At 45.5% G+C, this 144,179-nt stretch overlaps 1 protein-coding gene and 1 long non-coding RNA gene across 2 annotated transcripts; one reads left to right on the top strand and one right to left on the bottom strand.

Annotated features, from left to right (window-relative positions):
* Positions 1-71,258: 71,258 nt before the first annotated feature.
* Positions 71,259-136,034, bottom strand: LOC142365595 (microtubule-associated protein 1B-like). Its single transcript, XM_075446507.1, has 7 exons — positions 135,776-136,034; positions 130,638-130,739; positions 102,911-102,993; positions 98,027-98,167; positions 79,019-85,220; positions 76,538-76,776; positions 71,259-75,809 (listed from the first exon to the last, which is right to left on the bottom strand). Exons 1-7 carry the CDS (start codon positions 135,954-135,956, stop codon positions 75,654-75,656), a joined length of 7,104 nt encoding a protein of 2,367 aa, XP_075302622.1. The 5' UTR covers positions 135,957-136,034; the 3' UTR covers positions 71,259-75,653.
* LOC142365596 (uncharacterized) lies at positions 135,749-139,263 on the top strand. Its single transcript, XR_012766498.1, has 3 exons — positions 135,749-135,845; positions 136,437-136,551; positions 138,440-139,263. It is a non-coding gene; the product is annotated as an uncharacterized LOC142365596 (long non-coding RNA).
* The last annotated feature ends 4,916 nt before the right edge of the window (positions 139,264-144,179 follow it).

Raw genomic sequence — 144,179 nt, 5'->3', positions numbered from 1 at the left:
TCCACAGAGCTGCTCTCCAGCAGGTCAGCCCCATGCCTATACTGATGCATGGGGTTGTTCCTCCCCATGTGCAGGACCCTGCACTTGCCTTTGTTGAACCTCATCAGGTTCCTCTCTGCCCAACTCTCCAGCCTGTCCAGGTCACGCTGAATGGCAGCACAGCCTTCCAGTGTATCAGCCACTCCTCCCAGTTTGGTGTCATCAGCAAACTTGCTGAGGGTGCACTCTGTCCCTTCATCCAGGTCATTGATGAAGAAGTTGAACAAGGCTGGGCCGAGTACTGACCCCTGGGGGACACCACTAGTTACCGGCCTCCAACTAGACTCAGTGCTGCTGATGACAACCCTCTGAGCTCTGCCCTTCAGCCAATTCTCAATCCACCTCACTGACCACTCACCCAGCCCACACTTCCTCAGCTTCCCTAGGAGGATGTGATTGGAGACAGTGTCAAAAGCCTTGCTGAAGTCGAGGTAGACAACATCCACTGCTCTTCCTTCATCTACCCAACCAGTCACACCATTGTAGAAAGCTATCAGATTGGTCAGGCATGATTTCCCCTTGGTGAATCCATGCTGACTACTCCTGATAACCTTCTTTTCCTCCACTTGCTTGATGATGACATCCAGAATGAACTGCCCCACCATCTTTCCCGGGATGGAGGTGAGGCTGACCGGCGTGTATTTCCCTGGGTCCTCCTTCTTGCCCTTTTTGAAGATTGGAATGACATTGCCTTTCCTCCAGTCCACAGGCCCCTCTCCTGTCCTCCAGGACCTTTCAAAGGTGATGGAGAGTGGCTCAGCAATGACATCCGCCAGCTTCCTCAGCAGTCGTGGGTGCATTCCATCGGGGCCCATGGATTTGTGGGCATCCAGATCGCTTAAGCGATCCCTCACGCAGTCCTCCTTGACCAAGGGAAGGTCATCCTTTCTGCAGGCTTCCTCTCTTGCCTCCAGGGCCTGGGATTCCTGAGGGCCGGCCTTAGCACTAAAGACTGAAGCAAAGAAGGCATTCAGTAACTCTGCCTTCTCGGCATCCTCCGTCACCAGGACACCCACCTTATTCAGCAGTGGCCCTACATCATCCCTAGTCTTCCGTTTGCTTGAAGAAGTCCTTCTTGTTGTCTTTCACATTCCTTGCCAGATTCAATTCCAGGTGGACCTTAGCCTTCCTGGTTGCATCCCTGCATGCTCTGATAACATTCCTTTACTCTTCCCAAGTGGCCCGTCCCTCTTTCCGCGGACCTTTCTCTTCCATTTGAGTTCTGCTAGAAGCTCCTTGTTCAACCATGCAGGTCTCCTGCCTCCTTTGCTCAATTTCTTTCTCAGGGGGATGCACCGCTCCTGAGCATGGAGGAAGTGACATTTAAACAGCGACCAGCACTCTTGGACCCCCCTGCCTTCTGGACCCCTGACCCACAGGATTCCTCCAAGTAGGTTCTTGAAGAGGCCAAATTTAACTCTCTTGAAGTCCAAGGTTTTGATCCTACTTATCACCCTGCTTCCTCCACACAGGATCCTGAACTCCACCATTTCATGGTCACTGCAGCCGAGTATACCTCCAACCTTCACATCCTCAACCAGTCCCTCATTGTCGGTTAGTACGATAGGATAGGGTACGATACAGTTGGCCTTCTGCGCTGCGAGTGCACATTGATGGCTCATGTCAAGCTTTTCATCAACCAGTACCCCAAAGTCCTCGACAGGGCTGCTCTCAATCCATTCCTGCCCCAGCCTGTATTGATACCGGGGGTTGCCCCGATCCAGGTGCGGGACCCTGCACTTGGCCTTGTTGAACCTCATGAGGATCACACAGGCCCACTTCTCGAGCTTGTCCAGTTCCCTCTGGATGGCATCCCATCCTTCTGGTGTGTCAACTGCACCACTCAGCTTGGTGTCATCTGCAGACTTGCTGAGGATGCACTCATTCCTACTCTATGTTATTGATGAAGATATTAAACAGTATTGGTCCCAATACGGACCCCGGAGGGACACCACTTGTCAACGATCCCCATTTGGACACTGAGCCATTGACCACTGCCCTCTGGCTGTGACCTTCCAAACAATTCCTTAGCCACCAAACAGTCCACCCATCAAATCCATATTTCTCCAATTTAGAGAGAAGGATGTTGGGGGGGACCATGTCAAAGGCTATACAGAAGTCCAGATGGATCACATCCATAGCTCTTCCCTTGTCCACTTATCTAGTCACTCCAACATAGAAGGCTTCTAGGTGTTTCAGGCAGGACTTGCCCTTGTTGAAGCCATGCTGGCTGTCTTGAATCACCTCCCTGTCCTCCATGTGCCTTAGAATAGCTTCTAGAAAGACCTGTTCCATGATCTTCCCAGGCACAGAGGTGAGGCTGACAGGTCGGTAGTTCCCAGGGTCCTCCTTCCTACCCTTTTTAAAAATGGGCACAATGTTCCCCTTCTTCCAGTCACCAGGGACTTTGCCTGACTGCCATGACCTTTCAAATATCATGGGGAGTGGCCTGGCAATGACATCAGCCAGTTCCCTCAGGAGTCTGGGATGCATCTCATCAGGTCCCATAGACTTATGTATGTTCAGGTTCCTCAGGTGGTCGCAAACCTGATCTTCCCTTACAGTGGGAGGGACTTTGTCCCTCTGGTCCTCATCTTGCGGTCCATCGACTCTGGAGGGGTGAGGAGAGAGGTTGCCAGTGAAGACTGAGCCAAAAATGTTGTTGAGTACCTCAGCCTTCTCTTCATCTGTTGATACCAGTTTGCCAGGCTTGCTCATCAGGGCGGGGGGGGGTACACTTTCTTTGACCTTCCTTTTCTGGCTGACATAACTATAGAAGCCTTTCTTTGCATCCCTTGCCAAGTTCAGCTTTAGCTGTGCCTTGGCCCTCCTGACCTCATCCCTACACAGCCAGGCAGCATCCCTATACTCTTCCCAGGATACCTGTCCCTGCTTCCACTGCCTGTGCAGTTCCCTCTTGCCCTTTAGTTTGACCAGCAGGTCTCGACTCAGCCATGCTGGTCTCTTGCCTTCCTTGCCTGACTTCTTACACCTGGGGACTGATAGCTCTTGCACTCTATGGAAAGCATCCTTAAAGGTCTTCCAGTTCTGTTCTGCTCCCCTGAGGTCCCTGAGGACCATTTCCCAGGGGGTCCTACTGACTAACTCCTTGAAGAGCTGCAAGTTTGCTTTCCTACAATTTAGGGTCCTGACTATACTCCTTGCCTTTCCCATATCCTTCAGGACTGTGAACTTCACCAGTGCATGATCACCACAGCCCAGGCTGCCTCCAATCTTGACATCACTGATGAGCTCACTTGCATTGGTGAGCATCGGGTCCAATATTGCATCCCCTTGGGTAGTGGTGTCTGTTATCTGGCTTCAAATTTATCCTCAATGCATTCTAGGAATCTTCTGGATTGCCTACAGCTCACCATGCTACTTTTTCAGCAGATGTCGGGTTGTTTGAAGTCCCCTATTAGAACGAGAGCCTGCGAGCATGAAGCGTCCTGGAGCTGGGGGAAGAAGTCTTCATCAGTAGGCTCCCCTTGATCAGGCAGCCTGTAGTAGACACACATGACCATGATTCTATGATTATATGAAATAGTGTCATCTTTTGTGACTTTGTTTGCATGACTCTAGATACTAATGATTTTGGCCATGCTTTTATTTTTCCACAGTCAGAAACTGCATAGGCAATGACATCACAAAGTATTTTCTGGTATGATTTACAGTTTCAGTGCCTCTTCCTCCTTGGGTTGTGATTTTCTGGCAGCAGTCACAAGAAATGGGCAGAAGAAAGAGCAAGTCAAGTACTACAGTACTACTGTAGTACTACTCCTTGACATTACATAGATTCCTGGAACCCCATATAACGCCCTTGTGAGGAACAGACATAGTGTGACATTAATTTTTCATCATTTCACAATAGTGGAAAGACTGCAGGAGATATGTGCTTTTATGGAATTGCAACTCTACCATTGTTGAGAGAAATGTGTTCACTTACGGTGAACAAGAAATGCCAGAAGTGGCCTGTTGGACATCTTTGCACTCACACTAACCCCAGCTATGCAGTGGTTCCCCAGCAGCAGCTTTGGAGGGCTCACATACTCATGCTGTTATGGACTGTCATAATTCTGGGTTGATGTCTACTTGCAGCATTGTGCTACTGCAGGTCCATACAATGAAATGTAAATGTAGCAAATAAACATTAGCTTGTGCCTAATGCCTTTCTGTCCACATGACTTGCTTTTTTCCTACATTATATCTTCCACTGCTTTGTCCAGTCACCTTTAAACGTGCTAAGTACTGGAGTTTCCACCATTTCCTTCAGAAGACTATTTTACAGTTTAAAATGTCTTGCTGTCAAGGAGGTTTTCCTGACATTCATCCTAAAATTTCTTTCTCTTAATTTCATCTCATTATTCCTAATTAAACTCCCATGTAAAGAATTCCTTCCACAACTAGAGCCAAATTGTGGTTCTTCTTTCATGTATATACAAGCTGAAGAAGAAAAAGGGAACTTGAATTTACCCCTGCCCTGCGAGATAAATGCAGAACCAGTTTCAAACAACTCTAAAGAATCTTATTTCAAATTAGAAATTATGAACATATGTAATATATGCAGTTGATTTGAACTCGGATGCTGTAGAAAATGTGAATCAGAACTGAAAATAACTAAGCAGTTCAAGATAAATAGAAGATGTGGTGGATTTTTACTACCCTAAAGCTTTATTAAGAACATTTACTGCTCTTCATACTAAAGATACGGTGTCACATATATATCTTTGAATATTTCTCTGAAAATGTACTGTCACACTTAAGTATCCCTACTGTTTTGTGGAGCTTCTTTTGAAGTTCCTTGACCACTACAACTACTCTTTCTTAAGTGATTAACAATTTACTCCAAAGCCTTATAACTTAATAGTAACAGGTTGTCCCTCAAAGCAGAGATTCATGATCAGGCATGATGATAAGAGACCCTGGGTTTGTAGATTTCACTAAAACGCATTAGCACTTTGGGAAATAATAACAGATTAAGTCCTTATTGTCCAGGTTAAATTTCAATTTACCTCTCTTGTGCTCACATTTAGTTCTCCTGTAGTTTCAAATTGAGCATGTGTGCAGCCCCAGGCCGGGATGGGCAGTTGTCACAAACATCCTCAGGCCAGAGTGGGCAATTCTCAAACATCTGTCTTGAGAAACTGATAAAGATGCTTGAATTAAGCAAACTCCTAAATCGGGCATTGTGCTTTTGGAACTTCCTCATCTTGATAAGGGAGTGTGGAAGACTGAGCGAAACCCTGCGGAGGCAGGGTGTCGGCTTGTGAAACCCACCTATGTCACGCAGGCAAGGAAGTTGAGCACTTGCCTTCGGAGGGGGGTGGGGGGATGGGGAATATGAGACCACTAAGACACACCCCCCCCCCCCCCCCCCCCATGCCCACTGATTCATTTTCAAGAACTTTTGGGAAGCTATGAGACAGGCACCCAAAGGGTATAAAAGGAGAGGGGGCCAGCCCCTTGCTGAGCATGCCCACCACCAGAAGACCCCGACCACCAGCTCAGAGACCGCCGCAGGATCCAAGGGTGGTGATATCTTTTCTCTTATTTCTTCCCTTGTTTTATTCTGTTTCTCTGTCTCTGACTTCTTCAGCACATAAGGGTAATGTTGGTATAAGTTTGCCAACCTGCTACATTCTGTGGTTTTGTGAAATTAGACATTGTGTTGTTGAAACCTTTGCCAAGTCAATATCCATTTCCAACCCCACTGCGCTAAAAGTAATGTTATGAAGTTCCAAAGTTATCATCTTTTGTAATTCCACTGCCATTCCAAATAAAGCTTTGTTTTTAGTCAAGCCTCTTGGTCATTGTTATGACTCTCAGTATTGCACAGAGAATTAAAAAGATCACCTTCCCCTATTCCCACCAAGCAGGACGGGACAGTGTGCTGTTTTTAATTTCCCTTCTCAAAAATGGTTGCACAACATTGCTAATACACAGCGGCTGCTTTGATTACATCTCAGACATTGAGCCTCAACACTAAGTGGAATAACTGGTGAAATGCTTCAACCCCTAAATATTCTGCATGGAAACAAAAAGCTCTATCAATATAGAATTTTAGCAGTATTGACATTTATATTAAAATACATAGCTGCATCACAAAATTCACTCTTCAGAAACCCATGCTTTCCCTACATACATCAAGTTCATCTCTGGTTTGATTTCAGAAAAATCAGAACAGTATCAGCTGAAACCTAAAAGGTTTTTAACAATGCTCCAATTCAACTGAAATGAACTATATTTGAAATATTCTTTCTTACTTTAAGTTCTCTGGGAAAAGATCAGCTTGTCTTAAGAAATGACTTGGCTTTAGAAAACAGTATAGAAAGAACACTGCCCTGGGTTTGGCTGGGATAGGGTTAGTTTTCACAAGAAGCCAGTTGGGCTGACCCAAACTAGCCAGTCAAACAGGATATTTGATACCATGTGATGCCATGTTCAGTATTTAAGTGGAGGAGCTGCCTGGAGCAGGATGATTTGCTAGTCAGGAGCAAGCTGAGCGTTGGGCAATAAGAAAATTGCACCCTGTATATTGTTTTTAACAGTATTATTGATGTTATTTTCTTCTCCCTTTGTCATTCTGTGAAACTGTTTTTATCCCAACCCACAAGTTTTGCCTTTTCCTTCTGATTCTCCTCCCCATCCAAATGGGAGGGAGGACTGAGAGAGTGACCACGTGGTTCTTTGTTGCCAGCTGGGGCTAAACCACAGCAGTCCTTTTTGGCGCCCAACATGGGGCATGAAGCAATGGCAGTTTTGCATCGTTTGCTATAACTATAGTAGTTATTAGCCCCAACTCTCTCAGCCTTTCCCCATAGGAGAAGTGTTCCATCCCTATGATCATTTTTGTGGCCTTCCTCTGTCCAGGTGGAGTCTCACCAGAGTGGAGCAGAGGGACAGAACGGACCCGTGTGAACCTCATGAAGTTCAACAAGGCCAAGTGGAGGGTCCTGCACACGGGTCAGGGCAATCCGAAGCACAAATACAGGATGGGCAGAGAACGGATTGAGAGCAACCCTGAGGAGAAGGACTTGGGGGTGCTGGCTGACGAGAAGCTCAACATGACCCATCAATGTGTGCCCATAAGGCAAATCATATCCTGGACTGCATTGAAAGAAGAGTGGCCAGGAGGTCGAGGGAGGGGATTCTGCCCCTCTACTCTGCTCTGGTGAGACCCCCCCAGGAGTCCTGCGTCCAGCACTGGAGCCCTCAGCACAGGAAAGGCATGGACCTGTTGGAGCGGGTCCAGAGGAGGGCCACAAAAATGGTCAGAGGGCTGGAGCACCTCTCCTAAGAAAGGCTGAGAGAATTGGGATTGTTCAGCCTGGAGAAGAGAAGGCTCCAGGAAGACCTTGTAGCAGCCTGGGCTTCTCTGTGAGAAGGACTTCAGAAAGCAAGGGGTACAGTCTGAACCTGGTGACTCAATGGGAGGATCTCCCTTACCCCTTACACTTTTACTCTGTATAAATCATTTTCCACTCAAAACCTCCTTTGATTTTGTATTCCATTCATTTGATAAGTGATAGAGTGAACCTTGCCAACAAACTTTGTAAGATCACATTTTCTAAATTTTCAGTAAAATCTTTTCTTGCAAAACCATTGAGTGATCACTTAAACGACCTAAACACTCATTCGTGACACTTCCAGTACCTGAAGGGGGCCTACAAGAAAGCTGGAGAGTGACTTTTGACAAGGGCATGGAGTGATAGGACAAGGGGGGAATGGCTTTAAACTGAAAGAGGGGAGATTTAGATTAGATATAAGGAAGAAATTGTTTACTAAGAGAGTGGAGAGGCCCTGGCCCAGGTTGCCCAGAGAAGCTGTGGTTGCCCCCTCCCTGGCAGTGTTCAAGGCCAGGTTGGACAGGGCTTTGAGCACCCTTGTCTGGTGGAAGGGGTCCCTGCCTGTTGCGGCGGGATCTACGACTCGACCAATATGATCCATAACAGTCAACTTTATTAGTAAAGAATCTAGATTATATAGACAGCACTTAATTGTGATTAGTCACTATACATAAACACTCGTGCAACACTCAGTTATGATTGGTTACTATACATGAAAACATCTATCAGCAAAACAATCAGCAAAACACCCTGGTTACATAATCAATACTCAAACTATGATTGGTCAGTATTCATAGAATGACTGTTTACCTGCAGCTGGCCTGAGAACGATTGTCTTTCCCACAGCCAGCCTGGGAAAGGTTTGCTCTCCCGCAGCTGGCCGGAGAAAGGCCTGTTTTCCTGCAGCCAGCCTGGGAAAGGTTTACTTTCCCACAACCAGCCTGAGAAAAGCTTTGAGGCCTGTGCTGCTACAAACCAATCGAGTCCAAACTCAGAGTGTCTGGGTAGCTCACAATATGTCCCTGTTTCTCCAGAAACCGTACAAATCCCCCTTTTTGTTTTTGAGCAACCCAGATACTGTTAAACGTCTTCTTAACTACCTTTATGGCACAACTTATCAAACATCCAAAAATGCATAGCATGATCAGAATCGTAACCAGCGTCGCTATTCCCTGTTTGACCAAATCTGCCAACCACCCACGGATGCTCAGGTGACTGAGCCAGTCTGACAACCCCGACTCTACCGTAATAGCATTCAGATTCTGTTGTAGCTGGTGTAATTGCTTGTGGATTGATTTTGAGTGGTCCGACAGATTCATGCAACACATTCCATCTAAATCCTCACACCCATGACCATGTGCTAAAAGCAGAAAATCAATTGCCGCTCTATTTTGCAATACTGCATGTCGAACACTATCCATATCTTGAGTTAACTCTGATATCATTCTTGATGTTGCATTTATTTCCTTAGCTACTAAACACGCTAATCTCCCTATATCTGTTAAAGCTTTGAAGCAGCTCCCCAAGGTAACAACAGTGACAATGCTACCCTTCCTGCTCTGTCATAGAGTGATAATCTCTCATCACACTGTGGTGTCAATTGTTTAAGCGCTCGTTTTGCCTTTGTACGATTTTTCAGGATACTCTTAGGTGGGGCAAACATAATCAATGTTCCAAAATAACACGGTCTTCCTATTGCTCGCTTTGGAATGCCTTGCCATGCTCTATCTCCGCAGATCAAAAAATACCCTGGGGGAATGGCTTTAGCTGAATTATTTACCCATACGCTTATCCTTGGATTCTTTATCACTGTTCCTGCTGACCCATTGCAATAGTCATCCTTGTTTTTGTAATTGTAAGCTGGTTTCGGCTCATTTTTCTCACCTAATTGCACTTGTCGACTAGTGACATAGGTCCACCCTATCCAATCAAACCTACGATATTGGTTAGTTACTGTAAAAGCACCTCCATCAAAGTGGAAGCAAGATTCATTTCCAAACATGGATCCAAGGAGATCTATCTCCTGCGGATCCCACGGTAGGGAAACATTTAAGGCATTAATCACAATAGCGGCGGCATAGCCACCGCAAGGCAGCTTTTGTTGCTGAGGTCCGTGATATGTTTCTAGTCGAGAGCAGCTGGCATTCACCACTGTCTCCCGTAGAATGGTCTCATTTGAAACTCAACCCTTCTAATCGTTTGGGTCTCAATACGGTGTTCCAATTAAGCATGTTCTAAAAGGATCAGTTACCGATTGCATAGAAATACAAAATGATGTTTGATTGGTCCGATTCGCAAAGGTTAACCACATATTAGACCTAGGGTTAATCTTGTACACCGGCTCAATTTTGTGAGGCCTTGCTAACCCCAGTAAGGCACTTATCAGTCTTATTATCACTCTCGAGGCATCCTTCTGGAACTTCATCGCCTTCAGTTCTTTTCCTTCTCCCATTCTTCGGGTCACACACACCACGATCTCGGAGCAGAAAGAATGATCCCTCTGCACTGCTTACCTACAATTTGATTATTAAGAGTAAAATAACAGCGGTTATAAAGCTTAACTACCTTATAAGCATAACAATAAAAACGTTTTTTTTGTTTGTTTTTGTTTGTTTGTTTTTTTTTTACCTTCACTTAACACTATAAATTTTGCAAATAGTCACTCGTGCCCCAGTACAAATCCTTGCACTGAAGCTAAAAAACACTGCCTTGGGTGCCTAATGAGCACTGCAGGAATTATTCTGCTCACTGGAAATGAGTGAACAGATCCACCTGCAACTGGCTCCGCGGGCACGACCAATGATTAGAACCATCTCCTTTTTACATGAGCTACAGAGCAGTTTTCCCACGGCCGACATCTTACCCCACGTGTCGAGCTGTGCAACTGCTGTCCTTGCCAGATAGCTCACACATACACAGGGAATCCGGATTTGCGAATCCCCAACTACCTACCACGAATCTCTCAGGTCCGCCTCCTCTACAAAGATAAAATTAAGATGGTTCAGTGGGTGAAGTGCAGTCAGCCATGGTTTCAGTTTGCTGGTCAGCTGCTCTTGCAGATTTGGCGCTGCTTCCTCCCAAGTCATTCAACCATGGCTTAACCCACCTTGCTGGCACCCATCGAGGTCCTGCTTCTGTCAAGACACAAACATAACCTCTGCCAGTCAATTTTACTTCCACTGGTCCCTTCCATTCTCCTGAAGTTAAGTCACGATACAGGACTTTGGCAGGCGTTGACTCCTGCACTCCTGCTTGTAAGGACAACTGATGTAACACCATAGGAGGAGACCCCCTGTCTTCTGTGAGATGCAAGCAGTTCAGCACATACAGCGCTTTTGCAACACACTCCGTCGGGCTCTTCAAAGTTTTCCCTTTTTGCTTTTTCAAAAGCGATTTTAGAATTCCGTGAGCCCGCTCGACTATAGCTTGACCTGTGGACCAGTGCGGAATACCAGTAACGTGGCGAATGCCCCACATCTGACAAAACCGCGCAAATGTTCTAGATGTATAAGCTGGTCCATTGTCCGTCTTTAACTCTTGTGGAATTCCCAACACAGAAATGGCAATGTGCATATGTTTAATTGCATGTTTAGCAGTTTCCCCTGTCTGAGCTGTTGCCCACATTGCGTGTGAAAAGGTGTCAATAGATACATGAACATATTTGAGTCGACCAGATTCAGGGACATGAGTAACATTCATCTGCCATACTTGCAGTGCCTTCAAACCTCGTGGGTTGACACCCAATCCCCATTCAAAACCCACCTTCTGACAGGCTGGGCAGGACTGTACAATCCCCTTGGCGTCTCCCACCGAGATACTAAACTGTTTTGCAAGCATTTTTGCCGATTGATGGAAAAAAATCGTGAGACAAACGGGCTTGATCAAACAGGTTTACCACTCCCAGTTGCGCTACACGTACCAACTGGTCTGCGGCATTGTTGCCTATTGCCAAATCTTGATTAAATTGATGGCTGCGAATGTGGGTAATAAAATAAGGATGTTGCCGTTGGCCTAAAAGATGAGACAATTGTAATAACAAGACATACAGAGTATTGTTCTTGATCTGCCTCACCATCGCTTTTTCCAGGCGACCTGTGACACCTACAACATACAAAGAATCGGAGACAACATTAAGAGGTTCATCTTGTCAATGATGAAATGCCCATACTACTGCTTTTAATTCAAGGGTTTGTAGCGAATCACTCTCCTGACCCTGCAAGACATGATAGTACCACTGACCTGCCAAATTCCATGTGACCGCCCCCCTTTTTGATTTTCTTCCGGCATCTGTAAATACTGTTATGCCTTGCACTGGTGTCTCTGATTTATTAGGTTTTTCTTCAAATTCCTGCGCTTGAAGCAGAGGTAACCATTTTTCAGAGGGGTAATGATTAGAAACTTTTCCTGGGAAACCTGCAATCGCTATCTGTACTAGGTCGGTAGTGGTCACCAGCCATTGCCAATAACTTTGGACTATAGGCATGTATATTACCGTTGGCTCAAGACTCGACAGATCAATGATTCTTTGTCGGCCTTTAATCACCAGGTTCGCCAACAATTCCACTCGAGTGCAGACCGTCGTTTTCGGGTTAAATGATGTAAATAACCACTCCAAGATTCGAACTCCCTGCTCTTCTTGTTGAACAATGAGGCCTAACGGGTATCTGCGGCACAGTGATGAATTTATAATCATTAACTGCAAGGGACAGTCTAAGAGTCTCCTGGCGGCCATACCTTTTTGTATTTTCTGGACGATGTGTTGCAATGTTTCTTTCTGATTTTCTGTTAAATGCCTACGCCCCCCTGCTTGACATGATGTTCCCAATAACGGCATCAATGGTGCTAGGTCATCATTTGTGATTTCACAAACTGCTCTAACCCATTGAATGTCCCCTAAGAGTTTCTGCACATCTGTTAAGGTCTTTATTTTTGAGTTTAGCTCTACCTTCTGTGGCCGCACAGCCCCTCCTGTGATGATCCAACCCAGATACAACCATGGCCCCTTCTTCTGAACCTTTTCAGGCACTATCTTCAACCCCCTGAGCTTAAGCTCCCGTTGGAGTTCCCGTAATATGAGCTCTGACTCTATTTTCTCTCCTGCAATCAGTATGTCGTCCATGTAGTGATAAACTAATAGGTCCTTGTGTTTTGCTCTAAATGGTTGCAAGGCCCAAGCGACAAACATTTGGCATATGGTAGGTGAATTTTTCATGCCCTGTGGCAGGACCACCCAATGGTATCTTCTTGCTGGTCCCCCCTTATTTATCTCGGGTACGGTAAACGCAAATTTTTCAGCGTCATCTGGATGCAAGGGAATGGTAAAAAAGCAATCTTTTAGATCAATAACTAACAATTCCCAATTTTCTGGAATCATAACTGGAGATGGCAACGCCGGTTGCAGGGCTCCCATGTCTTGCATTACCTCATTGACTGCTCGCAAATCGTGCAATAGTCTCCATTTTCCTGATTTTTTCTGAATCGTAAAAATGGGAGTGTTCCATGGACTTGTGGATGGAACAGTATGGCCTTCTTTCAGTTGTTGATCAATTAAGTCATTAATAATCTGCAGCCTATCTTGCTTCAGCGGCCATTGGTCCACCCATACAGGTGTTGTAGTGGTCCAGGTGAGCTTAATGGTTGGCTGCTACGCAATGGCCGCTCCTAAAAATTCTGAGTGACAAGTTTTACTCCCATCTGTGACAATACATCTCTCCCCAACAGGGCAATTGGTATGGCCATTACATAAGGTCGAGTGGTCACACTCTTACCATCCCTAAATCCAATCATCACGGGCGTTTTACTAATAAGTGTTTGCTGAGATCCCCCTACTCCTACCACAGCTGTAGTAGCCGGGATAGTTGGCCACCTTCTAGGCCACAAACTCCTTGGCACAATGGTTACATCGGCTCCTGTGTCCACCAGCATTTTCAGCTGTATGGAATCTCCTATCGGATGGGATATACATACATACTCCTGTGATTTCCCCTTCTCTATGTCCAAGGCTAACATCAGTTCTGCCTCTCCAGTGGAACCAAAAGCTCCGACACCTCTCACTCTTGTTTCTGCTCTCGGGACACTTGCTGTAAAAGGTATTAGTTGGGCAATTTTTGAACCTTTGGGAATACTGACTGGTGGGGTCAAAGTATAAACCATTATTTGTATGATTCCCTGATAATCCGCATCTATTAACCTTGGGACTACAAAAACACCTCGTCTAGACGTTGAAGATCGTCCTAAAAGCAAAGCACTTAAACCTCGACCTAAAGGACCTTGTAAATTCGAGTCAACTGTTTTAACCTCCTGAGTAAGCAACGTGAACTCTACTGCTGTTGCCACATCCACCCCTGCGCTGCCGGCTGTGGCGGCGGCGCAGCTGTCCAAGCACCCTGCACTTGTGTCGTCGCGCGAGGGCGCCTCGCGCTCACTAATCTGTTTCCCGATTTTCTGCATTCGCTGGTATTGTGGTTGTCCCGCTTACAACTTGTGCACCACTTTCTTCCCCCTTGGCTATCCGAGGCTTTAACTCCACATTCCCTCTTAAAATGACCCTTTCTTCCACACTTAAAACAACCCCTGTCCAGTTTTTCCCTTTTCTGTTTTGCGACCAGCGGCCGCACCGCAGCCCCAACTGCAGCTGCCATCACTGTAACCTTTTCTTGTTCTAACATACGGTCAGCAGCTTCCAGTAGGGCCCCAGCGTTTGCCCTGCGAGGCAACAAACTAAGAGCCTTTTTGGTCTTATCATTGGCATTCTCAAAAGCTAGTAAGTCTAAAAACCTCGCTTTCATGTCCTCAGTCATATCCGGATGTGCCATAATAGCCCAGTGCAGACGATCGATGAACTTTGCAAACGACTCCCCAGGCCCTTGCTTCACCGTGGTGAACGCAGGCGATATTTTATCGTCATGCACTGCGGCCAATGCCTTAAATGCTAAATCCTGACTTAACTGCAAAACCTCCGTCGCAAACTGCGCTTGCCAATCCACCTTTACAAAAGGACCCACCCCCAACAACATTTGAGCCTGAACCCCGTACAGCGGGTCCCCCTGCTGTCTAGGTGTTTCAGCTGCTCTGTCACAACCTTGTTGCCAGTACTGGAAAAATTGCAACTGTTGGGACGGGGACAAGAGCATTTGCATTATCATACGAATATCATGCGGCGTTAATAACGTAGCAGAAAAGATATGTTGGAGAAGCGACTGCGTATATGGTGATTTTAACCCATACTGCGTAACCGAATTCTTCACCTCTTCGGTGAAGTGGACAGAGAACTGGCTGAATGGCAGAACTCAGAGGGTTGTCATCAGCAGCTCTGAGTCTAGTTGGAGGCTGGTAACAAGTGGTGTCCCCCAGGGGTCAGTACTGGGCCCAGTCTTGTTTAACTTCTTCATCAACGACCTGGATGAAGAGTTAGAATGTACCCTCAGCAAGTTTGCTGATGACACCAAACTGGGAGGTGTGGTAGACACACCGGAAGGCTGTGCTGCCATTCAGCGTGACCTGGATAGGCTGGAAAGCTGGGCAGAGAGGAACCTGATGAGGTTCAAGAAAGCCAAATGCAGGGTCCTGCACCTGGGGAGGAACAACCCCATGCATCAGTACAGGCTTCGGTGGACCTGCTGGAGAGCAGCTCTGTGGAGAGGGACCTGGGTGTCCTGGTGGACGACAGGTTAACCATGAGCCAGCAGTGTGCCCTGGCTGCCAAGAAAGCCAATGGAATCCTGGGGTGCATCAAGAAGAGTGTGGCCAGCAGGACGAGGGAGGTTCTCCTTCCCCTCTACACTGCCCTGGTGAGGCCTCATCTGGAGTACTGCATCCAGTTCTGGGCTCCCCAGTTCAAGAAAGATGAAGAGCTACTGGAGAGAGTCCAGCGGAGGGCTACAAGGATGATGAGGGGACTGGAACATCTCCCCTACGAGGAGAGGCCGAGGGAGCTGGGCGTGTTCAGCCTGAAGAAGAGAAGGCTGAGAGGGGACCTTATAAATGCTTATAAATATCTCAAGGGTGGGGGTCAGGAAGATGGGGCCAAGCTCTTTTCAGTAGTGCCCAGCGACAGGACAAGGGGCAATGGGCACAAACTGAAGCATAGGCAGTTCCACCTGAACATGAGGAAGAACTTCTTCCCTCTGAGGGTGACGGAGCCCTGGAACAGGCTGCCCAGGGAGGTTGTGGAGTCTCCTTCTCTGGAGATATTCAAGACCCGCCTGGACAAGGTCCTGTGCAGCCTGCTGTAGGTGACCCTGCTTCAGCAGGAGGGTTGGACTAGATGACCCACAGAGGTCCCTTCCAACCCCTACTGTTCTGTGATTCTGTGATTCTGTGATTAATATCACTGCCCTTTAGGTGACAGGAGAGTACAATGGAGCAGAAATGTTGTCACAGATCACAGAATCTCCGAGGACTGGAGAAAGGCCAATGTCACTCCAATCATCCACAGTACTCACTGTATTCACCAAACAGTGCTCTTGAGGAGCTCCACAAGGAGTTCAAGTGTCACTCCCTATCAGGAAGGACAGTTTGTTAATGTCATGGTTTAACCCCAGCCGACAACTAATCACCACACAGCCACTTGCTCACATCCCCCCCAGTGGGATGGGGGGAAGAGAATTGGAAGGGTAAATACAAGAAAACTCATTGGTTGAGATAAAGACAGTTTAAGTAAAGCAAAAGCTATGCATGCAAGCAAATCAAAACAAGGAATTTGTTCACTACTTCCCATCAGCGGGCAGGTATTCAGCCATTGCCAGGAAAGCAGGACTTCATCATGTGTAACAGTGACTTGGGAAGACAAACGCCATCACTCTGCACATCCTCCCCTTTCTTCTGCTTCCCCCAACTTTTATTCCTGAGCGTGATATCATATGGTGTGGAATATCCCTTTGGTCAGTTAGGGTCAGCTGTCCCAGCTGTGTCCCCTTCCAACTTCATGGGCAGCCCCAGACTACTATCTAGTGCAGTGGTGTAGGAAGCAAAAAAGGCCTTGACTCTGTGTAAGCATTGCTCAGCAACAGCTAAAACATCCCTGTGTTATCAACACTGTTTCCAGTACAAATCCAAAAAATAGAATCATAGAATGCTTTGGGTTGGAAGGGACTTTCAGAGGTCATCTAGCCCAACCTTCCCTGCAGTGAACAGGAATATCTTCAACTAGACCAGGTTGCTCAGAGTGCCATCCAACCTGGCCTTGAATGTTTCTAGGGATGGGGCCTCTACTACCTCTCTGGGAAACCTGTTCCAGTGTTTCACCACCCTCATCGTAAAAAATTTTATGCAAACTTGCTGAGGGTGCACTCAATTTTGCTTGTCTGTGTCATTGATGAAAATGTTAAACAGCACCGGTCCCAGTATGGACCCCTGAGGGACACCACTTGTCACTGATCTCCATTTGGACATTGAGCCTTTGACCACTACCCTCTGGCTGTGACAATCCAACCAATTCCTTAGCCACCAAACAGTCCACCCATTAAATCTATATGTCTCCAATTTAGAGAGAAGGATGTTGGGGGGACTGTGCCAAAGGCCTTACAGAAGTCCAGATATATCACATCCATAGCTCTTCCCTTGTCCACTGATCTAGTCACGCCATCATAGAAGGCCAGTAGGTTGGTCAGGCAGGACTTGCCCTTGGTGAAGCCATGCTGGCTGTCTCAAATCACCTCCCTGTCCTTCATGTGCCTTAGAATAGTTTCTAGGAGGACCTGTTCCATGATCTTCCCAGGCACAGGGGTGAGGCTGACAGGTTGGTAGTTCCCAGGGTCCTCCTTCCTACCCTTTTTAAAAATGGGCACAATGTTACCCTTCTTCCAGTCACCAGGGACTTTGCCTGACTGCCATGACCTTTCAAATATCATGGGGAGTGGCTTGGCAATGACATCAGCCAGTTCCCTCAGGACTCTGGGATGTATCTCATCAGGTCCCATAGACTTATGTATGTTCAGGTTCCTCAGGTGTTCGTGGACCTGGTCTTCCCTTACAGTGGGAGGGTCTTTACCCCCCTGGTCTGCATCTTGCGGTCCATCGACTCTGGAGGCATGAGGAGAGAGGTTGCCAGCGAAGACTGAGCCAAAAAGTCATTGAGTACCTCATCCTTCTCCTCATCTGTTGGTACAAGGTTGCTATTCTTGTTCATCGGGGGGGTACACTTTCTTTGACCTTCCTCTTCTGGCTGACATACCTGTAGAAACCCTTCCTGTGATTCTTTGCATCCCTTGCCAAGTTCAGCTCCAGCTGCGCCTTGACCCTCCTGACCTCATCCCTACACAGCCAGACAGCATCCCTATACTCTTCCCGGGTTACCTGTCCCTGCTTCCACTGCCTGTGCAGTTCCCTCTTGCCCTTTAGTTTGACCAGCAGGTCTCGACTCAACCATGCCAGTGTCTTGCCTTCCTTTCCTGATTTCTTACATCTGGAGACTGAGAGCTCTTGCACTCTATGGAAAGCATCCTTAAAGATCTGCCAGCTGTGTTCTGCTCCCCTGTCCCTGAGGACCGTTTCCCAGGGGATCTTTCTGTCTAACTCCTTGAAGAACCCCATACATAGCCCCATGAAACATAGCCCAATACAAGCTACTATGAAGATTACTGTATCCCAGCCAAAACCAGAACATTCTCCACCCCTTATTCCATACCTTTTATATCATGCTCAGGTCCCACACTATCCAATACATCCTCATTAACCACCACCTCCTTTCCCTTCCTTTGATACAATACATAGATATCATTCCCTTAGTCTATGGACCACCCCTGTGAAATGTCCATAAATGTCCACAGGTGTCTGTTGAGTTATTTTAGTCCATGACTTTGGGCTCCATCTGTTTTGGTGGTCACTCAGGACAGAAGAGGTGGTGTATTGTGTGGAGTTATTGGGCACCAAAACCAGCTCCAGTCAGGTCACTGCTGCACTTGCACTGCTTCTCGTAAGGCTTGTCCTCCATTGGTTCAGGTGGTTCCTGCTGTAGTAATTCCTATAACACGCAACTGGTCAAGACCAGAATAGTTAAAATAAAAGGCCTTTAGCCTGTCAGAGAAAATAAATATGGATGGAATAAGGGGGAAATCACAGATATGGCGGTTCTCAAAAGAAAATGAGTATATATATTAATTTGCTAGTTAGCAAAACCTTCACGATAAAAGCTACAGACAAGTCCTTCTATAAGTCCCTTTCAGTTGTCTGTTTGCAAGACATTTATGCAAAGAAAAGCTCACTGTACGTCTACAGTCCCAGAAAACCTGCAATAAAATGAAAACCTGAAATATTTGCCATCAAACATAAGAGTATTATTCATCTCAACACTTTAACAGTCAATAGTGAAAGACAGGCACCTCAAAATGGCAATTCAACATAACTGGCTCTCTCCAGTGACAGAAAGTCTGCAGCTTTTTGAACAGCTAAATATAGTTAAGATGAACCTTATCAACATGCATTTAAATACTTATAACACTCTACTTGTCATTAATAACTCCTAAAATATGGTTAGCATGTAAGCTGGACTTGGTAAAAATCAGAGAGAAGATGGCTTATATTTGGAATGGGATTAAACATTGTGGAAACTCTGTGAATTGCATGTTTCAAAATTATACGATGAATAAGATTCCAACATAAATGAGATCTAAACAGACATACTTTTTAGTAGGGCCTGTTGTGATAGGACAAGGAGTAATGGTTTTAAACTAAAAGAGGGTAGTATTAAATTGGACGTAAGGAAAAGATTTTTTACAATGAGGGTAGTGAAACACTGTGACAGGTTGCCCAGAGAGGTGCTTGATGCCCCATCCTTGAAACATTCAAGGCCAGGTTGGATGGGACTGAGCACCCTGGTCTAGTGGTAGATGTCCCTGCTCACTGCAGGGGGGTTGGACTAGATGACCTTTAAAGGTCCCTTCCAACCCAAACCATTCTATGATTCTATGATAAACATGCAGAAAAGTAGTTTAAAGAAGGAAGGATAAGGTATGTTTTTACAGTGACTTCAAAGAAAATATGGCTAAAATTTTTTAATTCAGTGAAAGGCTCTTCAGATTTAAGAGCATACAACTGAGGATGCAGAATTGGTATACAGTTTCTTACCTTCATATTTCCTCTGCTTTATAAAAAAATCCAACAAAATACTGAATATAAAATTATCTGGGAAAATTCCATACCGAATCTGAAGAGAAGGAAAGAATCAGTGTGAAAATCTGCTGTTCAGATCTTCCCAAGCGTAGTGCTGCAGGTATTAGAGAGATCAGAAGCATGGCATTGCACACTGGTGCAATGTGACAGTTATTCAAGCAACACAAGGAGCACTGCTCCTGTGATGTATGCCTTCTAACTTTTGGTGTGTTGGATTTGTTTTGATGTTTTATCTGAGCCTTTGGGACCAGGAGATGGGCTGCTTATCAGGTTTTTATGTCTTTCCTGCATCTAGCATGTTTTGGATGTCAACACTGATTAAAAACAAAAAGTTTCCTGGGAAAGAAGAGGGAATAAAACTGTAAAGAGCTTTAGCTGAAATTTAAGTCCAACTTTAATTTTTGTTTTGACAAAGAAATATCTGAACTTAAAACCACAGTCTACAGACCTGGCTGCAATAGGAATTCCAGGTAAGCCACACTTGTCTCAAAAAGCTGATCAAATATAGTCATGGCTTTTCCTTGTAAAAACTCACCTTTTTTTAAATGTGTATAAGGCTTTGTCTTGTGGACCATATTTTAAGCTCTTTCTGATCCAGCTGTGAATGGTCCAGTCTCTCAAGTACCAGCAATTTGATAAAGGGTCCAGGTGACAATAAGACTCTCTGTTATCATGAAAACAAAATCTGTAATCAATAAACTGTGAGTTTCAGAATCCATGCCTTTCATGATCCCAAATATAAATCTGACTGTATTTGACTTTGCAGTCAATCATTGCTCTCCAAAGAGCTCTAGGTTGCCCTTTCAAATAAGAGAAACAAAACTTTGATACACTTTAAGCATGCGTAAAGGGAGAATCTGACCTTTTCACAAATGCACAATATTATAAACTTCTCACTTTCCAGAAAGCTTACTGTTTTTTCTGAGAAGATGAATACCATAAAATAATAACTTGGTATATTTATGAAGGCCAGCTAAGATTGTTACAAACACTGTAGTACTTTTTAACCTTGTCTTTCTGATTGTATAACATTGTATTGTCTCCTCAAAGAGCAATATTGCTCCATGACTGACGACATCAACAAGTATCAGAATTACATCAAAATACAACTGGGTCTGAACCTTTGGAGCCTGTGTAATCTGGTGTCTCCCAACCTCTCTAACTCATGCCTCACTTCAACCACTTAAGAATTTATTGTGCCTCAGCACAGGCTGTCCCTGAAGTGCTGCATGCTTCATTGGCATTTAGAAATGCTTCGTCAGTGAGGTATGCCTCATACGCTGGGAAACTGCTGGAGAGCCCTCCCCTGCCCCCGTGCACCAGCTGTGTTGGTCCTGACACGTTTTTTTAAACTGTTTTGAGACACTGTCCTGGTTTTGGCTGTGATATAGTTAATTTTCTTCCCAGTAGCTGATGTGTTTTGGATTTAGTAGGAGAAGAATGTTGATAATACACTGATGGCTTTAGCTGTTGCTAAGAAATCAAGGACTTTTTTCAGTTTCCCATTTTCGGTTAATGAGCAGATGTACAAGAGTTGGGAGGGAGCATAGCCAGGCAGCTAACCCAAGCTAGCCAATGGAAATATTCCATACCATAGACGTCATGCTTGGTATATAAATGGGGATTGGCCGGGGGGGCAGGGATCTGCGAAATCCACAAGTTCTGTGAAATCCGTGAGTTCCGTGAGTTTTTGCAAGTTCCAGGATTACTGCTCAGGGACAGACTATGCAATCGGTTGTCAGGTGGTAAGAAAAATTGTATCGTGAATGGCTTGTTTTGCATATTCTTCATTATTATTATTATTACTATTATTATCTTTATTATTCCTTCCTTTACCTTATTAAACTGTCTTTATCTCAACCCACAAGTTTTCTTTTTGTCCATTCTCCTCCCCATCCCACTGGAGGGGGGGGGAAGAGTGAGAAGCTGTGTGGTCCTAGTTGCCAACTGCCAAGTTAAACCACAACAGACACCTCATGCCATAGCTTCAGCAGTACTCCTAGGCAACCTATTCCAGTGCTCAACTGATTTGTAAAATTAAATACTTGAAGTTCAGTCTCTTTTGTTTTATCCTTATTCAGCCATATATGCTTTGCTCTGTATTTGGAAAAGAAGTGATGAAAAACATATGGAGCTTTACCTTTGACAAAGACTGAAAAAACAATTAAGAGATTGAGTCCAGTGGTAGGAGCTGCTGCCTTGATCTTGGGCTGAATTTCATACCCCAGTATGAAGAGATGCATGTAACTTTTCTCAATTCAAATTGTATGCGTGAAAAGCGGGCTCAGTCCCCAGCACAGAAGTGAATGCCACTTCCTGTAGAAAACACTGATGACTGAGCTGGGCTCATGTACGGATATTTGTAATCGATGGCCTTGCTGGACTTGTCGAATGCAAGACGAAAGACAAACGGACTGAGGTGTCAAGAGCCGAAGAAATAACAAAGGAAGTAATTAACTGGTGCTTATCTTATCAGACAAAAGTAAGGGGGAATAGCCCATCACGGTAAACTCAGTGATCTGTGGGGGGCCCCCGAGGAGGCTGCGCAGCCAGAGATTGCTTCAGAGATTGCTTTGGACAAAGCACAGATGGCCCCTGAATACACATACCAAGATGGCCGCTCCGAAGGCGTGTCACACTGCTGAGTCCCGCTTCTGACGACACGACATTCCATGCCAAGAGACAATCGATACACAATAACTGACTTAGTCCCACCTCGCAAAAAGATTTCCAAACATATAAAAATGGGCACTTGAAAACTCTCTTTGGGAGGAGGAGCCAAGCGAGAACTTCACCTGACGGACGGGTCGACGGGCCTGAACCTCTCTTCCCCCTCCAAGAAGGGACGCCTTTTTGGTAAGAGTCGCGCCTCTGACTTTGTCAGACGTATCCCTGGGAACACATTGTTAACTAAAGTGCTAAACTATTACTTTGAGCTCAACTTTTGTAGACAGTGCATTTATCAATGGCAATTCCGAATCTGTGACAGCTGTCGCTTGAATAAATTACCTATTGCTTCAACTTTGCGAAACTGTTTCAGTGAAAGTCCTTGGAAGGGCTCTGGCAGGCTAGTTGAATATCAGACTCCCCTTACCTCCCCCATTAACGCGACAGTAACAAAATTGGTGTAGTCAGCAGGATTGCCATGGATAAACTGCTACAAAAATATAAGTGTGCACCTGCACAAGCAGGAATTGAATGGGCCCAGAAATTCTGGAAAGATGAGGATAAAGTGGTAGAATGGATAAAACAATGTTTAAGTGAGCAAAAGATCAAAAAAGCTAATGGCAAAAAATTTATTTGTGCTGTATTAGGGGCTTGCCTATCTTGCGCGCAGAAAGAAATTAAAGAGTCCCCACTACCTGAAAAAATTGCAGATGTAGAATATGCTGCACTAAAATCAGAAAATGAAGTGTTAAAAACTTCATTGACTTTTGAAAAGGAAAGTCAAAAGAAATTTGAGACAGAAATCGACACCCTAAAAGGTGAAATCGGTTACCTTAAATCGCAATTGTTTTGGGCCAATAGGCGGGAAAAACATTTAGAAGAAAAATTAAATCTCTCATTAAACCCGATACCGTCCTCGGTCTCAGCTAAACAGGTCCGCAAATTAACACAGTATGCGGATCCCAAGACGTGGGATGGAGACATCTGGGACAGTGATGATAATGATGAACTGGAGGAAAATTCTGATTATGATTTGGCCCCAGAACCTATACCTATTCGACCATTGATTAAAACAGAAACCACCGATGAGGGTGGAGAACAGGCTCATACTACTGTACGAACCATCCCATGGTCTCCTGCTGAACTGGCAAAATTGCAGTAAAAATATTCCAGGTATCTGGAGGAATCCGAGATGGAATATGTATGTCGAGTCTCCCTTACCGGGGGAGACCAAATCCTCTTAAATGAGGAAGAAGCAGGAGGCTACTGGGGTCCTGGAGTATTTCTGACTAACACTCCAGGTAATCATAATTATTCATTAACTATGTGAGCTGCTTATTGGGCTGGTGGCATAGACCCACATGACAGAGGAGAACCTTCTGTTATAAAAACCTCAGGGTTCTCTGATTTGGTGACATCTGTGCAAAAGGCTGCCTGCATACAAGCAATGCATGAGCGGGATGTGTTAATAAGATCCCCAATGTTAGCCCCTATAGATCTGGCAAGATTTACTCCACTGATCCGAGGCGTCCCAGACAGTTTAAAAACATATGTGGCCAATATACAAGATTGACTTCAAGTCGCTCGCCCCAGACAAGGCCGACGCCCACATCGAGGGCAAGATCAGGATCAGGACCAAGATCAAAATCAAGTAATCACTTGGAGTGAATTTGTACAAGATATAGTAAACTACGGGCACAGGATGGGATGGATCAGATTCTCACAGTTATCTGATCCGCCACCTCGGCGACTTTGCCAGATTCACAGCCCTAAGGCTAAGCCCGAATGCAAATTAAAATTTGATAAGGAGCGTAACCAGCTCTGGCGTAAAGCTCGAGCTATTGGGGTGCCACGGCATCTACTGATTGGTATATCCACGACTGACCTAAAACTTCTCCTACAGTCGTTAAGCCATAAGCTTAATTCAGCAAAGACAGGTCAGCCGGCAGAAAACAAAGCAACTTTTAACACTGCACCCTCTGCCCCACAGCAGGAGCTAATTGATCTGACGGATCCTCAGGCAAAAAATGCATATCCCTGGGGAGGGCTGTGAGCCTCCTTCCTCGGCGTGTACTAGCTATACAGTGGCTCTCCGATACACCTCCCGAACCTGTCATTGCCATCCCGGTGGGACCAAAGAAGGTTTTTGTAAATTTTCTCATTGATACGGGTGCTCAAATTTCGGTAATCACCAAGGAGACTGCAACATGCTTAAATGTAAAACCTGGTCGCCGTAAAGTAAAATTTACAGGCATTGATGGAGTCATAAGGAAATGCCCTACAGCAAAAATTACCCTGTGGCTCCCGGGCAAACAAAGATTAACCCGCACTGAAGTATTGGTCGGTGCTGCTAACACTAATATTTTGGGATTTGATTTGTTGTATGGCAGAGTGTGGAAACTCCCTGATGGTTCAATTTGGAGTTTTGCTGGGCGAGAAATTAAACAGAATGAGCCTAAAAAAATTAATTTATTAGAGATGTCCATATCTTTACCACCATCAAAAATTACAAACACAAAACAGTACACCTTACCAGCAGCTGTGCAATCGGGTATTGAGGGGGTGGTAAAAGACTTAGAAAACCGAGGCATCGTCACTCGTACACACTCACCCTATAATTCCCCTGTCTGGCCAGTAAAAAAACCAAACGGACAGTGGAGGCTCACGATTGATTACAGGCGATTAAACGCCAACACTGCACCTTTACCTGCAGCTGTACCGAGCATTGCAGAATTGGTAACTCAGATACAGGGAGCATCTCACACATGGATGGCAACTTTAGATGTAAAAGATATGTTTTTTATGGTTCCACTCCAGGAACATGATAAGGCCCAATTTGCTTTTACCTGGAAAGGGATACAATACACCTTTAACAGGCTGCCGCAGGGATATAAACATTCCCCCACGATTGCTCACAATGCTTTAGCTAAAACACTGACTGGAATTCCTATTCCATCAGACGTTACTATATATCAGTATATAGACGATCTTTTGATTGGAGGGGAACAATTTGACACTGTTAAACAGGCTATGGATGATGTGACATTGCAATTAACAACCTTGGGTCTGGAAATTCCCCCATCCAAGTGTCAGGGACCCGCACAGGAAGTTAAATTCCTAGGGGTCTGGTGGATCAAAGGAGCCTTATCTATCCCTCCTGACGCACTGGAGAAAATAGAACAGGGACAGGATCCCTCTAATGTTAAGGAATTGCAACAAGTTTTAGGAACTTTAGTATACTGGTGTAAACATGTCCCTGGATTTTCTATCATTGATCGACCCCTTTACAATTTACTGTGAAAAAGAAATCATGGGAGTGGACAAATCAACATTCTAATGCCCTGGAGACACTAGTCAAAGAATTGAGACTATTTCAGCAGCTAGGTCCTGTACATCTCTCTGATCCAATTCATGTGTAATGGGGATTTAGTGAACACGGTTCTCACTGTAATGTCTGGCAAAGAGGACCTGAAGGGCCTGAGCGTCCACTTGGGTTCAGTTCAAAGTCCTTTAATGATACTGAATCGCGATACTCAGATCTGGAAAAGGGACTACTGTCTTTGGTATGAGCTGTAAAGCGAGTGGAACAAATAAGAAAAGAACAGAGTGTAATCATTCGGGGACCTTTCTGCCTCCTAGACACAATTTGTAAAGGGACGGTGCGGCCTGCTGGCGTTGCCCAAAAGCCCACGGTCCGTAAGTGGTATGCCTATCTGGAAAGCATCAATGAGATTATGCCTGTTACAGAGGGCAGCACTAAAGTGTCTAAACTGCAAAAAGATATAGACAGTACTTCACTGTTCCAAACTCCTCCAAGTAAAACATCTCCAATTCGGGAGGCGCTTCCTCTAACAGAAACCAGCAACCTCGAAGGGGTATGGTTCACTGATGCGTCATCCTACAGGCGAAACAAGGAGTGGAATTATAACGCAGTGGCGCTGGAAGTAGCCACGGGAGAACGGGTCAGCGAAACAGGTCAAGGAAGTGCACAAGTGGGGGAGCTTAGGGCAGTTTTATTAGCTGCACAACACGGTGCTGACTATATTTACACTGACTCATATGCTGTTTTTAAAGGAGCTACCGAGTGGGTGAACCACGGGGCAGCCAATGACTGGCAGGTAAATAGAGTCCCAGTCTGGCAAATTGACAGCTGGAAACAATTGCTAAAAATATGAGAACAAAGGATACTGCACATTGGTTGGGTGAAAGGGCATGATCGATCAGCCTCTATTGCTGCCCAGTTCAATCAACAAGTTGATAGCCTCACACGGCTACACAAAATTGATATTGTAAGTGATGAATTAGAATGGGAACGTTTACTTGAATGGTTACATGTAAAACGAGGGCACACTGGCCGAGCTGATTTGTATTGGGAAGGCATAGCCCAAGGATGGCCTGTGTCAACAAAACTGTGTGAACAAGTGGTAACTGCCTGTTCCCAATGTCGCCTGTGACTTAACAAAGATCATCCAAGTAAGGCACCTCCCATGCACATCCAAAATAAAAAAACACTGTGGCACACCTGGCAAATTGATTACATAGGTCCATTGCGACCCTCAGGGGGTAAAAAACATATATTAGTAGGGGTGGAAGTTGTTTCAGGAATTACCATGGCAACAGCTGTCCCAGCTGCAACTGGAGAGAACACAGTTTACAGCCTGAAGGAATGGTTCAGCACACTCCCCCTTCCTGAGGAGATTCAAAGTGACAACGGATCACACTTTACAGCCACAGTGGTACAAGACTGGGCAAAAGAAGCAGCAATTCGGTGGGTATTCCGTACTCCGTACTACCCCCAAGCAAATGGTATTGTTGAGAGAACAAACGGGTTAGTTAAGCGATTTGCTAAAACCCACGAATCTGAGTGGCATCTGCGATTATCCAATGCCATTTATCAATTAAATAATAGATGGACCGGAGATGGCTGCCCCAAAATGAAAGCATTCTGTGCTTCTGCCACAACTCTGGTGCCGAAGGCAGATGTAAAACCAGAACACCCTACTGGCTTTTACACAGGCCAGCCAGTGCTGGTTAAAATGCCTCAGATTGGAACAGTGGCACTAGTACTAACAAAACCAAAAAATCTTTACACTTGGGAAGCGAAAGATAGCTCTGGAAAACTGCATAGAATCAGTACTAGATGGATAATACCTTCCTTTTAACCTATTATATGCCGGTTTCAATGGCAACCGAGCATTTTCCTTTCTTTTCTGTTTACAGGTATTTTCCAAACGCTGGGAAACTATGCCTAAAATCACGGGCTGTCACGTGTCAAAACAGACTGCCCTCAAGGACTGCTGATTTATACTTCTAGTCCTAATCCGTGGAATCATCTGTGAACCAAAGTTTCCAGAAGGTCAAAACAATTTGACAAAAAGGACAATAGTGATTTAATTTTGATGGGAATACTGATTTCTAATTTTAGTTGTATATTATGTGACCTTTTTTACCTTTTTGCTTTATTGTTTAGGTTACTGTTTTTATAATGCACAATAGTTTTATTTTGTTGTGGTTTTGATAGTTATAATTTACTATAGAATTGTCAATATGAATCTTCTATCATGCATTGGCAGTGGTAGACAAATATGTGTAAGTTTAACATGTGTTTACATATTAGGTGTAATAATTGTGCATGTGTTCCATAGAGATTATAATCAAAAAACAAAGAAGTCTTTGGGTATGACAGAGGAAAACACAGCCTTTAAGTTGTTACAGGGATTTCCTAGAATGATGAATTGGACTCAGGGCCACTTGTCTTATGTTGCCAACAACCCCTGCAGAGGGACTCCCTTTTATGGTTATTCCCCTTGACTTAAAAGGAGCACTGCTGGATTTATGGGAAATGAAAGGCAATACCATCTCCATACCATGGGGAAGTGGAATTACCTACAAACATTACACTTATCCTTCAAATCTTAACTATACCAACATATGGTCTAATTCTAACTGCACTCGAGAGCTTGACAAAAATTTCCTGAATTTAAACACCAAGATAAAATTGTCTATTGACTGTACGGAGGTACCCTGGCTTGACCAGCCTCCTCGACCATTCTGGGGTGTACCTATTACCTTTAAATATTGTATCCCAGTACAAGCTGAATGGTGTATTGAATTTCCCTCAAACTATGGATCTACGTGTAGTCCAGAATCTAATGATATACCTTGTATGTGGACTATTGCTGATCATAGATCTCGTTTTACACAATGGGGAGAAAAACCTCCAATTACCACACCTCTAGGGCCAGTCCAATTATGGAATTGTACCAACAAGATAACTTGTTCTAATATTGATGACTACCCATGGGTATGGATGGTTGCAGACCTTTACCACGATTTAAGAAGTGTATGTCTATGTCATAATTATAGTGCTCCAATCCCTAAGACAAGGTCAGAGTGTATGATAAAAGTGGATCCCAAACAGGTTAATACATTGGCATATCATATAGTTTCTAGCAACAATGCTGAGCCACAGGCCAAAAGATGCCGAGTTTCTTTCCAACGTTATCTAAATGGACATAATAGCCTCGATGAACTCGAAAATAGTACGTGTAGCACTTTAATGCTGCCTGCACCACCTGAAACTGTATGGGTGTGTTCTAATGGACAAATATCAGACTACATTCAACCCTATTGGGATGGATTAGAATGTACTCTAGGTATTCCAAGCTTGTGTCCTACTATAGCTTTTAATTTCATTCAATCCTTAAAAAAATCACGAGGACATAGAGCTAAAAGACAGTCACAAATGTGGAATTCTATGCAAGAAAATGGTAAACTTTTTGCCTGGCCGAGCTATTATACACCAGTAATGAGTATAAACTTGGGAATGAAAGCTTTTTGGGGTTATTGGACAGTAATAACCAATAATCAATTATATATAGAAAATTTGACATGGCAGGTAGAATCTCTAGCAAACTGGACAAAAACAGCAATTAATGCAGTTGACTTGCAGCTGCAAGCTACATCCAAAATGACGCTACAAAATAGGTTAGTCGTAGATATGATTTTGTTAAAAGAAAGTGGTGTTTGTGGATGGCTAAATGCCTCCTATCCTGATGAAACCTGTTGTGTTTCTATCCCAAATGTATCCGTCACTTTACATCAAGCCATGGATGAAATGCGTAAGATTGCTGAACAGTCTCGAGAACTCTGTGAAAATATGAAACAGAAGCCCTGGGAATGGACGGGGTGGATCTCGAAAGTTTTTAATGGACTTGGACTAAATATTAGTGGATGAATACAAAGTTTGATTCAATATGTACTGATGTTTATTGTACTCCTTATTGTTATTTGTGTGGGTTTATCATGTGTACAGTCTTCACTAGCTAAAACTTTTAGTGCGCATATTAGAATGCTTAAAGTTCATAACCCTGATTATGTTCCTTTAACTCTTTCTCCTATTAGGGAGGAAGATGAGCCCCTCAACCCGTCTGAACCTAAATTCATCTGATATTCCTTTTTGAGGAGATGTGACTAAAGTCAGGGGGTGGATAATGTAATCGATGGCCTTGCTGGACTTGTCGAATGCAAGACGAAAGACAAACGGACTGAGGTGTCAAGAGCCGAAGAAATAACAAAGGAAGTAATTAACTGGTGCTTATCTTATCAGACAAAAGTAAGGGGGAATAGCCCATCACGGTAAACTCAGTGATCTGTGGGGGGCCCCGAGGAGGCTGCGCAGCCAGAGATTGCTTCAGAGATTGCTTTGGACAAAGCACAGATGGCCCCTGAATACACATACCAAGATGGCCGCTCCGAAGGCGTGTCACACTGCTGAGTCCCGCTTCTGACGACACGACATTCCATGCCAAGAGACAATCGATACACAATAATTGACTTAGTCCCACCTCGCAAAAAGATTTCCAAACATATAAAAATGGGCACTTGAAAACTCTCTTTGGGAGGAGGAGCCAAGCGAGAACTTCACCTGACGGACGGGTCGACGGGCCTGAACCTCTCTTCCCCCTCCAAGAAGGGACGCCTTTTTGGTAAGAGTCGCGCCTCTGACTTTGTCAGACGTATCCCCGGGAACACATTGTTAACCAAAGCGCTAAACCATTACTTTGAGCTCAACTTTTGTAGACAGTGAATTTATCAACGGCAATTCCGAATCTGTGACATCTGTCGCTTGAATAAATTACCTATTGCTTCAACTTTGTGAAACTGTTTCAGTGAAAGTCCTTGGAAGGGCTCTGGCAGGCTAGTTGAATATCAGACTCCCCTTACCTCCCCCTTTAACGCGACAATACTTGCAGCCTCAAACCAAGTTGCAGCAGCATTTAGAGGCAGGGTTGGCTTTTCCATCTGAGTGAGTATGCTTTCCAGAACTCTTATCATATTAACATAGTCACCAACTCTTTCCCCCTTAGTGAATCTCTATGTATTGTATCCCATGGTTGAGGGCTACACAGATGACCAAGCCTGGAAAAGTACTACTGTCTATAGAGCCTTCAGAATGCAGAAGACATCAGTGCCAAAAGTGGAGCCAAACAACTACACACGACTAAATATATTTTTTCTTAATTGGCACGTGAAATGTCCCCATTGTTCAGAGGCATATTATAAAAACTCTTTCAAAAAATCTTCTCATGAGCTTTGTAGGGCTGGGACTGATTTGTGTGTGTGTGTTATGGACAATCACGGGATCTATCAGATATAATTACTGTACGTTACTGTTAAGATTCGTAGTCTCGAACCAGGTTTCCACTGTGCTTGGTACTATACAAACAAAAAGCAAACAGCTTCTCAGCCAAAGAATTTTCTGGCTAATTCTAATAATTAATTACAAAAAATTTGTGTGGGAATGAAGAGAGGGGACTGGTGCCAAAATTGCTCTGGCTCCATGTCAATGAGAATGCAATACATGTGCATGTACATGCCTCCTCAGCACTACACACTTCCATTAATCCGTGATGTGGTAGAAGAAGAATTGGAAGTGAAGGATAAACAGGCACACTGCAATCTTTAATCATTTGTGATCCACATAATGCTGGGATGAGCTCTATCTCTGTTCTGCTAGCTGAGAAGAGAAGCCAACAGAATATCTGTTTTTACAGCTAGCCTAGACAAACTAACCAAATGTTGTGGCAGACATTTTTATTTGAAAGAGAATCAGGAAAAGGAGGAGATAGTTGGTCATTTTGAAAAGCATTAACATCTTTCTCCTTCTCTTTCTCCAAAAAACAGGATATAATTAAGCAAGGCAATATATTCATATATATATATACTATATATACTATAGTATAAATGGTATGAAAAGGCTAAATGCAACCAGCATGCCACTCGAAAGGCCTGAGATGTTGTTCTCAGCCTTGTCCCTTGTACAGACCCACCCGAGACTGGCTTAAAACCCAGTCAAGCTAATCACACAAAAACAATATTAACAAAAGATGATTAATTATCTGAAACAGGTGTATTGCAGTATAGAATGAAACTTTTGTATGAGAAAATTGCTTGCTTTAAGTAAACTTTTAATAGAACATCTTGAAGTCTCTCGAAGTCTTTCTCAGAATTGTACCAAACAGAATTCACAGAAGAAGATAAAGGACAGACGACGACCCTGAGACAACCCTGAAATCAAACGGGACCTGAAACCAGTAAGGGAGAATTCCGACAAGATGGAAGAATAGAGAGAACTTAATAAATGATGTATTTAAGGAACTGGACGGTTGCTTAGAAACTTATGAAGGTTCTAGACTTGATGCAATCAGTTTAAGAAATGTGTATAAACTGGTCTAGCAAGTTGAGCTTTGCCACTCATTGAGGTGATGGCCCAACTCTGAATTGTCAGTAAAGCAAACCTAGAGGTACTCATGTCTATTTTTTTCTTTGAACATCCACTTGTAGTATCTAGTCCAGGAAAGGAAGGAACCTACCCAGTGGTAGTCGCTGCAATGAATTTCTTCTTCACAGGCCTTGGGAAAATTCCTCTGCATTTTAAATGGACCCAGAGGCATTGCTCATGTGTCAGCATCAAAGACAACAGCTCTGAAAAAAAATCTTTGTTGATTCTAATTTCCTTCTAAACAAGAAAGAAACTTTATTTTTCCATCTCTTCTTTACCTGCATCTGGGCATACATCTTTCTTTGTATGCATCCTTTTAAAAATTTCACATATAATCATATCAGTCCTATAGGAAATACCTCATGAATTAACTGACTAGACACAAGCAAAACCAGAGGGAACACTTTACTTTTGTGGTGAAATAAAAAAAGTCAACTAGCAAATGTAGTAGAAGAAATCAATTATCAGAAGTAGCAACAGGACAGGTTAAAAAAATTAAATGAGTCAACTATAACAGAGGATAGTCTAACGCTGAGGCAGAAATGTGCTCTTACACAAGAAAAGAAGCAGTTTTCAGACTCCATGAAGAAAGCCCATATTCAGTCCTTTTTCTGTTTCAATTTTTATTGACTTTGATTTGAAATTAATTTAGCTCTTGGTTGCTTTAGCTTTAAAATTAATTCTGCTGAATTAGGCTCACTCTACCTCCATATGAATGCATATTTCTTGCACAGCATCTTTTGTTCAGGAGTTGCACAGAGCTTTAACACCACTAATGAATGCGGCCTCAAAACAGACCTAAATGATCAGGTTTTAGATATGTTGAAACTATGGTACAGAAGCACAGTTAAATATCAAGGCTGAACAGGAGACGTAAAGAATGTTTTTCATATCTAGTCTTGCTTTCAGCTTTTATTTCTGTCTACCCCAATGTTACAGTTTTATTTGTTTCTTAACCCTTATGCTTGGTAAAAGACCTGGGAGAGGAGATATTTTTGGTAGAAATACATACTACATGGTCATTTAGGAAGTCTCAAGATATCACCCTGACAACCATCCTCTCCTAACAACTGAATGGACAGAATTCACCATTCAGTAGTCTCAAAGTAGCTAGCGCATTGCTCAAAACCACTCTTCTGCACAGAAAGCTCAGCTTTGCGGTCTCTTTCTAACGATGACTATCAATCACATACAGCAATCAAACATATGGCAGCTAGGATCTAGTTTATCCTTTACTGACCTGCCTACTTTTTTCGACAGTTATTATAACAAAAGACAAGCTGAATTTCTGATACAGCAAGCATTTCTGCCCATTGTTGGCAATCTCCAGCACTAAATGCTCTTACAACACAAACACAACAAATTGTTGCAACACTGGAAATTTATTGATGGGATGGCCGGGTTGTCAAAAGCCCAAGCCCTGTGTCAGGAAATTTGACCAGAAGTGACCGTCTTTGGTGATGCGTACCAAATGTGGCCACAGTTTGGTTATTTAATGATATTAAGCTGAGCTATTTATGCCAGCAATTGGAAGATTGGTTCCTGTCATAAATGGACTACTGGTATACCTGGGATAATTACTGGAGTATTGGTATACCAGGTATAAAAAAAAAAAAAAGTTCCCTCTGCAGAAGAGAATAAGTAAGGATCTCTGAATGAACAGGAAAAATAAGATTTCTTTACATTCCAGATTTTATAGATATAAGAGAGAAGTTTCCCCTTCAGATAGGAAATTGAGTAAAATCTCTGGGCAAACAGGAAAATCAGGGACGTCCCACATTCAGCTCTACCTGCCTATCCTACTGCTCTTTTATTTTCTACTTTTACTGTGGTTTCTGCTTCAGCTATTGCTACTGCTTCTGGTTTGTAAGCAATTCTCTGACAAAAAATATAGGGCCGGAACTGGAACCTAGCAAGCTTTCTTTAGGAACAGTCCATATACCATTGATACTTGCTGATTTGGTTTTGGGGCAACAACAAGTGCTCAGACTGTGGAATGATCCAGAGAAGGTGATACGAACTATATGTGACATCTTTCACATTTATAACCCTACATGGGCTGACATGCAGCAACTATTTGAGACTGTCTTTACTCCTGATAAAAAAAAAAAATATCTGGGAAACAAATCACAGATGGCCTGGGGAAGCACAGGGTAGAACCCTATGACCAGCCAATGACCCAGGTCAATCTGCCAAATTTACCAGTCGATACAGATTGTTGCAAAGAATGAGAGGGGAATTATTAAAATCCTTAAAACTGTCAGGAAGGAAGACTGTAAATTGGGCTAAGGTCCAAGAATGCCAGCAAGAAAATGCTGCACATCGTTCTGAATATTATGCCCAACTGGTTTAACAAGTGAGAATAGCTGGAGAGGTCAACCCTGAAAATGGGGAAAATTTGATTCTAATGGTATCTTTCTTTGTAGATCAGTCATTAAAAAAGGTTTTCTAAACATATGCCTGGATGGCAGGGCAAAGAACTGGATGAAATAGTCAGCATTGCTATGTTCGTGTTTAATGGAAGAGATGAAAGACAGCTGAAGAAAAAAAAACAGAAAAAAGAAAAGAACAGGAACAGCAAGCTAGCCTATTGGCAGAAACATTGAATAGCAATCCTAGATTAAGGAGATAGGGATACAGAGGTCTTCAAGGCAGAAGCAGAGGGGAAATTTTTAGGAGCAATGGGCCTTGAGGAACAGGAAGCTGTTGTGATTATCGTGGACAACAAGGTCATTGAAAATAGGAATGCCCAGTATGACCAAAGGGCTTCCCAAAAGGACCTCTCAATCTTATGGTGCAATCCTTCCCTGTTCTGTGCAATAGGGGCAGCTAGATTTCACCCAGGACTGACAATTAGCAGGGACCTATTGTGCAGTCACTACAGGAGCCTCTGAATACAAAATATTTTCCTCTGCTTCTGATGAAAATCTGGTCTTAAACCTTTTAATTAATTAAAATAATTACCCCTGTCTAATACATACAGGGACAACTTTTTCTGCCTGAAATCAGTATATCTGTTCATCTGGACTCTCAATGCCTTTTTGCATTTACTTGGGGAAAGATACAGCTAACGTAGACAAGGCTTCCTCAGGGCTTTGCTAGGTCCTCCACTAATTTTAACTATAATTTCAGTAAAAGTTTAGCAGGAAGATGTGTTTAAAAAATGGATCTGGTTTTGATACAATATGTTGGTGATTTATTAGTAGCCAAGGAATCTTGTATAGTTGACACCTGTACCTCACCATTTGCCTTAGCTGAGAAGGGCCATCGGGCTTCTCCACATAAATTACAAATTTTTTATGAGAAGTGTAAAATATCTGGGTTACACTCTCCAGCAAGAGGAGTGGTGTTTATCTGAGAACCATACTAAAGCCATTCAAAATCTTCCCAAAGGAATTACTAAAATACAAATGTGAGCCTTTTCAGGAGCTGTAGGGTTCTGTTAACCCTGGATACCTGCTTTTGAGGAAATGGCAAAACCACTGATGGAGATTACTGCTCAAGATGCTGGAGAACCCATTCACTCGACAACAGGCAAGGTAAAGACATTCAAGCTTTTGAAGAAAGCTGTACCTGCTCTGGAACTGTCAGAATATGGTAAGCCATTTGCCTTGTTAGTACGTTAAGGGAAAGGAATAGCCTCGGGGATGTTAACTCAAAGTCTTGGAGGATGACAAAGTCTAATTGCACATTATACAGCCCAGTCAGATCTGGTAGCTCAAGGATCCGTTGCCTGCATCTATGGGATAGCTGCCGCAGCACTGCTACTTGAACGGAATAAAAAAATCTAGTTCTCGGGCACCCTCCAATGGTACAATACCACATGAAGTCTAAATGTTGCTGCCACAGCACGTTATGCAGGCAATGCCACCACAGTAAATGCGTCACTATGAGCTGATTCCCTTAAAAATGGAAAACATAACAAACGATGTAACACACTGAACTCTGCTACTCTACACCCTTTAGCTGAGGAATCACAGAATCACAGAATCACAGAATCACAGAATCACAGAATCACAGAATGGTAGGGGTTGGAAGGGACCTCTGGGGGTTATCTAGTCCAACCCTCCTGCTGAAACAGGGTCAACTACAGCAGGCTGCACAGGACCTTGTCCAGGCGGGTCTTGAATATCTCCAGAGAAGGAGACTCCACAACCTCCCTGGGCAGCCTGTTCCAGGGCTCCGTCACCCTCAGAGGGAACAAGTTCTTCCTCATGTTCAGATGGAACTTCCTGTGCCTCAGTTTGTGCCCATTGCCCCTTGTCCTGTCACTGGGCACCAATGAAAAGAGCTTGGCCCCATCCTCCTGACACCTACCCTTCAGATATTTGTAAGCATTTATTAGGTCCCCTAAATAAAAAAAACTCCGTATCACAATTGTGCAGTAACAACCCATGAAGCTGAAAAAACTTGAGGAGATTTAAGAGATGTGCTGTTTCTAGATCCCGATCTAAAACTACTTGTAAATATGTCCTGGTTTTGGCTAGGATAGAGATAATTTTCACAGGAAGTTGGGAGGGGACACAGCCAGGAAGACTGACCCAAACTATCCAAAAGGGATATTCGATACCATGTGACATCATGCCCAGTATTTAAGTAGGGGAGCTAGCCAGGGGAGGCTAATCTCTGCTACAGAGCGGGCTGGGCATTGGACGGTGAGAAAATTGCACAGTGTATCCCTTGCCTTGTATATTCTTTTTATCACTATTATTGTTGTTATTGTTCTCTTCCTTCACTATTCTGTTAAACTGTCTTTATCCCAACCCACGAGTTTTGTCTTTTTTCTTCTGACTCTCCTCCACATCCCACCGGAGGGGGGAGGAGTGAGTGAGTAACCACATGGTTCTTTCTTGTCGGCTGGAGCTAAACCATGTCCGTCCTTTTTGGCGCCCAACGTGGGGTGCAAAGGATTGGGATAACAACAGATCTGACCATGCTGTAGATTTGTTCCTGGATGGAGTTTATCAGGTCCTGCAGATTCCTAGACAATGTGGATATTTACAGATAGATTAACTTGGTATTCTGTAGGAAACCATAATCAAACCAAAGATAAAAATAAAATTTTGGCTTTCAGTATGGGCCTATAGGATCCTGATTGCTGAGTCATCTAATCTGGGTCTGAACCTTACTGGTTTACATCAACAACCAAATCCGGCATATGCTAACCCTTTTACAGGAAATAATTTACATGATTCAGATATATTTGAAGATTATACTACCCTATTTACACAACCACCAGAGCAATATTGGATAGGTGGAGAAAGGGCATTCAAGTATTTACCCTCAACCTGAGCTGAAAAGTATATTCTAAGTGCAGTAATACCATCTATACAGGTTAGAACCAGTATATCTTCTGCCTCTGTAGCTCATAACTACCAGTATATATGGAAAAAAGTGTTACAACGCTCTGATAGAATGTGGCACTAAGTTCCACCTGTTTGTAAGAGCTTTTATTCCATAGATAGGGGTTTCAAAACTAGAAAGAACTGTTGCAAATGTGTCAAAACAATTAGAAAAAGCCATTAATGAAACCACAGGTAGTATTATAGCCCTGCAGGAAGAAATCAAGTTATCATGTTGGAGTGGGAGATGGACCCGGAGTAACGATGAAATCTCAATGTGAGTATGGTCGTTCTCCTTTATTAGTCAGAAAAACAAGGTTTATATAGCAAAGCAGTTACAGCCTCTGATTGGTTAGTTATCTTAACCATATATAGTCAAAATAGCTACAACTCACTGTGATTGGTGCAGAGCTGCATCTCGATGCAGAAGCGACGATAAGGCAGGAAGCAGCGACGTGGCCGGAATCGGCTAAGGCAGGAAGCAACAACATGGTAGTCCCCCTGCTCCAGCGTTCTGTGTTCACCAATCTACTTCTGTAGCAGTGTTCCGTGTTCGCTAATTTCAAGGTCTATCTCCGTTACCAAGCCTGGGTTGCTCAACAGCACCAAACTATGTCCCCTCTCGTCCAGCCAGGACTCCACATCATCACAAATGGTACTACTGAATCGCTTAACCTTTGGCTACCTATTAGCAGCATAGGACAGAGTACGAAAATTATTGAATAACTGCTGTTTTTATGTCAATTAACCAGAAAAATGAAACAAGGTGAAGACTCATTTAAAAATATTACATGAAGAAAGACAAAGGCAGCCTTGAACACCTCTAGAATCATTTGCAAAGCTCAGAGAGGAAGAATCCTTCACATAACTCGATCAATCAAAGTATCTGACAGGCTTGCCTTGAATTCCTAAAGCATTTATACTTATTACTTCATAACTAGAGTGAAAAAAGACAGATCCAGTGAAAACCAGTGTAAAGACCAGACCTCAGGCTCAAGCAACATAGTACTACTGCCCTGGTTTCGGCCAGGACAGGGTTAATTTTCACTAGAAGCCAGGAGGGGACACAGCCAGGTGGGCTGACTCAAATAGGCCAAACAGAACAGCGTATTCGATACCATGTGCCGTCATGCTGGGTTCTGGCTGGGGGGAGCTGGCCGCGCGGGAAGTGAGTCATGGCTCGAGAGCATACGGGGCATCGGGTGGTGAGAGTTGCTCTGTGCATTTCACTGTTTGGTTTGTATATTCTTCTTATCAATATTATTGTCATTATCGTTTGCTTTGTTTGCTGTTCTGTTAAACTGCCCTTATCCCGACCCATGAGTTTTTGCCTTTTTCTTTCCATTCTCCTCCCCACCCCAGAGGGGGGAGGGACGATAGAGCAACCCCATGGCCTTTTGTTGCTGGCCAGGGCCAAACTGCAACATTTAATTTGCCGCCCAACGTGGGGCAAGGATAACGTCAGGGCTGAGCAGAGTGTGTTAAAACAACTTTTTTATAATCTGTTATATTTTGTTATACACATTTATTAGTTAAAGAGTCACTGGTCAGAATGTTGCTGTCTTTGGCCACATGGTTGTGGTACATAAACCCTTACCTGCTGTATGTCTTCCCTGCAGTGTTGTTCATTACCTCTGGGAAAAGGATCAGGATTACGATTTTGCTGTACTGTATAATACCGACTTATAATATGGTAACATCACTGGGCATGAGGTTAGGCTTGTATTTGCAAGTGGCACTGCAGTCATTTCCATACCTCAGATGCTAACTCTCATAATTTATTAATAATCAAACCCACTCTGTGGGGAAAACCAGAGGGGATACTTTCCTCCACTCTTTTACCCCTCCTCTCTCCTTCAGGCTGCTCGTAATAACTTCTGAGAATTTCGAGTATCTGTGGGATCCTCAGTCCAGCAAGTACCCATTGTTCTGTCTCCTGAATGGTTTTCAGGTCTTGTTTAGTGTGGAGTCCTGTCTGGACGAGAGGGGACATAGTTTGGTGCGTTGAGCAACCCAGGTTCTGATCTGGAGGTGAGCCTTGGGAGCGACTGACACGGAACCCTGCTGGGAAGGCAGAGCGACGAGCTCGGGACACTGGAGCAGGGGGAATGTCACCGTTTCCTGCCACACTGTCACTTCCTTCCTGCCACGTTGCTGTTTCCTGCCACAGTACTGTTTTCACTTCGAGATGCAGCTCTGCACCAATCACAACGAGTTGCAGTAGTTTTGCCTATATATGGGTTGGGGTTTTAACCATTCAGATGCTGTAATAGTTTTGCTATATAAACCTTGTTTTGCTGACTAATAAAGCTGTACGATCATACTCATATTGGGGTCACATCGTTACAACGGTCCGTTACCCACGCCTACATTTGGTAGCAGAGGATGGACGGTTTCCCTGCAGGAGTCCCTCAGTCTGCGGTGAGCAGCTAGAGAGGGGGGCGTGGGAGTAACGGCTGGGAGGAACTAAGTTACCACCTGAAGAAAGCCGTGAGCAGGGGCTGGGTCCAACAGACCCTGAGCAGGAATCAGGTCTGTTTCCACCCCCCCCCCCCCCCCCCCCCCCGGCTTGCTGGAGAATGGGACAGTCACTGAGAAAAGGAGTGAAGGCTCCATTAAAGAATTTTTTTACAGTGAAGTTTGAAAGAACAAAGTCTTGCAGTTTAAAATACCTGAGGAAATCATTACTTGGAAATCAGTGCATACAGCTTTAAATGCTCTAAAACTTACAGAGACTATCTCAGAAGCAGCTGCTATACCTCTGTCCTTATCTCAAAAGCAAGGACAGAGCAGCAGTCTGCTGAAATTTAACCCTACATACGACGAAATTCCTACCGAACATGAGAAGTGCAGGAAGTAAATCTGCCAAAACCTGACGATCCTTTGAATCCAGAGAAACGGGAAGTGGGGTGTAAAAATCTGACATCCCGAAAGTGTACAACAGGGTCCCTCGACAGCAATTGGCGTACCCGACCTGAGATCAAAACGAGGTGAATTCCAACATAAAACTGCACAGTCCCTCAGACGCTATATAGCCACCGCGCCAGCAGTCACCGCATCGAATGGGTCAGCAAACCTTACACCTGGTGGGGCACATGGCTCCCCCCGGGCAACTGGGGGCACGGTTCCCCCCCCCCCCCCTTCCCCCCCCCCCCCTTCCCTCGATCCCAGCGCGCCGGCCCGGTCCAGCCAGCCCAGAAGCAGCGCGGCGAGAACCATCTTTTCTGACATTCAAGGACTTGGTTACAAAATATGTATACAATTCAATTACTGCAGTAGAATTCCTTGTGAACAAACAGCTGGACTTTATTATCTTTCCAAGGTTCAGATAGTCTACCTAGATGATGTTATTCACTCTGCTGAAAGGTGAAAATATTGACTTTACAGCTGAAGATTTGTCCCCTCTATTTACTTTGTCAAAAAGGACTCAGATTTATTATTTTCCCGAAGGTCAATGCCAAAAGCAAAAACTGTTTTACAAAAGATTTCAGATAGAATTGCAATTGCCTTTACCTTCAGAATTAATTTGTATATCATTTATGAAGGTTTTGTTTTACAGCCTTACCCTCTTTTCGATCAGTGGTGTGTTAACACGCAGAGTTGAAGACTCTGGAATGAATCTTTTTGTCTCATACGCCCATGAAAACATTGACCTCAAAGGTAGACATGATAGTGTCCTTAATAGCACAAGGTTGGAATCACTGTCAGCAAGTTGATACTGTTTGCCTGCTGCTGGCTAAAGATGACTTTGTGGCTTTAAACAGTGAATCCTTATCACTGCAAGCCGCTCTAGCTGATTATTTAAATAACATACGTTATACCCTTCCACAACATAAGCTGTTACATTCCCTCTCTCAAATTTCATTGCAGCCAGAAAACCGATGTGTTTCTGTTCCTATTAAAGGAGCATGAACAGTGTTTTGGAAACAAACAAATTCATCAGATTAGCAATCATCTATTTTAGTCGTTGAAGGATCTACACAAATTTTTAAGCTATCAGCGGCCTTGCACGTTTTTTGAATTGTTTTCGACTGAACCACTCAGTGTTGTCACAGATTCTGCATGTTGTGAATATTGTTCAACGCATTGCAGATGCAATTGCTATTGAAATTAGAAAATCGTGTAGGTGTATATTTTATAATGCATATATAGTTACATACTACTCTACTAAAACCAATAAATGAAGAAAAAGTTGTAGCAGATCAATTGACAATGGCAGCAGTACTGCCACACAGTTTCAAGCAAGCCCGATTATCTCATGACTTCTTTCATCAAAATGCTTCTTCCTTGCATAAACAATTTGCTTTGCCCCAGGGGCAAGCCACAGAAAATGTTCATGCATGCCCTGACTGTCAATGTATTACACCCATACCATTGTGTGCAGGAGGGAACCCTCATGGTTTACGAGCTGATGAGTTGTGGCAAAGTGATGTTACACATATATCAACATTTGGTCGACTGCATTGTGTACATGTTAATGTGGATACTTTCTCAGGATTTTTGGTAGCCACGGCACATATGGGAGAAAAGGAACGTTTCACGGACAATTTCTGTTTTCCTACAGGACTGGAGTATACAACATGTTACAGGTATACAACATTCTTCTACTGCACAAGCCATTGTCGAAAGTGTCCACGGGACCCTCAAAGCTATGCTAAATAAACAAAAAAGGGGGAATCCTATGGGCAGTGTTACCCCACAGGAACAGTTAATGTACTTAATTTTTAAAATCGTTCTGATGATCAATTATTTACAATAGCAGCTGACCGCCAATTCGGGATGGTCCCTCCATTTGTGGTTCGACCAAAAGTATGGTATAAAGAATTTGGGGAATCACAATGGACAAGTCCTATAGAACTAATAACGTGGGGAAGAGGGTATGCGTGTGTTCTTCTTTCAACAGGCCCTCGATGGTTACCAGCAAAATATGTGAAGCTATATCATGAGCTGAAAGAATGTAACGCAGAATCCGATGCCAGAGGTGACCACGCTCACTCTCAGGGAGCAACCTCTGACATGGAAGCAGAAGAGATCCACTCTGGATGATCCTATTACACAGGGAACACTGAAAAAACTGCAGCAAACGCAAGTACTCTGATGACTGCAGTGGGTGCATCACCCACACCAATTAATACATTCCTTGCATATTTGGCAATTATCTCCCACAACAGCTTTTGTATAACGAAGCAATCTTGGAGGACACGGTATACGTGATTTTAGAACTGCGTCTGCACAAGAGCAAAGGTCAGCTACCAGACACCGTGAGGAAAAGCATGAACCTTCACCTGAGGGCTCCTGACAACTGCCCAGAGGTGCCAATATGCATGTACAAAAGACATTTATACATATATATATAAAAAAAAAAAAAAAGGGTGGGGGAGAAATGGAGAATGAGAAGTACTTTGCAGAAATGTAATGATTATGCATGTTAATATGGCATAAATATCTAATAGGAGTGTCTTTTCGGTACACACATTTGAGTAGAACTATTCCCTGTGCGTTCAGTACTGCAGTAAAGAATGCCTGCTTTCTAGAACTCCAACATTAAGTTTTAGGAAGTTAATTATTTTGCTGCTTTCTAGTAATAGATTTTGGGTACCCAGGTAGAACGCTGCTCTTGAACTTCAATGGTCCGAGGGATTGCAGGACCTCCAGCCAGCACTGAGGGATTCTCGGGGAGAACCTCTGATCACTGGACCAAAAAGTTCTGAGCGTGAACCATTAATAAGGCAAAGGCATTCTTCCAGTATTGTTTCTTGATGCCTGCTTGTTAGTCATAGTAAAAGCTTCACAGCATTGAGATATATCCCTGACGAGAAGGGAAAGCATCCTTTCTAATCCTGAATTGAAAAGAGAGTGCTCTTCCTGAAACTGAAGCTTGGGAATTTGTCTGTCAAATGTTGAATATTATTGTAAGTCCTGTCTTTGCAATATTTGGATTTATGCTGAAAAGTTGGTGTGCCTGTGTGTGTGTGTGTGGTCGCGACCATGAACGTGTGATTTTATGTTACCGTGTTTGTATTTCTGTGTTCTGATGGATTTATTTGGTTTCTGGGATCTAACGGATTTGTCTGGACTAAGTAACTGTTTTGTGTCTCTGGTTTGGTAAGGTCTGCAGGTATTGACTATTTCTGGTTTTTGACTTTGGACTGTTGTATTTGGACTCTGATTTATCAAAACTTCGGAAGCATTTGATGCAGCAGGGAATAGATGTGGTGATGTTTGCAGCTTTATGCTTTTATGTACATTAATTTTAGCCTATATAGTTAATGAGTCATAGTTCTAGGTACATTGATCTTAACCTAGGTAATTAATATCGATAGCCAATACTAAATGTTATGGATGTTTGTATATGTGATAAGTATACCTATAACCCAAGTGCAAATTTACTGAGCTCATATTATCGATACACTGCTATTTCGATGCCTGACGTGGTGAGATGCATTCCCTCCCATTGACAATAATGATATGTTGTGGTCAAGCGGTACTTTAGTCCCACCATCCACACAGGAAGAAAATTGAATACAAGTAAATCAATCTACACCCATATGCTAGGTAACAGATTTACCACCAGTATGTATCATTCTCAAGTTAATTTAATCTTTCTTTATATCCAGCAGGTTGTGGTATGCACTTCACATCTCTATGTCTTCAACTAGCATTTGTGTTCTTATACTGTTAGTATTGTAGTTTGTGTGGGCCTCTGAAAAAGTGGTAGCAAGCTGAAGACCAAAATTAATGTGAGCTCTCATCATCATCAACAACCTCATCAACTATACCTGGCTTGCTCAAAAAATAAAAAGGGGGAATTGTGGAGTCCTGGCTGGACGAGAGGGGACATAGTTTGGTGCTGTTGAGCAACCCAGGCTTGGTAATGGAGATAGACCTTGAAAGTAGCGAACACGGAACACTGCTACAGAAGTAGATTGGTGAACACGGAACGCTGGGCAGAGAAGCAAGCCAGTGTTACCACAAAAGTCTTGCAATCCCTGCTAGAAGATCAGAGTAGTCTACGACATGCAGTATTGCAAAATAGAGCCGCAATTGATTTTTTACTGCTGGCCCAGGGACATGGTTGTGAGGATTTCGAAGGCATGTGCTGTATGAACTTGTCCGATCATAGTAAGTCCATACACAAGCAATTATAATGGCTTGAACAGCACGCCAATCAAATAAAACAAAGCCAGGGATTTTTTGATGGATTTCTCACCTCGCTCTTTGGTAATCTGCCCACTTGGCTTAACGGTTTAATTATAGAAATTTTGCGCATATGTATCGTGTTACTTGCTGTTGGAGTTATAATATGTATTTGCTTTAGTTGTCTTAAAAAGGCTCTCTCCAAGATGACGAAGCAAACCTGGCTTGCTCAAAAAACAAGAAGGGGGAATTGTGGAGTCCTGTCTGGACGAGAGGGGACATAGTTTGGTGCGTTGAGCAACCCAGGTTCTGATCTGGAGGTGAGCCTTGGGAGCGGCTGACACGGAACCCTGCTGGGAAGGCAGAGCGATGAGCTCGGGACACTGGAGCAGGGGGAACGTCACCGTTTCCTGCCACACTGTCACTTCCTTCCTGCCACGTTGCTGTTTCCTGCCACAGTACTGTTTTCACTTCGAGATGCAGCTCTGCACCAATCACAACGAGTTGCAGTAGTTTTGCCTATATATGGGTTGGGGTTTTAACCATTCAGATGCTGTAATAGTTTTGCTATATAAACCTTGTTTTGCTGACTAATAAAGCTGTACGATCATACTCATATTGGGGTCACATCGTTACAACGGTCCGTTACCCACGCCTACAGTTTAGGGTTAAACAAGTAGTTAAAAACATCATGCAGAGATCTGCCCTGAGGCTGGATAGCTATGAGTGGCAGGGTGTGTGGGATAGCATGGGCAAATGCCTAGGACAATGGGCACCCCCAGTGTTTTGGAACTTCACCCGTGAACAAGTGCAGAATCCTGATAAACTAGTACAATATTTGGAAGAAGTGTGCTGCCACCCTGGGAATTCCAGGGAGATACAAATAATCTCAATGTGCTGCGGTCTGGCCGCCACATTCAACACAATGCAGTGCTCTAAGGGGGATGGGGGGGAAAACAAAGCAACAAGCACCGTGGCTGGCCCAGCCCCCCCAACTGGCTCTGCAGCCTCTCCAGTTCCCCCAGCCGGCGCTGTTGCTGCCGCTGCCACAACTGCTGCAGCTGCCCTGGCAGGCACGTCAGCTGAGCCAGAAATCCAACCCTTACCAGTATCAGTCACCCCTATATAGAAAAAGAAATACACAAAGAAATCACTTCATCCCGTGAGAGATGACAACGAACCAGTGTCATCACAGGAGCAGGAGAAGGAGGCAGAGCCAGAGATCATCACCCGGTCCCTGTTCCTGAGTGAGCTGCGAGATATACGGAATGATTTCAGCCACCACCCAGGCGAGCACACCTGGCTGCTCCCATGCTGGGATAACGGGGCCAGTAGCTTGGAATTAGAAGGCAGGGAAGCCAAGCAGCTGGGATCCCTGGCCAGGGAAGGGGGCATTGACAAGGCCATTGGAAAAAAGGCACAAGCCCTCAGCCTCTGGAGGTGAGTTCTGTCAGGCGTGAGGGAAAGGTATCCCTTCAGTGAGGATGTTGTGTGTCATCCAAGCAAGTGGACCAATATGGAGAGGAGTATCCAGTACCTGAGGGAATTAGCCATGCGGGAGTTGGTTTGTTATGACCCAGACAATGCGCAGTTACCCACAGACCCAGATAAAGTCCAGACCACACGACCCATGTGGAGGAAGTTTGTACGGAGCACGCCATCCTCATATGCCAACTCCCTGGCAGTAGTAGACTGGAAAGGTGAAGAGGCACCAACAGTGGATGAAGTGGCTGTCCGACTCTGGAAATACGAAGAAAGCCTCTCTTCCTCCCTCATCTCAGCCGTGGAGAAAGTGTCCCGGGAGGTCCAGAAACTCAAAGAGAGTATATCCTACTCCCCACCTGTACCGGCCACCATCTCAGCTATTAGGAGTAAGTCTTGCTCTGCTCAAGAGAGAGGATATGGACACCACACACCACGGGGCACCCTGTGGTTTTACCTGCATGACCATGGAGGGGACATGAGGAAGTGGGATGAAAAACCCACCTCAACCCTAGAGGCACGAGTGCGTGAGTTGCGAGGTAAAACAACCACAAAAGGGGACTCTTCTAGGAAAAATGCCGCTCCAGTTTCCAGCAGCCAGCTCTCCAGACCAGGTAGAGAGTTTGATCTTGATTCTGATCCTCTGGAGGTGACCTCTAAGTCATTTTTACAGCAGGTGAGCAGCAAATTCTCTGACCAGGATTAGAGAGGCCATGCCTCCAGCCAGGTGGAGGAAAGGGACAACCGGGTTTATTGGACGGTGTGGATTCGGGTTTTGGAGCCGGGGATACAAAGGATCTGAGGCCCATTATACTCCCACTGAAAAAGAGATTCTGGCAGCATATGAAGGACTTCAAGCTGCTTCAGAAGTGGTCGGCAGTGAAGCACAGGTCCTCTTAGCACCCCAACTGCCAGTCCTGGGCTGGATGTTCAAAGAGTGGGTCCACTCTATGCATCATGCCACTGATGCTACACGGAGTAAGTGGGTCGCGCTGATCACCCAGCGAGCCTGAATGGGAAAACCCAGTCACCCAGGAATTCTGGAGGTAATCATGGACTGGTGTGGAATTATTAGTAAAATTAAGATTTTACATCTGAAAATTAAGGTTTATATGAAAAACGTAGCAGTGTTCACCCATTGAGGAAAAGCATGAAATCAAAAGGAGCTCTGAGGATGGGACACAGCTGCAGCAGGCATGCGAGGAATCCACTCACACAGCAACTCCCTGCAATGTACCATAGAGGATGGAGCGGAGTGGAGACTCCGTGGCCCTGCTCCGTGATGATAAAGCGGGAAGAAATGGTTCTCTAGAAGCGATAAGCAGCTCATCTGGCCCCCTGAGCCAACAGGTTTTCGAAACCTTGCCAAAGTGCTATCCTCTCGTGAACTTTGCTCATTTTAATATCATTTTAATATCATTTTAATACCAAAACACACCTCCACCCCGAAGGCTACCCGCCTCCGAGGTGCAACCACCCCTCTTTGAGTCTGCGCTCTTGATTTTTTGTAAACTCTACCTTTAAACGTGAAGCGAGAGAATTTTACACCAATCATGATAAAAGGTATGTATGACTACAGTCACTCAAACTCCACCTTAAAGATAGAAAGGATATAAAAATAGCCAGGGAAATGGGGGATTTTCGGAGAAGAAGATAACATCATAGATTTTCGGAGAAGATAACACCGTAGATTTTCAGAGAAGAAGATAACACTGTAGATTTTTGGAGAAGATCTTCGGAGGAAAAGAACATAACACCGTGAGCAAGTCAAGGGAAACTCCACCTCAGAATGCCTCCGACAACCAGGATTGGCCAACGGGCTGAGCCTTGCTTCTCCCCACCTTGGGACGCCTTGGGTGAGACTTAAACTAAGCGCTTTTCTCGGGAATAGTTACTCCCTAATGTTTATAGCCAGGCTGTATTATTTATAACCTTTTCACGCGTTTCATATTTGCACGTGCTTTCTTGCAGACAGTCACTATCACCGGCAATTCAGAAAACCTATATATCTGTTGCACAAATAACACTGCACTGTTCAAGTAGCCAGTTGTCACAGTTTCTCACTGAACGCGGCCGAATGCGGCTGTGCTAGTTCATGAGCACGACTGGACTGAAGGTGCAGACTGCTATTAGTGTATCCAGAATCATGGTAGTTTAATATACGTATTAAACGTGACTGGACTGGTAGTGGCAAATTGGACATCACTCAGAATTTAAACCTAGCCGCACCTAGCCTCTCACTTCGGTGAAGAGCGGTAGAAAGCAGGGGGTTTATTTTCTGCCAAATTAACGCGACAACTGGCCAGAAGGCAAAGATTTTTGGAATGTCGCCAGAGGAGGAGGTGACGTGTGCTGAAGAGGCCCCACTGTATAACCAGCTGCCAGAAAATGAGAAGCAGTATGCCCTGTTCACGGATGGGTCCTGTCGTATTGTGGGGAAGCATCGGAGGTGGAAGGCTGCTGTATGGAGCCCTACACGACAAGTCGTGGAAACTGCAGAGGGAGAAGGTGAGTCCAGCCAGTCTGCAGAGGTGAAAGCCATCCAGCTGGCTTTAAACATTGCTGAATGAGAAAAGTGGCCAGTGCTCTATGTTTACACTGACTCTTGGATGGTGGCCAATGCCTTGTGGGGGTGGCTGCAGCAATGGAAGAAGAACAACTGGTAGCGCAGAGGCAAACCCATCTGGGCTGCCCCATTGTGGCAAGATATTGCTGCCCGGCTAGAGCAGTTAGTTGTAAAAGTGCACCATGTGGACGCCCACGTCCCTAAGAGTCGGGCCACTGAGGAACATCAAAACAACCAGCAGGTGGATCAGGCTGCCAAGATTGAAGTGGCTCAGGTGGGTCTGGACTGGCAACAGAAGGGTGAACTGTTTATAGCTCGGTGGGCCCATGACACCTCAGGCCATCAAGGAAGAGACGCGACATACAGATGGGCTCGTGACCGAGGGGTGGTCTTGACCATGGACACCATTGCACAGGTTATCCATAAATGAGAAACATGCGCTGCAATCAAGCAAGCCAAGCGGATAAAGCCTCAGTGGTAAGGAGGACGATGGCTAAAATATAAATATGGAGAGCCTTAGGCAGATTGACTACATCACACTGCCACAAATCTGCCAAGGCAAGCGCTACGTGCTCACCAATGGCGGAGACAACCACCGGATGGCTGGAAACCTACCCTGTGCCCCATGCCACCGCCCGGAATACCATCCTGGGCCTTGAAAGGCAAGTCCTGTGGAGACATGACACCCCAGGAAGAATTGAGTCAGGCAATAGGACTCATATTCATAACAACCTCATAGACACCTGGGCCAAAGAACACGGTATTGAGTGGGTGTATCACATCCCCTACCATGCACCAGCCTCTGGAAAAATTTGAGCGGTACAATGGACTGCTAAAAACCACCTTGAGAGTAATGGGGGGTGGGACTTTCAAAAATTGGGATACTCATTTAGCAAAGGATCCACCAACCGGGCTGGTTCTGCCCAATCAAAAATTCCACACCCTGTAGAAGGGAATGAAGTCGCCGTAGTGCACATGAGGAAATGTGTGTTAGGGAAGACAGTTTGGGTTAGTCGTGCCTCAGGCAAAGGTAAACCCGTCCGCGGGATTGCTTTTGCTCAAGGACCTGGGTGTACCTGGTGGGTGATGCAGAAGGATGGGGGATTCCAATGTGTACCTCATGGGGATTTGATTTTGGGTGAGAATAGTCAATAAACAAAATATATAAAGTTAATTGCTAAATAACTGTCACTGTCTGTTATCACTACTATTGTTGTTATATGGTATATCAATAGTATCATAGTAAGAATCACCCAGACTAATGAAGGATGGACTTTGATGAAACCTAGCAGAGCACAGCAGTGATGGGACTGAACCTGGCTTCAACTGCCAGCAACTTCATGAAGATCGACATCTCCAACCTGCAGACTGCGGGCACGGGCCGCATCAGATACATCACCACACATCACCTCTCCTGCCCTGAAAGCCTGTTACGACAGATGGAGCCCAAATCCATGGATGAAATGAACTCAAAGGACACTTTGGAGGGATGATCCATAAACAAAGGGAATGATATTGCATGTATTAGACAGGAAAAGTGATGGTGATTATGTGGAAAATGGGGGACCCTGGGCATGACATAGATGGTATAGAATAAGGGGTGGATAATGTTCTGGCTTCAGCCAGGATAGGGTAAATTTTCACAGGAAGCCAGGAGGGGACACAGCCAGGCAGGCTGACCCAAAAGGGCCAAACAAAACAGGGTATTCGATACCATGTGCTGTCATGCTGGGTTCCGGTGGGGGAGCTGGCTGCGGGAAAGTTAGTCACGGCTTGGGAGTGCGTGGGGCATCAGGGGGTGAGAGTTGCTCTGTGTATTTCGCTGTTTGTTTTGTGTATTCTCCTTATCTGTATTGCTGTTGTTACTGTTCACTTTGTTTGCTGTTCTGTTAAACTGTCCTTATCCTGACCCATGAGTTTTTGCCTTTTTCTTTCCATTCTCTTCCCCACCCCAGCGATAGAGGGGCAATAGAGTGATTGCATGGTCCTTTGTTTCTGGCCAGGGCCAAACCAAGATAACTACTCATGGACCTATCCTGAGGGATATGGGAAAGGCGAGGAGTATAGTCAGGACCGTAAACTGTAGGAAAGCCAACTTCCAGCTCTTCAAGGAGTTAGTCAGTAGGACCCCCTGGGAAATGGTCCTCAGGGACAGGGGAGCAGAACAGAGCTGGCAAGACAGACAAGAGCTCTCAGTCCTCAGGTGTAAGAAGTCAGGCAAGGAAGGCAAGAGATCAGCATGACTGAGTTGATACCTGCTGGTCAAACTGAAGGGCAAGAGGGAACTGCACAGGCAGTGGAAGCAGGGACAGGTATCTTGGGAAGAGTATAGAGATGCTGCCCGTTTGTGCAGGGATGAGGTCAGGAGGGCTAAGGCGTGGCTGGAGCTGAACTTGGCAAGGAATGCTAGGAATAACAAGAAGGGCTTCTACAGGTATGTCAGCCGGAAAAGCAAGGTCAAAGAAAGGGTACCCCCCCCCAGCAAGGAACAAGAATGGTGACCTAGTATCAACGGATGAGGAGAAGGCTGAGGTACTCAATGACTTTTTGGCTGTCTTCACTGGCAGCCTCTCTCCTCACCCCTCCAGAGTCGATGGACCGCAAGATGAGGACCAGAGGGACAAAGTCCCTCCCACTGTAAGGAAAGATCAGGTTTGCGACCACCTGAGGAACCTGGACATACATAAGTCTATGGGACCTGATGAGATGCATCCCAGAGTCCTGAGGGAATTGGCTGATGTCATTGCCAAGCCACTCCCCATGATATCTGAAAGGTCATGGCAGTCAGGCAAAGTCCCTGGTGACTGGAAGAAGGGAAACATTGTGCCCATTTTTAAAAAGGGTAGGAAGGAGGACCCTGGGAACTACCAACCTGTCAGCCTCACCCCTGTGCCTGGGAAGATCATGGAACAGGTCTTTCTAGAAGCTATACTAGGGCACATGGAGGACAGGGAGGTGATTTGAAACGGCCAACATGGCTTCACCAAGGGCAAGTCCTGCCTGACCAACCTACTGGCCTTCTATGTTGGAGTGACTAGATAAGTGGACAAGGGAAGAGCTATGGATGTGATCCATCTGGACTTCTGTATAGCCTTTGACATGGTCCCCCCCAACATCCTTCTCTCTAAATTGGAGAAATATGGATTTGATGGGTGGACTGTTTGGTGGCTAAGGAATTGTTTGGAAGGTCACAGCCAGAGGGTAGTGGTTACTGGCTCAATGTCCAAATGGAGATCAGTGACAAGTGGTGTCCCTCAGCGCTCCGTACTGGGTCCTCATGAGGTTCAACGAGGCCAAGTGTAAGGTCCTGCATCTGGATCAAGGCAACCCTTGATATTAATACAGGCTGGGGGATGAAGGGATTGAGAGCAGCCCTGCTGAGAAGGACTTGGGGGTACTGGTGGATGAAAAGCTGGACATGAGCCAACAATGTGCGCTTGCAGCCCAGAAGGCCAACTGTATCCCGGACTGCATCAAAAGAACAATGGCCAGCAGGTCGAGGGAGGGGATTCTGCCCCTCTACTCTGCTCTGGGGAGATCCCCCCTGGAGTCCTGTGTCCAGCTCTGGAGGCCTCAGCACAAGAAGGACATGGACCTGTTGGAGCGGGTCCAGAGGAGAGCGACAAAAATGATCACAGGGATGAAGGAAAGCCTGAGGGATTTGGGGCTGTTCAGCCTGGAGAAGAAAAGGCTGCGGGGAGACTTTATAGCAGCCTTTCAGTACCTGAAGGGGAGCTTACAGGAAAGATGGGGACAACCTTTTTAGCAGGGCCTGTTGTGACAGGACAAGGAACAATGGCTTTAAACTAAAGGAGGGTAGATTTAAACTAGATATAAGGAAGAAACTTTTTACAATGAGGGTGGTGAAACACTGGAACAGGTTGCCCAGAGAGGTAGTGGAGGCCCCATCCCTGGAAATATTCAAGGCCAGGTTGGATGGGGCTCTGAGCAACTTGATCTAGTTGAAGATACCCCTATACCTCACTATAGGGGAGTTGGGCTAGATGAGTTCTAAAGGTCCTTCCAACCCTTACCATTCTATGATTCTATGATTCTATGAGGTACAGGAAATCTTGTTTGTATTTGGTGAAATTAACAGATTCTCAGTTTCAGGATTTTAGTATTTTTTATTCCTCTTTTGTTTAGAAGAGATAAGCATTCATTCCTGCTGTTTGCAGCCACGAGTTACTCATTACTGAGCTGAACTAAACATAACATAGGAGAATAAGGAATATATTATTATTGCAGCTGTAGAACGTGCAACTGTCATTAAAAATTCTGGTTTCAGTTGCTTAGCTAGTAACTTTCTCTAGCCTATGGTTTCCTGCTGATAAAATTAGCTGTAAAATACATGTTTCTTGAGGAAAGAAGATATTTAATACAAGTCATTGAAGTATTTTTTTATTAGCTTTAAGGTAGTAGTACAGGATTGTGATGTGAGCAAAAGTGGGGGTAGCCATTCAAATGAAAAGGTTAGGCCATTTTAACTTTATCTTCTGTCGTGGTTTAGCCCATGGTTTAACTGCTGGCCAAGGCCAAGTCAATCAGCGACAGTGGTAGTGCCTCTGTGATAATATATAAGAAAGAAAAAAAAAAAACCTGCGTAACAGCATTTTGCATCAGGAGAGAGGAGTGAGATGATGCGAGAGAAACAGCTCTGCAGACACCAAGGTCAATGAAGGAGGGAGAGGAGGTGCTCCAGGTGCCGGAGCAGAGGTTCCCCTACAGCCTGTGGTAAAGACAATGGTGAGGAGGCTGCAGACCATGGAGGTCCACGGTGGAGCAGATATCCACCCTGCAGCCTGCGGAGAACCCCACGCTGGAGCAGGTGGATGCACCTGAAGGAAGCTGTGACCCCGTGGGGAGCCCACGCTGGAGCAGGCTCCTGGCAGGGCCTGTAGACCCATGGAGACAGGAGCCCACGCTGGAGCAGGATTGCTGGCAGGACTTGTGACCCCACGGGGGACCCACACTGGAGCAGTTGATTCCTGGAGGACTGCACCCTGCGAAAAGGACCCAAGCTGGAAATGTTTGTGAAGAACTGCAGCTTGTGGGAAGGACTCACTTTGGAGACGTTTGTGGAGGACTGACTCCCGTGTGTGGGACCCCACACTGGAGCAGGGGAAGAGTGTGAGGAGGAAGGAGTGGCAGAGACAACATGTGATGAACTGACTGCAACCCCCACTCCCCGTCCCCCTGCGCTGCTCGGAGGGAGGAGGTAGAGAATACAGGAGTAAAGTTAAGCCTGAGAAGAAGGGCGGGGTGGGGGGAAGGTGGTTTTTAAGATTTGGTTTTATTTCTCATTATCTCACTTTAATTTGATTGTTAAAAAGTAAATTAATTTCCCCAAGTCAAGTCTGCTTTTCTCATGATGGTAATTGTTGAGTGATGTCTCCCTGTACTTATCTCAACCCAGGAGCCTTTTGTTATATTTTCTCTCCCCCATCCAGTTGAGGAGGGGGACTGATAACGCGGCTTGGTGGGCACCTGGCGGCCAGCCAGGGTCAACCCACCACATACAGTGATATTGTTAGCTTGGTAATATTTGCAAAAACTTATGATGCTATACACAGAAGTGTGATAAGGAAAATAATAGCTTTTACTGTTACAATGTTGATCACCGAGGGGGCTTCCTTCAGAGCACATATGTATCCCTATCAGCTTGGCAGAATTGCTGCTTCTTTTCCTGAAACTTATTAGCATATTCATTTTGAACATGTCTGTGTAACAAGATATTTTAAGACTGTGTTAATAGTTGAATAATCTTTTCACTGCTGCCTATTAAACAAAATTAATAACTGATACTTAAAATAACAAATACTGGGTAGAAGGGGGACATGCCTTTCAAAACAGCCCATGCATATTAGCTGCTATGTTGAAAAGAATTTTGTTAAAGCAGCATTTGGTTTTGTAAATTCCTTGCAATAAATGTTACATGTGTCAATGTTGTACTTTGATTTTGTTTGACAAATTTGTAATAGTCCCAAAGACTAAACATCAGTCCAAACTCATTCCTTCCACAACAGCCTGTTGATCAATAACAACTTTTAACAGATTTACTTATAATTGAGCTCATACTCTGTGTGTGACATAGTTTACTGAACTTTTCAGTGTTCTTTAGTCCGACTTTTATTGATTTGTACTGTACATTTAGTGTGATACATAATAATAATTAGAATTATGCTGAAAACAGGAAAATAGATTCCAGGAAGCAATTATGTTGCCTGGATTTAAATAGAAAATAGTTGTTTTAGTCTGTGCTAGGACTGAAAATAGGACTGTATGACTTTGAGGAAGTTTTTAATCTAATAAACTCTCTCTCATAGGTATTCGGTACATTTCCATTATTGCCAGGCGATGTATAATGCGTGCTGCTTAAAATCCTCTTCTTATAAGTCATTGCATTAGCCATGTATCTTATGTTGTGTACTTTTTCTTCTAAGTGATTGCTTGTTTTCAATACGGTAATTGAGACCTTGCTGAATTCTAACAGCACCTCATTTTCCCCTCATCTGTCTACAGTCAGAGAAAAGATGGAAGAAATCCCTGACCTTTCTGCAAAATTAGGAGATATTTATACCAAACTACAAGCATCAGGACGGATAATCACATGCATGCTCGAAGACATGCTTTTCCAGATTCCTAGTTCAAAGATGACACCTGCAAAGCTTTTAAATTAAAAGCAACTGGGCTATAGGGCTGCTAAACTGCTTCAGTCAAATCTGTTTATGGAATAGTTAGCTGCTTGGTCTAATGGTATTCTTGGACAGGAAACATGACTGAAATGGCAGGGTCTCTTTGTTCCTGGAATCCCAAGGGGCGATGGGTGCATGCTGCAACCTGCCCCTTTATCCACTCTGACACGTACTCCAAAATAGAAATGTCCTTTTAGATCACATTCAAGGTATTTTCTTCAAGGCTTTGTGTCACGTTAAAAGGGAGTAAGGGAGTCTGATAAGCGGCAAAAGGAAAGTCCTCCCGTTGAGTCATGAGGTTCAGAGCAGACCCCCTTGCGTTCTAAAATCTCTCTCAGAGAGCAGTCTAGGTGCGGCTGGATCTACTCCTAGTCCCAGACTTGGTCAATGGTTTATGTCTGAAGGGTTAAGTGTGTATCACAGAATCACACAGAATGTTAGGGGTTGGAAGGGACCTCCAGGGATCATCCAGTCCAACCCCCCTGCCGAAGCACGGTCACCTAGAGCAGGCTGCACAGGACTGCATCCAGGTGGGTCTTGAATATCTCCAGAGAAGGAGACTCCACAACCTCCCTGGGCAACCTGTTCCAGGGCTCCGTCACCCTCAGAGTGAAGAAGTTCTTCCTCATGTTGAGCTGGAACTTCCTCTGCTTCAGTTTGTGCCCGTTGTCCTGTCGCTGGGCACCACTGAAAGAGTCTGTCCCCGCTTATCAGATTCAACTTGCCTGTCAGAGCCTCTCCAAGGACTTTCACTGAAACAGTTTCTCGAAGTTGAAACAACAGGTAATTTATTCAAGCGACAGGTATCACAGATTCGGAATTGCCGTTGATAAATTCACTGTCTACAAAAGTTGAGCTCAAAGTAATGGTTTAGCGCTTTGGTTAACAATGTGTTCCCGGGGATACGTCTGACAAAGTCAGAGGCGCGACTCTTACCAAAAAGGCGTCCCTTCTTGGAGGAGGAAGAGAGGTTCAGGCCCGTCGACCCGTCCGTCAGGTGAAGTTCTCGCTTGGCTCCTCCTCCCAAAGAGAGTTTTCAAGTGCCCATTTTTATATGTTTGGAAATCTTTTTGCAAGGTGGGACTAAGTCAATTATTGTGTATGGATTGGCTCTTGGCATGGAATATCATGTCGTCAGAAGCGGGACTCAGCAGTGTGACACGCCTTCGGAGCGGCCATCTTGGTATGTGTATTCGGGGGCCGTCTGTGCTTTATCCAAAGCAATCTCTGAAGCAATCTCTGGCTGCGCAGCCTCCTCGGGGCCCCACAGATCACTGGGTTTACAGTGATGGGCTATCCCCCCTTACTTCTGTCTGATAAGATAAGCACCAGTTATTTACTTCCTTTGTTATTTGTTCAGCTCTTGACACCTCAGTGGAGAGACGCCTCAGTCCGAGTTTGTCTTTCGTCTTGCATTTGACAAGTCCAGCAAGGCCATCGATTACAACCACCTACCCCATTTCTACCCCAGACTCAAATGATGAAGAAACTGAGCATGCATACTAATTTACATGCTGGATGATAGAAAGACTTTAACTGATCATTTAATAGAATAACAATGCAAGGAAGGAAGATGAATATGGTAATGTTAAGTGTGTAAATGACTGTCAATTTGTGAAGGGGGTATTCTATCTTGGGACAGACACCCATATTTGCGCAAATATGCAATAAAATACCTCTGCTCTGTGTGTGTATTGGCATACTGTAGACCGGGTAAACGAACCCCAATTTTTGGGACAACAATGTATCACAGCAGAGCAGGGAAAATTCCAGGAGTTCAATTGTATCAGTAATGGGTTAAGAGAGAGGTCCTGATAGTTTCCAATTTGTTGCATTTCTTCTAGTTCAATTTCATACTGCTTAGGTTCAGTGCACAAATCCCCTTTTCAGCACATCCTTGGTAGTGGGTAGTAGGGAGAGTCTGAATGATGTAAACCAGTTATATTTAAAGTGAGCATCTAATCTGTGTGAGAATAGTTTTCAGGAATTGCATTCATTCCCCAGACCCCAAATGTAGTGTCTCTTTGTATTTCCCACTGATGCACTGTATACTTATTAACATCTCAAACAAAATAGAGATTAATACACCTAAATATTGCCAAGTTTGGTTTTAGTCCAGTAGCTTCAAAGTCATTCATTCTTTATCATAAAATCAAAAAAAACCCCTGCCAAATACCCAAACCTGTCAGACCTGCAAGTCTAGCATTTTAAAGAGCCTTTAACCTGCTATCTGTCCAGTTCAAACCTTCAAGGGTCTGGCAAAACACAGCAAAGCCTTTGCAGTTGTGTTGGCTAAGGCAGGAAGTGGAGAGGCCTCAGAGGGGATATCACAGTTTCCTGTGTGAGAACAAGGCAGAGCCTTGAGGCAGGAGCTGAGGGGCAGTGCCTTTGCAGATTATTGCAAGTGTGGGCTGGTGTAAGAGGAACACTGAGGGCCAGCAGCGCAGCTTCCAGTGATAACTGGGAGTGGCAGTCCATATATCTGCATGGCTCCAGAATTGCCATTTTGTTTGGAAGTGAATGATTCTCATATCTTCTTTCCATCATCCTGCAATGCAAAACAACAGGCTTTATTCAAAGGGCTCATGAAAAAAGCATGGGTGTACCTTTCTTTAGAACACCTACTTTAAACATTTCTGCAAGTGCTCGGCTCAGTAAAACATTTTATTTAAAAGAACAATCAGGAAAATATGTTACTGTCTAATGAATGAGCAAGGGTTAAAGAATCTGCCAGTGCCATGTCATCCTCCTCCAGGAAACTCCTCCCTGGTTGTCTGTGTATTTGTACTTTTAAGGCAATTAATCAGCTTGTTAGTGAGCCATCAGGCTAAAGAATACAGAAAGCCAAAAATAGTATTGTCACTGAAAATCCGGGAATAAAACCTCGTAACACCAATGTAGTGTTAAAAGGCAGGCATTCTTTATTGCAGCGCTGGATGCACGGGGGATAATTCCACCGAACGTGCATACCTCATACCTTTTCCGTGCAGTTTATATAGATCAAAAATACACATATTCATTAGGTTTCCCAATCCACCTATACATATGCATAACCTATTCCTCTTATATTAAAATCAACTCCAAGAAGTAATTTCCATATTAAAATCAGTTCCAAGAAGTCATTTCCATAGACTCCTCCCAGCTGTGCTTGCGCAGTGCCTCCTAGTGGTGGTCGTCAGGGGTCTCAAGATGAAGGCTCATTCTCTTCATCACAGTTTCTGCGCAAACTCAGTTCTCTTCTGGCTCCCATCCACACAGTAAGGTCGTCTTGACCAGTTCTAGGCTACTTGCAGCCCCTACCAAAAACTAACCCCTTTGTATGGAGATGCAAGACTCTCTGCTTCAGTTAATTTACACAATAGATAGGTACTATAAATGCACCTGCAACTATTAGGTAATGCTATTTCTATTAAAAATCCCCTTCACTACTATTGTTTAACATTAATGGTTACCTAGAGACTAGACCCTCTGTTCCCAGACCTAATGTCCAGATGGGTAGGGCTGTACAAGGGACATAGCAGCATTGTTCATGTTTATGGTTAACTGATTCTGTCTCCCTGGTTACAGTATGATTCATCTTAAGTGAATTAATATTTTTATGCTGCATGAAATCTAGATAAGTAAAGTTCAAGAAAGAAATATTGCGCAGTTTCTTACTAAAACTCTACTCTTAGTTACAGCTTAGAATATCCCTGAAAAAGTATTACTTGCTTTAGTGCTATTGTACAGTCTGTGTAAGCATAGTCAAGCCTCAGATCACAGTAATTAACTGTTGGGGAAAAAAATCATGGGAGTTACTCAGTATGCCATTAGTAAAAGAGCATTTAAAGTGATTTGCATCTGTTGAGAGGGATGCTAATGCAGGCAGTGTGGAGCAAATCATTCAATCATTTAGAGTTAAGACACAAAACCAAGGTGTTTAGATTATATTTGTTGTAGTTGACTGTTCAGCTGATCTTTGTATATACCAGATAAGTGAACTTGGAAAAAAAAAAGAGAATTTTAAAGCTTAATGAAAACGAAATTTTATTGTTTCAGTTTTATTGCTCAAAAAAATTATTCTAGAGGTTAGCATTTCAAGAAATGGTACCAGCTACCACAGTTAAAACACTTTGCTAGGATAAAATAGTTACCTGGCCTGTATAGCCGAGCTAATAGATTCAAACAGCTATGTATTGGTTGTTATAGGGAAGTATTTTGTGGCTGATTATTTTGTGACTGACTGGCTCTCTCCTTCTCACTTCCCACCAAACCTCTTTTGACGACAGGAGCTGTACTCTAAGCTGCATTCACTTGGCACGGTTGAATCTGAAATCCTGTTAACCCTGATCACCCAACTTGTCAAGGAAAAGCTACCAGCATGTGAAGTGGAAGACACTGCAAAAACATGAGCAGAAGCTAAAGGAGTGGGAGCAAGAACAAGCATTTCTCACTGAGAGAGAAAGAGAGATGAGAGAAAAGTCTAAGCAGGAACTGGAAGCTAGCTAAAGCATCTGTTTAATACTGGAATTCAAAGACTACCATAATGGTATGCATTTCTCTGTCAGTGAACTGAAGTGCTCACCATTATTAATATTTCACTTTAATTCTGCTGCAAGTGTGACTATTTACCATATTAAAATTAAACTATTTTACCTGTTTTCTAAAGGACATGTGGTTTAGAAATCATCATCCTGTACATGATATATTTTCCTCCTACCATCAGCCAGGCAGGGGGTGGAATGGAGACAACACAAAGAAACAAAGGCATAAGAAGCAGCTTGTCTGCAATGAAAGGCGTAGAAGGTGGAAGAAACAAAAGAAGAGGCAAGAATTTCAAACACAAGTTGTTTCAGTAGGAGCTTCTCACAGGAAAGAATGCCTTGGCTACTCTGAACTTCAGACACTGAGAGGATTAACATATATCGATTGCTTTTCTTTTTTCCCTCAACCCATTTGGAAAATTCAGGGTACTATACATGGAACTGGAAGGCTAGCTTTAGACTGTTTTAAAAACTACTTTTAAAGAGTTTTAGCCTAGCACATTAGCACTTGCACAGGCACTCAGATGTGCCTTCCCTGTAAGGAAGTTAGAAATTTTTGACTTCACTAGCACTAGTCTGCTCCACTTTTAAGGTCAATAGAGAAACATGCACAATCACCTTGGCAAACACCAAGGAGCCTCATACTGTAGTGCAGTTTCCTTTTATATTCTGGGCACAGTTTTGTGGGGTTTTTGACCTAATTCCCTTCTTGCCTCAGCTGCATACATGGTTCCATGCCCCATTCTTCAGGTTGGTAAAACAATGTAGCTATTCACAGAGAATACAAGGAAACGGCAAGGGAGGAAGGGATCATAGTGTATTGGTTGCGCAGTGCATCAGCATCCATCCCTGCTTACATTCCCTGTCACCACAGAATTCGATCAGATGCAGTCAGTGACTTTCTACAGCTTCTGGCAGGGCAAGTTCTTTAAAAATATGGAGACCCTAGCAACAGCTTTGCTGTATTGCAGCTTGTTATGGTAACAACAGTGTTGTCTCGTGCTTTACCACAAGGTCTGATAAGCTTTTTCAGTTTTGTCATGCACCTGTCTAGTCTTACAGCTATAAAACACATCACAAACTCGCTGTAAATCCAGTGAGAACACACTGTAAATCTGTGAAGTAAACTTGTTTTAAGCGTAGGGAAGCATCTTATCCGCATCTGCCAAATACCTCTCTTTCCCAGTGAATGCACTAAGAGCCTGATTGCTCTTTCATATTCAAGAACATGGCAGTAGGGTTCTTCACTCCATCTTGTCAGCAAGTCCCATAGTTTCTCCCATACAGCAGTAAGAGAGTGCTGTCTCCAGGTGTTCTGGTTTCGGCTGCCGCCAGCAACAAAAGCGCCACGCGGCCGCCCCTCTCCCCGCCGCGGTGCGGAGGAGAATGGAAAGAAAGAGGCAGAAACTGGTGGGTCGGGATAAGGGCAGTTTAACAGAACAGCAAACAGAGGGAACAGTAACAACAACGATACAGATCAGGGGAAAATATGACACAAACTCGCACAACAGACCCGCTCTCCCTAACAGGACCGGCGCCGCGCGCTCCCGACCCGCGAGTGAGTCCCCGCTGCACCGCCCCCCCCCCCCCCCCCCCCCCCCCAGAACCCAGCGTGACGGCACATGGTATGGAATACCTTGCTCTGTTTGGCCAGGTGGGGTCAGCCCCCACCCCCCGGCTGTGCCCCTTCCTGGAGTCTGGTGAAAATTAACCCTGTCCTGGCCAAACCCAGGACATTAGCCACCCCTTATTCCATACCATCTACGTCATGCCCAGGTCCCCCATTGGCCAGTTGATCACCACCACTTCTCCTGTCTCCAGATATCATTCCCTTAGTCTATGGATCATCACTCTAAAGTGTCCATTGAGTTCATTTAATCCATGACTTTGGGCTCCATCTGTCGTAACGGTCTTCCGTGGCAGGAGAGGTGATGTGTGCTGATGGGCGGTCACTTGCTGCATCCGGAGCTTACGGCTGATGTATCTGGTGAGGCCCGTGCCCACAGTCTGCAGGAGATGTTGATCTTGATGAAGTTGCTGGATGCCAGTTGTTGAAAACCAGGTCCAGTCCCATCATCGCTGTGCTCTGCTAGGTTTTCATCAAAAAAGTCCATCCTTCTTTAATCTGGACGATTCTTACTATACTACTACTGGTACAAAATATAACAATTATAACAGTGATAACAGACAGTGACAGGGTTATTTAACAACTAACTTTATACAATTTATTTATGGACTATTCTCTCCCAAAATTAAATCCCCATGAGGTACACATCGGACTTCCCCATCCTTCCGCATTACCCACCAGGTACACCCAGGTCCTTGAGCAAAAGCAATTCCGCGGACGGGCCTGCCTTTGCCCGAGGCAGGACTAACCCAGACTGTCTTCCCTAACATGTACCACATGTGCACTACAGGGACTTTATCCCCTTCCACGGGGCGCTGAGGTTTTGACTGGGCAGGACCAGCCCGGTTGGTGGATCCTCTGGTGTTAACCAACCAGGTGGCCTTTGCTAAATGAGTATCCCAATTTTTGAAAGTCCTACCCCCCATTGCTCTCAAAGTGGTTTTTAGCAGCCCATTGTACAGTTCGATCTTTCCAGAGGCTGGTGCATGGTAGGGGATGTGATACACCCACTTGATACCGTGTTCTTTGGCCCAGGTGTCTATGAGGCTGTTGCGAAAGTGAGTCCCGTTGTCTGACTCAATTCTTTCAGGAGTGCCATGTCGACACAGGACTTGCCTTTCAAGGCCCAGGATGGTATTCCGGGCGGTGGCATGGGGCACAGGGTAGGTTTCCAGCCATCCGGTGGTGGCCTCCACCATTGTGAGCACATAGCGCTTGCCTTGGCGGGTTTGTGGCAGTGTGATGTAGTCAATCTGCCTAAGGCTCTCCATATTCATATTTTAGCCATCGTCCTCCATACCACTGAGGCTTTACCCGCTTGGCTTGCTTGATTGCAGCGCATGTCTCACATTCATGGATAACCTGTGCGATAGTGTCCATGGTCAAGTCCACCCCTCCGTCATGAGCCCATCCGTATGTCGCGTCTCTTCCTTGGTGGCCTGAGGTGTCATGGGCCCACCGAGCTATAAACAGTTCACCCTTCTGTTGCCAGTCCAGACCCACCTGAGCCACTCCAATCTTGGCAGCCTGATCCACCTGCTGGTTGTTTTGATGTTCCTCAGTGGCCCGACTCTTAGGGACGTAGGCATCCACGTGACAGACTTTTACAGCCAACTGCTCCAGCCGGGCAGCAATATCTTGCCACAATGGGGCAGCCCAGATAGGTTTGCCTCTGCGCTGCCAGTTGTTCTTCTTCCATTGCTGCAGCCACCCCCACAAGGCATTGGCCACCATCCAGGAGTCGGTGTAAAGATAGAGCACTGGCCACTTCTCTCGACTGGCAATGTCTAAAGCCAGCTGTATGGCTTTCACCTCTGCAGACTGGCTGGACTCACCTTCTCCCTCGGCAGTTTCCGTGACTTTTCGTGCAGGGCTCCATACAGCAGCCTTCCACCTCCGATGCTTCCCCACAATGCGACAGGACCCATCCGTGAACAGGGCATACTGTTTCTTATCTTCTGGCAGCTGGTTATACAGTGGGGCCTCTTCAGCACCTGTCACCTCCTCCTCTGGCGATGCTCCAAAATCTTTGCCATCTGGCCAGTCCATGATCACTTCCAGAATTCCTGGGAGACTGGGGTTTCCCATTCAGGCCCGCTGGGTGATCAGCGCGACCCACTTACTCCACATAGCATCGGTGGCATGATGCATAGAGGGGACCCTCTCTTTGAACATCCAGCCCAGGACGGGCAATCGTGGTGCTAGGAGGAGCTGTGCTTCAGTGCCGATCACTTCTGAAGCAGCTTGAATGCCTTCATATGCTGCCAGAATCTCTTTTTCAGTGGGAGTATAGTGGGCCTCGGATCCTTTGTATCCCCGGCTCCAAAACCCCAGGGGTCGACCTCGAGTCTCCCCTGGTGCTTTCTGCCAGAGACTCCAGGTTGGGCCATTCTCCCCGGCTGCGGTGTAGAGCACGTTTTTAACATCTTGCCCTGACCGGACTGGCCCAAGGGCTACGGTATGAACAGTCTCCTGTTTAATTTGTTCAAATGCCTGTAGTTGATCAGGGCCCCATTCAAAATCATTCTTCTTCTGGGTCACGTGGTACAGAAGACTCACAATCTGGCTGTAATTTGGGATGTGCATCCTCCAAAAACCCACAACACCTAAGAAGGCTTGTGCTTCCTTTTTGCTGGTTGGTGGAGACATAGATGCTATTTTGTTGATGACATCCATTGGGATTTGACGGCGCCCATCCTGCCATTTCATTCCCCAAAACTGGATCTCTTGCACAGGTCCCTTGACTTTACTTTGCTTAATGGCGAAACCGGCTTTCAGAAGGATCTGAACTATTTTCTTCCCTTTCTCAAAAACTTCCTCCGCTGTGTCACCCCACACAATGATGTCATCGATGTACTGCAGATGTTCTGGAGCTTCACCCTTTTCCAGTGCAGTCTGGATTAGTCCATGGCAAATGGTGGGAGTGTGTTTCCACCCCTGGGGCAGTCGATTCCAGGTGTACTGGATGCCCCTCCAGGTGAAAGCAAACTGTGGCCTGCACTCTGCTGCCAAAGGGATGGAGAAGAATGCATTAGCGATGTCAGTGGTGGCATACCACTTGGCTGCCTTTGACTCCAGCTGATATTGAAGTTCTAGCATGTCTGGCAGGGCAGCACTCAGCGGTGGTGTGACTTCATTCAGGCCACGGTAGTCTATTGTCAGTCTCCACTCTCCAGTAGATTTTCTCACTGGCCATATGGGACTATTAAAGGGTGAGTGAGTTTTGCTGATCATTCCTTGACTTTCCAGCTGGCGGATCAGCTGATGAATGGGGATCAGGGAGTCTCAGTTGGTACGATACTGTCACCGATGCACTGTTGTGGTTGCGATTGGCACCTGTTGTTCTTCAACCCTCAGCAACCCCACAACGGAAGGATCCCCCGAGAGACCAGGCAAAATGGACAGCTGTTTAATTCCTTCTGTCTCCAAAGCAGCTATGCCAAAAGCCCATTGATATCCTTTTGTGTCCTTGAAATACCCTCTCCTGAGGTAGTCTATCCCAAGGATGCACGGAGGAGCCTCAGGGCCAGTTACAATGAGGTGCTTCTGCCACTCCTGCCCAGTGAGGCTCACTTCAGCCTCCAGTACACTCAGCTCTTGGGACCCCCCTGTCATTCCAGAAATGCAGATGAACTCTGACCCTTGGAAATCTGGTGGCATTCAAGTACACTGTGCACCAGTGTCCACTAGAGCTTTATACTCTTGTGGATCTGACGTGCCAGGCCACCGAATCCACACCGTCCAATAAACGCGGTTGTCCCTTTCCTCCACCTGGCTGGAGGCAGGGCCTCTCTAATCCTGGTCAGAGAATTTGCTGCTCACCTGCTGTAAAAATGACTTGGAGGTCCCCTCCAGAGGATCGGAATCAAGATCAAACTGTCTACCTGGTCTGGAGAGCTGGCTGCTGGAAACTGGAGCGGCATTTTTCCTAGAAGAGTCCCCTTTTGTGGTTGTTTTACCTCGCAACTCACGCACTCGTGCCTCTAGGGTTGAGGTGGGTTTTTCATCCCATTTCCTCATGTCCTCTCCGTGGTCACGCAGGCAGAACCACAAGGTGCCCAGTGGCGTATAGTCTCTGTATTCTCTCTCCTGAGCAGAGGAACGCTTGCCCCTAATAGCTGAGATGCTGGCCCATACAGGTGAGGAGTAGAACATATTCTCTTTGAATTGTTGGAACTCCCGGGGCACTTTCCCCACGGCTGAGATGAGGGAGGAAGAGAGGCTTTCTTCATATTGCCGGAGTCTGACAGCCACTTCGTCCACTGTTGGTGCCTCTTCACCTTTCCAGTATACTATTGCCAGTGAGTTGGCATTATGAGGATGGTGCGCTCCGTACAAACATCCTCCACATGTGTCGTGTGCACTGGACTTCATCTGGGTCTGTGGGTACCTGCTCATCGTCTGTGTCATAGTAAACCAGCTCCCGCACAGCTAATTCCCTCAGGTACTGAATACCCCTCTCCATATTGGTCCACTTGCCAGGATAGCATACAAAATCGTCACTGAAGGGGTACCTCTCCCTCACACCTGAGAGGAGTCTCCTCCAGAGGCTGAGGACTTGTTCCTTTTTCCCAATGGCCTTGTCAATGCCCCCATCCCTGGCCAGGGATCCCAGCTGCCTGGCTTCCTTGCCCTCTAACTCCAAGCTGCTGGCCCCGTTATCCCAGCACCGCAGCAGCCAGGTGACAATGTGTTCGCCAGGGCGGTGGCTGACATCTTTCCGCATGTCTCGCAGCTCGCTCAGGGACTGGGACCAGGTGATGATCTCTGTCTCCTGCGATGACCCTGGCTCGTTGTCATCCTTCCCGAAGCGATCTGATTTCTTTGCATCTTTCTTTAGTTTTACAGGGGCAACTGCTACTGGCACAGGCTGGTTTTTGGGCTCAGCCGCGGTGCCTGCTGCCAGAGCTGGAGCAGCTGCTGTGTCAGTGATTGCAGCAGCAGCAGCGGTGGTGCTGGTCGGGGGGGCTGTGACTGCCTGCTGGGCTGGAGGGGCTGCAGGACTGGCTGGGGGGGCAGCACCAGTCGCAGTGCCTGCTGCTTCGTTTCCCCCCTCCCTTCCCCTTTAGAGCACTGAATCATGTTGAATAGGGCTCGGTAGGCGTGGGCCAGGCCCCAGCACATGGCAGTGATTTGTTTCTCTCTGGAGTTCCCAGGGTGGCAGCACCCTTTTTGCAGATATTTTACTAGTTTGTCCGGATTCTGTACTTGTTCAGGGGTGAGTTTCAGAAACACCGGGGGTGCCCACTGCCCTAGATACTTGCCCATGCTGTCCCACACACCCAGCCACTCACAGCTATCCGGCCCTGGGGCAGGTCTCTGCACGATGTTGTTAACTACTTGTTTAACCCTAAACAAAACCTGAAACCCATTCAGGAGGCAGAACAATAAGAGTGTGCTGGTCTGAGCATCCCACAGGTATTCGAAATTCTCAAAAGCTGTTAGGACTAGCCTGAAGGAGAGAGGAGGGGTGAAAGAGTGGGGGAAAGTATCCCCTCCGGTTTTCCCCACAGAGTGGATTCGATTATTAATAAATTCAGAGAGATAACACCCGAGGTATGGAAATGACCACAGTGCCACATGCAAATACAATCCTAATTTCATGCACAGTGATGTTATCATGTCATAAGTCGATATCATACAGTAGAGCAAAATCATAATCCTGATCCTTTTCCCAGCGATGATGAACAGCACCACAGGGAACACATACAGCAGGTAAGGGTTTACATACCATAGCCATTTTATAAAAGACAGAAACATTTTTGCCAGAGACTATTTAACTAACAAAATAAATGCGTATAACAAAATCTAAGATAGTTGTCTTAACACACTCTGGTCAGCCCTGTCGTTATCGCCGCCCCACACTTGGGCGCCAAATTTAATGTTATAGTTTGACTGCGGCCGGCAACAAAAGGGCCACGCAGTCGCCCTGCTGCCCCTCCCCCTGCTGGGGTGCAGAGGAGAATGGAAAGAAACAGGCAAAAACTGGTGGGTCGGGATAAGAGCAGTTTAACAGAACAGCAAACGAAGCAAAATGTAACAACAATACTACCGATAATAAAAATATGAAAAACAAACAGTGAAATGCACAGAGCTACTCTCCCTACCCGATGGCCAGCGCGCTCCAGAGCTGTGATTAACTTCCCCCTCCTGCCCAGCTCCCCCAGCCGGAACCGAGCATGGTGGCACGTGATATCGAATACCCCATCTGTTTGGCTAGTTTGGGTCAGCCAACTGGCTGTATCCCCTCTTGGCTTCCTGTGAAAATTAACCCCATCCTGGCTGAACCCAGGACACTGAGGTACTCAATGACTTTTTTGCCTCAGTCTTCACTGGCAACCTCTCTTCCCACACCTCGCGAGTGGACAGACCGCAAGACAGGGACTGGGGGACCAAAGTCCCTCCCACTGTAAGGGAAGACCAGGTTCGGGATCACCTGAGGAACCTGAACATACATTACATAAGTCTATGGGACCTGATGAGATGCATCCCAGACTCCTGAGGGAATTGGCTGATGTCATTGCCAAGCCACTCCCCATGATATTTGAAAGGTCATGGCAGTCAGGGGAAGTCCCTGGAAGAAGGGAAACATTGTGCCCATTTTTAAAAAGGGTAGGAAGGAGGACCCTGGGAACTACCGACCTGTCAGCCTCACCTCTGTGCCTGGGAAGATCATGGAACAGATCCTCCTAGAAGCTATACTAGGGCACATGGAGGACAGGGAGGTGATTCGAGACAGCCAGCATGGCTTCACCAGGGGCAAGTCCTGCCTGACCAACCTAGTGGCCTTCTATGATGGAGTGACTACATCAGGGGACAAGGGAAGATAGACGGATGTTGTCTATCTGGATTTCTGTAAAGCCTTTGACACAGTCCCTTCCAACATCCTTCTTTCTTAATTGGAGAGATATGGATTTGATGGGTGGATAAGAAATTGTTTGGAAGGTCACAGCCAGAGGGTAGTGGTCAAAGGCTCAATGTCCAGATGTAGATCAGTGACAAGTGGTGGCCCTCAGGGGTCTGTACTGGGACCAGTGCTGTTTAATATTTTCATCAATGACACAGACAGAGAGATCAAGTGTACCCTCAGCAAGTTTGCAGATGACAGCAAGCTGAGTGGTGTGGTCGACATGCCTGAAGGATGGGATGTCATCCAAAGAGACCTGGACAAGCTGGAGAGGTGGGCCTGTGTGAACTTCATGAGGTTCAACAAGGCCAAGTGCAAGGTCCTGCACCTGGATCGGGGCAACCCCTGATATTAATACAGGCTGGGGGATGAAGAGATTGAGAGCAGCCCTGCCGAGAAGGACTTGGGGGTACTGGTGGATGAAAAGCTGGACACGAGCCACCAATGTGGGCTCGCAACCCAGAAGGCCAACCGTATCCTGGGCTGCATCAAGAGAAGCATGGCCAGCAGGTCGAGGGAGGGGATTCTGCCCCTCTCCTCTGGTGACATCTCACCTGGAGTCTTGTGTCCAGCTCTGGAACACATCAGGACAGTAGAGACATGGACCTGTTGGAGCAGCTCCACAGGAGGGCCACAAAAGTGATCAGAGGGATGGAACACCTCTCCTATGAAGAAAGGCTGAGAGAGTTGGGTCTGTTCAGCCTGGAGAAGAGAAGGCTCTGAGGAGACATTATTGTGGCCTTTCAATACATAAAGGGGGCTTAAAGAGAGATGGGGACAGGCATTTAGTGGGGCCTGTTGCAAGAGGAAAAGGTGTGATGGCTTTAAACAAAAAGAGGGTAGTTTTAGACTGGATATAAGGAAGAAATTTTTTACCATGAGGATGATGAAACACTGGCACAGGTTGCCCAGAGATGTGGTACATGCTCCGTCCCTGGAAACATTCATGGTCAGCTTGAACAGGGCTCTGAGCAACCTGATCTACTGGTAGATGTCCCTGCTCATTGCAGGGGGGGTTGGACTAGATGACCTTTAAAGGTCCCTTCCAACCCAAACTATTGTATGATTCTGAGATAAGTCTCCCATGATAAGAAGGGCTCGCAGTTGTGAGACTTCTCCCAGCTGCTTACAGAATATTCCGTCTGCCTCTTCATCCTGGTTGGCAGGGCTATAACAGACTCCCACCATGATATCTGTCTTGTTGGCCTTCCCCTTGATTCTGACCCATAAACAATTGACACTTTCATTGCCATTGTCAAGCTCTGTACAGTCAAAACACTCCCTAATGTACAGGGCTACCCCACTGCCTCTCCTTCCTTGCCTATCCCTTCTGAAGAGTTTGTACCCATCAATTGCCACACTCCAGTTGTGCAAGTCATGCCAGCAACTTTCTGTGATGGCAACTATATCATAGTTTTCCTGCTGCACGATGGCTTCCAGCTCCTCCTGTTTGGTGTCCACGTTGCGTGCATTGGTGTAGATGCACTTCAGTTGGGTTTTTGATCCTGCCACCTTTTTTGAGGGAGGAGCCCTAATTCCTATGTGACTGTTCTCAGGCGCTTCTGTGGTTTCTAACACATCAACAACCCTTGTGTCTTTGCTGCCACATGAATCTCCTTCCCCTACCTCCACTGAGATGGCAGATCGAAGGACCTCGCTATTACACCATCCCTCAAACATTGGCCTGCCACCCCCAGGCTTCTCTCTAGCGAGACTTGTTTTATCCCTTTCCCCCTTCAAATCTACTTCAAAGTTCTTTCAATGAGCCCTGCTAACTCCTGCGCAAAGATCCTTTTCCCCCTTTGAGACAGGCGTACCTCATCTATTGCCAGCAGGCCTGGTGTTGTGTAGACCAACCCATGATCAAAAAACCACAAAATTCTGTCGGTGACACCAGGTGATCTGCTGGCTGTTTCTTTTTCTTCCCTCATTGTTCCCTGCAACTGGAAGGATAGAGGAGAACACTACTTGTGTTCCTGATCCCTTAACCAGTCATCCCAAGCCCCTGAAGTCTCTCTTGATTGCCCTTGGACTTCTTGTTGCAACTTCATCGCTGCCTACCTGAAGAATCAATAATGGATTAGAATAGGGAATCCTCTTTGTCATGTGCCTTGTCTGCCTAATGGGCCTGTCCCAGGGAAGGTATGGTGCGATTCCAGTAGTCTCTCTCTCTCAGACTCCCTGATACTCCTCAACCTACCCACCTCCTCCTGGAGCTCTGTCACTAAGCGGGAAGAGTTGCTCTATCTGAGTGCACCTCCTACAGGTGTGCTCACTGCTGCCATACAGTACTGGCATAAGAGTAGGGCAGACCCTGCAGCCTGATGTCTGGGTGGCAGCATGTTCCCATCAGAGCTGACTGGGAAGCTGTCAGTTGCAGTGGGTGCAGAGCTTGCAGTGGCTGTGGCCTTCTGCCGCGTGGATGCCATTGCCCCCTGGTTGAGCCGGCAGAGCTACAGTGCTCTTGCTGACACACCATGCCCTTTTCGTGGTAGTCCTGGTCGCTAGTGCTCCCTAGGGGCTTCTTTTATACGTGGGGGGGGGAGGGGCTTGGCCACTGTTGCTCCTGACCCTGCCCAGGTCTCGTCAGCTGCTGTCGGTGAGCTGCCGGCTCCTGTCAGCTCTCTCGGCTCCCCCTGAGGTTCTCCTGGTTCAGGAAACACCCCTGTGCACTGCGCTAGAGCGCTCTGCTGCAGATCATGCCAGTACCAGAGCTGCTCGCCTCAGCGATGTAGCTTTATTGGATATCACCTCTGACACAGTCCCTTGAACGTATACTTACTGAAAATGAGGTGTTTTCTCATGCTGCTGAGGGATACAGAAATGAGAACAACAAAAAGAAGCTACATCATGGTACACCATGTTAATGTTTTACACAAGAGATGAAAGTAATCATCTCCAGCAATTTTTTTTTTAATTTCTAAATAAAGATTTGTTCTTATCTAGCATTTAAATAGCCATTGATCTTTTGAGAAAAAGCCCATAGAGTAGGTAATCATAATTGAAGGAAAGGGAACACCTACATATACGTACATACACAAAGACAAGAAATGTCAACACCACTTTACCACTTTTGTATTTTATTGTGGAACTGAGTTTGTTTCCTTCACATCAAATATCCTTAATGGAAGGGGGGACAATGCACACAAATATCATAAAAGCACTACATATTACTTTCACTGGAAACTAATTTTCTACATTAGATATGACTGGATAGAAGTGATGCAAGATTATAAGACATAATACCATACACAACTGCAGACTGATACAAACACCATTCAGAACAAGAGAGAGGTGTGTGAGGTGCTTCTTAACCAGCAACAAGACCGTTTCTTGCCATAGTTTGGAAGATAATAGCTGCATGCAAATGCATGAAAGAATATTTCAGATTTCCTCTTTTACAGTTGCAATTACAGCCCAGTCTTGAAGAGGTAGCTCTATCATCTGGAGCTCCTAGTTAGTCTACTGCAGAGAAGTTTTTTTTTTTAGTCTTCTTTTTTTTTCTTTCTATATTTTTACGCCATTGTTTTATTTAGTTACTTATTTTTTTATATTTTTTGTAAAGTCACAGCAAACAGACTTTTTTCTCTTTTTTATTTTAAATAGCAAACATTTTTAAATCAGGTGAATAATATAATTGCATTCTAAGAAATGCTTACCCCTAGTTTCTTTTAGTGTTTTGTTCAACGTGTTAAGTGAAAAGACGAAAGCTTACAGTTTCTTGCAAGTGTAAACATACTTTTTCCTTTTCTAATAAATACAGACCAACAAAATCACTGTTTCTCTCAAAACATCATTACTGAGCAAGAACCTCTTGCAACAGATGAACAAAGAGAAGCATATGACAGAAATGTCCAAAATGCACAGTAAGTGCTCTTTGGAGCTGACTTGCTTGTGGTGGGAGGGATTGAAAATTCAACTAACAAATTGATTAAATCTTAGTAAATGAGTACCAGAACTCTCCTAAAATGTATAAGCTATTGTAGACAATTAAAAAAAAACATTCATAAACAGTTAGCTCTGTTCACCACAGTATGTAAGATAATAATAAAAAAATCAAAAGTGAATTCTGTGACAGATGGGGTGAACAGTAAAGGTCAATGAAGTCAGGCCCACCAAAGGACTTTGAAAAGGCATGCAAGAGAGGCCCTGTCCAAGTTCAGGAGTGGGGTGTGATCTATAAAGTTAATTCTTCATTGAATTTTATGAAGCAGTATAGTGATAGCATAAAGATCATGATTGGGGATGCTGTTATGGGTAATACCATCATTTAAATGGAGTGTCCTATTGAAGCTTTATAATTAATCAGTAACAAACCATGCTCCTAGAAATCTATGCTGATCAACAGCACTCATTGTTAATGTGCACGGTACATTTTGATGACTGTTACTAAACTAATTGTGTAGTATTATGATTAGCACAGTTAGATTAGTTCCACAGGCAGGAAAGACATTAAGGGCAAGAGGAGCTAATGCAGGAGTTCATTGCTGTGTCACACCCAGGCGCGATTACCATTTAAAAGGGAATGGATAGAACAGGCATTACAATACCTCAAAACAGCCAGACTGGGTTTTTAATATTCTTGTAGCAGAAAAAAATGAATCAACATTTTAACATGGGCTGTAACTGCCTAATTATTATTATTTTTAAAGTAAAACAAATGCTTGAGCCTTCACAAATTTACTTGGAGAGATTTAAGGCTTGATTCTAGTTTCATTTACAGTAGGACTGAATGACTGTAACTTCCCTGACTGTAGTGAAATTGCTTCCTGATTCAGTGGCATAAGTGAGATTAGTCTCAGGACCACTGCTGTACTTAGATTTTCTACCACAGCAGAGGTACAAACCATTTCAGATATTGTCAGAAAATCAGAAAATCCCCACCCACTCAAAAAGTTTGAAATCTGACCTATGTAAGAAAGTAGACAAAGCAGAATTGTAGAAATAGTACAACTATTCTGTCAAACATTTTGCCTATAATTTTGAAGACTATGTATTACAAAAGCAATTTTAAGTGAATCATTATGAGCCCAGCAAACAGGCTTGTTTTCACAGTACATTTCCATCTGCCTTTTCTGCTGTAGTCATTCTGAGTTATTCTTAACGACTTAAAAGGTATAGCAATAAAAACAGCATTGCTAGAGATACCTAAAAAAAGGAAGACATTAAAAATAAATCAAAACCCTCAATATTTGACAAACAGTAATTCACAGCATTAAATAGGCTTCAGGAGCTCACATTTAAAGGGCCCTAAAGCAGTATTAAAAAAACCCACATAAAAATTAGGAGTACAGACATATACCTATTAAACAAAAATATCCTAAAAATGTGAAATTGAAATAAATTATAAGTAAAGAAAATAAAATGAGGGCATAGTTCGCTACATTGTGAAACTTAATACCAGCCATAATGGTGAATCATACAGACCAGCACATATCTTCATTTTGAAGGCCTTTACACCTTTAAATTCAGATTTACAAACCTTCTACAATGTAACAAGATTTTTTTATTGGGATAAAACATCTGAGACTAAAAAATCCACACCGTCTTAAATGACGGAGCTGTTCTACATGCTGTTCCACTGCAAGCAGTCTAGAGAAGGAAAGGAAGGGGGAAAGGAAAGGAAAGGAAAGGAAAGGAAAGGAAAGGAAAGGAAAGGAAAGGAAAGGAAAGGAAAGGAAAGGAAAGGAAAGGAAAGGAAAGGAAAGGAAAGGAAAGGAAAGGAAAGGAAAGGAAAGGAAAGGAAAGGAAAGGAAAGGAAAGGAAAGGAAAGGAAAGGAAAGGAAAGGAAAGGGGACTTATTTTAGCTTATTGCTTATTCTATCTTTTTTCAAGATGTTGTGAGGACTGAGAATGTAGGTTACACCCTGCTAAATATTAGGCAATCAACATTTCAAATCCCATTTTCTGTCAACATCAACAGGTTAATTTTAGCACCAGGGTGCCCCTACCCCCCGCCCCCAAAAAGGTATTGGCAGTTGACTGCTTTCAATAAATCTTACCTCAATATCCATTCTCACTAGAACCTTAAACAACATTATTAATTTATCTTACAAAACTACTAAAAAAATTGCCTTCACCTGTAAAATTTTTCTTTGCATTTTCCTGTAAATGAAAACTTTTGTTAAAAATCTATTAAAAGTTTATGCAGCACTAAAAAAAAAAATTCTGTACATTTGTTCCCATATTTACTCTTAAATTAAACAAATAAAATAAGACAAAGGAAGGCTAAATACTGTACAGACTCACAGGTAACCTTTTTCATCATTCTGAATGTTTCACTAAGTTTTGCAATTCTGATACTGGACACCACTTCAATCTTGCTTCCACAGTACAAAAGAAGCTTTCAAAAAAATGCTCATCTTGCCTTGTTGAGCAGTCCTGGTGCATCAATGAATTGTTCACAGAACTAACATATGTAATTCATAGTACCAAGCAGTTTGACCAGTCAGATAGGTTTCTAGTACCACACATGCATACTCACACTTCCTTACTGGTGTAACTATGATCCTACACAGATGTTTTATAAATTTGCTGTCTCAACATTAAAAAATAAGTGCATCAAGCTTCTTTGTACATTCAAGTCATTTTCTAAGGCAAATTGTCTACTGTATGTACTCCCAACTGCTTTGGTATTTTTCTTCAGTTAATTGACAGTGGACATGGGTGTTTAAGCATGTGGACTGGTCAGTTTTGAGTGAGTGAGTGGATTTTTACTGGGAGCATGCCTTAGACCAACAATTCTGCATGCATGCTGAAAGAAAGGTTTTAGAATTCTGAATGGGGTTCAGAACATGTGCATATTTGGTCTATGATTGTTACAGTATGTCAGTATTCAGAGTTCAAATTAAAGTGGAAAACTGTTAATGAGCATTTAGGTTGTATGTCCCTTCCTAGCCACATTCTGCTGCTTCTTATTTTCCAGTTAATTCTGTAAATAACATCCTTTGCGATAGCTCAGACTGATACAAATTTAAAACTTCCTTTTCATGTGTGTACATAGACAAATTGCAGTAAGCGATACAGCTATTGCCATGAGACTACTGGAGATCTAATTATTTATTACTTTCTCCTCCTACCCCTCTCTCTCTTTCTCTCTCTTTGTGTTTCTTTAGAGGGTAAATTCCTCTGCCTGGCAGAAGTCAGTTTGGGTTGCTAGTACATGGTTTCCAAATGTTCAGCGGAGATGAAACTGAATCTGTATTTTTTCAGTAATTTGAACCCTACTATGGGAATGCTATTATTTTCCTTAGCAATCAGCAAAGACTGAAAAATATTAGTGATTTGCATCACTGTGATACAGTATAGCATTTTGCAGGTATACAGTTCAGCAGTTGAAATAGATGGGTTGAATTTTTAGAAAAGTTGTTTTCAAAATGAAGAATTTCCGGAAACAAAGCTAAATCTTGTGGTGCATGGTCTTGTTCTTACAGTTCAATCTTGCATGCAGGAAAAGATTCATCTTGCATAACAACAGTGCTGCTGCTTGCCAAAACCATGATGTTGAGGTCCTGCTGTTTCTCATGGGTCTCTTGGTACCATTCCCTCATCACTTCTGAGTCATGTGTTGGGATTAAGGTCACCTGCAACACAAAACAGGAGAACTCCTGAGGAATGGACAACAGAAACAACTGATAAGAAAAATGTCTTTGTAAGAAGTCCCGGCCAACAAGTATGATTCCCTTCTGGAAAGAGTGGATCTTTATGCAATAAATACTTAAGTAAATGGATGGATAAAATGAAATAAATAAACATGTAGATAAAATAAAATGACTGTAAAGAAGCAGTTTATGAAAATAAAACCTTGGTTCTCTAAGGTGCTGAGATGCAACTTTCTAGAGAAGTAGCAGTCTGTAGTCTGCACCGATAGCTCTTCAGATTATGGCCAAATATTTTGTTTACTTATTTGTCATGTTGGAAATGCACATGAAGTTTCCAAGTGTATGTGACTGCCATATAAACCATGAAACTTTCACTTTTCTTTCCTACTTACAAATTGCAAGGTTTCCAAACTTGGATCATATATGGTATAGCAACAAGATGAAATAGCCAAATGATCCCGTAAACCAGTTCCAAACTGTTTTATTCTCCAGAGACAGGTCAGAAGGGCCAGAAATGGGGGAGCAGCCAAGTATGGTGCAGCTCTGTGCTTCACTTGGGTGTCCTCTCACATCACTGGTGAAACAAGGTGCCCAGGCTGGGAACTCCTGTCCCCAGCAGCTGTTGCCCACTCCAGAGGTGATCTGGCTTCCTGTAGTTGCTTCCCAGAGAAGATAAAATTTCCAGGTAGAAATACTAGTTAAGAGCTTACCTGCATGTTACTCTCCCACTGGGCCTTGCCCTCCAGCAGGGAGTCCAGAACAGCCCTGCTTGGCTCCTCGGCTGCAGAATCGTTGCCGCTCACCACGTAGTAGGATGACCGCACCCTCTTGAAAAACTCAACATCAACATTCTTACTATTGCTGTGGTTGGGAATGTACACCAGATCCAAATACACTGGAGATCCTGGAGGCACTGTTGTAGATTTTGCTGACTTACTATTCCCAGGTCCTTTGGCAATCAAATAACAAAAGAATATATAACAGACTGGTCAAAAACATGCATTTATTAATTAGCATTCTAACCACTGACATTATATTCTTAAAATTGTTAGTGTTGGTTAAGCATTACACAGCCACAACTGTACTTCTGTGTCCCGTGAAAGAATTATGGCATTGCACGCATTACCAGGCATGTGAAGGACAACCAGGGGATCAGGCCCAGCCAGCATGGGTTCATGAAAGGCAGGTCCTGCTTGACCAACCTGATCTCCTTCTATGACCAAGTGACCCGCCTAGTGGATGAGGGAAAGGCTGTGGATGTTATCTACCTGGACTTTAGTAAGGCCTTTGACACTGTTCCCCACAGCATCCTCCTGGAGAAACTAGCTGCCCATGGTTTGGATGGGTGTACTCTTCACTGGATAAAGAACTGGCTAAATGGTCGAGCCCAGGAGTGGTCGTGAATGGAGTTAAATCCAGTTGGCAACCGGTCACAAGTTGTGTTTTTCAAAAGTCTCAGGTATATATGATTATAAAAGCTATGGTCACACAGGGAGCCATGCAGAAATGGTCCTGAGATTTGGGATATCAGCACATGCTGATGTGCTCAGACTGTCTTACAGGTGCATCAGGAAGCTACTACACATGAGCAGAAAGAGGGGAAAAGAAGAACTTGGGAGAACACAAACTAGCCACTTATCACAAAAAGTAGAGGGAGGTATGTTTTTGCTGCTAAACATAGTGCAGCTTCTGTTCTAAGAAAAGGTTCAGTCAAAAGGAAGTTCAAAGTTTAAACACTCACGTTAAAAATACTACCAAAAAAAGCTGCTTTTGCTACGCACTGGATCACAGTGTGAACTGACAATCAGGACTCAACCAGTAATTGTATCCAAATGATCACCATTTACGTTTTATTTGCCTTCTCATGATGTTATAGAGGATGAAGTTTGGTAAACTAAATTATGTGAGCAATACACTCTATTTAGGATCACATATTGTAAAGCCAGGAAAGTCCAATACAATTGTCTAGTGTGACCTGCCGTTCATCATAGGGCAATATACCAAATAAGCATCATAATATGATAAGATTTCCTAAATTAGAGTTTTTAACTATTGGGTATGTTACAAAAAAGTCTTATCATCTATCATCATAAAAAAAATCTGTGATATATCTTTCTGAATTGTGGATACCAACATTGGATAAAATATTAGACATTACATTTTACACTTAAATGTCATTATCAAATAAAGCCTTGTCTTCAGCTCTAGCGTATACCTGAGAAGTATGCTTCAAGGAAGAAGAATTGAATATAAAGCTGAAGTGCTGGAGAAATGTGCAGCATGAGGAACTGTATTGCTGCTTTGAAAAGCATCTACTAAAAGAGACATGCAAATGATGGTGTAAGAAAGGAACAGCAGACCACTTAAAATGGGGAAGCTACAAGTAGCTGAATGCTGGTTTGCTTGTACTGAATCCTAGATCTGCTCCTTGTATAAAGCTTTCAGCAGAACATCAGTCCTGACAATAGCAAAATCAAAGTATCCCCAAAACACTCTCTAACAAGATCTGCCAGAAGCAGCATATTGGCACAATGTCTCCTTCAGTAATCTAATTCATACTTTATTACTACTTAGAATATACAACAGTCATTCAAAATGACATTAATTTTCTGTATGTTTAGTCATCACTGATGGCATAAGACTTTAACTGGATTATGTGATTTACATGCTCAGCTCACAGAAAGTGCTCTTACTACTGCTATTATTTTTTTTTTAAATACTCTTTTTAAAATAAATCCAGCAAAATAATAAAAGCATCCAATGTCTGATAGTACCTTTGCCTCTCAAAACATTAAATTGCATTATTTTATGTTAGGAGCATTGTGCCTACATGATTTTTACAATGAATAAAGTGGTTCACTTACTACTGATTTCACTTCACCTACAAAAGTGGTACTTTTAATTCTATTAGTTGGTTAACAATTCAGACAGCTTAAGTTCTTTATACTTGATGTACTCTTAATTCTTTACATCTGAGCAAACTGACACATCAAGTTTCTCAGATTGCAAAAGTTAATTCAGTGAATTTCATTCATTTAAATGTGGCCTTAACATGCCAGATTTATATTTAAAACATGGACTTTCTTTGAGGGTTTGCTACAAACCACATTCTCAGCTGATATAAAAGCAATCTAATTTTACTGCAACAACTAAGAAAATCTTAATGTTAGGGAACTCCTATCTGTCTTCACCTGTGGTTGCAGTCTTTGCTGACTTGAACGTTGTTGTATTTGCTGCATTCTTGCTGTCCTTATCTTTCTCTTCCACTCGAGACTTTACTTCTGGATTAGAGATATTTTTGGTTGCCTTCTCCACAGACTCCTTCTTTTTTGGAGAAGCTGTTTTGGAAATTTTGTCTAAAGATTCTTTTACAGCTGGTTTTGGTGAAGCTATTTGTTTTGATTTGCCATCACTTTTTTTAACAGGAGAAGATGACTTGGTCTTAGTACCCTGCTTTTTTGTCTTTGTCTTTTCTTTGAGGTCCTTCTTCAAAGGTTTACCCAAATATTGATCAGTGGGCAAAGTCTCTGGATCAACCATGGAGACATCAGGGTGCCTAGGGGAAGGGCTGTGATCCTGCATCAGGACAGGTGGCGGGTCAATTTGTTTGTACGCAATTGTCTTGTCCGTCGGAATGGTTTCTGACTCATCTTCCGAGTCAATGTTAGCATCTGCCGTGATGGAAGGGCATTCCTCAGTCTCGGGGGGAACATCTGAATCAGTCTGAGATGGGGCAGACTCGCTCATGGATGTGGGAGGGGTTTCATCACACTGCCTCCCTTGCTGCTTTCCCCTAGAAGGTGGCTGGGCTCCCCCAGATTGAGTTAATGGCTTCTCTTGATCTTGAGACTGTTCTTCACCTGCAAACCACTCAAGTGGATTTGGGTTGATAAATGAGGGTGAAAGTTCAGTTTTAGGATGTTTATATTCGCAGGAGGACACAAGACATAAGTCAACATCTTGACAGGATTCTGCTAATGATTTTCCCGGAGTAAAATGTGCACTTGCTTCATAGGAATAGCTAGTAGCTTCAAATGACCTGGTGGTTTTCTCAGTTGTCTCAAATGTGTAATCTGTGGCTTCAGGTGAGCTGGTGGCTTTCCCTGTTGTCTCATAGGAGTAATCCATAACATCAGGAGATCTGGTAGCTTTCCCAGTTCTCTCATAGGAATAATCTGTGACTCCTGGTGATCTTGTGGTTTTTCCTGTCATCTCATAGGAATAATCTGTGGCCTGAGGTGATTTAGATTTTGCAACTGCCTCACAGGAGTAGCTAATATGCTCTGGTGACCTAGTAGTTTTCTCTGTGGCTTTGTAAGAATAACTAAATTCTTCTGGTGACCTGCTGCTTTTCTCTGAATCTTCTTTTTCTGGGCTGATTAAAGATTCTGGATTGTCCTTTGTTATGGGTTCCTGGCAACCAAAAGCTTTGACACAAGACACTTGCAGTGATACCGCTTCTGTGATTGCAGGAGGTGAATTTGGAAAACTAGGAGAGTATAGAGGAGAAGATTCTCTTGGAGTCGATGGAGATAGGTCAGACTTTGGTGACAGCTTTTCTCCTAAGCTCTGCACCTTTTCTGAGGTAAAAGAAGAACATAGTGACATATCTCTGGGTGGAATAGCACTTGAAAAAGTTTCTTCTGGCAGAGGCGAAGTTAACTGGGAAGGTGTACGAGCTGATGAAGTTGAGGATGAAGCTTCAATTTGAGAAACTGAAATAATTTCTGAAATATCCTTCTCCTGAGAGTAAGATGACTGCTCCACAGGGGAAATCTTCTGTGCAAAAATAGGCTCCTGTATATCTGAAAGTCTATAATCTACTTCTGTCGGTCCATTTTCAGATATATGGTGTATACTAGTGCCTACAGTAGGATAGTCTGGAGATTGCTTACTGAAGTCCATTGCTAAAGACTGCTCAGGGGACTCCTGACCAAATTCTACTGACATAGTTGACTGCTCAGGAGATCTGTGATCGTGCACTGGAGTTCTTGTTTTTGCGGTTTTAGGTGAGAAATCTGGTGGAGAAATTGACATGGGCCTTGGGCACTCTTCCTTAGATGGAGACACCTCTGTTTCCTGAAACGTTGTTGGTGTTTGTACAACTGAAACTGAAAGGGAATCATCAACTTCAGTAGAGTGGGGGGATCCAACTTCAGCATGCAAAGAAGGAGATACATCATCAGTAGTTGGTTCTGGAAATGAACTAGTAGCAACAGATGCTGTAGAGACAGAAGCTATTCCTTCCATATGGGAATAGGTTTCTTCTGCTACAACCTCATCAACTGGAGTTGCAGACTTGTCAGAAATAGTGCCTTCAGAAATTGACATTTTGGTGTCTTCTTTTAAGGAACCAAATTGACCGATATCTATTTGGGTAGGTGAAAGATCACCTGCTAACTTCCGCTCATCCAATATCAGTGAAGACTGGGAGCTGCTGGGTTCTGTATCCTCCATTTTCCTTTCTAGGCTGAAGCCTTCCTTAATTAGCATAAACTCCATGCTTTTTTCATCTTGTTTTTCTTGGAAAAGGCCCACAGAGCTGGCTTCAGAAGCTGGGCTCATCTGAACAGTTGATTTTTCTTTTTCAGGTTTCCCCTCAGAAGGACTTCCATAGTCTCTGATGGGAGACTTTACATCAGCACTCAAAAATGTATCATAAGTGGTCTCTGAACCCATCAGTGGTGGACTCCGTAAAGGCGAGAGAACCTTTTCAATAGGAGATTCTGAATCTGGCACAGGCTCATCCATAGGGCTTATTCTGCATTTTGCAGACTTATCTTTGACTTCACCGAGTTCAAAGCTAATAGGAGTTTCTGTTGACTTTTCACTGGTTTCAGAGGGAAGCTGACTGGATTTTTCGTCAGTGGGAGACTGATAATAAGGTGTGTGGCCAGCACTACCAGCAGTAGACTGTGAGGGAGATGCTACTTCTAATGTTTTATCTTCAGGGCTTGCACAGTGCTCTTCAGCAACTTCTTGATATACATCAGGCAATGTAGCAATGGGGACAGGCTCAGCCGAGACCTTGATCTTACTGGGAGTGAGTGAAAAGTTCACGCTACGTTCATTCAGTGGTGTTTTGGCAACGGGTGATGGAGGGGACAAACTCTCAGCTGGACTCTTGGCTGGACTACATTTTCCACTGTCTTCTGAATAGGGTTCTTTGATTTCTAGTTCGACAGTGCCTTGGATTTCACTTCCTTTTTGCCAATATACATCTTGGAATGCAGATTTGCAGAATTTGTCTTCCTCTAATGAAGAAGGTGGTGAGATGGTAGAAGCTGAGGCATTATAGTCTTTACCTTCTGTGGCCTCTGTTTTGGATCCTTCTGATAATCCATTAAAAGCATCCGGAAATGGAGAAATTTTAGGTCTAGCAAATTCTTGAGAGCACAGTGATGTCTCGTACTTGGTAATGTTCATACGCTCTTGAGGTGACTCGCTTTCCTCATTGTTAGTTTCATCACTCATGACATCCCGGGGTGTAGACATTTCATCCATTGGAGTTGGTTCACTGGATATTTCGATGGTAGACTGTGTATAACCTGAAGTAGCAGTGAATTCCTCAGGTTGATCTTTATCTTCTTCATCAGAAACAGTGGCTTCACTTTCTGAACCACCAGGTAATGTTTCGTCATGGATAGAAGAGGCCAGTTCAACAGCTGGAGACTGAGGCTCTGAGCTTTTTGTTGGTGTAATTATGAGTAGGCCATATTTATCTTCAACTTCACCAGTTTCTGCAGCTTTGTCTACCACAGCCATCACATAATTTTCTTCAGCTTCTATTTTTTCAGACTCTTCTTCATCTCTGATGTCTTCTGCTTTGTCTTCCTCCTCTTCTTCAGTCTCTTCGGTTTCTGCCTTTTCTACTGCTTCTTCCCTGTCTTCCTCAGCCCGTTCATCTGATGCCTCATCTACTGCCTTTTCAATATATTTTTTGGCTTTAATGTTAGCATCTGCTTCAGCCATTATTTCTTCTGAACTATCTTCGATTTTTCTTACTTCCTCCATATATGGTTTTGTGGTGTCCAGTGGTGTCTTTACTTCCTCATCTTCACCTCGTTCTCCAGCTTCTTCTGTCTCTGCCTTTTCCTCATAATCTCCTGCTTCATATGATTCTTCCAAGCCAGTTCCCTCATCTTCAAACTTTTCATTGTCATCAACCCTGTGCTTTTCCACAGGTTCCAATTCTTCGGGTGTTTGTTCATACTCACCCTCGGCTTCTGTGGTAGTTATGCCTTCATCAGAGGACTCAGCAGGTCCTTCATTATCTAATTTTTCTTTTTGGACTTCAGAGGCCTCTTTTTGTTCTGTGCCAGTGAGTTTCTGTTCATCCTCTATAAGTGCAACTTGAGGTTTTTTTTCTTTTATTGTTTCTACTTCTTCATCTTTTAATTCCTCAAAATCCTTTGTTAAATCCTCTGGTGAAGACATAAGGGATCTCTCCACTTCAAGTTCTTTTCCACTAGCTGTAATTTCTGCAGCTGCTACAGTTGTGGCAGTGGCTCCAACTACTGCAAGGGCAGCTTGTGCTCCACTGACTTTGATCTCCTTCTTCACAGTCTTAATTTTTCCTTTTTCCTTTGGCTTTCCAGCAGATACTGATGCTTTTTTAGCAGGCTCCTCCTTCTTTTGTGGTTTAGGCTTTGCTGCTAGCTTTTTGACTTCAGTCAAAGGAGCAGCCATCTTCTTTGTTTCTTTAGGAACCTTTTTGATGTCTTTTTTGGCTTCTTTTTCTTCCTTCTTAATTTCCTTCTCTTCTTTTTTACCTTCTTTTTTAACTTCCTTTAGTGGAGCTTCTTTCTTTACTTCCTTCCTAGTTTCCTTCTTCTCTTCCTTTTTCACCTCTTTTTTAACTTCTTGCTTGATCTCTTCTTTTTTTGATTTTTCCTCTTTTTTGATGGGTGTTTTCTCCTCTTTTTTAGAAACATCTTTCTTTGTTTTTTCTTTTTCCTCTTTCTTTTCTTCAGGTTTTGTTTTGACTTCCTTTTTCACTGGCTTCTCCTTTGCCACTTTTGGTTTTACATCTGTACCTTGTTTTTCAGGAGTTTCAGATTTTAATAATTGCTCTTCTTTACTTGTTACATCTTTTTCTGTCACTATAGGTTTGGTATCAACTTTTGCTGGTTTCTCTTTTTTAACTGGAACTTTTTCTTTGCTTTCCAATTTCTGAAGCTTTTCCAGTGTTGGGCTAGGCTTTGCAGACTCTGGTGTTTCTTCTTTAGATTCCTTTCTGACAGACTTGTTTGGTGTCTTTGCAACAGGCTTCAGACTCTCCTTGCTGTCTGTTCGTTTTTTCAACTTTGCTTGTTTCACAGCTGGACTAGCAATGTTCCCAGTTAGGTCTTTCTGTGTAACTGTTGGTTCTTTAAGGAATTCTAAATGTTTGAGCTTTTCTAGTCCTTCTAGAACATTATATTGGGTGCTGTTTCCAGGAAACAGAACTCGGATTATTTTTTCTGCAGGATTAGCTGGATGCCACACAATCAGGGATGAGACAGAGGTGAAATAGGATAATGGAATGTCTAGTTCTTGGCCATTTGGTAGCAGGAATTCTTTATCTTTGCTAGTACCACTCCACTGTTGCATAAAATATTGCATCTCTTTGCTATTTTTGACAGGATTAAGCACATACATCTCAAGTTTTCCAACTCCCATTTTCTGAAATAAAATGATGGGGTCACTGGTATTTCCTACATTTCTGAAAAGAGGTTCTGGTTTCATAGACAATTTATTTAAATATTGGAGAGTAAAACAAACTTCTTCTACACTCCTTTTTATTCTAAAGTTAGGATCCAGGTTCTTCAGGTTCTCAGGTACATTAAGGAATACAACTCCTAAATCAGGCGAGATCAGATTTTTCATCCAGTCACTGTTGGTAGTAGACCCTTGGGACTGTTCCTCTTCTAATTCAGCTATCTTTCGCTGAAGCATGCTATTAATTCCTGGCAGGTTATCATCTCCGATGTGAGTGAGTAGAATGGAATCTACCCTGTCCAAGTGCCGGATAAGTTTCCAAAAGCAAGATTTTCTTTCAGATCCTCCATTGATAAGCATGTTGAATCCATTCACTGCAAATAATGCAGAGTCCCCTCTTCCACCTGGGAAAATATAACAGCAGGGTTTGGAGAGTTTCAAGAAGCCTCCTGAAGTTGGAGGTTCCAAAATGTCAAAGGGTGATGGCACTTCTACTGATTCTGACAGATACTCTGTGAATTCAGAGAGTCCTTCCATTTTGGGCAATATGGAAACTGAGTTGAGTTTAATGTTAATAAAGTCTTGAAGGTTGTGTCTGTCAAGGTTGGAATTTTTCCAGTCTCCTTCCTCAGGGCAGAAAACAGTTAAGCTGGCTTTGTTGGCTGGGTGTGTGGTGCTCAGTAATTCACCAATCTAGGGTTGTAAAACAAAAACACAAGAAGATGCATGTAAATTAATTCTTAATGACAACTAATGTCAGAACATAATATTTCCTGATCAGATAGATAAAACCTTTTTCATTCGCTTCTGCACTGTTGAGTACCCATCCTAGAGGCTAAAGGAACCTGTTAGCACAAAAATAGTTATACTACCGTATATTTTTAAATACAAAGGAGCAGCTTATGAGGAAAGGTCATAGAATCATAGAACGGTAAGGGTTGGAAGGGACCTTAAAGATCATGTAGTTCCAACCCCCCTGCCAGGAGCAGGGACATCTTCCACTACACCAGGTTGCTCAGAGCTGCATCCAACCTGGCCTTGAACACTTCCAGGAAAGGGGCAGCCACAGTTTCTCTGGGCAACCTGTGCCAGTGTTTCACCACCCTCATGGTGAAGAATTTCCTCCTAATATCCAATCTAAATCTGCCCTCTTTTAGTTTACAGCCATTCCCCCTTGTCCTATCACTACACACCCTTGTGAGAAGCCCCTCTCCACCCTTCCTGTAGGCCCCCTTCAGGTACTGGAAGGCCGCTATAAGGTCACCCCAGAGCCTTCTCTTCTCCAGGCTGAACAGCCCCAACTCTCTTAGCCTGTCCTCGTAGGAGAGGTACTCCAGCCCTCTGATCATTTTCGTGGACCTCCTCTGGACCCGCTCTAACACATCCATGTCCTTCCTATGTTGGGGGCTCCAGTGCTGGATGCAGGACTCCAGGTGGGGTCTCACCAGAGTGGAGTAGAGGGGCAGAATCCCCTCCCTCGACCTGCTGCCCACTCTTCTCTTGATGCAGCCCAGGATACAGTTGGCTTTCTGGGCTGCAAGCACACATTTCCGGCTCATGTTGAGCTTCTCATCCAGCAGTACCCCCAAGTCCTTCTCCTCAGGGCTGCTCTCAAGCCACTCTCTGCCCAGCCTGTACTTGTGTTTGGGATTGCCCCGACCCACGTGCAGGACCTTGCACTTGGCCTTGTTGAACTTCATGCGGTTCACGCAGGCCCACCTCTCCAGCCTGTCCAGGTCCCTCTGAATGGCATCCCTTCCCTCCATCATATCAACCACACTGCACAGCTTGGTGTCATCAGCAAACTTGCTGAGGGTGCACTCAGTCCCACTGTCCATGTCACCGACAAAGATACTAAACAGCACCAGCCCCAGTACCGACCCCTGAGGGACACCACTCATCACTGGTCTCCACCTGGACATCGAGCCATTGTCTGCAACTCTTTGAGTGTGTCCATCAAGCCACTGCCTTATCCAACGAGTGGTCCATCTGTCAAATCCATGTCCTTTCAATTTAGAGACAAGGACATCATGTGGGACAGTGTTGAATGCCTTGCACAAGTCCAGGTAGGCGATGTCAGTTTCCCATCCTTTGTACACCAACACTGTAACCCCATCATAGTATACCAAGTTGGTAAGGCATGATTTGCCCTTGGTGAAGCCATGTTTGCTGTCCCCAGTCACCTCCTTGTTATCCATGTGCCTTAGCATGGTTTCGAGGAGGATCTGCTCCATCATCTTGCCATGCACAGAGGTGAGGCTGACTGGCCTGTAGTTCCCCGGGTCTTCCTTTTTTCCCTTTTTAAAAATGGGGGTGATGTTGCCTCTTCTCCAGTCAGTGGGGACCTCCCCAGACCTCCACGACCTCTCAAATATGATGGAGAGTGGTTTGGCAACTTTGTCCGCCAGTTCCCTCAAGACCCGCGGATGTACCTCATCAGGGCCATGGACTTGTGCACCTTCAGGTTCCTTAGGCAGTCTCGAACCTGGTCTTCTCCTACAGTGAGTGGTTCTTCATTCTCCCAGTCCCTGCCTTTGCCTTCTGCAACTTGGGCGGTGTGGCTAGAGCACTTGCTGTTGAAGACTGAGGCAAAAAAGTCATTAAGCACCTCAGCTTTCTCCACATCCCAGGTAACAAGGTCTCCAGCTTCCTTCCGGAGAGGGCCCACATTTTCCCTAGTCTTCCTTCTATCACTGACATACCTATAGAAGGCTTTCCTGTTTCCTTTGACAGTTCTGGCCAGATTTAATTCAGTCAGGGCTTTAGCTTTCCTAACTAGCTCCCTGGCTATTTGGACGATTTCTCTGTATTCCTCCCAAGCTACCTGTCCTTGCTTCCATCCTCTGTAGGCCTCCTTTCTCTGCTTGAGTTTGGCCAGGAGCTCCTTGTTCATCCATGTAGGCCTCCTGGCGTTTCTTCCTGACTTCCTCTTGGTCGGGATGCATCGCTCCTGAGCTTGGAGGAGGTGATCCTTGAATATTAAGCAGCTTTCTTGGGCCCCTCTTCCCTCCAGGGCTTTATCCCACAGTATTCTACCAAGCAGATCCCTGAAGAGGCCAAAGTCTGCTATCCTGAAGTCACAGAATCACAGAATCACAGAATGGTAGGAGTTGGAATTGACCTCTGGGGGTCATCTAGACCAACCCCACTGCCGAAGCAGGGTCACCTACAGCAGGCTGCACAGGACCTTGTCCAGGCGGGTCTTGAATATCTCCAGAGAGGGAGACTCCACAACCTCCCTGGGCAGCCTGTTCCAGTGCTCCGTCACCCTCAGAGGGAAGAAGTTCTTCCTCATGTTCAGACGGAACTTCCTGTGCCTCCGTTTGTGCCCATTGCCCCTTGTCCTGTCACTGGGCACCAATGAAAAGAGTCTGACCCCATCCTCCTGACACCCACCCTTCAGATATTTGTAAGTATTTATTAGGTCCCCTCACAGCCTTCTCTTCTTCAGGCTGAACAAGCCCAGCTCCCTCAGCTCCCCCAAGCAGGAGAGATGTTCCAGTCCCCTCATCATCCTCATAGCCCTCCACTGGACTCTCTCCAGTAGCTCTTCATCTTTCTTGAAGTGGGGAACCCAGAACTGGACGCAGTACTCCAGATGAGGCCTCACTAGGGCAGTGTAGAGGGGAAGGAGAACCTCCCTCGACCTGCTGGCCACACTCCTCCTAATGCACCCCAGGATGCCATTGGCCTTCTTGGCAGCCAGGGCACACTGCTGGCTCATGGTTAACCTGTCATCCACCAGGACACCCAGGTCCCTCTCCACAGAGCTGTTCTCCAGCAGGTCCGCCCCAAGCTTGTACTGGTGCATGGGGTTGTTCCTCCCCAGGTGCAGGACCCTGCACTTGCCCTTGTTGAACCTCATCAGGTTCCTCTCTGCCCAGCTTTCCAGTCTGTCCAGGTCACGCTGAATGGCAGCACAGCCTTGTGGTGTATCTACCACTCCCCCTAGTTTTTTGTCGTCAGCAAACTTGCTGAGGGTACATTCTAACTCTTCATCCAGGTCATTGATGAAGAAGTTAAACAAGGCTGGGCCCAGTACTGACCCCTGGGGGACACCACTAGTTACCAGCCTCCAACTAGACTCAGCGCCGCTGATGACAACCCTCTGAGTTCTGCCATTCAGCCAGTTCTCTATCCACTTCACCGACCACTCATCCAGCCCATACTTCCTGAGCTTCCCTAGGTGGATATTATGGGAGACCGCGTCGAAAGCCTTGCTGAAGTCGAGGTAGACAACATCCACTTCTCTTCCTTCATCTACCCAGCCAGTCATGTCATCATAGAAAGCTATTAGATTGGTCAGGCATGATTTCCCCTTGGTGAATCCATGCTGACTACTCCTGATAACCTTCTTTTCCTCCACTTGCTTGTTGATGACCTCCAGGATAAGTTGCTCCATCACCTTTCCCGGGATGGAGGTGAGGCTGACCGGCCTGTAGTTCCCTGGGTCCTCCTTCTTGCCCTTTTTGAAGACTGGAGTGACATTGGCCTTTCTCCAGTCCTCGGGCACCTCTTCTGTCCTCTAGGACCTCTCAAAGATGATGGAGAGTGGCTCAGCAATGACATCCGCCAGCTCCCTCAGCACTCGTGGGTGCATTCCATTGGGGCCCATGGATTTGTGGACGTCCAGATCGCTTAAGCAATCCCTCACGCAGTCCTCCTCGACCAAGAGAAAGTCGTCCTCTCTGTGGGCTTATTCTCTTACCTCCGGGGCCTGGGATTCCTGAGGGCCAGTCTTAGCACTGAAGACTGAAGCAAAGGCGGCATTCAGTAGCTCTGCCTTCTCTGCATCCTCCGTCACCAGTCCAGGGTAGCGAGCTTGCTGCGCACCCTCCTCGCTGCCCTAAAGATCTTATATCACACCATTTCGTGGTCACTGCAGCCAAGGCTGCCCTTGACTTTCACATTCCCCACCAGTCCCTCCTTGTTGGGGAGAACAAGGTCCAGCACCACACCTCTCCTCGTGGGCTCCTCTGTCACTTGGAGGAGGAAGTTGTCCTTGATGCATTCCAGGAACCTCCTGGATTGCTTGTGCCCTGCTGTGTTGTCCCACCAAAAGATATCGGGGTGGTTGAAGTCCCCCATGAGGACCAGGGCCTGTGAAAGTGAGGCTTCTCCTATCTTCCTATAGAGGGCCTCATCCGCTCGCTCGTCCTGGTCTGGTGGCCTGTAGCAGCCTCCCACTGTAATGTCGCCCATCCCTGCCCTGCCTGTAATCTTGACCCATAAGCTCTCAGTTGGCTCCTCATCCATTCCCAGGCAGAGCTCCATGCACTCCAGATGCTCTTTGACATAGAGGGTGACACCTCCTCCTCGTCTCCCCTGCCTGTCTTTCCTAAAGTGCCTGTATCCTCCCATCCCAATACTCCAGGCATAGGAGCTGTCCCACCATGTCTCCGTGATGCCGATGATATCATAGCCCCACAGACGTGCGCACATCTCTAGCTCCTCTTGTTTATTCCCCATGCTACGTGCATTTGCATAAAGGCATTTGAGCTGAGCCCCCGATGAAGCTGCACTGTTGCTGCCTCACAGCTCCCTGTTCCGTACCCTCACTGACTCAGCAGAGTGAAGGTCCTCATTAGCACACCGTCCACTAGCAGCTGAGTTGCCACCCCCAGGCTTTTGACTAGCTAGCCTGGTTTTATCCCCTTCCCCCTTTCAATCTAGTTTAAAGCCCTATCAATGAGCCCTGCTAACCCCTGAGCTAGGATCCTCTTCCCCTTTTGCGACAGGTGTACCCCATCTGTTGCCAGCAGGCCTGGTGCCATGTAAATGGACCCATTATCAAAGAACCCCAAATTTTGCCTGTGACACCAGGCTTGGAGCCAGGTATTGATCTGTTCACTCTTCCTGTTTCTTCCCTCATCTTCCCCTGCAATTGGAAGTATAGAGGAGAACACTACTTGTGCTCCTGATCCCTTAACCTGCCGCCCCAGAGCTCTGAAGTCCCTTTTGATTGCCCATGCGCTTTTGTCCCTAACCTCATCATTGCCAACCTGAACAACTAAGAGCAGGTAATAGTCAGAGGGCTGTACCAGACCAGGGAGTTTCCTAGTGATATCTCTCACCCGGGCCCCAGGGAGGCAGCAGACTTCCCTGTGGGATGGGTTCAGTTGGCATATCGAGCCCTCTGTTCCCTTGAGAAAGGAATCACTTATGACAATTACCCTTCTTTTTGTCTTCGTGGAGGCAGTCGTGATGTGTGAGGCTGACTGCCTAGTTCTGGGCAACCCCATGTGTGGGCCTTTGTCCTCCTCGTCATTTGCCTGGCCCTCCGGTTCCAGAGCCTCATACCTATTGCATAAGGGCACCTGGGGTGGAGAGGGAGGCTGGGAGGGGATTCGCCTGCCGCCCCAAGCAGGGACCCATTTCTATTCCCCCCTGTCTCTCAGGTCCTCTCCTTCTGCCTGGTGGTGAGAGGGCAGGGGATCTTCTGCTTCTTGTGGAGCATCCATCCTCTGCACTTGTTTCGGGGATGGCAGGGCATGGCCCCACCAGTCTATTTCCCTTTCGCACTCCTTGATGCTCCTTAACCTTTCTACTTCCTCTTTGAGCTCTGCCACGAAGATGAGCAGATCATCCACCTGGTCACAGCGCACACAGTTCTGCCTGCTGCCCTCTGATACCAGGTCCCTTCCTTGTTGCCCAAAGGAGGAAAGTACCCCAACATTCCCTCTTCTCTCCTCCACCCTTTATAGGAGGACAGTACAAGCTTTTATATTTAGAGAGGATGAAGACTATGAGGCTAATGCCGCCAGAGCTACCACTATCTCTCTCGTTGGTTCATGAGTCTCCCTGCTGCTCCATCCAGAAGAGCTAGCCAAATATCTAAGGGAAACAGCACATCCTCTTAACAGGCAGAGAATAACTGCAGCCCAGAGGAGGCCAGCATCCTCCCAGGGCAGCTGCCTTCCTTACCCTCCTCCTCACACAAGATGTATTCCATGACACCATCATTAATACAGTTCTTTCTGCAGACTGACTCCTGATTCTCAGGCTGCAGGACAGTTTTTCAGAACGCTAAGAAATGATTTATTACATTAAAAATCCAAACAGTTGCAAGTTTCATATTTGTGAGATTGTGAGGTACATATATTTATATATGTTCTGTTGTGCTGGTTTTGGCTAGGGTAGAGTTGAATTTCTTTGTAGTAGCTTGTATTAGACTATGCTTTGGATTTGTGCTGAAAACAAAGTTGATAACAGGGATGTTTTAGCTATTGCTGAGCAGGGCTTACATAGAGTCAAGGCCTTTTCTGCTTCTCACATTGCTCCTACAACAAATAGGCTGGGGGTGCTCAAGAAGTTGGTAGGGGACACATCTGGAACAGCTGACCCCAACTGACCCAAGGGATATTCCACACCATATGACGCCATGCTCAGCAATAAAAGCTGGGGGAAGGAGGAGGAAGTGTGGCTGGATGAGTGGTCGGTGAAGTGGATAGAGAACTGGCTGAATGGCAGAACTCAGAGGGTTGTCATCAGCAGCTCTGAGTCTAGTTGGAGGCTGGTGACAAGTGGTGTCCCCCAGGGGTCAGTACTGGGCCCAGTCTTGTTTAACTTCTTCATCAACGACCTGGATGAAGAGTTAGAATGTACCCTCAGCAAGTTTGCTGACGACACCAAACTGGGAGGTGTGGTAGATACCCCAGAAGGCTGTGCTGCCATTCAGCGTGACCTGGATAGGCTGGAAAGCTGGGCAGAGAGGAACCTGATGAGGTTCAACAAGGGCAAGTGCAGGGTCCTGCACCTGGGGAGGAACAACCCCATGCACCAGTACAGGCTTGGGGTGGACCTGCTGGAGAGCAGCTCTGTGGAGAGGGACCTGGGTGTCCTAGTGGACGACAGGTTAACCATGAGCCAGCAGTGTGCCCTGGCTGCCAAGAAAGCCAATGGGATCCTGGGGTGCATCAAGAAGAGTGTGGCCAGCAGGACGAGGGAGGTTCTCCTTCCCCTCTACACTGCCCTGGTGAGGCCTCATCTGGAGTACTCTGTCCAGTTCTGGGCTCCCCACTTCAAGAAAGATGAAGAGCTACTGGAGAGAGTCCAGCGGAGGGCTACAAGGATGATGAGGGGACTGGAACATCTCCCCTACGAGGAGAGGTTGAGGGAACTGGGCTTGTTCAGCCTGAAGAAGAGAAGGCTGCGAGGGGACCTTATAAATGCCTACAAATATCTGAAGGTTGGGTGTCAGGAGGATGGGGCCAAGCTCTTTTCAGTGGTGCCCAGTGACAGGACAAGGGGCAATGGGCACAAACTGAAGCACAGGAAGTTCCGTCTAAACATGAGGAAGAACTTCTTCCCTCTGAGGGTGACGGAGCCCTGGAACAGGCTGCCCAGGGAGGTTGTGGAGTCTCCTTCTCTGGAGATATTCAAGACCCACCTGGACAAGGTCCTGTGCAGCCTACTGTAGGTGACCCTGCTTCTGCAGGGGGGTTGGACTAGATGACCCACAGAGGTCCCTTCCAACCCCTACTATTCTGTGATTCTGTGATTCTGTGATTCTGTGATTTGGAGTGATGGTGTTTGTCTTCCCAAGTCACCGCTATGCATGATGGAGCCCTGCTTTCCTGGAGATGGCTGAACACCTGCCTGCCGATGGGAACTAGTGAATGAATTGCTCGTTTTGCTTTGCTTGCATGTGTGGCTTTTGCTTTACCTATTAAACTATCTTTAGCTCAACCCACGAGTTTTCTCACTTTTACCGTTCCGATTCTCTTCCTTATCCCACCAGGGGGAAGTGAGTGAGTGGCTGTGTGATGCTTAGTTGCCAGCTGGAGTTGAACCATGACAAATATATATAAAAATACATCTTATATAATAAAAATCTAGAATAACTCCATTAATTTTGACAGTGTTTGATGACATGCTAATACCAAAACCAGCTACTGAAATAAAGGCACAGCAAACAAAAAGTTGTATGCCACAGTATGAAGAGTTACTATTCTGTTTCAGTCTGAACTAAAAAACTATTTTGGTGGTTCCAGATTACCACACAAACATGAAAAAGTATGATATATTTAATACCTTCTCCCAGTTCCACAGATACTTTAATTTGACTTTTTTTTACAGGAAATTAAGTTAAATGTAGCCTATTTCTGTTCTATTTGCTCTTAACAAAGAGACCACCAAATTATGTAAACTTTAAAGAAGTAATTCAGATATAAAATGTCAGCGCAAAATATGCTCACAGAATATCACGCAAAATACCACAACCTTCTTTGCAGAGACTCAATTGTTAGTTCAAGCTATAGGAACAGTTTTCATAAAGATGATATAGATTAAGCTACAGCTAAATAATTTAAATGTCTTGGGCCACAAGGCAAATCAGCAGAAGAAATGGATATATAAAAAAATAATGATGTTTGATTGCAGTCGATCTCTGTGGGCCTCTGCGTGTGTATGTCTTGCTTCCTTTCTTTGTGTTACATAATTTATTTTCAGCATTTACCAGAAACAAAGCAGTGATTGTTATATAAACAAAAATAATCCAGCCAATACCTAAATAAAGCAGAAAATACATATTTTCTATCTTTCTTTCTTGGCCTTACTTTGTATTCAAACCATTTGATAGGAGCATAAATTCATCTCGCCCCTATGTCAGACATGGCTTTTTCTGAAAAAAGCAAAGAAAAAAACAAAGCAGATAAAAATAAAAGGAATAAAGGCAGAAAAGGATGAAAGATAAGGAAAATAGGAGAACCATTCCTGTTGTTTACCACAGAAATAAGAAAAGAGGAGCAGCACAGACCACAGCTCTGAAATAGATTCAGGATCCTGAGCATACTACTTTATGCAGTGTCTCTGGTCAGGGTTGAAAACACGTTATTAGGGAGAGACAAAAGCAGTAAAAGATCACTTCCTCTGGAAGAATAAATCCAAGTCTGTTGCATACATAAGGAGATAATTCGAGTACAGATCATTTCTCGTGTAAGGCAAATTTTCTGGCTAGGTAAAAAATCATATGGTAATATACTGGGTTACTGAATATACTGAGCCAAGGTTTGGGGTTAGTCCTATCCAGTTTATATTATATCATATTTGGATTGCTGTTTCATACTCCTAAATTCTGACTTTCTTTGCTCCTAAAAGTTGGCACACATAATACAGATGGTGTTAAGTCACTGGTAGTGCAGGCCAATGAAATGTTGGAGAAAAATTATTCCAGACATAGATCATAACTGTTACGAATAGCAAGTTCAGGAATGCCCTAGAAAAGGCTTTAATGGATTTCAATTTCAAATGGTGACACAAAGGATATCAACAGTTCCATTGCTTATGCTATTTGATAACACAGAGATGTAACTGCTCATTCTCTTCTCTGGATTCAAACACAATCTGGGAGCAAAGAAATGTATCTGTAAACCTGATCATCTTTTCCAGAACTGAGATATATCTGTTGAGGAGTCCTCAAGTTTTAAAGGTGTTACAGCTGGTGAAGGCAAACAAGAAGTTGGCTGCTCAGATAAAACACAAGATCTAGTATCAACAGCCGAGGAGAAGGCTGAGGTACTCAACAAATTTTGTCTCAGTCTTCACTGCAAACCTCTCTCCTCACCCCTCCAGAGGCGATGGACGACAAGATGGGGATCAGGGGGGTAAAGCCCCTCCCACTGTAAGGGAAGATCAGGTCCATGAACACCTGAGGAACCTGAACATACATAAGTCCATGGGACCTGAGTCCATAGTCCCAGAGTCCTGAGGGAATTGGCTGATGTCATTGCCAAGCCACTCCCCATGATATTTGAAAGGTCATGGCAGTCAGGGGAAGTCCCTGGTGACTGGAAGAAGGGGAACATTGTGCAGAAAGGAGGGCCCTGGGAACTACTGACCTGTCATCCTCACCTCTGTACCTGGGAAGATCATGGAGCAGATCCTCCTAGAAGTTATGCTAACAGACATGGAGGGCAGGGAGGTGATTCGAGACAGCCAACATGGCTTCACCAAGGACAAGTCCTGCCTGACCAACCTAGTGGCTTTCTATGATGGCATGACTGCATCAGTGGACAAGGGAAAAGCAACGGATGTCATCTAACTGGACTTCTGTAAAGCCTTTGACAAAGTCCCCCATATGGGTCGATGGCCTTGTTGGACTTGTGAATGCAACACAAAAGATATTCTCCGACTCAGGCATCAAGAGCCGAACAGTTAACAAAGGGAGCAATTAACTTGTGCTTATCTTATCAGACAAAAGTAAGGGGGGGTAGCCCATCACTGTAAACCCAGTGATCTGTGGGGCATCGCAGAGGCCTGCAGCCAGAGGTTGCTTCAGATAAAAAAACAGATGGCTCCCTGAGCACATACCAAGATGCCTGCTCCATAGGCATGTCAAACTGCTGAGTCCTGCTTGTGACGACACGACATTCCATGCCAAGAGCCAATCGATACACAATAATTGAATTAGTCCCACCTCGCCAAAAGACTTTCAAACGTATGAAAATTGGCACTTGAAAAACTCTCTTTGGGAGGAGGAGCCAAGCAACTTTACCTGACGGACAGGTCGACGAGCCTGAACCTCTCTTCCCCCCCCAAGAAGGGACGCCTTTTTGGTAAGAGTCACGCCTCTGACTTTGTCAGACGTATCCCCAGGAATACATTGTTAACTAAAGCGCTAAGCTGTTACTTTGAGCTCAACTTTTGTAGACAGTGCATTTATCAATGGTAATCCCAAATCTGTGATACTTGTCGCTTGAATAAATTACCTGTTGTTTCAACTTTGCGAAACTGTTTCAGTGAAAGTCCTTGGAGAGGCTCTGACAGGCAAGTTGAATCTGAGAAGAGGTTACACACTTAGCCCTTTAGACATAAACTGTTGACCAAGTCCAGGACTAGGAGTGGATCCAACCACACCTAGACTTCTCTCTGAGAGAGTTTAGAATGCAAGGGGGTCTGCTCTGAACCTCATGACTCAACGGGAGGGCTCTCCTTATGCCGCTTATCAGACTCCTTCACCCCTTTTAACAAGACACCCCACACAACATCCTTCTCTCTAAGTTGGAGAGATATGGATTTGATGGGTAGACTGTTTGGTGGATGAGGAATTGGCTGGATGGTCACAGACAGAGGGTAGTGGTTACTGGCTCAATGTCCAAATGGAGACCAGTGACCAATGGTGTCCCTCAGGGGTCTGTACTGGGACCAGTGCTGTTTAATATTTTCATCAATGACAGAGAGATCAAGTGCACCCTCAGCAAGTTTGCAGATGACACCAAGCTGAGTGGTGCAGTTGACACACCAGAAGGATGGGATGCCATCCAGAGGGACCTGGACGAGCTGGAGAAGTGGGCCTGTGTGAACCTCATGGGGTTCAACAAGGCCAAGTGCAAGGTCCTTCATCCGGATCAGGGCAACCCCTGATATTAATACAGGCTGGGGGATGAAGGGATTGAGAGCAGTCCTGCCGAGAAGGACTTGGGGGTACTGGTGGATGAAAAGCTGGACACGAGCCACCAATGTGGGCTCGCAGCCCAGAAGGCCAACCATATCCTGGGCTGCATCAAGAGAAGCGTGGCCAGCAGGTCGAGGGAGGGGATTCTGCCCCTCTACTCTGCTCTGGTGAGACCCCACCTGGAGTCCTGCATCCAGCTCTGGAGGCCTCAGCACAAGAAGGACATGGACCTGTTGGAGTGGGTCCAGATGAGGGTGACAAAAATGATCAGGGGGATGGAACACCTCTCCTATGAGGACAGGCTGAGAGAGTTGGGCTTGTTCAGCCTGGAGAAGAGAAGGCTGCAGGGAGACCTTATTGCAGCCTTTCAGTACTTAAAGGAGGCTTATAAGAAAGATCAGGACATGCTTTTTAGCAGGGCCTGTTGCGATAGGGGCAACTGTTTGAAAGTAAAAGAGTGTAGGTTTAGACTGGATATAAGGAACAAATTTTTTACCATGAGGATGATGAAACACTGGCACAGGTTGCCTAGAGATGTGGTACATGCTCCGTCCCTGGAAACATTCAAGGTCAGCTTGAACAGGGCTCTGAGCAACCTGATCTACTGGTAGATGTCCCTGCTCATTGCAGGGGGGTTGGACTAGATGGCCTTTAAAGGTCCCTTCCAACCGAAACCATTCTAGGTAGATGGTGCAAAAAACTACACCATTCCAACAGATAGCCTCTGTCTTATTTAATGTCACCTATTACTTAGCTGCCACCAGGCAAGAACCTGGTGTCAAATTCAATTTGACTACTTTGTATGTGGATCTTAGATAAACAAGCTGTACATTTTAAACACAAGACTATCCCCTTCTATTGTCAAAATGTTCCTTGGTTTTCTGTTTCCTGAAGTTACAATTTAATTCCCCAAATTAAAATGTAATTCCTGTGTTAAGCAATTTACATAAAATTAGTATCTTGAAAGAAAGCCTATAATGAAGAGTAAAGAGCATCAGCATTAGTTAGCCAATGATAACTCTAACAACACAGAGGGCCATTTTTAGCCTTCCAAAAACTTGTGCCATCACATGACAATGCATGGAAGACACTTTTCTGAACACACCTCTTGATCTGTGAAGATCTCAATGAAGTTCTGGAATGAGAAGATCCCTGACTGAAGAACGAGTTCTCCTGTGTTTTCAAAGCACTGTCCAGTTAGTACAAGAAGCTTGTGTCTTGCAGCATCTGTGATCATTAAACGCACCTAGAGTGAAGGAGAGAAACACATCAGTAATGGGAGTTACCACATGTTTGTACATTTCTCTGAGAACATACAGTTTACCTCGTCTAATTTAAAACAATTTTTGCACCAGTGTCTCCCAGGACTGTCAAAACATTTTCAAGTGATAATACTGTTTACAAAAGACAGCAAGAAAGGATCAAAAGGGAAAAAAGGAGGCACAAGAAGTGATTAAAGAGAAAGTCTGATGAATAAACCAAACTAATGACACGGGGGGAAAAAAGAGCAAGGAGCAGAAGAGAACAAAATTTGAATGAAAAAATAATATTTTCAATGAACAAATACATTCTTTGCGTAACTCTTGTTGAATTTTTGTAGCACTGTATCAGGACAGCCTTAGCCAACTGTGTCCCACATACTAATGAGGGTCAACTACATGTGTCAGTGTTTTTGGAAGGCCAATCTTCTTTTCCCAGTGTACAGCATCACTTGCCATTCAGTTGCAAAAACATCACTAAAATGTAACAGCCACAAATCACACATAACAGTGGCATATTTAGACTGTCATTCTGTTGAATCATCTACAAAGTTAAAGGATGTTTCTGTTTCACCATAATCATAATCAAGCACTCAGTGACAGTAACATGCACCATTTATATCTCACGATGTCACTAACGATAGACACTATAACTTTTTTAAGTGTGCCAGCCCAAGACCTTTTTCAATACACAGTAATAAATTATGTAGATACTGGATGGCTCAAAGGAGCTTGCTACTGAAAAATAAACTTCTGCATTTTGAAATAACCATTAACTATTTTAAACTAGATCCTTGTTACTTTACTTGACCCTCACTACAGCTAAAAACAATTCCTGTTTCCGCCCAGGGGGAGATTTACTTGCATGCTAAGAAAAATCTATATATTCAGTATACTTCTGTTGGCTGAATTAAACTTAAATTGAAGAACAAAACTAAACAAAACCTTTGTAAGATTCTGTACTGTTGAGTAAACTTTTTGCAAATGTGGTGAGTTGACCTTGGCTGTCCACCAGGTGCTCACCAAGCTGCTCTATCACTCCCCCTCCTCAGCAGGATGAGGGGGAGAAAACAAGATGAAAAACTCATGGATTGACATAAAGGCAATTTAATAAAGAAAAGCAAAGGCCGTGCATGGAAGCAAAGGAAAAAACAAAAAGATTAATGCTCTACTTCCCATCAACAGGTGATGTCCAGCCACTTCCTGGGAAGTAGGGCCTCAGTATGCATAGCAGTTGCTTCAGAAGACAAACACCTTAATAATGAATCCCCCCCTTTCTCTTTGCTTTTATTGCCGAGCATAGCATATGGTATGGAATATTCCTTTGGTCAGTTTGGGTCAGCTGTCCTGGCTCTGTCCCCTCCCAACCTCTTGCCCACCCCCAGCCTACTTGGCTTTGGGGACGGAGAGTTGGAGGGACAACCTTGATGCTGTGGGAGCACTGCTCAGCAGAATCCAACACATTAGTGTGTTATCAACACCTTTCTAGCTACCAGCACAGCACTACCAGGGCTGCTATGGGGAAAGTTAACTTAATCCTAGACAGACCCAATACAGCAAATATTTCAAAAGTCTTCTCCAACACTGAAAAATCAATTCAAATTAAGGTAAGGTATGAATTTTATGTGCACTAATTCCTCTGTTCAGGAAGAAGTAAGTTAAACCTGAATAGTGATTCGAGAATAAGGCTATCCACATATTAAGCAAAATGAGCAGAGTCCATCTGGAACAACTCCACATGTAAATATTGCATCCAAACTCCATCTCCATGGAGATGACGTAGTCACCTCCACTGTCCTAGCAAGCCATTCTTTCAAATTTTTATATTGATTGTTAAGCAATCAGTTGTTCTAAACAATTCCCGCTCGCACCAGGGAGGCTGAGCCAGGAGGCTTGACCTAAATCTTTGCTGAACAACTCGTGCTTTCAGTACAAGTAGAAAAGAGCCACTGAAGAGTATCAATCTGAAAGAAGATCCCAACTCTACCACATCTTCATTGTTATTTTATTAAATAAGTGGCATTGACTTTCAGCAGCAGAAAGTTCCTTTAATTCAATGCAGGACTAATGCTGATCTGTCACTAATTGCACTGAATTATTATAAATTCAGCAATATCATTGCTGGATCAAGTGTATTCATTTTTATTTCAGACAAAAATATAGATAAGTGCAGCTGGCTGGCTGATGTGTGGCTGAAATCTTGTCTGGTTTAGTTGTATTAAAACCATAGAAGAACTGGCTTCCTCTTCTATGTTTTCTCTCATTGCTGGCAGCAGTTCTGGGCAGTCTGTCAATTTATGTACAAACTCACAAGGTTTTCCAACAGCAAAATTATTTCCTGACTTGTGAATCACTGATGTGAAATTGTCACATAATTCTCCTTTAATCTATTTTATTAATTGATGGTGAAATAGGTTCTGAAGAGCTAGAAAACTATGACAGGAAAAAAAAGTAAATAAATGCTTGCAGATTACAGAGCATAATGTATGATACACATGAAAGAACTTTGAGACAAATAAATTCTGTGTCTGGGTATATCTAAGTCTTCCTGAGGGACTACCAGAATTTTGTCTGCTGATTTCAAGACCACTACAGAAATATTGCAAGGTGATGATTCTGTTCAGCTTTACCCTTGGTTGAAGTCCCAAATTGTTTGAAGAAAGTGAACAGCAAGACTTAGCTTCAGTCAAAACAGAGTTATAGACGGAGTGTGAACTGAGACAGGAGCGTAAGCCAATCAGCAGTTTTCAAGACTTACGGTACAGATGCAGGAGTGTTAGAGCAATAGAGTGGGATCTTCTTAAGAAGGAAGTAACTGCTCATGGGGTTTTCAGAAACTTGTTTTCTTTGGGCAACTGTGGTCTCTCTCCCTTTGGGCTTCTCTCTTTTGGGAGGTATTTGGCAGCTGACAAAACATGATAGGAGCTTTGGGCAGAACTATGCTCAGACTACCACCAGTATGGCTATTACCAGCCAGATTAGCAGGAATTTGTTTTAATATCTTTTGCCTTTGATTTTCCTGAACTGACATTCAATTTCCTCTTCTGGTGAAAGTCAGAGCTCCATGGTATCACTGTCTCCCCAGATGCAACCTGAAAATCTCTTGATATGTAGAACTAAGTTTTCTATTTGCCATAATGTGCAAAGCATGTCTATTCCAACCTCCAGTTTAATTCTTCTGCCTCTTTCTTATCATCTTATTCTGGCTTTTGTTCAGTGACAGTCTCGCTTAGCCAGCCAAGGTAAATCCCAGTTTGTAACTTCTGGCTATGACCAGTCTGGCAAGATGAAAGCAAAGAAAAGATTGCCTCTCAGAGTCTAGCGAGAGGAAATTAACAGTAACCTGGCCAAATATCTTCCAGAGCCAAAGGAGTAAAGCCAGGGGTCAGAAGGCATTAATCAGCCTCAGACCATGTTCTTCCATGTGGTCATCCATCAAAGGAATGACAAGCAACAGTGACAGAAGCAACACTTCCCTACTTTTGTCCATTCCTTCAGCTCTTCCCCTCCCCCATCCTTTATAGCTTTTCACTCTGAAAGCCTGAGTGTATTAAAGACTACCCTAAGAGCTGCTACCCAGTTGACATCCTTGTTCCTTACCAAGTACCTCTAACGCAATGTAAGAGATTTTCACACATAATTTTTTTAGTACATGAGGTGCCATTAACTAAGGTTACTTACTTTTTTAAACTTTTAAAACTTCAGAAATTTCATTTGTTTTGCTGTGTTTCCTCCTGTTTGTGTTTAATATCACTTAAGGTTGGTAACAAAATAGATTTTTCACAAAGTGCTGCAAGCAAAGCCACTTCATTTCCCAAAAGAACTTGTACTATGCCAGTGCTTCCCAGCACTGGCTAGCAATGTAATTATTCCTATTTAATCCAACCTTCCATCTCACTAGCTAAATTTGTAAATTTTGTCTTTGAGCTACATGCTCAGTTCTTTGACTCTACTCTGGTGAGTTCATGAGGAATTGACAGTCTTATTCTGGGGCACTCTCCAGAGTCCATTGATAGGACGAAAGGCAATGGCCTCAAGTTGCATCAGGGGAGGTTTAGATAAGATATTAGGAAAAATTTCTTTACTGAAAGAGTGGTCAGGCATTGGAATAGGCTGTCCAAGGAGGTGGTGGAGTCACCATCCCTGGAGGTGTTTAAAAAATGTGTAGATGTGGCACTTCAGGATATGGTTTAGTAGGAATGGTGGTGTTGGGTGGATGGTTGGACTCGATGATCTTAGAGGTCTTTTCCAACCTATGATTCTATGATTCTATGTCATGTGCTTTTTGAAGGACAGATCATGTAGACCAACTTAGAGTCACCACCACATAGATAGCAATTCTTCTCGAAGACCTAAATTTATCTCAGGGCACCTGGTTTCTTTCAGGCACTTTTTCATATGTAAAATAGGCATCCAGAGCTACCAAACAATGGAGGAGCAAGCAGAAGAAAAGCAGATGCAGTTTCACCACAGCTGCCTTCACTTCATCAAGAAGGGAATTTGGTGTGTGATGAGGAAATGAGTGCTGAGATAAGAGGTGTGTTTCTATCCTATGCCTTTGATGCTTTATCAGGAATCTGGGAAACGAGGAAGAAAATCAAGGGATGGCTGATTTTTTTAATGATATTTGCTCCTAACATCCTTTCGTCCACAATTAGGAGCTCCTCTCAACCTGTCCACTTAATGGAGCTTTTATGACACATCCAGCAAAGTATTTCTGACTGATTTACCTCAGTGCTAACTGCTTCATCTGAGGGATTGATCAGGACTACAGTTTCTAAGACATCACTTCTGTGGTGAAGAATCTTCTGACCTGCAAGCACAGAGAGAAAAAAAAAGACAAGACATTAAATTTAAACAGCATGGTTTAAACCAGTGCTTTCCCTGAGCTAGTTATACGTTCCACTGTACAACAGCCCTCTGGTTACTCAGGGCAGCGCACATGGGCCACAGCAACTACTGTGCTGGCTCATGTCTTCAGAAATAAACATGGCATGTGGTCCCATGTGCCAGAAACACCACTCCAGAAAATTCAAGCGCTGGGTCCTGTCCCTTCCCCCGGCAGGAGGAGTCCCTGTTACTCACCTTAGTCTTACTGAGCTGGTGTGGATCAGGGACTGGAGTAACTGTCAACAGCTGAGCATCTGGCCCTGGATTTTCATGGACATATCTACACCACAGATACAGTTGAGGTTACACAGTCCTGTAACATGCCTAGGTGGTTTTAAATGAGCTTTTACAGGAACTATTTGTGGCTTAGCCATAGCAGGAGGAAAGTCAGCATGGGCTGCAAATTTTGCCTGCAAAAGCAAAGTGAATACTCGGGTCGTATGCCGGTGCTGCCCATTGTGGCTAACAAGCACAATCTGTAAGACAAGCAAAGGAGCCCAGGGACATCCCCACTCCCCCCCCCCCCCAGCACTGTCCTGCACAGCATACATGTGCTCCCCATCACAACTGTGGGAGCGCTCTCAAGCCAGGCAGCACCCCACGCAGACCACAGGTCCATGGCTGCACCAAATGAACCAGGTGAAAGCTGGGACCCACCCTGACAAAACTCCCTGTTCAGCATTCTACTAATATTGATTAGCACTGGCACACTGTGAGAAATTCCCTACTGGGATGGTCAAACACTTGCCACGATGCCCTGCTTCATCTTCACCACAGAGGATACAGAGAAAGCAGAGTTACTGAATACCTCCTTTGCTTCTGTCTTTACTGCTAAGGCTGGCCCTCAGGAAGAATCAGGAAGATCAGGCAGAAGAGAAAGGTCCATGGAATGTGGAAAGATGGGCAGGCCACTTGGGAAGAGTACAGGAATGTGGTCAGAGCATGCAGGGATGCAACGAGGAAGGCCAAGGCCCACCTGGAATTGAAGCTGGCAAGGGATGTCAAAAACAACAAGAAGGGCTTCTTCAACTACATCAGCAGCAAAAGGAAGCCTAGGGACAATGTGGGGCCGCTGCTGAATGAGGCGGGTGTCCTGGTGATGGAGGATGCGGAGAAGGCAGAGCTACTGAATGTCTTCTTTGCTTCAGTCTTCAGTGCTAAGACTGGCCCTCAGGAATCCCAGGCCCTGGAGGTAAGAGATGAAGCCTACAAAGAGGACGACTTTCCCTTGGTCGAGGAGGACTGTGTGAAGGATCGCTTAAGCGATCTGGACGTCCACAAATCCATGGGCCCCGATGGAATGCACCCACGAGTGCTGAGGGAGCTGGCGGATGTCATTGCTGAGCCACTCTCCATCATCTTTGAGAGGTCCTGGAGGACAGGAGATGTGCCCGAGGACTGGAGAAAGGCCAATGTCACTCCAATCTTCAAAAAGGGCAAGAAGGAGGACCCAGGGAACTACAGGCCGGTCAGCCTCACCTCCATCCCGGGAAAGGTGATGGAGCAGCTTATCCTGGAGGCCATCATCAAGCAAGTGGAATAAAAGAAGGTTATCAGGAGTAGTCAGCATGGATTCACCAAGGGGAAATCATGCCTGACCAATCTAATAGCTTTCTACGATGGCATGACTGGCTGGGTAGACGAAGGGAGAGCCGTGGATGTTGTCTGCCTAGACTTCAGCAAGGCTTTCGAAACAGTCTCCCATGATATCCTCCTAGGGAAGCTCAGGAAGTGTGGGCTGGATGAGTGGTCGGTGAAGTGGATAGAGAACTGGCTGAATGGCAGAACTCAGAGGGTTGTCATCAGCGGCGCTGAGTCTAGTTGGAGGCTGGTAACTAGTGGTGTCCCTCAGGGGTCAGTACTGGGCCCAGTCTTGTTTAACTTCTTCATCAACGACCTGGATGAAGAATTAGAATGTACCCTCAGCAAGTTTGCTGATGACACCAAACTGGGAGGAGTGGCTGATACACCAGAAGGCTGTGCTGCCATTCAGCGTGACCTGGACAGGCTGGAAAGTTGGGCAGAGAGGAACCTGATGAGGTTCAACAAAGGCAAATGCAGGGTCCTGCACCTGGGGAGGAACAACCCCATGCATCAGTACAGGCTTGGGGCGGACCTGCTGGAGAGCAGCTCTGTGGAGAGGGACCTGGGTGTCCTGGTGGACGACAGGTTAACCATGAGCCAGCAGTGTGCCCTGGCTGCCAAGAAAGCCAATGGGATCCTGGGGTGCATCAAGAAGAGTGTGGCCAGCAGGACGAGGGAGGTTCTCCTTCCCCTCTACACTGCCCTGGTGAGGCCTCATCTGGAGTACTCTGTCCAGTTCTGGGCTCCCCACTTCAAGAAAGATGAAGAGCTACTGGAGAGAGTCCAGCGGAGGGCTACAAGGATGATGAGGGGACTGGAACATCTCCCCTACGAGGAGAGGCTGAAGGAGCTGGGCTTGTTCAGCCTGAAGAAGAGAAGGCTGCGAGGGGACCTAATAAATGCTTATAAATATCTGCAGGGTGGGTGTCAGGAGGATGGGGCCAAGCTCTTTTCAGTGGTGCCCAGTGACAGGACAAGGGGCAATGGGCACAAACTGAGGCACAGGAAGTTCCATCTGAACATGAGGAAGAACTTCTTCCCTCTGAGGGTGACGGAGCACTGGAACAGGCTGCCCAGGGAGGTTGTGGAGTCTCCTTCTCTGGAGATATTCAAGACCCACCTGGACAAGGTCCTGTGCAGCCTGCTGTAGGTGACCCTGCTTCAGCAGGAGTGTTGGACTAGATGACCCACAGAGGTCCCTTCCAACCCCTACTATTCTGTGATTCTGTGATTCTGTGAATCCCACGCCCCGGAGGTAAGAGAGAAAGCCTGGAGAAAGGAGGCTGGGTAGATGAGGGGAGAGCAGTGGATGTTGTCTACCTCGACTTCAGCAAGGCTTTTGACACTGTCTCCCATCACATCCTCCCGGGGAAGCTCAGGAAGTGTGGGCTGGATGAGCGGTCAGTGAGGTGGATTGAGAACTGGCTGAATGACAGAACTCAGAGGGTTGTCATCAGCGGTGCACAGTCTAGAGGCCTGTAGCCAGTGGTGTTCCCCAGGGGTCAGTACTGGGCCCAGTCTTGTTTAACTTCCTCATCAATGACGTGGCTGAAGGGTCAGAGTGTACCCTCAGCAAGTCTGTTGATGACACAAAACTGGGAGGAGTGGCTGATACACCAGAAGGCTGTACTGCCATTCAGCGAGACCTGGACTGGCTGGAGAGTTGGGCGCAGAGGAATCTGCTGAAGTTCAACAAGGGCAAGTGCAGGGTCCTGCACCTGGGAAGGAACAACCCCATGCATCAGTACAGGCTTGGGGCTGACCTGCTGGAGAGCAGCTCTGGGGACAGGGACCTGGGTGTCCTGGTGGACGACAGGTTAACCATGAGCCAGCAGTGTGCCCTGGATGCCAAGAAGGACAATGGCATCCTGGGGTGCATTAAGAGGAGTGTGGCCAGCAGGTCGAGGGACGTTCTCCTTCCCCTCTACACTGCCCTAGTGAAGCTGCATTTGGAGTACTGTGTCCATTTCTGGGTTCCCCACTTCAAGAAAGATGAGGAGCTACTGGAGAGAGTCCAGCGGAGGGTGTTATAGTTTGGCTGCGGCCGGCAACAAAAGCGCCACGTGGCTGCCCCTCCCCCCGCTGGGGTGCGGAGGAGAATGGAAAGAAACAGGCAGAAACTGCTGGGTCGGGATAAGGGCAGTTTAACAGAACAGCAAACAAAGGGAACAGTAACAACAACGATACAGATAAGGAGAAAACACAACACAAATCGCAGAACAGAGCCGCTCTCACCGACCGCTGCTGCCGCACGGTCCCAAGCCGCGAGTGAATTCCCGCCGCCCAGCTCCCCCTCCCAACCGGAATCAGGCATGACGGCACATGGTATGGAATAGCCTGCTCTGTTTGGCCAGGTTCGGTCAGCCCGCCCGGCTGTGCCCCTTCCTGGATTCTGGTGAAAATTAACCCTGTCCTGGACAAACCCAGGACAGAGGGCTGCGAGGATGATGAGGGGACTGAAGCATCTCTCTTACGAGGAAAGACTGAGGGAGCTGGGCTTGTTTAGCCTGAAGAACAGAAGGCTGAGAGGGGATCTTCACAGAATCATAGAATCATTAAGGTTGGAAAAGACCTCTAAGATCATCAAGTCCAACCGTCACCCCAAGACTACCATGCCTTCTAAACCATGTCCCGAAGTGTCACATCTACACCTTTTTTGAACACCTCCAGGGATGGTGACTCCACCACTGCCCTGGGCAGCCTGTTCCAATGCTTGACAACACTTTTGGTGAGGAAATTTTTCCTAATATCCTATCTAAACCTCCCCTGACGCCATTTCCTCTTGTCCTATCACGTGCTACTTGGGAGAAGAGACCAACACCCACCTCACTACAACCTCCTTTGAGGTACTTGTAGAGAGCCATAAGGTCCTCCCTCAGCCTCCTCTTCTCCAGACTAAATAACCCCAGTTCCCTCAGCCGCTCCTCATCAGACTTGTTCTTTAGACCCTTCACCAGCCTCGTTGCCCTTCTCTGGTCACGCTCCAGCAACTCATTGTCCTTCTTGTAGTGAGGGGCCTAAAACCAAACACAGTACTCCAGGTGCAGCCTCACCAGGGTCAAGTACAAGGGAACAAACACCACCCTACTCCTGCTGGACACACTATTCCTGATACAAGCCAGGATGCCGATGGCCTTCTTGGCTACCTGGGTACAATGCCGGCTCATGTTCAGCTGGCTGTGGACTAACACCCCCAGGTCCTTTTCCTCCATGCAGCTTTCCAGGCACTCTTCCCCAAGCCTGTAGCGTTGCATGGGGTTGTTGTGACCAAAGTGCAGGACCTGGCATTTGGCTTTGTTTAATCTCATACAACTGGCCTTGGCCCGTCGAACCATCCTGTCCAGGTCCCTCTGTAGCACCTTCCTACCCTCGAGCAGATCGACACTCCTGCCCAACTTGGTGTCATCTGAAAATTTACTGAGCATCTTATAAGAAGAAACCTGATTTCCTTAACAGATACTCTTTTTGCTGTACTTAGTTGAAAGGAGACAGACTGTGTATTATGAAAGGAGAGGAGGGCAAGTCTCCCTCTGCAGCATTCAGTTCTGGCATTACCCTTTATAATTCAGTGTAAAAGCTCTGCTTCCTTGCCGAACAGGAATGCATATATAAGATTATATTCAATAAAACATCCAGATGGTTCTGTTACCACAGACTCCTTCAGAAGATGCCCTGTGATCTGATATTTTAGTTATTCTGCAGGTTTCCCTCAAATGAAGACATTAGGCAGAGTTTACTGAATCTAGTCTGTAGCATTGGGAAGGAAACAAAAGAAATTATCACCCTTCAGTTGCCACAGAAATTTCTCGCTTAATAGTTGGTGACACAGAACACACACTTTGCTTCAGGCCAGACTAAGCCTCATACATGATTAGATAATAACACATTAAACATAGATAGATAAGAAATGTAATTATCCACATGCAAAGTTAGACAAAGATGCGTAGTGTCCACCTGACTCAAAGCATCGACTTTGGACTTCACCAAAGATGCTCCAAGTCATGTGTAGCTGGGAGGGATTTGACCTGTGGTGTTGCAACTCTCGCTGACCAGCACTGATGGTGGTTACTTACATTCTGTGCTCCCATGGGCCAGATGCCCAGCTCCAATGGTTGCATGGTTTCATGCAACTTGAGATTGATTTCTAGAGGCAAGCATAGCGGTCTGCACCATGTGCCTGTTTAGAGCTTCATGTGTGACTGCCTCCCCGTTTGACTCCTTAGCATCAACAAGTGTTACTGCTTATCTTACAGGGTGGGGACCAAACTCTGGTAGAGTGTGAGTCACTACGAGGGCTCCTATCCTATGTAAAATTTCAGAAAGGTCTCTACTTGCTGGTATCAGTAATATGGTCCTATGTCAACTGCTTGAGAAACAAACACCCCATCCCCCCATTTATTAAAACTGTTGACAATTTTGTAAGAGCAACAGAGGCTTACTGCTTAGGTTGATACTCAGATGCTCAGCTGGAATGAAGGAAAGTCTCCCACGGGAAGTTTTATCAAACAGAAATGAACTATCACAGTGTGGGAGCAGAAAGCAGCAACAGCATTTCACAAACTGGCAAGAGATTGCGACTTACTAAACTACAGATGAAGTGAGAGAATCTGAGACTTGTGTAGAAGATATGGGGTTGCTTTAAATCAACTCTACTGTAACCAGAGTGATAGAGTCTGCTAACCCTAGCAATAAACAACAAAAAGGGGGTGGGGGATTGATACCAATTATTGTATTTTTTTAATCTGTATTGTAGTCTCTGGGTAACCATTAATGCTAACAAAATAGCAGACAATGTGTTTCTGTCAAAAGAGAATGATGAAGTGTGTTTTTGTGTAGCGAACTAAGAAAACTAGCTAGGACTGCCAAGATTAAGAGCTGAATAAGTAAAAGGTAATGCCGACAGGGGGAGATCATGACCACCGACCCATTGACCACCTACCCAAGTAATATCACCTACTCAAAAGAGAACAATGGAAGAGGACGACTGAGTCTGCGCAATAATTTACATGTGAAGCGAGCAAATTTTCACCAATCACCAAAGAGAATAATAATGAATATGTATAAATAAAACAAACGTATATTTTTGATCTATATAAACCGCATGGAAAAGGTATGAGGTATGCACTTTTGGTGGAATTATGCCCCGTGCATCCAGCACTGCAATAAAGAATGTCTGCCTTTTAACACTACATTGGTGTTACGAGGTTTTATCCCCGGATTTTCAGTGACACTACCAGATTTTTACAGCATATCTCTACGCATTGGACAGAACATTTTTAGTGATGTGTCAGAGGAAGAAAGGAAGAAACTTCCAGGTTGCACAGAAGTGGTTGGGTAGCTAGATTTTGTCCATTTCTAGTTTCTGGAAAGTAGGTCAAAATCCTATCTAAAGACTTCTGGAAACAAATATTTATCCTGTTTGGAAGAAATCTAAGTATCTGCTCATCCTCGATTTTATTAAGTCTAATGCAGCAACATGTCTTGCAACAAGATTTTGTTGTGACCAGATGTCCATGGTAGTGATTTTTATAATGAAAAATATGCGGGAAGAGGACAAAAATCAAAACGGCACTCTATTGTTCTTGATGTCTGAAGGATTTTTACAAGAAAAAAAATCTTTTGTGGGAATTAAATTAGAAAACACTGACATCTATCATTAAATTTTATCACTTGACCCTAATAAAAAGGGGAATGCTAAATCACTGGACAAGTGATTGATGTACGCCTGGTGACACAATGCAACTACCTCTGTGGAGGAAGCATGGAATAATATGAAAGAAGTATTGGAACAGACTGGAGAACTTTTTCAAGCAATGCACCTGAAGGATTGGTTTGATGGATGGAGCCTGGGGTCATGGATAGTGTCTCTATTGAGATCTTTGGGACCCATGGGATGGGGACAATGGCTTGTAAATATTGGCATCATGTTCTTGTGTGGATTTTTGTTTTTAATGATTTGCCTTGCTATAGTACGCTGCATGATTAGCGGCTTACTTTCTTCTGCCTCTACTCTCTTTTCACCCTCTGTCCGCTATGTAAAGATTAAAAAGATAGAAGAAGATAACCAGTATTGGTATTGGGCCGACTGTTTGAGCCACGGGGTGGTGTAAGAGTCCAGGCAGCAGATGTCTCAAACATCTCATTCAAAAGAATGCAGCTGTTACCATATCAATGCAGTTGTTAACTGAAGAAGGGGGCTCTGCTAAGGTGGGGCCTGGAGATAAGACCACAGATAGAGGATGTGGCTAAATCAGTTGATCCAGTTAAGAAAGAAGTTGACAAGGGGGGAGCGAGACCACCAAGAGACCACCAACTCATTTCTAGAAGGCTCGACATCCCCCAGACCCATTTCTGGAAGACTATAGAAGCCCAAACTGTGCAGGTCATCTAATTAGCATTGAAAGCGAACAAGCCAGCCTAGGGGTGGGAAACAGGGGGTTTAAAAAGAGGACCACCTGACCTGCTGGAGGTGCCCCCCAGGACCTGGACATCCCCCTTTTGCTGGCTGGATCAACGCTGGACCCAAGACTGGACTGGTGATATCTTTTTACTTCTCCCTCTTCCTCTTTTCCTCTCTAGCTTTTCTTTTCTGTTTCCCCTATGCTCTTTTCCTTCTCCTTTGAAACTATAAAAGCAAGGCTTATCATAATTGTGCCACCATAGTTTGCTTATCATAATCATGCCACAGTATTTATTTATCATAATCGTGAATAAACATTACAAAGTGATACACGATCTCTGGTGTCATTTCACCTTAATCCAATTGAGGGGAGCAGCGAATCCGAGTCGCTCTCGTTAATGGAGTGGGACATTTAATCACTCTCATTATTGGGGTGTGACAGCCTGGCAAACCTCAGTCCTATTAAGGCAGCGAGATGACTGGTAAGCCTGAAATGCTCTGTCAGTGCTACTTGAATTAACTTGCCAACCCCAGCCTTTTGCTTGCTCCTGCAAATATGCCGAGTCTAGTGTGGATGCTGCTGCCACGGGAAGAAGCAACATTGGCGGGTGCTGTGAGGACTCGGTTTGTGACCATTGCTCCCGTGTGGCGAGCTACTGAAGGTGAAGGGCTCTGGAGCAGAGGCTCGCGCCGAGGGACCCTTTCTCCAGTGGCAAAACCGCAGCGGCGAGGCGGCAAAAAGCGCCGAGAGAGAGAGAGGAGACCCCAGCAACCCCCCCCCCCCCCCCCCCCAGCGGGAAAGCGGGAGGTGCCGAGGAGCGGCAGCTCTGACTCAGCGGGGGCGGAGCCGAGTGTGACAGCGGCCAAACCCCCTCACGGATAAGAGCAGCTCCCAGGGAACGCGGGCGAGCAGAGCCGGCAAACAGAGGCGGCGCGGCAGCCGGGGAGCGGCGCGGCGCGGCAGTTGGCGCGGGGAAGGCGAGCGGGCAGGGTGCAGCCCCCCCTCCTGGCAACTCAAGTAGTGCGCATCGCCCTTCCAGGAGATATTCTAGCCCTGGTTACCACCCGTGGTAAAGCTCTTGCTAGAAGGAGCGTGGGGACCCAGACGGAGGCCCCACGCAAGAACGCGGGTGTCCAGGTCTCTGGCTGCAGGGAGTGCCTGAGCCTGGCGCTCGTACCAGAGGACAGCAGAGACAACGGCTGTGTTCGGTGCGAGCAGGTGAATGACCTGCTCAGCCTGGTGGCAGAGCTGAAGGAGGAAGTGGAGAGGTTGAGGAGCATCCGGGAGTGTGAGAGGGAGATCGACTGGTGGGGCAGCACCCTGCCCTCCCTGAGGCAGAGGCAGCAGGAGGCGGCTCCACGAAAAGCAGAGAACCCCCTACCCTCTTGCCACCAAGCAGAAGGAGGGGACCTAAGAGATGGGGGGGAATGGAAATGGGTCCCTGCTCGGGGGGGCAAGCGAATCCCCTCCCGGCCTCCCTCACCTGCCCAGTTGCCCTTAAGCAACAGACATGGAGCTCTGGAACGTGAGGGACCGGCTGCAGAGGAAGTGGGTGAAGGTGAGGCTCCATCCAGGGGGTTGCCCAGGACGAGTCAGACAGCCCCACATATTACAACTGCCTCGGCTAAGAAAAAAAGGAGGGTCATTGTCATAGGTGATTCCCTTCTGAGGGGAACAGAGGGCCCGATCTGCTGACCGGACCCATCCCACAGGGAAGTCTGCTGCCTCCCTGGGGCCCGAGTTAGGGATGTTGCTAAGAAACTCCCTGGTCTGGTGCGGCCTTCTGATTACTACCCCCTCTTGGTAATGCAGGTTGGCGGGGACGAGATCTCAGAGAGAAGTCCCAAGGCCATCAAAAGGGACTTCAGGGCACTGGGGAGACTGGTTGAGGGATCAGGGTGCAGGTGGTGTTTTCCTCCATCCCATCAGTGGCAGGGAACAGCACTGAAAGGGGCAGGAAAACTCACCTGGTTAACAGGTGGCTCAGGGACTGGTGCCATCAGTCAAATTTTGGCTTCTTTGATCATGGGGAGGTGTACACAGCACCAGGCCTGCTGGCGACAGGTGGAACTCAGCTATCTCAAAGGGGAAAAAGAATTCTTGGCCATGAGCTGGCGGGGCTCATTGAGAGGGCTTTAAACTAGGTTCGAAGGGGGAAGGGGATATTGCCCAGCTCACTAGGGATGAGCCTAGGCTTGGCGTGCCAAGGCCAGGGGTGAGATTGACAGCCCAGCTCAAGTGTGTCTACACCAATGCACGTAGCAGGGGCAATAAACAGGAGGAGCTGGAAGCCATTATACAGCAGGACGGCTACGACTTGGTCGCCATCACAGAAACGTGGTGGACAACTCGCATGACGGGCATGCTGTCATGGATGGCTACAGACTCTTTAGGAAAGACAGACCAACAAGGAGAGGTGGGAAAGTTGCTCTATACGTGAGGGAGCAAGTAGAATGCATTGAGCTTGGTCTGGGGGCAAATGAGGAACAAGTTGAAAGCTTGTGGGTTAGAATTAAGGGACAGGCTCATAAGGGTGACATTACGGTGGGTGTGTACTACAGGCCACCTGACCAGGAGGAGGAGGTTGATGAGGCCTTCTACAGGCAGCTGCAAGCAGCCTCACAGTCACAGGCCCTGGTTCTCATGGGGGACTTCAACCACCCTGACATCAGCTGGGAAGACCATACAGCTAGGCAGGCGCAATCCAGGAGGTTCCTACAGAGCATCGATGATAACTTTCTGATGCAAGTGGTGGAGGAACCAACAAGGAAAGGCGCTCTGCTGGACCTTGTGTTAACAAACAAGGAGGGACTGGTGGAGGATGTGAAGGTTGGAGGTAGACTCGGCTGTAGTGACCATGAAATGGTCAAGTTCAGGATCCTGGGTGGAGGAAGCAGGGCGATAAGCAGGATCAAAACCCTGGACCTCAGGAGGGCTGACTTTGGCCTCTTCAAGGAGCTACTGGGAGGAATCCCATGGGCCAGGGCTCTCGAAGGCAGGGGGGTCCATGAGAGCTGGTCGCTCTTTAAACAACACTTCCTCCATGCACAGGAGCAATGCATCCCCCTGAGAAAGAAATCGAGCAAAGGAGGCAGGAGACCTGCATGGTTGAACAAGGAGCTTCTAGCAGAGATCAGGCAGAAGAGAAAGGTCCATGGAATGTGGAAAGATGGGCAGGCCACTTGGGAAGAGTACAGGAATGTGGTCAGAGCATGCAGGGATGCAACGAGGAAGGCCAAGGCCCACCTGGAATTGAAGCTGGCAAGGGATGTCAAAAACAACAAGAAGGGCTTCTTCAACTACATCAGCAGCAAAAGGAAGGCTAGGGACAATGTGGGGCCGCTGCTGAATGAGGCGGGTGTCCTGGTGATGGAGGATGTGGAGAAGGCAGAGCTACTGAATGCCTTCTTTGCTTCAGTCTTCAGTGCTAAGACTGGCCCTCAGGAATCCCAGGCCCCGGAGGTAAGAGAAGAAGCCTACAAAGAGGACGACTTTCCCTTGGTCGAGGAGGACTGTGTGAGGGATCGCTTAAGCGATCTGGACGTCCACAAATCCATGGGCCCTGATGGAATTCACCCACGAGTGCTGACAGAGCTGGCAGATGTCATTGCTGAGCCACTCTCCATCATCTTTGAGAGCTCCTGGAGGACAGGAGAGGTGCCCAAGGACTGGAGAAAGGCCAATGTCACTCCAATCTTCAAAAAGGGCAAGAAGGAGGACCCAGGGAACTACAGGCTGGTCAGCCTCACCTCCATCCCGGGAAAGGTGATGGAGCAGCTTATCCTGGAGGCCATCATCAAGCAAGTGGAAGAAAAGAAGGTTATCAGGAGTAGTCAGCATGGATTCACCAAGGGGAAATCATGCCTGACCAATCTAATAGCTATCTACGATGACATGACTGGCTGGGTAGACGAAGGGAGAGCCGTGGATGTTGTCTGCCTAGACTTCAGCAAGGCTTTCGAAACAGTCTCCCATGATATCCTCCTAGGGAAGCTCGGGAAGTGTGGGCTGGATGAGTGGTCGGTGAAGTGGATTGAGAACTGGCTGAATAGCAGAACTCAGAGGGTTGTCATCAGCGGCGCTGAGTCTAGTTGGAGGCTGGTAACTAGTGGTGTCCCTCAGGGGTCAGTACTGGGCCCAGCCTTGTTTAACTTCTTCATCAACGACCTGGATGAAGAGTTCGAGTGTACCCTCAGCAAGTTTGCTGATGACACCAAACTGGGAGGTGTGGTAGACACACCGGAAGGCTGTGCTGCCATTCAGCGTGACCTGGACAGGCTGGAAAGTTGGGCAGAGAGGAACCTGATGAGGTTCAACAAAGGCAAATGCAGGGTCCTGCACCTGGGGAGGAACAACCCCATGCATCAGTACAGGCTTGGGGCGGACCTGCTGGAGAGCAGCTCTGTGGAGAGGGACCTGGGTGTCCTGGTGGACGACAGGTTGACCATGAGCCAGCAGTGTGCCCTGGCTGCCAAGAAAGCCAATGGCATCCTGGGGTGCATCAAGAAGAGTGTGGCCAGCAGGACGAGGGAGGTTCTCCTTCCCCTCTACACTGCCCTAGTGAGGCCTCATCTGGAGTACTCTGTCCAGTTCTTGGCTCCCCAGTTCAAGAAAGATGAAGAGCTACTGGAGAGAGTCCAGCGGAGGGCTACAAGGATGATGAGGGGACTGGAACATCTCCCCTATGAGGAGAGGCTGAGGGAGCTGGGCTTGTTCAGCCTGAAGAAGAGAAGGCTGAGAGGGGACCTAATAAATGCTTCTAAGTATATGCAGGGTGGGTGTCAGGAGGATGGGGCCAAGCTCTTTTCAGTGGTGCCCAGTGACAGGACAAGGGGCAACGGGCACAAACTGAAGCACAGGAAGTTCCGTCTGAACATGAGGAAGAACTTCTTCCCTCTGAGGGTGACGGAGCCCTGGAACAGGCTGCCCAGGGAGGTTGTGGAGTCTCCTTCTCTGGAGATATTCAAGACCCGCCTGGACAAGGTCCTGTGCAGCCTGCTGTAGGTGACCCTGCTTCGGCAGGAGGGTTGGACTAGATGACCCCCAGAGGTCCCTTCCAACCCCTACCATTCTGTGATTCTGTGATTGTGTGATTTCCTGCATTCCTCTGATAAGGGGGGTGGGAAGGCGGGAGCGGCGACAACCCTCTTTAGTTCCAAAAACAAGATTTATTGGTTCTTGAGAATATTGCTTTTTACGAGAATATTGCATTTTACAGTGATCTACCTTTTCTGGTAACCGCAACTTGAATCTGATCCTGAAAAATGTATGATGGCTTTTTAGATCAGTACAACCCTGTCTAGAAGCATGTTGTTTATGCAGTGACCAAAAAAGGGAGAGAGGACAAAGTTAGGTATTTCAGCTGTAGAGCAAGGAACAATAAATATGCTTTGGGGATGAAGCCTAATTTCACAAGGTGATCCAGCTGTTTGAGACTTCAACAAGAGATCACAAAATATGCCACAGCCTACAAGTAATCTTGTTTAACTGCAAACAAAAAATTAAAAAAAAAAAAAAAGAGAGAGGCATCTCATCTCTTCCATGCAGTGCATGAAACAACCTGCATGGTTTTCTAATGGAAGACTAGCATTGGCCCTATGTTGTGGTTTAACCTGGCAGCTGGCAGCTAGGACCATGCAGCCACTCGCCAGCAACTAGGATCACGTAGCCACTCACTCACTCCTCCCCTCTCCAGTGGGATGGTGAGGAGAATGGCAAAAAGTAAAACTCGTGGGTTGAGATAAAGACAGTTTAATAAGACAACAAAGGAAATAATAACAACAGCAACAACAACAACAACAACAACAACAACAACAATAATAATAATAATGAAGACTATGCAAAACAAGCGACGCACAATGCAATTTTTCTCACCACCCAACAATCGATTACGCAGCCAGTCCCCCAGAAGCGATCACGGAACGTTGAACTTGTAGATTTCATGGATTTCACAGAACTCGCAGATTTTGCCAAACTCGCCAAACTCATGAAAAAGTTTGAACTCCCAGAAAAAGATCGAACTCACACAAAAGGGTTCCTGGCCCCTGGCCAACCGCCATACATAAACTGAGCATTGGAATATTTCCATTGGCCAGCTTGGGTTAGTTGCCTGGTTATGCTCCCTCCCAGCTCTTGTACACCTGCTCATTAGCCAAACATGGGAGACTGGAAAAAGTCCTTGATTTCTTAGCAACAACTAAAGCCATCAGTGTATTATCTACATTCTTCTCATACTAAATCCAAAACACATCAGCTACTGGGAAGAAAATTAACTCTATCCCAGTCAAAACCAGGACACCCTATTAGCACAGCTCAGCTCTGAGGATGAATTTTCCACATGAACATAGAATCATAGAATCATAAAACAGTAAGGGTTGGAAGGGACCTTAAAGATCATCTGGTTCCAACCCCCCTGCCAGGAGCAGGGACATCTTCCACTATACCAGGTTGCTCAGAGCTCCATCCAACCTGGCCTTGAACACTTCCAGGAAAGGGGCAGCCACAGTTTCTCTGGGCAACCTGTGCCAGTGTTTCACCACCCTCATGGTGAAGAATGTCTTCCTAATATCTAATCTAAATCTGCCCTCTTTTAGTTTACAGCCATTCCCCCTTGTCCTATCACTACACACCCTTGTGAAAAGTCCCTCTCCATCCTTCCTGTAGGCCCCCTTCAGGTACTGGAAGGCCGCTATAAGGTCTCCCTGGAGCCTTCTCTTCTCCAGGCTGAACAGCTCCGACTCTCTTAGCCTGTCCTCGTAGGAGGGGTACTCCAGCCCTCTGATCATTTTTGTGGCCCTCCTCTGGACCTGTTCCAACACATCCATGTCCTTCTTATGTAGGTGGGCCCCAGAGCTGGACGCAGGACTCCAGGTGGGGTCTCACCAGAGTGGAGTAGAGGGGCAGAATCCCCTCCCTCAACCTGCTGGCCACGCTTCTCTTGATGCAGCCCAGGATACGGTTGGCTTTCTGGGCTGCAAGCGCACATTGCCGGCTCATGTTGAGCTTCTCATCCAGCAGTATCCCCAAGTCCTTCTCCTCAGGGCTGCTCTCGAGCCACTCTCCGCCCAGCCTGTACTTGTGTTTGGGATTGCCCCGACCCACGTGCAGGACCTTGCACTTAGCCTTGTTGAACTTCATGCGGTTCACGCAGGCTCACCTCTCCAGCCTGTCCAGGTCCCTCTGAATGGCATCCCTTCCCTCCATCATATCAACCACACTGCACAGCTTGGTGTCATCAGCAAACTTGCTGAGGGGGCACTCAGTCCCACTGTCCATGTCGCTGAAAAAGCCATTAAACAGCACCGGCCTCAGTACTGAGCCCTGAGGCACACCACTCATCACTGGTCTCGACCTGGACATCGAGCCATTGACTGTAACTCTTTGAGTGCGTCCATCGAGCCACTTCCTTATCCAATGAGTGGTCCATCTGTCAAATCCATGTCCTTCCAAACATGCAGTTTACACATCTGAGAAATCATGCCTGCTTCTGAGATCTCAATCCTTCTTTGCCAATGGGCCAGTCTAGGTGACTTGTCTAGGTCTCTACCAGACTGCCCTTCTTCCTCGAGGCTGCATCTCAGGATCTGAGAGGTAAGAATACATGTCCCTTTAAGGCAGATTATATCATAATTGTCTATTATGGGGCTTTAGTGGGGCTTCTTTTTGGTGGTGGTTGTTTTAGATCAGACCATTTCTGAGATAACCTGCTGAGGCAAATGAGAACTCACATAAACAGCTAGTAGACTCCTGAGGGCTCTGTACATTTTGAGTTCAATTATTTTGTTTCAGCATGGTAAATATTGAAGTCATAAAAGTAAATGCACTGCAATGGGGGAAAAGTCCAGTATAGGAATTGTGATTACATATGGTAGCCCTCCATGGTATCACATACCAGACTGAGTTGCCTGAGCAATGGTGCGTGATCAACAAATGATTGAGCAGTGTTCTCTTTTAATTTTCAATTTTTTCCTCTTCCTTTCATAGCCCTAATGATGGGCATACAAATTTCGTATATCTCTTATCAAGGGCGTTGAATCAAGAGACCCCCAGCTCAGTTGCCAGAATGAGGACCCAGGGAACTACAGGCCAGTCAGCCTCACCTCCAGCCCGGGAAAGGTGATGGAGCAGCTTATCCTGGATGTCATCATCAAGCAAGTGGAGGAAAAGAAGGTGATCAGGAGTATTCAGCATGGATTCACCAAGGGGAAATCATGCCTGACCAATCTGATAGCTTTCTACAATGGCATTACTGGCTGGGTAGATGAGGGGAGAGTAGTGGATGTTGTCTACCTAGACTTCAGCAAGGCTTTTGACATAAATCCCATAATATCCTCCTAGGGAAGCTCAGGAAGTGTGGGCTGGATGAGTGGTCGGTGAAATGGATTGAGAACTTGCTGAATGGCAGAACTCAGAGGGTTGTCATCAGCGGCACTGAGTCTAGTTGGAGGCTGGTAACTAGTGGTGTCCCCCAGGGGTCAGTACTGGGCCCAGTCTTGTTCAACTTCTTCATCAACGACCTGGATGAAGAGTTCGAGTGTACCCTCAGCAAGTTTGCTGATGACACCAAACTGGGAGGAGTGGTGGATACACCAGAAGGCTGTGCTGCCATTCAGCGTGACCTGGACAGGTTGGAAAGTTGGGCAGAGAGGAACCTGATGAGGTTCAACAAGGGCAAATGCAGGGTCCTGCACCTGGGGAGGAACAACCCCATGCATCAGTACAGGCTTGGGGCAGACCTGCTGGAGAGCAGCTCTGTGGAGAGGGACCTGGGTGTCCTAGGGGACGACAGGTTGACCATGAGCCAGCAGTGTGCCCTGGCTGCCAAGAAAGCTAATGGCATTCTGGGGTGCATTAGGAGGAGTGTGGCCAGCAGGTCGAGGGAGGTTCTTCTTCCCCTCTACTCAGCCCTAGTGAGGCCCCATCTGGAGTACTGTGTCCAGTTCTGGGCTCCCCACTTCAAGAAAGATGAGGAGCTACTGGAGAGAGTCCAGCAGAGGGCTACAAGGATGGTGAGGGGACTGGAGCATCTCCCCTATGAGGAGAGGCTGAGGGAGCTGGGCGTGTTCAGCCTGAAGAAGAGAAGGCTGAGAGGGGACCTAATAAATGCTTATAAATATCTGAAGGGTGGGTGTCAGGAGGATGGGGCCAGAGTCTTTTCAGTGGTTCCCAGCGACAGGACAAGGGGCAATGGGCACAAACTGAAGCATAGGCAGTTCCACCTGAACATGAGGAAGAACTTCTTCCCTCTGAGGGTGACGGAGCACTGGAACAGGCTGCCCAGGGAGGTTGTGGAGTCTCCTTCTCTGGAGATATTGAAGATCCGCCTGGACAAGGTCCTGTGCAACCTGCTGTAGGCGACCCTGCTTCGGCAGGGGGGTTGGACTAGATGACCCCCAGAGGTCCCTTCCAACCCCTACCATTCTGTGATTCTGTGTGTGTGTATGTGTCTGACTATGGCCTTGCTCTTCTTATTCAGCTTTCCCAGGAGTAGCCCACAGATGACAGCTGAAAGCCCCTGGTGGAGATCCTGGTTAACAGCCCCAGTTTTGATTGGGGATGCTCACTTGCCAAGTTTAGAGTTTATTTCAAGTTTGTTCTAGAAGTTCTTTGCTGCTTATTAAGGGTTAGGCACTATAATGTATTTGGACTCAGTTGCAAAAGTTCACTGTACAATTATTAACTGTCCTTGGTTTGTAGAAAAATATTGGTAAATTTTCAATTTTAGCTCTCCAAAAGGACGGTAACTCACCAGTGCAGAGTACAGGGGGACAATTACTGCCCCACTCCTGCTGGACACACTATTCCTGATACAAGCCAGGATGCTGTTGGCCTTCTTGGCCACTTGGGCATAATGCCGGCTCATATTCAACCGGCTGTTGACCAGCATCCCCAGGTCCTTTTCCTCCATGCAGCTTTCCAGCCGCTTTTCCCCAAGCCTGTAGTGTTGCATGGGGTTGTTGTATAACAAGAACTTCTTCACTCCGAGGGTGGTGGAGCACTGGAACAGGCTGACCAGGGAGGTTGTGGATTCTCCTTCTCTGGAGATATTCAAGACCCGCCTGGACAAGGTCCTGTGCAGCCTGCTGTAGGTGACCCTGCTTCGTCAGGGGGGGTTGGACTAGATGATCCACAGAGGTCCCTTCCAACCTCTACCATTCTCTGATTCTGTAACTATCCAGCTTTCTATTTGTGACTATTGCTGGCTAAAGTGCATATCTTCCCTACCTACTCATACGGACTATGAGGTACTACAGGATACTCCCAGCAGTCTACAGACAGGAGCACCTGGATCTGCAGCCAGCACTAATGCATCTCTTGCAATGCTTTCTACATTTGTCTCTACAAGGTAGATGGCGGCTGGAGCTCCACGTGCTGTTGTGAGGCTGATGGCAACAGTTACAGTGGCACCTCTCATGCTACATTTGGCAACAGGGATGAGCATGTGCTCCCCATTACACTCAGTCTAGACACAAGGAGCGTCTAAACTCTTCTTCCCAGAGAAGGCTGGGTCTGGTCCTATTACTGAATACAACGGTAGGCAAATCATTGCAAATAAAGCACCATTTCTATCTGGCAAGAAATAGAAGTTAAATTTTCCCTTTCTCCCTCTTTATGTGAAAATTTGATCCTTGTTCTACCTTGAAAATACCAGATAATATTTCCTCCAATTTTTAAGGCTTGATCCAAAGCCCAGTCCAGTTATTTCAGTGGCCTTTGGACCAAGTCTTTTCTCATTATAAAGTCCAATTACAAACATTTAATATGTCTCTCAAGTCATTGATAAACAGTACCAGAAAGTAACAGAAAATTCAGGAAACGAAAAAGATAAATCTTAAAACGAAAAACAGACATCTGAGAAAAATGTTGCTCATGACAACCAGAAACTAGATGAAAAAAATGGCAATTATGTTCTAGTTATACATTTATTATAAATTTATGATAGAAGAGATGAGAGGTAGGTCACCTGTAAATGATACTGGACAAGGGTCAAAAATAAAATATTGTTTACATCTTCAGTTTCAGACATCCAACACAGACAAAATATTAGCAAAGAAAGATTAAGGAGTCTTGAAAGGGACAAATTAAGAAGTATAATTCTGCAAGTATTTGTTAAATAACTTTTAACAAAATAATCTTCATGAATATACAATTAGGTATACTGAATTATCCTTCAAATAAAGAGGAATGGGGTTTCAAATTTCACAATGGAGTTAAAATTCTATTGTTACTCACCACTAATTTAATCCCATGCCTCTGATAACTGCCTCACACAGGTCAAAAACCTGTTCCCATAAAATAGGGACTATTCTAAGACAACTGAACTCATTGTATGTAATTGTGATGCAAGGCATTTAAAAATAACCTCTGAGTCATTTTGCTGATTCATGCTAATAGCTTAGCATCAGCAGGTACTGGTGTTTTTGCAGTAATGTAAATCCATGCTAATTTTCTTTGAGATCATTCCTAAAAAAGCAGAAATGGAAGTCAGTGCTAGAATGATTGTGACACAAGTGCAACAATTTATTAGCTGTAAAAAGATAAAGTCACTTCTTATCCCATCTCTGGAATTCTGATTAGTACTAAGAAAGGAAGGATTTGACAATTCATGCATCCAAAGGTATAGGCAGTTGCACTGTAATCCTTCCCGAGCCACCAAAATCCTAGCATCCCCCACAAAAAAAAAAAGCTCACAAGTGGATGACAGTTCTGCATGTGGTCCCCTGCCAATTGTCCTTATGAGGGCACCCGGGCTCTCCTGCCTCGGTGCCACTGGGCAGCCCGGCCACTGCAACCTTTCACCGCTTGCAGCAGTGCCCTGTGGGGACACCAATCACAGCTGCAGCAGCATGAGTCAGCTCAATTCCCTATTCAAGTCCTATTCTGTCTCCGTTTTCTTTCTGCCAAAACAGAAATACTTTAAGACACAAAACAAGTCTGGTAGCCGACTAAAATTAACCTCTCCAACACATAGAATCATAGAATCATAGGTTGGAAAAGATCTCTAAGATCATCAAGTCCAACCACCCACCAAACACCACCATTCCTATTAAACCATATCCCTAAGCACTTTTAAATACCTCCAGGGATGGTGAATCCACCACCTCCTTGGGCATCCTGTTCCAAAGCCTGACCACTCTTTCAGGAAAGAAATTTTTCCTAATATCCAATCTAAACCTCCCCTGGCACAACTTGAGGCCATTTCTGCACGTCCTGTCACTTGTTACTTGGGAAAACAGACCAACATCCACCTCACTACAACCCCCTTTCAGGTAGTTGTAGAGGGCGATAAGGTCTCCCCTCAGCCTCCTCTTCTCCAGACTCAACGGCCCCAGTTCCTTCAGTCACTCCTCATAAGACTTGTTCTCTAGACCCTCCACCAGCCTCGTTGCCCTTCTCTGGACACGCTCCAGCAACTCAATATCTTTCTTGCAGTGAGGGGCCCAAAAGAGAACACAGTACTCGAGGTGCAGCCTCACCAGGGCCGAGTACAGGGGAACAAACACCACCCTACTCCTGCTGGCCACACTATTCCTGATACAAGCCAGGATGCAGATGGCCTTCTTGACCACCTGGGCACACTGCTGGCTCATGTTCAGCTGGCTGTTGACCAGCACCCCCAGGTACTTTTCCTCCATGCAGCTTTCCAGCCACTCCTCCCCAAGCCTGTATCGTTGCATGGGGTTGTTGTGACCCAAGTGCAGGACCCGGCATTTGGCCTTGTTGAACCTCATACAGTTGGCCTCGGCCCATCGATCCAGTCTGTCCATATCCCTCTGCAGAGCCTTCCTACCCTCAAGCAGATCGACACTCTCACGCAACTTGGTGTCATCTGCAAACTTACTGAGGGAGCACTCAGTCCCCTCATCCAGATCATTGAGAAAGATGTTAAACAAGACCGGACCCAAAACTGAGCCCTGGGGAACACCACTCGTGACTGGTTAAGCCAGCTGGATTTAACTCCATTCACGACCACTCTCTGGGCTCAACCATTCAGCCAGTTCTTTATCCAGTGAAGAGTACACCCATCCAAACCATGGGCAGCTAGTTTCTCCAGGAGGATGCTGTGTGGAACAGTGTCAAAGACTAAAGTCCAGGTAGATGACATCCACAGCCTTTCCCTCATCCACTAGGCGGGTCACCTGATCACAGAAGGAGATCAGGTTGGTCAAGCAGGACCTGCCTTTCACGAACCCATATTGGCTGGGCCTAATCACCTGGGTGTTCTTCATATGCCTGGTGAGCGCACTCAAGATGAGCTGCTCCATAACCTTTCCCAGCACCGAGGTCAGGCTGACAGGCCTGTAGTTCCCTGGGTCCTCCTTCCAGCCCTTCTTGTAGATGGGTGTTACATTGGCAATCCTCCAGTCCTCTGGGACCTCCCCTGTTAGCCAGGACTGCTGATAGATGATGGAGAGTGGCTTGGCCAGCTCCTCTGACAGTTCCCTCACATTTGCTAACCTCCCATCAACTGGGACCTCCCCTGTTAGCCAGGTCTGCTTATAAATGACTCCACTCAACAGGTATTCCAGCTATCACAGTCTCTAATAGCTGTAGAATCATATTTATAGGTTGCCCATAAATGTGCATACCAGACTTATTTAGTTTTTAAGCTGAATTAATTCCTAGGCGCTTAGTGATGGTGCTCAGATACTAGCTGAGAAATCTGGCCTTGACTTCTTAGCTCTTTTTTTTGTGTCTTTCATTGTACGTGAGAAGTTTTTCTCAAGTACTTATGTCCTTGAATGATGAATTTTGGTTAACTGCAGTTTTCAGTAAAATAGCACTAAAACCATACCCTTTAGGATTTTATCAGCAACTCTATGAGCTGACATCACAAGCTACTAGGCATGATACTAACTGGGTGTAGATCTACTTTGACAAAAGCAATAGGATTATACAGCATTGGAGTTATGGTTATTGATGACCAAAATTCCCACTAACAATCCTTAATTTCAGCTTCTGAAATGTTATCTTTCAGAATGAAAGCTGTTAAGACTTTTTGGGGTAATGACAGTTTCAAAGAACAACGGCCTTCTCTAGGAAGCCCGAAGGAGGCAAGCCCATTGCCGCTGCTGAGGCAAGCAGCTGCCAGTGGGACACCAAGCACATCTCACACTTTGCTGAAGCCCTCCCTGGCCACATGCAGGCTGGTGAAAATAAAGTCTTGGGAACAGGTAAAGAAGGACTCACTTAAGACAGTGCAGTCACTGACCGATGACTTACGGGCAACAGGACATCTTCTGGTACTGCTCAGATAGGAAACGTGCCTTCCACAGATACATTTTCTTCACAACAACAGGACAAAATACAAAGTAGCCACAGTGCATTGTTTGAGCAGTATTTCTTAGAAGATTTGGGGTGACTAGCTACTGCACAGCTATTGAAATAAAACAGATTTTTATCTATACAAGAACTTGAATACACACCAATGAAACAGTCAAGTGTCCCCAGGTGGAAGCTGAAGGACAAAATGGCAGGTGAGGAAGTCTTGCAAAGGGCCCCCAATGGCTTCATCCACACACAAAATCCTTTTATTTGACCTTTTGTGAAGCAGGGTATTCAACTTTATGCAGCTGAAAATTTTTTTTTAATTAAGATTGGTAGCAACAACTGCAATTTCAACAGAGCTCTTTCCAAGACTCTCTACTTGCTCTGCCTCACTATCAGATACACAGTTCCTTTTCCAGCACGCACATGTTACAACTCATTGTTTGAATTTTTTGTCCTTGTGAAGTTAACATATGATGGAAGTTATCATCAGTACATGACAGAGAAAACAGAGCCAAGCACTTCAGTACCCATTTTAAGTCATGTTGCCTGTTGTCTTGGCAACCAGTTGATAAGCTCTGTTACTCATTTTTCACCGGCACCTGACAACATCTCTGCAAGATTTGGTATTATTAAGGATTCTGCTAACTCAGCTGCTTTACAAGGTATCAAAAAAGATCTGCTGGAATTTCCATTCTGAATCCTATTTTTCAGGGAATCATAAATCATCCATAAATTGCCCAGCAGCTGAATACACGATGCACAAATACCACTGTGACAATCTATTCCCTTGATAAGAGCACAAAGAGTGTTGGGATGCAGCCATGCTCCCTGCAATATAAATATGTACATTGCTATTCACTACACATGGAGAAGGATTAGATCTCAAATTCCTCAAGTGAAAACACACAAATGCTTTGATAGACATTCTCTTGCATGTCTCTCCTTTGACAGTGCAGGCATATGGCATGTGGACAGTGTTGGCCCTGTTTCCTCCAAGCTTCCTTTTGGAGAAAGAGTCCTACCCTTTACATTGCTGCTGCATGTATCCTCAAGCTGCTTTGAGCAGCATACAAGCATGTACTGAATTGGCACTGCAATTACCATAATAAACATTATAATCAAAAAGGCTTCAGCCAGTAGTCAGACCTCACTATACTAAGAGCCGTGCAGACACACTAAATGACTCTACCCTTCCTCAAGAGTAAACTATCTCTATGTTTGAGTCACACAAAGAGTTTGGTCTCAAAAGACTGGAAAAAAGGTCATTTAATTAAATCTCACAGACTATCCCATCATCTTGGATGAATACTTTCCTTGGACAAGAGGTCACCTAGTTACCCAAATTCCAGAAAATTTCTGGGTTTGGGACCATAAGAGAATACATACTTACAATCCTCTTTAGTATAAATGTTGCCAGTTTCCCTGGTTAAACACCCAAAATTCAACATTTGTTGAACAGAAATCAAACATTCTGAAATTTTATTAACAAATGGCAAGAAAAAAACTCCTTCCTATCAAACAGTAGAGAAGACACAAAGGAGCCTCATGTAGATTCAACATCAGAGAACCACAGAGAGACTAGAGAGACTAAAATATTGTCCTCTGATCTGTGCAGTGGGATTCTGAAGGTGTCAATGGGCTTCTACACAAAATTTGAAAATTATATTGGTCAAGAGTGCTAGTTTTATTCCTGGATATTCCCTCTTTCCCAGTTTCAGGCTCCCTTAATGCTCTTTCAACATTGATTTTGGCAGCTTATTGTTTAAAGATTGAACAGTGCTTAAAAACACATTCATTGCTGCTTGTCATAGAGATGTTGATGAATTCCAGTCATGATGCAATTAAGCTGCAATTCAACGCAATGACAGACTAAATTGGCAAGTCTAGACAAACAAGAACAAAACAACCAAAAATACAATTCCTAGAGAATTCTATAATCTTTCTGTTGAAAAGAAGTGCACAATCTTATTTCATTTATCATACGAAAGCAGAGTATTTGCTTTATTTTAGTTCATGCAACGCTATCAAGAGGTATTATCTAAACAAGACAGCAAAAATAACCTAGACACACTGGAATACTTTTGCTAAATAAGAAGCACAAGACCTTTTCCCTGAAGTTTTAAAATAAAACACATACATGTTAAAAATGAGGTTCACTGCATACTGCATTCCTTAAAGATAAATTCTGCTAATTTCACTTATCAGAATACCCTCTCTATAAAAAGAGGCAACTGATCACAGAATGACAGAATGTTTGGGGTTGGAAGGGACCTCTGGGGGTCATCTAGTCCAACCCTCCTGCTGAAGCAGAGTCACCTACAGCAGGCTGCACAGGACCTTGTCCAGGTGGGTCTTGAATATCTCCAGAGAAGGAGACTCCACAACCTCCCTGGGCAGCCTGTTCCAGTGCTCCGTCACCCTCAGAGGGACGAAGTTCTTCCTCATGTTCAGGTGGAACTTCCTGTGCCTGAGTTTGTGCCCATTGCCCCTTGTCCTGTCACTGGGCACTACTGAAAAGAGCTTGGCCCCATACTCCTGACCCCCACCCTTCAGATATTTGTAAGCATTTATAGGGTCCCCTCGCAGCCTTCTCTTCTTCAGGCTGAACAAGCCCAGCTCCCTCAGCCTCTCCTCGTAGGAGAGATGCTCCAGTCCCCTCACCATCCTCGTAGCCCTCCGCTGGACTCTCTCCAGTAGCTCCTCATCTTTCTTGAAGTGGGGAGCCCAGAACTGGACAGAGTACTCCAGATGAGGCCTCACTAGGGCAGTGTAGAGGGGAAGGAGAACCTCCCTCGTCCTGCTGCCCACACTCCTCCTAATGCACCCCAGGATCCCATTAGCTTTCTTGGCAGCCAGGGCACACTGCTGGCTCATGGTCAACCTGTCGTCCACCAGGACGCCCAGGTCCCTCTCCACAGAGCTGCACTCCAGCAGGTCCGCCCCAAGCCTGTACTGATGCATGGGGTTGTTCCTCCCCAGGTGCAGGACCCTGCACTTGCCCTTGTTGAACCTCATCAGGTTCCTCTCTGCCCAGCTTTCCAGCCTGTCCAGGTCTCGCTGAATGGCAGCACAGCCTTGTGGTGTATCCACCACTCCTCCCAGTTTGGTGTCATCAGCAAACTTGCTGAGGGTACATTCTAACTCTTCATCCAAGTCGTGATGAAGAAGTTAAACAAGACTGGGCCCAGTACTGACCCCTGGGGGACACCACTAGTTACAGGCCTCCAACTAAACCCAGTGCCGCTGATGACAACCCTCTGAGTTCGGCGATTCAGCCAGTTCTCAATCCACCTCACCGACCACTCATCCAGCCCACACTTCCTGAGCTTCCCTAGGAGGATATTATGGGAGACTGTGTCGAAAGCCTTGCTGAAGTCGAGGTAGACAACATCCACAGCTCTCCCTTCGTCTACCCAGCCAGTCATGTCATCATAGAAAGCTATCAGATTGGTCAGGCATGATTTCCCCTTGGTGAATCCATGCTGACTACTCCTGATAACCTTCTTTTCCTCCACTTGCTTGATGATGGCCTCCAGGATAAGCTGCTCCATCACCTTTCCCGGGCTGGAGGTGAGGCTGACCGGCCTGTAGTTCCCTGGGTCCTCCTTCTTGCCCTTTTTGAAGATTGGAGTGACATTGGCCTTTCTCCAGTCCTCGGGCACCTCTCCTGTCCTCCAGGACCTCTCAAAGATGATGGAGAGTGGCTCAGCAATGACATCCGCCAGCTCCCTCGGCACTCGTGGGTGCATTCCATAGGGGCCCATGGATTTGTGGACGTCCAGATCGCTTAAGCGATCCCTCACACAGTCCTCCTCGACCAAGGGAAAGTCGTCCTCTCTATAGGCTTCTTCTCTTACCTCCGGGGCCTGGGATTCCTGAGGGCCAGTCTTAGCACTAAAGACTGAAGCAAAGAAGGCATTCAGTAGCTCTGCCATCAGTGACTGATGTCACTGAGAAGTTGAATTCGCTTCATGACATTTAAATTGAAATTAAAGATATGTATTCTAGGTCTGAGTTTACTTCTATGTAATTCAGGAACTACATGCCTTGACCCTAAATCTTCACACTGAGTATTCTTGTATTGGTTCTGTTGTTTTACAAACCAAGGGAAGAATCATAGAGGGTTGTTTTTTTTTTCTTAAATCTGGCAATGTTTTATTCTCTATAGATATGGGGAGATATGTCAAAATCTGATATAATCTATGCTGCAAGAAGAAGAATTGGTAACATTTTGGTACATTATTCAAGACCATCAGGTCAGCGATGTCATACTAGCAAGATGTCAGGATCTCTTTGTCAACAGTGTACGGTAACTGACCTTAGGAATGTGATGCAGTAGTACAATACAACATTTCATAGCCCTTTTCACCATACTTAAGAGATGTTCCTGAAGCCGGAATTTATAACATTGATCAATACTAGGTTGTACTAGTCAGTGTGCACATGGCCACAATAATTTCACCAATGAAAGCAACCTATACTACTTGGAGAATGTTATATATTTTTATACGAAATTAATTCCACACATACTCACTCAGCATTTGTGTTAAAGTAATGAGATGTTATAAAACTTACCAAACACTTGATTCCCATGCACTCAGAATAAAATAAAATTTTACACTTCACAAAATTGTTGGGGTTTTTAATTTATTTTATGAATCCTCTAAAGGACAGGCTTGAAGAAAAGGCAGCAGAAGAGAAGATTTAGTCTCATGAGCCCTGTAAAATTTTAATTTCTTCATACAAGCCAAAGAAAGTTCCTGTGAGTCAAGGCAGACCCTCACCCCTCAGCTTTTTCATATCAAGAAAGAGAAAAGTCCAAGCCCTTTGGGGACAAACATGGGGCTTGAGCTACACTCGTACAACAGCCATGACACCATTTCTAGCTCTATCAAACTGCAGAGCTAACCTTTCAGGTTATTTTCTGTATGTGCTCTACCTACCGCAGTGAGGAACAGCTTCAGTCTCCAGGACTACTAGATTGGTGCTACATGAACAAACTGTTCAGTCAATAAGTGAGTTTCACTCAGCTTTAATGGGGCCCTAAAACTAACATCTACTGCCAAAGTAATCATGGTGAGATATATGAAGATAACCTAAAAGGCGTATTATTTTAAAGTTTCAGACATTTCCTGTTGTCAGAAAGTTAAAATAAACTATAATTTTCAAGCCATATTTTAAAAGAAAGAAAAAAGTATTCATTACAAAGAATCACAAATGAAAGTGGGCCAATACCTGAGTGTATTTATTAATTCTGCTCTTTAAAAAAGCATACAAAACAAAGCTTTGTCAAACACTTCCAAAAACTCACCTCGAATTTCAGGAGAGAATCGAGCTGAATGGCGAGACACAAAAAGTTTCAGTTCTTGATCCAAGTTGCATTCAATCAAGTTTGTGTCCCATGATCGGATTCCTAAAATTCAAAATGCAAAACACAGCTAGCTTGATATATGAGCACTGGAAATTTTAATTGATTATTACTCCATTTAGATTCATGCTATTTGCATATTTCTAAATTCCAAAACCAGCCTCTCTTCCTTTCAAGCCACACAGCTATCCTTTGCAAAATGCTGAGTGCTCAGAAGAAGCACTCTGGACAGGGATCAGTCACAAGCAAGAGGAAATCTGCCTTTCCAAAAGGTAACAATCCTTTAAGGCCCCTGCTGGTTCCCACATCCTAGTAGCCACATCACGAGAAGTTATTGATGTCCCAGAATTGACTTTAAAATAGCAATACACTGATTTATAAAACTGAAAAGAGTGAATCACTCGGGGATACATTAGCCCTATTGCAAGACCATTATATTTGTCCAATCGAGAAAAAAAAGACAGCATCATCTAGCATGTTGCAAATTAATATTTAAATACAAAGTATTAAATTGCTGACTTCTTCATTCAAAAGCTTTGAAGCATCCTAAATTTTAAATTAAAATTTAAGTGATATTTCATTTATAAAATATCAAAATTCTAGTCTTGAGATTTTAAAATGTCTTGATCTTTTTTCTTTTAAAAAATAAACATCACATCTCTATTCCCTACCATTTTCCCCCCAGCTACCTAGAAAGTGAGACACTTGACACATATAAGATCATAAAATGTATTACTCCAAAATATATTTTTAAGGATTGAAATTTGACCAGGGAAAAAAAAATCACTGCAGCCAAAAGACCAGTTTATAGTTACCTACCATAAAATTTTGATGACTAAAGTAAAAAAATTAAAACCACAAAAACACAAAAAACCACAACAAATTTACAGAAGATGTTTTAACATTTTTCTGTAGTTTTCTTGTTTTGTTTCGAAAATAATGAGCAAGTAGTTGCTCTACTGGTAAGTCCAGACGCTGCTGTGATTTTGAACTCCAAGATTATAGTGATTTTTATTTTTTTCCTAAAGGAATACCATTAGACTTGCACAAATTAGCTGGCAAACGCAGAAGGGACTGCAGGTGAGGAACTGTTTAGTGACCCCTCCTCCTGACCATGTCTTTGAATGAAATTGTTGAGTTAAATCACTTTGGGGTTTGGTACCTTTGGGGCAGAGGAGATGCCTAAGAGGTGTGTGGCCATCCCCTTACTGTGAGACTAGCACTAACACTTCTGCTGGTAACTCTGTCAGGATTTCAGGCTGCGAACTTTACTGTCGGCATTGCCTCTCATGCTTTATTCTCTTTCAAGGCAGCAGAAATGTCAAGCTTCACACTGGCAGAAGCCATGCTGTAGGGCTGAAGGGTGAGGAGAAAGAGGGGGAAGAGCAGAGAAACCAGATCTGTGCTGCTGGTCTCCCACTGAAGCTCTGGGTAGGTTCACCATGCAAATATGAACATCTGCATTTCAAGAGCCTGAAGCCTCTTCAGGGAGAATTCATCCAGGGCTTTTCCTTGTCAGCATCCCAGTCAAGGCAGGAGCGCGCTTCTTACTGGGATATGCTACCAGCTATTAAGTAGTTGCCGTTTGAAACTAAATAAATTTGGAAATTCGGTATTGCCTGGGTGTTTCATAACCACTCAAGAGAAAAATAACTGAACTATAACCAGCCACCTCCACTTCCTAAATTACGCATCATTGTTCAGAGGCATAAGCAGTGAGTCTCTTCTGCAAGCCTTCTTATTTTCATTTCTCAAAAATCTCTTGGCCATATGGTGCATTTTTGGAGCGTAGTTTTGTCAGACTAATACAGCTCAGCAGGCTTTAAAGTTTTCCAGATGTTGGAATATTTGAGAGCAAGAAAGTAAAGACGATATAATACCACACACGTACAGTGCATATGAAAACTATGACTAGCAAACTGACATTGATCACAAAGCTGAAGTACGTTGAATGAATGAGCGCTGAACTTCAAGAAGCTAGAAGATAAACAGCTCACTGGCCTCTGACAGCAAGCTTGTGTGGGGAGACTGGAAAGCTTTCCGGAGGTCAATTAAGCAATATGGACTACGATTCAGCAATGCTGCTAATGATAGAATCTGCCCACCATCCATTCCAAGCTGCTTTTGTTGTGAATCCAAATTTGCAGCAGGGATAAGATTCTGATTAGGCATAGTCAGATTGCTGAGCCAGGGAATGTCCAAAATACAGGACTCAATGTGAAAGAAATACCCCCCCCCAAAAAAAAGAAAAAGTCTAAACATATCATGCACACAGTAGTCCTAGGAGCTGAAGGTGGGATTTAAACAGATTAACCCAAATCTGCAGCTGCATGATTCAGCATTCTAGATGCAAAAATTATGCATATGCATTATAATGTAATATAATGTATTATATACATTATATATGTATATATGTATTATATACATTATATAACCAAATCAGGTTTGGGTAGAACAAAGGTAATTCTGGAACTAAAATCCAAGGTCAATCCAATGATGTATATTATTGACAGCATGGAAGTAACTACTGGAAGTATGAGTGAACTGGAGCTATTTCTTTCTTTCTGCAGGCTTAGGAGTGCAATGCCACTAGACACAGGGCTTATCAGACAGCAGACAGGGCACACTCAGTGGCATCTGTCAAATCAGTGGAAAAATCTTGAAGCTTTCTCATCGCTCCCTCCTTTTTTGGTGGATGGTGGGTTGGAGGATTGCCTCCTTAGCAAAGTGGCATACTAAATGTAATTATTGAAAATGCAGCTTGCCAAACCATTCCCTCTTCATGATATATTAAGAAATGACTCTGCATTCCATCAGGTCGCGTAGCATCATGCCACTGATGTGTTATCAGCAGATGTTTTCTTTGACACATTGTGCTGCAGTTCAGCACATGCATCCACACTTTTCAGTGATGGTACTTAGGAGATATACCAGAGAAGACAGTGAGGCAGAGTTATCAAGAACCCTAAATGCATTTAAGGCTCTGTTGAGAATAAAGGTTGAAAGAAGCTGGTTTTTTCCAGACTACAGCATACTTTCCAATGAGAAGGAGATTAATCAAGCCCCTATTTGCCTTACACAGGTAGAGCTTCATACTCCCAGCATACTCATCCAGAACAATGCACCTCAAAATTTGATCAAGGATTTTTCCTAGCAGGCAAAATCCCAATCAGATTGACACTAGGAGCAGTGAGGTGACTTCTAATCCAAAATAATGAATAAAAAGGCCAAAGCATTCCCTCTGAACATCTAAAACTGTAAGTGGGTATTATGCTTAGTGGCAAGAGGTAGCAGCAACAGAGCTACGCAGCAGCAACTATACAATAGAAGCTTCAAGAAGAGACTGAAGGGCGTTTCTTCAGAGGAAGGATGACATCAAATTTCTTGAGGGCATAAGTTTTACCCATTTGCTCCATAAATTTTAATAATTTAATTAAATGCAGCCAATGTACTTCTGACATAACCAAAAATTAGATAGCATTAGGAAAGTGCAGTGCTGAAGAGGCTCTGAATGACAAAGCATCTGCCTCACTAGTTCTCCCTAGGAGACAATGGTAGCAATAAAGATGAACAGGTCACAGTGAAGCTGGTTAGCTGTGATGAGGCAGCCCTTTACCACAAACATTCATGAAAAAAGAATCAAGAGAAATAGCCAACTAAAGCAACAATAGTTGAGAAAACAACAATAGAGATAAATGAAGTCCTAGCTAGACTGCTGAACCACACCTACATGGCAAGGCTGCTACCAGTTCCCCTTTCCAAGGTCTCTTTCTGCCTTCTAACAATGGCAGGTTTCTGATATTTCTGCTTTCACCAGCCCAGAACAAAAATATGTTACAAAATCATGTATCAATTGAGTTTAACAAACTGTAGAGTCCAGCAATAATTTTCTTTGTGCTTCATACCACTATTATGGCAACGGGGCTTTTTTCCCCTCCCCATGTACGCTGCACTCTATTGTATCAGAAATCACATCGAGAACTTATAAAACTGTCATTTCACTTGCGATACCTTCCTGTATTGCTGTCTTAAGAAAAGGACAAATAAACAGTGAGTTGTAGCATCCCGTAACTGGACAATAATGAGGCTGAGCAGTCAGGTATTAGCCTTATTACCCATATCTTGTTCTTTATTGAAATATATATGTGCATATAAAGCTTAGGTCCTGAAAAATTCTCAAGCCAAGAGAAAAGTCTCGTTGCTGAAAGTCAGACACAATAGGCACAGCTGCATTCCTGCTCAGGGAGTCTTTGCCACTGAGAAGGAAAACACCCCGAATCCAGATGGTTTGGTTTCGCGGTGGAGGACAGGGAACCGAGGGAAACGTCGAAAAGCTGCCCCGTCGCCCGGCCGCCCCAGCCTCAGACGCGGGTTTTTTCGGCGGCGCGGAAGCCCTTTGTCCGCTCCGGGCGGGCATAGGGACCGCAGTGCGGACTGCGCCACGCCCACCCGCCGCTGTCTCCGGGCAGATGGGCTCGGCGGCTCTGCGGGCGCTCAGCTCCTGCCGCAGCCCCTCCGCCCCAACAATGATGAGGAGGAAACTTATTCCCTTCGCCCGCTGCTAGCGGTGGGGCAGACGCTCCTGGGGATGGACAGCGGGGCGCGGTACGCGCCGAGCCGACTGCGGATCTTTGTGCGGGCGACAGCAGGGAGCCGCCGCCGCCGGACGCCGCACGGGGCCCGGCCCGCAGCCACTGAAAGCCTCAGGCGGCTCCCGGCGCTCGCACCCGACGAAGGGGCTCCGAGTCCGGTGGGGCGGGAGGGGCGTGCGCGCAGGCGGGACGACGAGCCCCTTGTGAAATAAAAAGAAGAAACCAGAGACCACGACCTCGCAGCTCGTGTCTGTGCCGTGTGTGTGTCGCCCCGACCATGAGCAAGGGGCGGCCGGCCCCCCTGCCCCGCCGGCCGAGCACGGGCAGTGCCCCCCCTCGCCCCGCGCGGAAGGTAAAGAAAATGGGGAGTGGCTGCCTGCCCGCCGCGGCGCCCCGCCGCGGCCGCTTCCGAGGGGAAGGCGTCGGCGGGGTGGGGGCTCCGGGGGGCTGCGGCACTGCCTGCAGCAGCCCCGCTCCCCGCCGCCTCACCTCGCTCGATGTTGACGATAGCCCGCCGCAGGTGCTCCTCGGTCACCAGCTCGCCGATGACCACCAGCAGGTAAAATTTGCTGTCCAGGAAGCGGTGCGAGAGGCTGGGCGAGAAGGAGGTGGGGTTGGGGATGCTACAGGAGGGCTCCGAGTCCACTTCCACCACCACCACGGTGGCCATCGCGGGCGCCCCGCTCCGCCCCGCGTCTCCGGGGTGCTGGGGGGAGAAGGGCCGATTGGCGGCGGCTCCGCAGGAGGCAAGGAGTGAGGGTGGGTGGGGAGGCGACGGCGCTTTTATACGGAGACGGTGCAGGGCAGGGACCTGGCGAGGAGGAGGAGGAGCAGGAGGAGCGGGGGGGGGGGGGACACGGGCGCATCCCCGCGCCGCCACTTTTCCAGCATCCACAGCTGATGTCATCTGCGGCAAATCCTCCCTGCGGCGGCCCCCGGAAGCAGGAAGGACGCGGGGTATGAATAGTGCCCCGAGGGGCCACCGCGAGGGCGGCCTCGGGGTGCCCTCCCGGACCCGCCGCGTGACCCCTCTGCCCGTGCTGCCCCGGCCGGCGCAGGTCCCGCGTCCCTCACACACACAACCTTCCCCTGTGTCCTCCTGCTGTCTTACCCTGCTGGTTTGGTCATCCCATGTCCCTTGTTCCCCTAGGGCCTCACTCTGCTGACTTGGCCATCTCCCACTCCCCGAGGCCCTCCCAGGGTCTCAGCCTTGAAGCATGGTGGCCGTGCCATGAGGAGCTGCAGGTGATACCCTGGCAGACCTGGTAAGCTCATCTGAGAAAGCCAGCATCAGGGCTCCAGCTGCACCCCTGATGCTGGATGAAAAAAGCAACTCCACTGTCCAAGGCCAAGAGTCCAGTCTCCTGCATCTCACTGTAGCACTGCAGCAAAATTCCCCCCCCCCCCCCCCCAACTGGCAATCTAAATATTCTTGTTACCTCTTTTTTTGTTTGAAAGTAGTTCACTTAATAAGATACTTCAAACATAGGTTTTCTGCACATATTTAAGGCCCATGGATATATGACACCCCAGAAAAGCACTGTTTCTGTACAAGCTGCTAAAACCCATACTCTGAAGGCTCCAGAAGTTCAAAAGGTGTTATAGTTTGGTGCGGCCGGCAACAAAAGCGCCACGCAGCCGCCCCTCCCCCCGCCGGGGTGCGGAGGAGAATGGAAAGAAACAGGCAGAAACTGGTGGGTCGGGATAAGGGCAGTTTAACAGAACAGCAAACAAAGGGAACAGGAACAACAGCGATACAGATAAGGAGAAAACACAACATAAACCGCACAACCCGGAGAGCCGCCCTCCACGACCGCCACCGCGAGCTCCCGAGCCGCGAGTGAGTTCCCGCCGCCCTGCTCCCCCCCACCGGAATCAGGCATGACGGCACATGGTATGGAATACCCTGCTCTGTTTGGCCAGGTGGGGATCAGCCCCCCCCCCCCCCCCCCCCCCCCCCCCGCTGTGCCCCTTCTTGGAGTCCGGTGAAAATTAACTCTGTCCTGGCCAAACCCAGGACAAAAGGCTTTGGGTAACTAATTTTGACTGGGCTCAAGCAACTCCAGGGAGCAATGGTATCAGAAAACATCTACAATTACCAAAACAAAGGCTTAATTCCTCTTGATTGCCACATAAATGTTAGACATCTGCTCCCCAATACTCAAAGACCTACTCAAGATATAAATTCTATCACCTCCTAAGTGTTTTATCTTCCCCTAAAATGGGATAGTCTGAGATAAATCAGCCTCTCTAAGTTGTTCCTCTCACTTTACTGGCAGAAGCCAGGCAGTAGTTTACACTAAGCATCTTGTTTATATGGCTGAAGTGATGTGGGAGAAATCTCACTGTGACCTAGGAAAGGATATAAACTTTTATAGCCTGGTTTTTAGGATAACCTCTGGTCCCTGACTGAGAAGACACTTCCTCTGTGTGCAGCTCCTTCCAGTACTGACTGCTCAAATTCCCTGCCTGCTCCTCAGAAACACAGAATACTTGCCTGGATGAACCAACACATTAGTCCTGTTTTCTTAGAATATGTACTTTGTTTCAGGGCACATTGGACTCATTCTAATTAACATGTGTTATTTGCCTGGAGGAACCCACAAAGATTGAAACTACGTTGTTATAGGTGCTGGTTAATGTTATATAATGTTGTGTCTGCCTATAGTACCTAGTGTTTTTAATATGAATAGTTCCTCTGCATAAATACAGCATTGAGAGCCTTGACTAATATGGTGTGATGTGTTTGGATGTTGCATCCAAAGTAGACTGTTTTTCTGAGCTGCCATTACACTGAAGGTTGTAGACTGTGGACAAGCATTTTTACAGTCAGGTCAGGTGGCTGAGATGACACAGTGATAAAGAGCAGCGGTGCTCATTCTTCACTAGAGCTGACACTGCTAATAGAACAAAAGCAATGGCATAGATGCAGAAGAACTATTAGCAGTTCTGAAGTTGATGAGGTATTCATGGATACAGCACTGCTCTTCGGGTACCCCCATTTGTCTGAGCCCAGCTATGACTTTGGTGTTTCTTTGCCGAGCCTGGCAGTTTCCATGAGATAGTGTAGATGTCTACCTAGAAATAATATCCACTCCTCTATGGCCATGTCCTATATGACCTCTGCCCTAATAGTCTGTGTTTTAATTATAGATACCCTCAAGACTTGCCACATGGTGCCCACTGAAGGAAGCCAGCTTCTGGTTTCTCCCACTGCAATACATAGCTTTGGGACATGCCTTTATTTCAATCAATATCACCAACAAGAGCATCTGGTCTCTGGAGTGTGGAAGGGGCTTTCCAAGGGGACTTGCTAACTGGTTACGGAATAGACTAGTAGTGGTTCCTGGATATAAAGGTAAAACAATTAGTTGCCTAGTTGCCTCACAGGCACAGCAGGTTAAATGCATTACTCTGACAAATGCATGCCAGTATACAAAATGCATTATATGTGCTTTTTAGCACTTTCTTATTTTAAGAAAAAATGAATACATACATAACTGGAAAATTGCCTGTGGATTTGAAAAGTAAAAGGTGAAATGAACTGTGTATTGTGTCAAAGAAGAAAACATTCATGTACAGGTAGATAATACAGATATACTTGAAATAGCCTGTTGAGGTGGTCCTCTATTTTATATTGCTCTGTAAAAGAATATGCAGCTAGAACATGGTATGATAAAAGGTGAACTGTTGCAGTATTGTGATGGGAGATGTTTCACACATTAAAACCCTAATGACAAGAGGCTGCCTTTGGAGGAAAATGATCTTGTGCTAAACTCTTTAAGGGACATAGACCTCTGCCCTCATACATTCACAAACATATGCTGCTTCATCTGAGAGGGAAATCAGACAACAAAAGATTCTTTAACCTCATGGATGCATCTCTGAGAAAGCTGCAGGCTCCCAGCTCCATGGTCAGTGTTCACACTATAACTTGCCATGTTAGAGTCTCACTCCAGTAGTTTTGTTTGTAATCATCTTTCCGTATCTGGAAACCCATTTTTATTCTGCAATATGGAGCGTATCAACAGATCCAGTGCTGGGTGAAATGTGGAGATGTGCTGTATAAAGCTGACTCAGTGTCATGTGACCCTCAATGTTTGAAAGTGATACCAGCTTCCTACCTGCAGCTAAATCATATAGATATGCCAATTCAGTTGAAAAAATAGCACAAACGCATGTGGACTATGGAATATGTTTTTCTGTTTTAAAGAGACAAGGATTGATGCTCACTGCTGTCTGGCTTTTTGTTTGCTTTCGTTTGGTTTGATTTTCTTCCTTTAGTATATTTAATAATGAATTGGTATCCCACAATTGAACATAGTCAAACGTGTGAATGGAGTTAAATCCAGCTGGCGGCCAGTCACGAGTGGTGTCCCCCATGGCTCAGTTTTGGGTCCAGCCTTGTTTAACATCTTTATCAATGATCTGGATGAGGGGACTGAGTGCTCCCTCAGTAAGTTTGCAGATTATACTAATTTGTGTGGGAGTGTCTATCTGCTCAAGGGTAGGAAGGCTCTGCAGAGGGATCTGGACAGACTGGATCAATGGGCCAAGACAAACTGTATGAGGTTCAACAAGGCCAAATGCCGGGTCCTGCTCTTGGGTCACAACAACCCCATGCAACGATACAGGCTTGGGGAAGAGTGGCTGGAAAGCTGCCCAGTGGAAAAGGACCTGGGGGTGCTGGTCAACAGCCAGCTGAACATGAGCCAGCAGTGTGCCCAGGTGGCCAAGAAGGCCATCTGCATCCTGGCCTGTATCAGGAATAGTATGGCCAGCAGGAGTAGGGCGGTGTTTGTTCCCCTGTACTCGGCCCTGGTGAGGCTGCACCTCGAGTACTGTGTTCACTTTTGGGCCCCTCACTGCAAGAAAGACATTGAGTTGCTGGAGCATGTCCAGAGAAGGGCAACGAGGCTGGTGGAGGGTCTAGAGAACAAGTCTTATGAGGAGTGACTGAAGGAACTGGGGCCGTTGAGTCTGGAGAAGAGGAAGCTGAGGGGGGACCTTATTGCTCTCTACAACTACCTGAAAGGAGGTTGTAGTGAGGCAGGTGTTGTTCTCTTCTCCCAGGTAACTAGCGATAGGATGAGAGGCCATGGCCTCAAGTTGCATCAGGGGAGGTTTAGATTGAATATTAGGAAAAATTTCTTTCCTGAAAGAGTGGTCAGACATTGGACCAGGCTGCCCAGGGAGGTGGTGGAGTCACCATCCCTGGAGGTGTTTAAAAAACGTGTAGATGTGGCATTTCAGGACACGGTTTAGCAGGCATGGTAGTGTTGGGTGGATGGTTGGACTTGATGATCTTAGAGGTCTTTTCTAACCTAAGATTTTGTGATTCTATGATTACACATACAGATGTATTTTAATTCTGGATCTGGTATTTTTTTTAAAGTAAACAGGCAATTTTAAATAAACTGCTTGAAGTCTAAAACTAGAACATACTTCCTGATGGTGCATGCCATTTGTTACCAACTAATATTCAGGTTTGGTTCAAGTCCTATCATCTTCAATTTTTAAATGAGGTTTCAGTGATGTGCAAACCCTTAGGCTGGCCCTTTGTCCAAGGCAAGATGTGACTCCTAGCATAAAAGAAATACATATCCATGGACATTACTTCAGACCATTTTAAGAACTTTAATGAAAGTGAAGTGGTTCAGAAGGCTTTTACATAGTCTGTCTTCACTGAGTGAAATGTTAATCTGAAGACTGCAAAATGAGTCGTGAAGTGGGTTCATGAAGTAGGTGGTAGGTTTTCATAAGGAGAAGCAACAAGATATAACATATTTTAGATAAGAAGCTTTGCCAGCCTACACCAGAGACCAAGAATCGCAGAATGATGATGTTGGAAGGGACTTCTGGAGGTCATCTTGTCCAACTCTCCTGCTCAAGCAGGGCCACCTAGAGAAGGTTGCCCAGGACCATGTCCAAACGGCTTTTGAATATCTCCAAGGATGGAGACTTCACAGTGTCTCTGGGCAACCTGTTCCAGTGCTTTATCATCCTCACAGTGAAAAAGTGTTTCCTGATGCATGATGAAGTCAAGAATATGCCACCAATATTACAGCAAATAATACCCATAACATTTTGTACCTCACCTGATGTCTTCCCAGTGTGACCTGTTGTCACTCTCAATACTCCCGCTCCCTCATATGTGACCCTACACTCCTCATTTCCTGCAGTCAGCAGCTCCACCATCCCCACATGGTTCAGCCTTTACCTCCCACAGTCACCTCATTGTGCTGCTCCTCAGCAGAGCATGCAGCAGCAGTGCTGACAGGGAGGGACAGTCAGCACGTTGCGCTGACCCCAGCAGAGCAGATGTGTCAATCTGCAGCTATTGGCTGTCACATGATTAGTCAGGAGCCTTGCATGTCCCTGCAAGAACCAGGATGTACGGTTCATAAAAACAACTACTCTTGCCTTCTCTCATTTTTTTAGAAAGGGAGGCATCCACATCCCCAACAGAAGCATCCTATCAGGCAAGGAAGGGAAGAGACCAGCATGGCTGAGTCAAGACCTGCTGGTCAAACTAAACAGCAAGAGGGAACTGCACAGGCAGTGGAAGCAGGGACAGGTATCCTGGGAGGAGTATAGGGATGCTGCCCGGCTGTGTAGGGATGGTGTCAGGAGAGCCAAGGCACAGCTGGAGCTGAATTTGACAAGGGATGCTAAGAATAACAAGAAGGGCTTCTACAGGTATGTCAACCAGGAAATGAAGGTCAAAGAAGGTGTAGACCCCCTAATGAACAAGAAAGGTGACCTAGTATCAACAGATGAGGAGAAGGCTGAGGTACTCAACAACTTTTTTGGCTCAGTCTTCACTGGCAACCTCTCTCCTCATACCTCCAGAGTCGACAAACTGCAAGTTAGGGACCAGAGGGAAAAAGCACCTCCCAGTATAAAGGAAGACCAGGTTCGGGACCACCTGAGGAACCTGAACATACATAAGTCTATGGGACCTGATGAGATGCATCCCAGAGTCCTGAGGGAATTGGCTGATGTCATTGCCAAGTCACTCCCCATAACAGTTGAAAGGTCATGGCAGTCAGGGGAAGTCCCTGGTGACTGGAAGAAGGGGAACATTGTGCCCATTTTTAAAAAGGGCAGAAAGGAGGACCCTGGGAACTACCGACCTATCAGCCTCACCTCTGTGCTTGGGAAGATCATGGAACAGGTCTTTCTAGAAGCTATACTAGGGCACATGGAGGACAGGGAGGTGATTCGAGACACCCAGCATGGCTTCACCAAGGGCAAGTCCTGCCTGACCAACCTACTGGCCTTCTATGATGGCGTGACTAGATCAGTGGACAAGGGAAGAGCTATGGATGTGACATATCTGCACTTCTGTAAGGCCTTTGACAGAGTCCCCCCCAACATCCTTCTCTCTCAATTGGAGACATATAGATTTAATGGGTGGACTGTTTGGTGGCTAAGGAATTGGTTGGATGGTCACATCCAGAGGGCAGTGGTCAATGGCTTGATGTCCAAATGGAGATCAGTGATAAGTGGTGTCCCTCAGGGGTCCGTACTGGGACCACTGCTGTTTAATATTTTCATCAATGGCATAGACAATCAAGATCGAGTGCACCCTCAGCAGGAGTGCAGAATGGTGCAGTTGGAACACCAGAAGGATGTGATGCCATCCAGAGGGACCTGGACAAGCTGGAGAGGTGGGCCTGTGTGTACCACATGAGGTTCAACAAGGCCGAGTGTCAGGTCCTGTATCTGGGTCACGGCAATACCCACTATCAATACAGGCTGGGGGATGAAGGGATTGAGAGCAGCCCTGCCAAGAAGGACTTGGGGGTACTGGTGGATGAAAAGCCAGACATGAGCCACCAATGTGCGCTCGCAGCCCAGAAGGCCAACTGTATCCTGGGCTGAATCAAGAGAAGCGTGGTAAGAGAGGAAGCCTGCAAAAAGGATGATCCTCCCTTGGTCAAGGAGGACTGTGTGAGAGATCACTTAACACGTAATGGTAATTTTGGTTGCCTGGCTCAGCGACAGACCAGTTTAGGTGGCCATCTAACGACTTATTCCTGCACATGCCTTAGTCAGGTGGAATACAGCGGAGGGACGAGCTGGGGACAGAAGATGCCATTTGATTTCTCACCTGTGACTAGCTGGTCTGTTGGTTTGCTTGTATTGTACTTGATGTAGCATTTAGTAAAAAAATTACACGGCAAAAAAAAAATCAGCATAATGCTGATCAACCACCCTTACATCTGCTGGGAAGACCAGACAGCTAGGCACACGCAATCCAGGAGGTTCCTGCAGAGCATCAATGATAACTTTCTGATGCAAGTGGTGGAGGAGCCAATGAGGAGAGATGCTCTGCTGGACCTTGTACTGACAAACAAAGAGGGACTGGTTGAGGATGTGAAGGTTGGGGGCAGCCTCAGCAGCAGTGACCATGAAATGGTGAAGTTCAGGATCCTGCGTGGAGGAAGCAGGCAACAAGTAGGATCACAGACTTCAACTCCAGGAGAGCTAACTTTGGCCTCTTCAAGGATCTACTGGGAGGAATCCCGTGGGTCAGGGCTCTCGAAGGCAGGGGGGTCCAAGAGAGCTGCTCGCTGTTTAAACATCACTTCCTCCATGCTCAGGATCGGTGCATCCCCCTGAGCAAGAAATCTAGCAAAGGAGGCAGGAGATCTGCATGGATGAAGAAGGAGCTTCTAGCGGAACTCATATGGAAGAGAAAGGTCTATGCAATGTGGAAAGAGGGACAGGCCACTTGGGAAGAGTACAAGAAAGTTGTCGAAGCGTGCAGGGATGCAACGAGGAAGGCCAAGGCCCACCTGGAATTGAAGCTGGCAAGGGATGTCAAAAACAACAGGAAAGGCTTCTTCAAGTATATCAGCAGGAAACAGAAGACTAAGAATAATGT

The sequence above is a fragment of the Opisthocomus hoazin genome, chromosome W (assembly GCF_030867145.1).
Source record: "Opisthocomus hoazin isolate bOpiHoa1 chromosome W, bOpiHoa1.hap1, whole genome shotgun sequence".
NCBI lineage: Eukaryota > Metazoa > Chordata > Aves > Opisthocomiformes > Opisthocomidae > Opisthocomus > Opisthocomus hoazin.
Note: the sequence above shows the minus strand (reverse complement) of the source record. Positions and strands in the feature narration are given on the sequence as shown.

Bases quoted from the DNA above. Each gene is read 5' to 3' on its own strand.
- LOC142365595 (XM_075446507.1), bottom strand. From the start codon at position 135,956: ATGGCCACCGTGGTGGTGGTGGAAGTGGACTCGGAGCCCTCCTGTAGC. The intron at 102,994-130,637 runs GTGAGTTTTTGG...CTGTGCTTGCAG, and splicing joins ATTCTCTCCTGAAATTCGAG to GTCAGAAGATTCTTCACCAC. The intron at 98,168-102,910 runs GTAAATCAGTCA...CCTTCACTCTAG, and splicing joins ATGAAGCAGTTAGCACTGAG to GTGCGTTTAATGATCACAGA.